Source organism: Suricata suricatta, chromosome 4 (assembly GCF_006229205.1).
Source record: "Suricata suricatta isolate VVHF042 chromosome 4, meerkat_22Aug2017_6uvM2_HiC, whole genome shotgun sequence".
NCBI lineage: Eukaryota > Metazoa > Chordata > Mammalia > Carnivora > Herpestidae > Suricata > Suricata suricatta.
This window is the reverse complement of record NC_043703.1, coordinates 68777563-68921741: the sequence shown is the minus strand read 5'-3', so window position 1 is coordinate 68921741 and position 144179 is coordinate 68777563. Positions and strand designations below refer to the sequence as shown.

Genomic DNA, 144179 nt, shown 5'->3' with positions numbered 1-144179 from the left:
GATCAGTGTGTTTCACTTCATGAAAAGTACACCAAAATTTTAAAAATGCTGAGGTCAGAAAAGCTATGGAGTGGGGTGGGGATGGTTTACAATGAACTATTAGGTTGTAAACACAAAGAACCACAAAGAATTGGAGAGTAAACCTGGAAAACACACACACACACACACACGCACACACACACACACTCCTGATCTTTAGACCTCAGCTGACATTTGTAACATTGAGCATTGTAACACGGGCATTGAACTTGATAACATGGTACCCCTTGCATTCTTCCTTTCTTCTGGTTTTTGCTACATCGATGACAATTGCTAGGAGTAAGAAAAATTTTACAGCTCCGCTCTGTAATATTAAAAGAACATATATATGTAATGAGGATTAGGGAACCGAGGATGTTCAGAACCAGACAAGGTTCCTTTACTTTGCAGATGAAGAAATGGAGGCCAGGAGGTTGAAGGGCCCTCTCATGGTCAGTTATTACTCAAAGATAACAGAGCATACCCAGGTTTGTTGGCAAAAAAATAGCCCCGGCTTCAACTAACCTTTTGGAACAGTAACCTCTATGGTTTTTTGGTCATCACTATTTATTACTGTGTCCTCAGTAGTAGAGGGGAAGGCTCTCCTCTTTATTTATTTATTTATTTTATTATTTTTTTTTTGGACCAGGCACTGCCTAGGTGCTTCACACATAGCACTCCTAATCCAGTCCAACAACCAGGCCAGGTAATAAGTACTATTAAATATATTCAAAGACAAGGAAATGAAGGGGTGGAGAGGCCATGTGACTTGCCAGAGATTTCGGTGCGGAACAGAAACTTAAGTTCAGTTTCATTCCAAACTTCATGCTCTTTCCAGGAAGACTTGCTGGTCCTTTGAGTATGATGTTCACTCGTTGAAATCAGTAATTATACAGCTGTGCCTTTCTAGGTATTAGGCATATGCCCTTTGATATTTTGGTCCCATCAAATTTGTATGTAGAGCACTATTGTCAGGTATTTTCCCCCTTCCTAGAATTTCTCTATTTAATGCTTAAATAGTTAAAGATTTCATCCTGTTTTTCTTCATAATTTTCAGACAGAGAAATTCTTTTTTTTTCTAATGTCTTATTTATTTTTGATACAGAGAGAGACAGAGCATGAGAGGGGGAGGGGCAGAGAGAGAAGGAGACACAGAATCCGAAGCAGGCTCCAGTCTCTGAGCTAGCTGTCAGCACAGAGCCTGACGTGGGGCTCAAACCCATGAATGTGAGATCTGACCTGAGCCGAAGTTGGAGGCTTAACCGACTGAGTCACCCAGGCATCCCCAGACAGAGAAATTCTTGATCGCTTTATTCACTCTCACTATGGCGATGACATGGGACAGAAAAATAAAGGAAACAGTTGAAATGAAGAAACCTGAAAATCAGTGAAAGCACTAGGTCAAAGGGCCTACTGAGTCATTTTTTCAATAATGAAAAAAATAAGATCCAAATTGTTCTAAATAATTTTCATGGCTCTGTGTAATTTTGTTTTATTTTGTTTTTAAACAAAATCATTGAAGGCCGTAAATCCTTCCCCAGCAGCATAGCTTTAAGTGTATCCAATAGATCTTGCTATAATATTTTGTCCTATTATCTTTTGGACAATGAATTTGTGGTTTCAGTTTTGATATCCTCTTTGAACCAGAAATTATGCCAGACAGGTTTCTTAATTTTCTAATAATTAGAGGATTAAAAAAAACCCTTTTTTATTGTTGATTGCCTGTTTGAAAGTAAAAAACAAATTTGCTTTAGGAAATATAGCAAAGTTTTCTTATATTATGCATATGATTAAATTATAAATTACATGAATAAAAGGGAGAAAAGAATGTATAGTTTACTGTATTTCTCACATCCCGTCTATCTTTGTTTTAATTGTATACTTGAGCTGTCAAATTCTGAAAGAATATGAAAACATCCCACACTAAGGGTACCTGGGAGGCTCAGTCGGTTGAATGACTTCAGCTCAGGTCATGATCTCGCAGTTCATAGGTTCGAGCCCCACATCGGCTCTGTGCTGACAGCTAGTTCAGAGCCTGGAGCCTGCTTCAGATTCTGTGTCTCTGTCTCTCTCTACCCCTCTCCCCCTCTTGCACTTGGTCTCTCTTTCTCTCTCTCAAAAATAAACATTAAAAAAAATTTTTTTTAACCAAAAAGACATTCCACACTAAAAATGTGTTCAGTAATGTCTTCTTGTATTTCTAGGGTTTCGTATATATTTATATAACATGTTACATATTTATATTATATATGTAATATATACTATATATAGCTACTATGTTGTTCATCAATGTTCATGACTTGTATAGAGCTTTTCAGTGATTAGTTTTTTACCCATTACATCTGTTCCTCTTTGACCTCATTAATAATTTTGGCCATGAATTACATTTTAGTTGATATTAGTGTTGCCATTCATGTTGGGCTTGTTTTTCTTCACCTTTTCTTGAGGTATCTTTTCCTTCCTTTAATTTTCAATCTTTCTTTGTAGCTTTGTTTCAGTATGCTTCTAGAAATACCTTATGTCTGAGTTTTATATTATAACTATGAGTCTTTATCTTTTGCTTGAAGAATTTAGTAATTATGATGCTTGGCATACTTGCTTTTTATGATTTCCATATTAGTTTTTGTTATTCTTTATTGTTCTTTTTAGGTTTACTTTTAAACATTTTCTTTATTCTTAAGCTGTTTATTTTATTTTTATTATTTTTTAATGTTTATTTATTTTGGGGGGGAGAGAGATTCCCAAACAGGCTCCATGATCCTATCATCAGTGTGGAGCCTGATGAAGCGCTCGATCCCACAAACCGTGAGATCATGACCTGAGCTGGAATCAAGAGTCAGATGGACTGACTGAACCACCCAGGTGCTGCTAACTTTTAAATTACACTATTTTTCATTGAAAGCAGTTTTAAAAACATCATACATGGCCATTGCTGAATTTGAAGTTGTCTATTAAAATATAAAAATTACACAATTCCCATACTTTCAATCCCTTCTCATTCCCAACCCCTCCTTCCCCACTTACTGATGGGAGATATTTTATTTCCCCATCTTGTAGGCACTTCCTCCTCCATCCCCACATGCACAAGTACACACATGCTCATGCACACTTCACTGCTGAGGGAGTTTGGAAGTTTTGCTTCAAGCGCTTCTTAGGGATTTCCTCACAATTTCCTTTCCTATTTAAAGAAAACTTAAGAAATATAAGTTTCAGTCCCATCGTCAGTACCATCCATTTATATTTAACTATACCGGTTCATACATTCTTTTGTCTTCCTAAATGATGATGAGTTCTTTGCTCTGACTTAGGTTTATTCGGCTAGAATCCTTTCTATGTGTTTTCTCAGATGGATTACCAGGATGGTAACACACGAATCTTGCTTGTCCGCAAAGGTCATTCTTTAGACCTTTTGTCTTAATTAAATAGTATCTTGTCTGGGTGTAGAATTCTTGGAACTAACTTTGATTTTCTCAATTGCCCACAGTTATTCCATTGTCTTGGTTGAGAGTAAAATTTAAAAGTCAGATACTGGTCTGGTTCAATTACTACTATAAGTGATCTGGGGGTGTGTGTGTGTGTGTGTGTGTGTGTGTGTGTGTGTGCGCGTGCACTTCTTGGAAGTTTATAAGCTTGTCTCTTTATCTTTAGATTATTTCAGTAACTTTTTTTTTAACATTTATTTAGAGAGACAAATCATGAGCAGGGGAGGGGCAGAGAGAGAGAGGGAGACACAGAATCGGAAGCAGGCTCCAGGCTCTGAGCTGTCAGCACAGAGCCCGATGCAGGGCTGGAACCCACGAATTGTGAAATCATGACCTGAGCTGAAGTCGAACCCTTAACGGACTGAGCTACCCAGGCGCCCCTTCAGTAACTTTTTGAGGCTATATTCAGTGACATTTGGAATTTTTCTTTAACTTCAGGTAATTTGTTTTAGTTCACCTTTTGTTATTATGGCCTTTCTCTATGTAACTCTCTGATACCTTTTCTCCTTCTGAATGTAATAATATTTGCAGCAGAGGCCTCCTGGATCTGTCCTTTTTGTCTTTTGCCTTTTTGTTTATACTTGTCATTAAAAAAAAATGTTTTTGGCTTCTGTTGTATACTCCTTCCTTTTGCTCACTCAAAGCATCAGTTTGGTTCTTAGCAATGACTGTGCTGTTTACCACATTTTAAAATCCAGGCATCCAATTTTCTTTTACCTTTAGTTTTAGAAAGTCTTTTATTTTCCCCTCTAAGATTTAACCTCCTTGAGAGTTTACTTCTCTTTTGTTAAACGTGTTCTTACCTTCTTCATTAACTCCGCCTTAATTGGAGCCACCATTTCTAATTATTGGGTTTGGTCTTTTCCTTCAACATATAGAGTGCTAATAAAGGATATCATGGGTTGTTGACCCTCAGGTCAGTCCACTGGGACCCCTAAGCCAAGAAAAAGGAGTCTTAGGGGATGGCTGCTCAGTATTTGTTTACGGTAAGCAGTGAAGGGGGCGTGGCTAATGGAGAAGGGGTTCGCTTCCTGCTGAAGGGCAGGTGAGAGTCTCGTGCTCCCTCTCAGCTCCTGCAAAAGCGGATGGACAACTCGCTGTTCAATCGCACAGACTGGGAAAAGTTTATCCCACTACTGCGAAGCTCTCCAGGTTTTGTTTGGTCATCAGGCTTGGACAGGTTGTGTCGGAACCACGAGCAACGAGGGACCAGGTGGAGCGCTTCTGGAAGGCATATTCCCACATCTGCCCATCAGGGCCTATCAGAGAACCTTGACTCTGAGATCCTTTGCTCTGGGCTCCAGCACAGAGCTTTCTCCCATGGCTCAGTGCCTGCTGCTCTACCATGGCACAAAGGATCAAAGAGAATAAAGATTTGTACATCCTCCAAACCTCTGAAGAATGTGTGACTTCACACACGGCCCAGACCCCGCTCAGTACTGTGCAATTTGGTTGTTGTGAGGCGCTGAAGTGCATCTGAAGCTCTTTAAAGATAAGGCTTCTCAGCCTCACTCTCTCTACTTCCCCGGTAGTCCTGTGGGGACATCTCTCCTCTGCTCCCTGCCCTGAATACAGTCACCAGCATGATTTGCATGAAGACTCGGCTTGACCACTCAGTTTTTTTATGGATTTCTTGTTTGCACCTGTCATACTTCCCACTTCCATTCTGTATGAAAGCAGTGATATCCCAAATGGCATCTCTCTAAGATGGGTAATTTTCTACCTATAAGCTGGTGTTTGCCCAACTTGGGCTAGCACTTGAACATCAAGCTGGTGTTGATATCTTTCTTGGGATTTAAAGGATTTAGCTGTAGCCAGCCAGTCATTTCACATGGATTCACGCTTAGTGTGTGTAGGTGGGACTTCCTGACTATCCTCACGACACTCACTCCAAGGCATGCTCCACACTCCATTGGGATCTTGGGTCAAATACTAAGCAATGAGTAGCCACTTCAGTCAATATTTATTGAACATCTACTTAGGCTACGGTATTTTGTTATAGCAGCCCAAATAGACTCATACACCTACCCCAGCTGTCCTGCCCTACTGATCCACAAATCGTGAGTGAAAAACAAATGGTTTTTGTTATATGCCACTGAGATCAGTGTAACCATAGCTAAGTGATTCGTGCACAGTATTTAGATGGGACGTTTCGGGGAAACCTTGAAATGAAAGGCTTGGTATAATCAGTTCTCCCCTTAAAGACATTAAGTCTGAACACCACTAAAAAATGAGTAGTGTTTAAAAAGTGGTTGTCTTTTAACATAGGAGATGGTGGTCGTGGTTCCTTTGTATTTTAAAGCCTGCCAAGTGGTGAAGGCATTTTAAACATTGAAAACTGCAAAGGTTCTCATGAGGCCAGTAGCCACTGGTTATTTTAATGTGCCAAAGGATGTGAAGGATCGCTTTACTATGTTTCCTTCTCAGAGCAAATTGTCAAGACCAGATCAGTCAATGTGTCCAATGTGAATTAATTATGTAGTACTAGTACCTCTATTATTCTATTTCAAAGAGAGTAGCATTTCAACACAGATAATCATTCTGAAATTCTTTCCCTTGTGGAATCCCCTGATTTTTTAAAATTCCCTTTCTACTCTTGCAAAACTCACCCCCGCACACATACCCAATCAAAAAACAAAATACACATAACAGATTTTTATGCTTTCCAGAAACATCTGTTCTTTGTTTTTAACCTCTTGAGGAAGCTGTCATATAAATATGTTTAAATTTGTTCTATGCTGTTTAAAAAATGTTTTCACAAATGGAAGAGTAGAAAAGTAACATCACTTGAAATTAAAGAGTGCAGTAATTTATTTAAAAAAATAAAGGAAATGGAGAACCATCACAGTGGGGCATATGCAGTTGAATTTTCATTATGTGCTAAGAATCTCTCTGCACAGCAAGTATGAGTAGTGCTTGTCAACCTTGGCTGCACAGCAGAATGGCCTAGAGAGATTTTAAAAATCCTGATGCCCAGGCCACTCCCTGGACCAATGACATCAGAAATTTTGGGGGTGGAAGTCAGCAGCTGTCAGTTCTAAATTTTCCCCAGGTGATTCTAATGTTCAACAAAGATGAAGAGAGCCACTGACCTGAAGAAGTCACCTAGGTGGCAAGGTGCACCTGTTAAGGGCAAGTTGCTAGTCTAGTCAAGCTCTGGCAGGAAAGAGAATCCACCCCCTTTGTTTCATAGGATGAGGCTTAAATGGAGTACTTCTGAGGGTGAGACTTGCAGAACTTAGCAATGGAAAGAAGCTGTTACCTTCTCTAGGCCTGATGGACAGTGTGACTGGAGCCCAGTGAGACCTAGACGCCTGGAGAAGCCCCTGTCTCATGGGAGTTGTAGTCCCGGAGGAGTGGAGCCACTGCCAGAGATGTGCATCCAGGAGAGATGGGGGAGGAAATACTCTACTCTCACTTTCTCCCTCCCTCTGATGTATTCCGACCCCTGTCCATGGCTCCCGTTGACCAAGCCTAGTGGATTCCCACCAGAAACATATAGAGAGAGATGCAGTCCAAAAGGTCAGTCTTCAGTAACACAGAGTGGGCTAGCGAAGAACATTAGAGAAGGGATTTGGGGGTCAAACTGCATATAACCAACATAGCCATCCAGCCTTCCTGAGCCAAAGCCAGAAGATTGTGGGGCCAACTACCGAATATAATTTCTAAATGTAATTTTATAAAATCCTTTACAAGATAAAGTGAGATTATTCATTTAGGGAATCATCAAAAATAGTAACACTGGGTGGCTCAGTTAATTGAGTGTCCAACTTTGGCTGGGGTCATGATCTCATGGCTTGTGGACTTGAACCCTGCATTGGGCTCTGGGCCGACAGTGTGAAGCCTGCTTGGAATTCTCCCCCCCCCCCGCCCGGTCTCTGCCCCTTCCCCACTGTCTCACGTGTGCTCTCCCTCGCCCTCAAAATAAATAAATAAATAGATAGATAGATAAATCTTTTTAAATGTTTTAAAACAATTTTTTTAAGTAGGTCTCTTGAAGATACCAAATAATTAGATTGATTTTCTATTCAATCTGATCATCTCTTTCAGTTGGAACACTCACAACATTCACATTTAACATGATTATTGATATGATTGGATTACAATTTTTCATTTTGATATCTGTTTTCCATTTGATTTCATATCTTCTTTTTTCCTTCTTTTTCTATCTTCTCTTGGATTGAAATCTGTATATTTTTTGGAGCAGTTGGATTGATTCACCATATTTTTATTATTCCATCTTTTTCTCCACTATTATTTATTTATGCCGCTTTTCCAAATCTTTTTTAGTGCTTGCCTTAGTTTCTCCAATATACATCTTGCAGTAATATACATCCACCATCAAATATTTTACTACCTTCTATGAGTTTAAAAACCTTATAATTTTATATCCCTGATTCCCCTTCTTTCCTTTGTGCTACTGTTATCATACATTTAATTTTTACCTATGCTCTAAGTATAAAACACATTACTATTCTTTTTTAGATAGCTTTCTTTTAGAAAAAATAAAATTTGATATTATCTTTATTTATTGTACCGATAGCACTCTCCATTTCTTTGTGTAGATCTGAATTTTTGTCTTGTGCCATATTTTTTTAAATAGCAACCACTTTAATAGCAACAACTTTAATTTAATTTAATTTTTTCTTCATAGTTTATTGTTAAGTTGGTTTCCATGTAACATCCTGTGCTCATCCCAACAAGTGTCCTCCTGCATGCCCATCCTCCCCTTCCCCTCTCTCCCTCCCCCATCAGCCCTCAGTTTGTTCTCAGTATTCAAGAGTCTCTCATGGTTTGCCTCCCTCCTCCTCCCCAACTATTTTTCCCCTTTCCCCTCCTCATGGTCCTCTATTAAGTTTCTCCTGTTCCACATATGAGTGCAAACATATGGTATCTGTCCTTCTCTGCCTGACTTATTTCACTTAGCATGACACCCTCGAGTTCCATCCACGTTGCTACAAATGGCCAGATTTCATTCCTTCTCATTGCCATGTAGTATTCCATTGTATAGATAAACCACATCTTCTTGATCCATTCATCAGTTGATAGACATTTAGGCTCTTTCCATGATTTGGCTATTGTAGAAAGTGCTGCTATGAACATTGGGGTACATGTGCCCCTGTGCATCAGCACCTCTGTATCCCTTGGGTAAATCCCTAGCAGTGCTATTGCTGAGTCATAAGGGAGTTCTATGGATAGTTTTTTGAGGAACCTCCACACTGTTTTCCAGAGCGGCTGCACCAGTTTACATTCCCACCAACAGTGTAGGAGGGTGCCCGTCTCTCCACACCCTCACTAGCATCTATAGTCTCTTGATTTGTTCATTTTAGCCACTCTGACTGGTGTGAGGTGGTATCTCAGTGTGGTTTTGATTTGTGTTTCCCTGATGATGAGTGATGTTGAGCATTGTTTCATGTGTCTGTAGGCCATCTGGATGTCCTCTTTGGAGAAGTGTCTGTTCATGTCTTCTGCCTATTTCTTCACTGGATTATTTGTTTTTTGGGTGTGGAGTTTGGTGAATTCCTTATAGATTTTGGATACTTTTGGATACTTTATCCGATATGTTTTTCTTCTGTGATTGTCTTCAAAATTTTCTTTCTTTCTTTTTTAGCAAGGAGTCTGAGTATAATATTAAGTTTTTGTTTGGCTTTGGTATTTATCTTAATGTTCTCTGAGCTTCTTAAATCTATGGTTTGGTGTCTGTCATTGATTTTGAGAAATTCTTAGCCGTTATTCCTTCAAATGTTTCTTCTGCCCCGTTCTCTTGTCTTCTGCTTCTCTGATGCTAAGTACACATATATTAATTGGCATTGTCGCACAGCTCTGAAATATTTTTTGTTCATTTTTTTTCTGCTTTATTTTCTCTGTGTGTTTCTGTTTGTCTAATTTCTATTGGCCAGTCATCAAGTTCACTGATTCTCTTCTGGACTGTGTCGAGTCTACTGATCAGCCCATCAAAGGGGGCTCTATTTCTACATTTTTCATTTCTAGCATTTCCATTTGATTCTTTCTTGTGGTCCATCTCTGTGCTGCCATTACCTATTTGGTATTGCATACTTTTCCATAATACTTTAATATATTAATCATAGTTGTTTAAAATTTCCCATTATATAGTTCCAACATCTGTACTATAGTTGAGTCTTTTTCTGTTGATTGCTTTGTCTCTTGGCAGTGTACTGATTTTTTAAAATTGTCCTTACATGTGCCTTGTAACTTTTTGCTGAGAGCCGAACATCTTGTGCATGACGACAGAAGCTGGAATAGAAAGTTTTCATGACAGGGAACTGGCATGCTTTTTCTTCTAGTAGGCCTTCTGTGTGGGAGTCAGTGTTCATACAATCGGGTGTGTTGTTGCTATGGTTACCCTGGGTGCCCCGTAGGCTTCAGACTCTTCTAGCAATACCTTGTCGTGTAACAGTACCTTGTAGCATAGCAGCCGGTTTTCCAGAAGGTGTTTTCAATTCCTGCTCCTTCCTCAGCTTTAGGTGCATGCAGAGACCCACACCGCAGTACGGGCATGTCTCTGCACTTGCGATTCTCCCGGCACTATTCTACTGTTACTTGTTACTCAGCTTGTTAGCATCCCGCTGGGGATATTCTTTGGCGCACTGGTTAAACCGTGCTCTTAGGCTGATACTAGGTTCCCACGTCTTTGGATGTGGCCTTCTCAGGACTCCTGCCTCACCCCTACCTATAGTTCTGAGCCCTGTTTTTGTGCCTGTCCCTCTCCCATGAATAGAGGAAAATTTCATTTCCCTTCCCTCAGCAGCAGTGGGGTTTTTCCTGTATTCTAGGGGCAGTGTTATTTTCTTTTCCCGCATAGATTAAAGCGTTTATTCCCTAGGGAGATACAGAAAGGGGTCTGGATAGGTTTCCTGCTCCTCCTGTGGTAGCTGCTCTCTCCCTAAGGCCTGCACCATATTTTCCCTGGAGAGTCACCAGTCCCTTCCATGAACTCCTGGAGGCTGGGGGTGGGGGGGGCCCATGGAGAAATCTGCGAGGGGGTTGGGATCTTCCAAGTCCTGCAGCCGCTCTGGGCTCCACACTCTACTGCCAGCCCATGGTCTCTATCAAATCATTAACTGTTCTTGCAGAATTCTCTCTGGCGTCCAGCTGTTTGGTCCAGGTAAGCAAATATTAGTTCCCATCTCACCCTGCAGGTGCCTGGGTCTCCTCAGATTCCGGGCTAGATGCCGTGTGACCTCAACTCTGTGATCGGCACAAAAAGGAGCAACCTTGCAGTTTGTCCGGGTCTCCATTATTGTTGTCCTTATAAGAGTGGGAATTACACCATTTCCACCCCTCCAGAGCTCTTGAGCAGAAACGGAAAGTCAGAAATAGGGTTTTTAGTTGACGTTGTCTGTCTTTTAGACAGTTTCTAACTTCCAGTTATAAATAAGTTGCAAGTGCAACACGACGACTAGAATTTGCAGTGCTCTATTGTGTATCTGAAAGCTGCTGTGACAATAGATCTTAAACGTTCTCATCACAAGAAAAAATGTGTAGCTATATAAAGTGATGGATATTAATTAAACTTATTGTGGTGATCGGTTCGCAATATCAACCTGTATCAAGTCATTAGATTTATGCCTTAAATTGATACAATGTTATATATCCATTGTATCTCGATAAAACTAAAAAAAATGTGACTTTTTTGGCAGGTTAACGATATCTCACTAAAAATATCATACAGTATTTTAAAAAATTGTGTTGACTATTTTTAATTAATTGATGGATATAATTAATCCATAGTCAGTTATTAAGTAATTGTAATAGTTTTTTCAGTTTTATTCTATTAATTTAACTTTTCTTATTTTTATAGTAACTATAAACCCCTATCAAATACTTTGGGTAACATTTAATTAGAAACATACAGGGCCTATATGAAGAAAACTCATAAAATTCTCTGTGGAACATGAAGTAAGTCTTGAGTAAATAAAGAGGCAGTGCCGTTTCATACAGAAGATTCAATATTGCACAAAAGTCACTTTTTCCTAAATTGACTTATAAATTTAATACCAATGGAATTTTTAACTGTAGTTTCATGAGTCTGTTATAGCTGTGGATGTAACTTGACAAAAAATTCCAAAGCTCATTTGGAAAGAATAAATGTCAAGAATAACCAGGACATTTTAAATCCAGAAGATAATTAAAGAAAATAATTAGGAGAAAATTTCTCTCACAAATATTAAAATGTGTCAGAAAGTTACCATACTATACTCTGTCACAGGTGCAGGGAAAAATGAACAGATTAATGAAAGAAAATCAGCCAGGAAAAGACTACAATATGTATGGGGAAGCTGTATGTGCCCGTACAAAACTGTGGGGAGGAAATGGCTTATCAAATAAAGGCATTGAAACCCAACCATGGGGGCAAAAGATGTAGCTGTCCATCATTCCCTTAATAAATTGCAGAATGGATTAAATAAATGTCAAATATTTAAAACATGAAATCCACCAGACATTAGAAATAATTTTTTCCTAGCAAGGGTAAAAAACATGGATTCTTAAATCTGTGCACCTAAACAAGCCCCTCCCCCCTCCAAAACAACCTGGGCAGCTGAAAAAGTATTAGCATCACTTCTAACAAGCGGCAGTAGTCTATTCAGATAGTTTTTATAAAACAACCAGAAATTAACAGACACCTGAGTGGGAAAACGGGCAAAGGTTTGCCATATTGGCCAAGATGAACCAAGCAGTGTTGACAGGAGGGTAAAGGATGCCCTCATGTGTGGTTGCAGCATGTATGAGTTTGTAACGAACAACCAGAAACTGGGCAGCCTGAAAGAACAAAAATTATTGTCTCACAGTTTTGGAGGCTAGAAATTAGAAATCAAGGTGTTGGCAGGGCCGTGCTTCCTCCACAGCCTCTAGGGCAGAGTCCTCCTATGATTCTTCCAGCTTCTGGTAAACCTAGGTGTTTCTGGATTTGCCGAAGCATCAATTCAACCTCTGCCTCCAGTAGCACATGGCATTCTTTCTGTGGCTTTGTGTCTTCACACAACCATCTGACCTCTGCCTCTCTGTCCAAATTTCCCTCTTCTCATCAGGACATTCATCATATCAGACAAGGTCCCACTCTACTCCAGTGTGATCTCAGTTTGGCAACATGTTTCAGAGTCCCCCTTTCACGAATTTACCACAATGAGCTCTTCACACAAATGGGAGAAGTTACATGCCCAGTTTATTTTTTACACCAAAGATCTATAAAACTGGAGAAAAATGTCAATGATTATTATGTCCATTAATAGGGGAATGTTAAGTAAATTCAGAATGTTACACCATGCACACAGTTAGGTCTCTATTTTTTAATGTTTCTTTTTGAGAGAGAGACACACACAGAGGACAAGCAGGGGGAGGGTCAGAGAGAGAGGAAGGCACAGAATCTGAAGCAGGCTCCAGGCTGTGAGCTGTCAGCACAGAGCCTGATGCCGGGCTCAAACCACAAACCATGAGATCATGACCTGAGTAGAAGTCGAACACTTAATTGACTGAGCCATCAGGGACCCTTAATTCTCTATTTATTGACAAAGAAACACAGTGTAGATGTCTTGCCAAGTGAAAAACAGTGATATGTCATTTCTACAAAATTACACAACTTCACATTCATATAAAAAAATACACTGATGCCCACCACAGCACACCTTATCTTGAGGGATGTATATCAAGTGCTACCACATGACGTCTCACATGTAGTGCGTGAAGGCAGAGCATTTCCACACTTTTTATAAAACATCAGGAGAGACCAAAGGGGACGCAGCTGTTAGTGTCCCCACACCTGAGGACAGAGAGCCACGCTGGTACATCTCAGAGTGGACATCTCAGATGGGTCCCGTCCTAGCTGGGCTGCTTTCTTCATGTGTAAACGAGGATCACAACACTTCAGGAGGCTGACCCAAAGAGTAAGTACATGAAGTTCTGGGATCGACTGGCAAACTGAGAAGTGCCATTCACTCATGCTTCTCCTATTCTAGGCGTATTTCTAGCCTGTGGGGATTCCGCTGGAAAAGAGATCAATGTATATCCATGGAGCTTATGTTCTGAAGGTAGAAAACTGATAACAAACTAATAACTGCGAGATACAATGACAGTCCCAGGAGTGTGAAGAAAAACGTACATGATACAATATGTATTTCACAGGTAATACACCATGTGAATATATGATACAGTGTTGAATTTGGGAGTATAAAGGAAAATACAGCAGACTAACCACAAAGAGATGCGAGGGGTTGCTCTTTTGGGTGGGGCGGTCAGGAAGGCTTCCATAAGGTGACATTGAGCTCATTCCTGACAGAAGCCATGGAGGAGGTGAGAATCATGTGGATACCTGGAGGAAGGGCCTTCCAGATAGAGGGCACAGTGGCAGAAGCCCTACATGTCCTCAGAGAAGGTCAGCGTGGTCCTAGATAACCCCGAAGAGAACGGTGGGAGATAAGGTCAGGAAGGTAGGAAGGCAGGCGGGCCACCGGAGCCTCCAACGGTATGGAGATTGCACTGCATTTAGCTTGAATGAGATGGGAGCCATGGCAGAGTTTTGAGTAGAGGATTGACATTATCCAACTTCTGGTTTTAAAAGATGGCTCTCTACACAGAATATAGAGTAGGGAGGCAGAAGTTAAAACAGGGAGACCAACCTGAGGCTAGTGGCAATGGGCAGGCAAGAGATGTGGTAGCTTGGACTAGATGGTGTTGGTGGAGAAAGTGAGGAATGGTTGGACTCTGAAAAGATTCCAAAGGTAGAACCTATAGAATGTGTTGGTAGACTGAACGTGTGTTTGTGAGGGAAAGAGAAGATGCTTTGAGGATTTTTCCACAAGCAGTTGGAAAATTGGAGTTGCTGTCTGAGTCAGGGAAGATGGGAGAGTGGGGCTGGGTAATCAAGGGTTCAGTTTTAGACAGTGGGTGGCATGCAAATATAATTATTATTAATTGCACCCTGGCAAGGCAAAATGATGAGAAAGTACTTTTACTTTGATTTTTGATTTTTTTTTTTAGAGAGTGAGAGTGAGTGAAGAAGTGGGGCAGAGGGAGACAGAGAAAGAAAGAGAGAGAATCTTATAAGCAGGCTCCATGCTCAGCGTGGAGCCTGATGCAGGGCTCGATCCTGTAACCCTGGGATTCTGACCCTAACTGAAATCAAGAGTCAGCTGAGCTGACTGAGCCCAGTCTCGATGCCCCAAGACAGTACTTTTAAGACCAGAGTTATTTTCCTCTTTGTTCACTCCGGGTATTTCCTCCCCACACCACCACCAACTTCTTGTTAGCATCAATTACCTTCTCCAGTGATGGGATTAACGTACCTTGACGGACATGAGTGGGGGAGGAGCAGAGAGGAAGGACCGACCCTGCTCCTCCAGTTTCAGACCCTGGCAGTAGGAGGCAAGCCGCCACTGTGGGCAGAGCTCACCAGCCCTGGCTACTCCCAGCAAAAAGCAGCAAGATTTCCTTCAGCTAGCGTCTCTCTGACCATTAGTAATTGCTCTAGGGGACCGCGTGGCCACCGTGCTCATCAGTAAAGGAGTACCTGGTGGGTTTGGCTGTCTGATACCATGAGCCGGAGAGGGAAAAGGGCAAACTCTGCTTTGGGAAGGTTAGAAACATCTCATGTTAACAGGTAAGAAAAGTTCTCTTCATTCCTTGCCTGTTTTTTTTTTAATCTCATGGAATTTTCTAGAATTCCCCTTGGGGCCAGACAGCTGTTTGCTGTAACAGTGAGTATTATGAGGTGACTGTTTACGTTGTCAAGGAAGCAGGTTTTGTTCTTCAGGAGGAAGGTAAAGGAGAAGGTGTCACATTCCGTGTGGAGCCCAACCACAACCCCCTTGGCCTGGCCGAACATCCACGTGCTACAGTGGTTTTTGGCCTCAGCTTCGTTAACTGGCTGTTGCTATGGAATTTTGTCTCCGTAATCAGAGCCTCTGCCTTGATAATTTAATTGCACTTGAAGGAAAAAAACCTTGAATTTGTGTAAATCCTGAGAACATCACGAGAAGGCTTTTGATTAATGCAAAATTAAAGCTCTTTCAGAAGCATTAATTGAATAAAAAGAACACTATTCAAAGAGCTCTAAGGACATCCCAAACCATTTGAAGATAACAGACTCTACCGTCATTATCTTAAAATCTGGTTAATTAAAGTACTAAGTGTCATCAAACATTTTGACTTTGGGGTATTTTATTTTTGTTTGTTTCTATCTAATTTCCGTATTGTCCTGACCATTAGGTATCTGTTTTTTTTTTTTTTTACCCCTCACATTGTCCAATCATGTTAGCAGGAAAAGAAACCCTAGAGTATTTCCAACTCAGTCTCTCAACCCATACTTTCTACTGGCCACGTATTGATGAAGAACCATAATTAAAAGCAATCCATTTCGGGGCGCCTGGGTGGCTCAGTCAGTTAAGTGACTGGCTGTTGCTTTCTATTCAGGTCATGATCTAGCAGTCTGTGAGATCCAGCCCCGCACTGGGCTCTGTGCTGACAGTTGTGGAGCCTGCTTGGGATTTTCTCTCCCCCTCTCGCTCTGCCTCTCTCTCTCAAACTGAAAAAAACCAAACACTTTAAAAAGGGATCCATTTTTTTCTGATGTGGCTAGGATACAATGCGCTTTTAGCTTGGCAGAAGAATGTGACAGAAACAAACTGTAAACAGAGTATTAAACTAGCATCCATATTGACAAATGGTAACTTAAAAATCAGTACCCCAAGTGGCATCTAGGAGGCTTAGTGCTACAGGTCGTAGGAGACCCACATTGCCTAGACACTTAGAAAACTGATGACTTACAACGTACAGTTGCTGGTAGGGAGTGCTCCAAAGTTGGTTAAATCAACAACTCCGAAGCGTTACTGAACACAAACATCCTTTCTATCCTCCTTGTTCAGGCTCTGGGTCTCACTTTCATCTGGGTTGCATGTGGTTACAGCATCTCCAACGGGAGTGTACACATCTGAGGCAAAGGAAAAACTCGGTGTCCCCTCTTCTTCCCTTTTTAAATTTCTTCTTCTTTTTTTAAATTTATTTTGAGAGAGAGAGAGAATGCATGAGCACCCGTGACTGAGTTGGGGAGGGGAAGAGGGAGAGAGAGAGAGAGAGACAGAATACCCAGCAGGCTCCATGCTATCAGTGAAGAGCCTGATGCGGGGCTTGAACTCACCAACTGTGAGATCATGACCTGAGCCAAAATCAAGAGTTGGGTGCCTAACCGACTGAGCCACTCAGGAGCCCCTCTTCACTTTCTGAAAGCATGAAACCTTTCCCAAAAGCCACCCAGTGCACTTCTACTCACATCTGACTAGACAGGTTTTGTCACGTGCAAGTGACTAAGCCCAAACTGGCAAGGTGAACGGGTTACCTTTCCTGTCTTAGATCTCAGGATTCACCCCCTGGGATGAGGGAGGAGCCCTGCCTCTCATGAAGGGCGCTCCCCCGGACACCTAGGCAAAGGCAGAATTTTGTGGTCAGAGAAAGGGTGTGGACAGAGGGCTGCTGGGTGGAAATGCATGGGCACTCTCTGGATTTCTTCCCATCTTTTTAGCTGCTCATTTATAGTCCTTTTACTTACCTCTCTTCCTCTGCCTGTCCTTGAAATATCAGGATTCTTCAGGACTCGCCCTGGGCCCTCTTCCCTTCTCTCTGTGTACTCTCTGCGTAGAAAATCCCATCCAGTCCTGCGGTTTTAATTGCCGATTACATGCTGGCAGCCCTCCAAATTGCTATCTTCCGTCCATACCTCTCCTCTGAGCTCCACATTTGGCATCCAGCTCCCCACTCGACAGCTCGACTTCTGTGTCTCAGAAGCATTCTGACATGTACGACCAAAACAGAACTTTTAATTTCCCCCCAACCAGCCCCTCTGCAGGCCTTGGCATCCTAGAAAATAGCACCTCCATCTGCCCAGGTTTCTGAACGGATGCCTGGGAGTCAGTCTTGACACTTACCTTCCCTAACTACCCATCACAATGGCTTTTCTTTTGTGCTACTCCAAGGGCCCATAGTGGCTGCTCAACAAATATTTGTTGAAAATTGACTGAATGTGCTAATGCAGTACATATCTTGATTGGAGAATGGAAATGTGAAGGGTGAGGATAGTAATTAATGGGTGGCATTCTGATAAAGGAAGTTCATTCTGGGGTAAATCGAGAGAAACATTCACAGTGCTTTCTGAGAGGTATAATGCCATCTTCCTCCCCAATTCAAACATAATCCCACCAACCTTTTTTGTATGTTTATTTATTTATTTTGAGAGAGAGAGAGCATGAGCAGGGAAGGGGCAGAGAGAGAGGGCGACAGAGAATCCCAAGCAGAGATGTGGTGCTCAAACTCATGAACTGTTGAGATCATGACCTGAGCTGAAATCAAGAGTGGGGCACTTAACCAACTGAGCCAGCCAGGTGCCCCCTACCAATGTTCTTGACAGGACTTCCATGAGAATTAAAGGAGTGGGGGAGATGGAATCTTATAATTTCCTTCAGAAGCACTGGGCTCCATAGTGTCCTGGTAGCAAAACCATGTGTGACAGTGCAGTGCATAATGAGGGCCCAGTGTGATTTGAAGTTGTTATCAATGACCTGCATTTTCTCTCAAGAAGACTTGTGGTCAGTGGCTAATGAAACGGAAAGCTGAGGGACATTATTCTTGTCTTTTCCATCATTAATGATGCTGATAAATCACGATGTTAAAAAGATGGAGAATTACCAGTCAGCTACTGCTGCATAACAAGTACCCATAACATCTTGATAAGCATCTATTTGGCAGAAGTGGCTCATCTAGGCTGGGCGTTGCTGGGCTGGTTCTTGATGCTGTCCATCTAGCTGTGTTTGACGGGGATGGCTTTCTTCCACTTGTATTTATTCTGGGTCCCAACCGAAGGGACAGCAGCTTCACAAAGGAAGTTCATTTCAGGTTGATGGCAATAAAGGCACAAGAGGGCAAATGGAAACATTCGAAGCCTCTTAAATTGGAAGCTCAGAACTGCCACTCAAAGTTGCCACTTTGGCCAACTAGTCAAAGCAAAGGACAGGACCAAGAGCAGTCCATGATGCCTTTTGCGGCAAGATCTACTGAGTTACAGGGAAAATAGCATGGATATGGAGGAGGGGTGGTGAATCAGAACAATATTTCAATCTGCCCGAGTGAGTACTACACATCAAAGAAAACAGAAGAGAAATCTTGGGTTCAGCTTGAGCTGATCAACCCCGGGGTAGGGCTGCATTTCCTCTGTTCCCATCTCCTTGTCACTGTAATTCAAACTACACCTTACAGTCCCTTTAGAATACACTATCCAATAAAGTATCCATCCCTCCCAAAGCCATTCTATTAGATATCTATTCAAGAATGCCCAGACAACTTCCCAGGCTTGTGCCCCGGATGTTGGTTCCTCTAGTATGGTTGTTATGGAAAACATTTCATTTCACATCTGCTGACACGATTTGCTGTCTCTCTAGTTTTTTTTTTAAAGGAGAAAGAGAGAGACTCACATTCTGATGGCTGTAAAGGATAATGAGTAATTTATTCAGAGCTATATACAAATCAGACTATCATCTTCCAGACAGAATCAATAATATAATTTTAAGCCCACACACATTGACGAATGCTAACGCTCCAGCGCAGCTGGGTTGCCATGGGCAACCAGGGCATGCCAGCTCGTGATCTGAGCCGGGCCCATGTCTCCCGGCCTGGTAAGCACATTCTGCAGACAGAATCCGAGGGAGCCAAGGATGTTAGTGTTGGCTCTGATCTGGCTGCCGCACAAATGCAGCCCTGTGATGGTTTGGATTAGTTCTTGATTGAACTGCTCAGCTTTTTTAAACTCCTCTTTGCACAGGACTTCGTCAGTATCCCTCCTGTGTGTGTTGAAGCAGGCTGGGGGATGGGGTGGGGAGCAAGGAAGGGGCTGTGTGGAGTAGAGCAGGTGATGAGAAACTCTGCCACGGCTGCTGAAGGTCAGAACAGCAAAGGGAGGGACTCAGGCAGAGGTAAGGGAGCAGGCGGGTTGGTCAACTGGAAAAGTGAGCCCCGTGGGTCTTCCCCAAAAGAGGGCCTGATCAGATGTTGGGGCTGACCTCTGCTGGTTAGGAAAACAAGAGCAAGAAACAAAAATCACGAAGGGGAAGGAGCAGGTGGACAAGCAAAGGCAAATAGTGGGAATGTGGTGAGAGGCAGGAATGGTCCATGATGGTTCCATTTAAATATATCAGTATAGGGGCGCCTGGGTGGCACAGTCTGTTGAGCGTCCAACTCTTGATTTCTGCTCAGGTCATGATCCCGGGGTTGTGGGATGGAGCCCTGCATCAGGCTAAGCATGATCCATGCTAAGCATGGAGCCTGCTTAAGATTCTCTCTCTCCTTCTGCCCCTCTTCTCCACTCATGGTCTCTCTCTCTCTAAAAATAATTTTTAAAATGTCAATACAAACCAAAATTCACTGTCAGAAGATCTGAACTTGGGCAGCCACAACAGGATACCACAGGCCAGGCAGCTTAAACAGCAGACAGTTATTTCTCATGATTCTGGAGGTGGGAAACTCAAGCATTGAGGTGCTGGCATGGCGGCCACAGTGGGATTCTTGCTGACGGCTCTCTGCCCGGTCATAAACAGCCAACTTCCTGCGGCCTCACATTACAGGAAAACCCATCATCCCTCTTTGTGTTTCTAAGAGCACGACTCCATTGACTAAGGTTCTACCCTCATGACCATATTACCTCCCACAGGGCCAATCTCCGAGTACTACCACACTGGTGGTCAGGACTCCAGCACGCGTACTGGGTGGGGACACAAACTGAATTAGGGGATGTTCCCGGTGAGAGAGCCTCTGATAGTCACAAAATGCATGAAAACATTTAGAATTAGGTGATGCTTTATGATACTGTAACATGACTTGCCCTCATCGTTGGCCCTAACCTTGGTCACGTTCAAAGAAGAATAAGCTGACAGAGACGTAGGCTGTATCCCACACCCACCACCAAACAGTAACATGCCTGGACTTGGTCCACCTTGGTTTAAACACCTGCTACACGGCGGAGGTGCCTCAGGTGAAAACCACAGGAGCAGAAAGTCTTCAATGAGACTAGCCCTGTGCATTCCTAGGCTGGGGAGAAGACCTGTAAGCTGGAGGGTTTATGCAAGTTGGGGTGGAGACCCATAAGGAAAGCCTCCTCCCCACCGCCGCCCCACCTTTCTTTAAGTGAGAACATTTAAGTTCTACTCAGCAAATTTCCATTATACAATACTAATCATCCACTGCAGTCGCCATGTTGTACATTAGATCCTCAGACCTTGTACCTGAAAGTTTGTATTCTTTTACTGAGCTCTCCCGATCTTCCCCACCCCCAGCTCCTGACAACCACCGCTCTCTTCTCTATTTCTAGGAGTTTGACTTTTTTTTTTTTTTTTAGGTCTCACATATAATTGATACCATGCAGTATTTGTCTTTCTCTGTCTGGCTTATTTCACTTAGCAGAATGCCCTCCAGGTCCATCCATGTTATTGCAAAAGACAGGATTTCCTTTTTTTTTTTTTTTTTTCTTTTGGATAAACACCCAGAAAGTGGGCTTGGTGGAACCTATTGTATTTTTGTTTTTAATTTCTTCAGGAACCTCCATACTGTTTTCCATAGTGGCTGCATCAGTTTATATTCCCACTAATAGGGCATGAGGGTTCCCTTTTCTTTACATTCTCGTCCGTTCATTTCTCTAGTCTCTTTTTAATAAGACATCCTAACAGGTCTGAGGTGAAGAGAGTCTTTAAAGTGCAGCAGAGAAGGGCGCCTGGGTGGCTCAGTCGGTTAGGCATCTGACTTCGGCTCAGGTCGTGATCTCACAGTCTATGGGTTGGAGCCCCATGTTGGGCTCTGTGCTGACAGCTCAGAGCCTGGAGCCTCCTTCAGACCTTGTGTCTCCCTCTCTCTGCGTCTATCCCACTCACACTCTTTCTCTCTCTCTCTCTCTCAAAAAATAAAAAAGACACAAAAACTTAAAAAAAAAAGTGCAGCAGAGAAATCACAAAAAGTCGTTGGGAGATCAGCTGATCCAACCACCTCACTTGACAGACAAGAAAATTAAGGTCACAAAAGTTAAATAAGTTGCCCACGGACAGAAAGCCAGAGGGTGGCAGGCGTGCCGTTCAGGAGGGCAGTTGGGAGCTGCGAACAGAGGGTGGCATGAGGAAAGGGTCTGCAGGAAAGCGCATCTGGGTCAAGAAGAATCAGGGATGGGAGCTTCAAAATTCAGGGAGACCCAGAGACCACCCAGGTTGGGGGTTATGGGAACAGAGAACAACAGGATTGAATGACTTGGTGACTGGGTCGGTTAAGAGGACAGATGGTGAGAAAAAGGCATACGATGACCACCCTTCTGAGTGTGGGCAGCTGTTCAAGCTGGGGTTCTACATCCAGGAAAGTGAGGAAGAGGGAGAATTAAAAAGGTCTCAGACCCTGGCACTGGGCAGGGTGTGGCCACGGCCAGGGAAATGAGACTGGTCAGCATGTGGGATCCAGGAGCCATAAGGACAACCAAAAGGAGAGATCCTCCAGCCAGGGAAGGCTGCCCTGGATTTTGGGAACAGTGGGACCCCTACCTCCACCTCCCACACCTCAATCAAGGGCGAGCACTGATGGCTCTGGCTCCAGAGTTTGCCTCTTCTTTCTCTTATTCTCAAGTCTTCTTGCTTCCTGTCTTCCAGAATCTGTCCGGAAACCTGATCCCTTTTTAGTAACCTGTGTGCGTTATCTCCTCTGAACTGCTGACCTTGAGCATGACCAGCGGGTGCTTGGCTCCCTGTGCACATGATCGACAGGGACACTGCCATTTCTGAGTGGGAATAAGACACTCTACACACAGCCTTCCCTGCCTCCCCTCAGGCCACTGTGACCACTGTGGGGCAGTCTCCCAGGCCCATCTCCTGCACTCTAGACCTCTACTTCTGAGTACCTGGTAAATCTCTGCTCCTGGCTATCTCAACAGGAGCTTCGATTCAATATGGTCTTCAGTGAGGGGCACCTGGGTGGCTCAGTCGGTTAAGCATCCGGCTTCGGCTCAGGTCATGATCTCACGGTTGGTGGGTTCGAGCCCCGCATCGGGCTCTGTGCTGACAACTCAGAGCCTGGAGTCTGCTTCGGATTCTGTGTCTCCCTTTCTCTCTGACCTTCCTCTGCTCACACTGTCTCTCAAAAATAAATAAAAAACATTTAATATGGTCTTCAGTGGCATGTCTTTTTTCTTTCCTCATGGTTTTCTAACAGCCTCTCCCCATTATCTCTCCCAAAACCCGGAGCCCCACTTCATCTGCCCCACAGCAAAGTCACTCCTGCAGCCACCGTCATCTCCATTCCCGCTGCTGCCGCGCTTCAGGCCCTCCCCAGATCTCTCTCAGACTGCTGCACACAGGCTCTGTCCCTTCTCTTCTCTCCTCCTGCTGCAGAGAGAATGGTCTTTCTAAATTCCCTTGCTGACACTGGCTCTCCGTTGTTTAAGGATGAAATCTCCTTCGTATGACACACACGCTCCTTTAGGATCTGACCCCCCACTGATATTTTTTGCCCTGCTATCTTTCGTCTCCCTGTTCAACTGCTTGCAGCTCCATGACTACCTCAGCGTCCAGCTCCTTCTTGCCTCTGCATTGTTTTACTTGCTCTGTCTCTTCCGGGAAAGCACTGCCCTTCTGGTCTTCCTGGAAAACTAATACTTATCTCTCCAATGGCTTCTCCTTTGGAAAGCACCCTCCCCCACCCTGAGCTGTCCAGCCAGAGTTAAGTGCTTCCTCTCTGCTGTTAGAGGTTCTGACAGACATCCCCTGACACGGCATTTATTGCAGTGTTAAAATTATTAGCTCACCTGTCTGTAATCTGTTTTGTCTTTATAGTGCCGGGATCTAACACAATGTCCAGTATAGGTCATGTGCTTAATAAATGCTGATCCCAGTAAGAGAAAGAATGAAGACAGGAACAGAGCGTTTCAGCAATGCTGTGTGACCATGCCCACCCTCATTCTAAAGGGTCCAGAACTCAGGTGCTGGTAGACTAGCTGCAGGTTTGGAACTTAGAGATTCTGCTCAGCTGGATAGTAAGTAGAGTGACAATAGTATTTAGAGTCAAACTGGAACCTAGAAATTCCTTAGCCCACTTTCTCGTTTTAGGGGATGTGGCTGGATAATGAGAAAACCACCGAACGTAGATCTGATGTAGACTTAGTTTTCCTCATACACTCTTTCTGCTTGTTGCACATAAGTGGGCCAATTCTTTCAGTTTAAATATTATAAGTTGATTGTATAGGCTTATTGGAGAACATATAGAATAAAGAGAAAAACAGAAAAAACAGAAACCATGTATGGACCCTCTACCAGAGACAACTCACTTTTCTGACTTGTTTTTTGGTTTGCAAGGGGAAGAAATCTTGAGGTGGCTCAAGCCTGGGACTTCATGGTGGGAAGCCACGTGGATTCACAAGGATTCTTGTGGGAAATCTCAGAGCGGGACACTGTCTCTGAACGGGGCCATGATGGGGTTGGAGTGGGGAGTGGCTTCGAATTCCGTGGATATCTGAGAGCCAAATAGTGTAGCTTGGAATCTCTCCTGTCGAGCTTTTTGTCCACGTAAGTCTGCCCACTCTACATGTCTGCTTCTTTTTGTGCTGCTGCAATTTCCTGAATGCTTTTCAAAAACCTAGTTTAAACACTGAAAGAGAGAGACTCCTACTGGCCCAGTTCATCTCTTCAATAGTTCTCAGGCTGCTGGACATCTTTTAGACCTCACCCAACCAGCCGTGGGCAAGAGGGTCAAAAGCACCTGGTCCATCTCATGTAGGAGAGGAGGGGGCAGGGTAAGCCTTAATAACAATAACAACAGCAATAATAATAATAGCTAACATGTGTGGAGGACCAACTATATGTTTTGCATTGCTGTAAATACGTGACATACACGTTTACATATCACATTTACTTTTTATCCAGTGGGTTACGTACTGTGATTTTGATTATTTCACAGTTGGGGAAATTAAGCTTCATAAGCCATGTAGCTATATGTCTAAACTCTACCATCCACCTCCGCCACCCCCCCTCCCCAAAAAGATTATACTTCTGCAATGCTTCTATATCCTAGCTTACTCTCTCCCCTTTGCCCTCTTCCTGCAGAGGTCCAGTGCCTTCACTTTAGTTGTCCAAGGTACTTCATTTCAATGTCCATGTTCCCACAGCATCCCTACTCCTTCTTCCCTCCACTACTTATCCAAATCCTATTCAACTCATTTGCCTCTGGCTTTCTTCCCCTCCCTTTCTCATACCCGAGAAAATCCTGGATTTTGGCTGTTTGTTGTATAAGACCTGCCATTCTTAGGGAGGTTTTGCTTCAGGACAGTCTCTCTGTTCTTTGGTCACATGAAACAAAATTCCAGGGCACAGAAAATAAGAGATTCTTCAACGGTTTGCACAGGCTCAATAGACTCAGTGTCCACATCAGGCATTCGAGTAATATCCAGGATGCTGCAAAAAGATGCCCTCTTAATCACTCAATAATCCTGAACCCCACAATCTGCCCTATATAACTAAACCTCCGAGTGGGATAACTGGTCTACCTCTTTGTTCCTTTCCCAAGAGCCCAGATTATGAGCCCAACAAAATGAAATAAGATTACAAACTTCTGTTGCCTTGCTTGGCAGCCAAAGAGATGAGTTTCTTCTAAATCTCTACATTTCAAAAAAAAAATCCAGTAAGCAAGAAACTTAAGCAAGGAACTGACAAGTGGCACTCTCTGAGTATAAATACAGAAGGGCACAGTACTTACGAAAAAAGTCTAGTATCTATTGTGGCCTCTCCTCCCTTAAGATGGAAATACTTACATAGAAAAAGCAGAGATCCTAGGCACCTTTGGGGATTTTCCTGGGCAGCCCCCATAACACTCTTGTAAAACTAAAAGTAATTAGGATTATTGCTTAAACAACTTGTCATTTATATCTAATTACCATGCACTACAATAAAATTTATCACGACAGATTCACTTTGTTGTAGGCTTTAGTTAATTATAATACTTAACTTCGATGGATTTTATCTTAATAGTTTGCTGCTTACTCATTAGTGTCTGGTCAGAACTGAAAATATTTAAGAAATTAGTAGTTCTAGGCTTATATTGGAGTGTCTTGTCTTGTCTTGTCTTGTCTTCTCTTTTCTTTTCTTTTTTCTTCTTCTTTCCTTAAAGCAGTGGGAAGAGCGCAGCTTGAGGTCTTCTACTTGGTCTCTTAAGGCAGACCTTAACTGCTCCACCTCCCACTCCAAAGTTCCTTTCCTACTTTTGGTGCCACTTCTGAGAAGGCGGCTGCTTAAGCTGCTCACAAGGGAATTGCATGTGGGACGGAGGAGTGGAAGCCCTTCTCCTTACTGAGACCCCTGATGTGTCTGTGTTCCGGGGTCTGGACAGCATCCTAGATTCCACGGCGATCCTGGAGGAGCCGGTAACGCTCAGAGCCCAGACTTGCCCCGCTGGACCGCAGCCTTCGGGGGAGCAGGGGCTGCCGAGAGCCAACCCTCCCGCCTGGCTGCTTCGGGCCTGCCTCACCGGGCAGAGGATGCGCAGCCACTCCCTTGGACTGGGGGACCTGGCTCAGGGGAGGACGCCACCGTACCACGCGGACCTGGCTTGGAGCCTGAGCGCGGACAAGGTAAGGGGGCAGGGAGCCAGACCACAGCGTGGGGGTTGACTCTGCGGTCTCTTGGACAGAGCTCTGGTGCGTGGCTGGAATCCGCTAGGATCCATGGCCCATAACCCAATGTAAAGCCAGAGTTCATACTGGGTGTGCTGTGGTCTGCTCCCACGTAGGGCCCGCCCTGTGCTTGTGGCTCCTTAACCACCTCCCCCGCCCTCTGTCCACGCCCCGCCCAGAGCCTCCGGTGTAGCCCACGTGGCCAGCTTCCCCGGGCATCTTGCTCTCTCCTCCTTCCATGTCTTTCAACATTTCTTTTAAAGGTCCGGCTGCTTGCCAGTGTCATTCTTTGCTTTTCAAGGTCACAGTGGTCTCCTCACATAAATCAGATTCATGCTAATATGTCAAGGGTGTGAATAAATTCCAATTAATCCATATCATTTGATTTTAATTCAGCAAACATTTATGGAGCAATACCATGTACTGAGCCCTAGAGAAAACTCAAACTTAAATAAAATATAGTCCCTCAAGACTTTACACAACTAGTACAGTTTTTCCTCAAAGGAAATAGTATTAGGATGAGATTTTTTTTAAATTTTAGTAATAATAAAGTATTCAGCTAAATGTGCACTAGAAATCTAGCAAGCACATCAACCCTTGATTTCATAATTACTATTATTTAGAATGAGGCTAAAGAAGGTAGCATGTAAAATAAGCAAGTCTATTTTAAGAAACACATTAAGGAAATAACACAGACATGACAAAAATCTGTGCAGGTGATGATGGACTCTTGGCTAATTTTTGAAGAAGGAGCTCAGTAAAAGAAGATTTGTAGATAAAAGACATGCTCCTAATGAGGATACAGGGAGGGGGGCAAAGAAGGCTTCATGAAGGAAGTGGCATTAGAGATGGGTCTCCAAGGATGAGTAGGAGTTTTTCCAAGATTGTGTGAAGCAGAGGCCACCCACGTGGAGGAAATTGCACACTCCCAGACACACAAGTGATTGAGGCACACAGGGGCAGAGGGGCAGATTTACGATGAATGCAGGAAAAGGAGGTTAGAAGTGGATCCAGAGGAGTTAAGAACTGGGTTTTGTTCTTTTTGCCTTTGTGACCCTTGCAGCTAGGCTATCAAAAGGAGCTTTCCTTGGGACAGGATCTTCCTACCGTGGGTGAGATCAATTAATGGGCCAGGAGAGCGATTTACTGGAATATGACTGGCCTCTCAAGTAAAGACAGACAGTAGTGACTACCAGAGTTCCTCCAGAAGAAGCGCAAGGAGTGTTTTTGTGAAGCCTTTGTCTTCTGAGTGTGTGCTGCATCACGATGGAAAGTGGGTGGCGGCTCTGAAAGTCTGAAACCAGTGTAGGGAGGCTTAGCTTCACCCATCAGATTCTTGCTCGCTCTCCCACGACTGAAGGAAGTTTCCATCATCAGCAGAGGTGTGTGTGTGGGGCGGGGGGGGGGGGGGGGGATTTTGTGGTTGAGGGTGAGTTTTCACTGACAGTGGCCAGCCTGGGTTTTGATCCTTCGCTCATTGCAGTTGCCCTGGCCACGCTGTGACAGGCTATGCTTGGCAGGGGGCTCCCTGTTGCTGTCCCGGAATGGTGACAGGATTTGAATCTCCTGGCATGAAGCGTGTGTGGGACGGTTCGGAATCCAGGCTATGCTGGAGGCTGTGGGTTGAAGCCACTTCAAAGCAAAAGGGCTGGCCCGTGTGGCACATATTTAAATCAGCTGTGGGAAAACAGGCACACGGCAGCTATTTTTAGTTTGTGTTGGAAACTAGAAGAGCCAGCATTACTCATAGAGTAGAGTCCTGGCTTTGGATTTGGGGATGGAGGCTTTCTCGGCTCTACCGCTCACTTCTGCGCTGCCAGCCAGTGGGGAAGAGGCGGTAGACGCCCAGCAGCCCAGTGTGGGCTAGTGCAAGTTTATCATCACCGTCTCCAGACTTACTTCATCTTACAGGGCTCCAGCCTTGTTCCTGCTCCGTCCGCTCCTTCATATAACACTCCTCCTTCTCTCCACACCCTCTCAGGGCAAGACCTAGAAGTTTCTTTCGCTTTTGAGTGTACCTGACTGATAATGGCTTGAATGTACCTTTGTGGAAGATTTTGTACTTCAGCAAGGCTGAGTACCTTAATGTGAAGAAGAAAGCTCTCGCTGGACTCTGACGTTGGTCAGCCATCAGCGTGTCATCAGGGGTGTGGGACCCTTTCTGACCCCGCTCAGGCACGGTATGTGGATAGTGGCTCGCCCCACCTCCGCATACACTCACATTTGGTTGTCACTACTTAGAGCCTGACTTCTAAGGCTGAAAAGAACCTGTTCAAATGTCCTTTCTTTATACGTAAAGCAACCAGGATCCAGAGGGACGAAGTAAGCTAAGTTCAACTGCAAAAGTATTTTTTGAGCACCTACTCCATGCCAGACACGATGCTCGATGCAGGGAGGCAATGAAGCATATGATACGGTCCCTATCCTCATCTTCCCCCCTGTCACACGCCCATCCGCGCAGACTCAGAGTGGGATTGTCACTTCTGCAGAGTGGACAGTAGGGCACCAGGATTCTTTACTTTGATGGAGCTGTGTGTAAATAGTGACTCGTAAATGGTTTCCATTGAGTCTAGGAATAGCATTGGGGGAGCAGTGCTTGTCACCTCTCTGAAATCTTGGGAGGGAGATACGGGAAGATCCAGCAGGCAGGGATGAAAAATGCAAACCGAGGACTTTTGTAGCTATCAGCTTCTCTTCACGCAACCGAATTCAATACACATTTGTCGAGTGCCAGTGTGTGCCCGTTATCGAGAAGGGTACTGAGAACAGAAAAGTGAATGAGGCCCGTTTGCTACTATGAGAAGGTCGGTGACCGAGTCTGCTGTGGTTTTCGAGCTGCAGGTGGTGGCCTGCCAAGGGGTAATGAAATCAGCCTAGCAGATGATAATAAGCATGACTTAGGGGGAGAGAAAAAGGAAATAGAGGAGAATAGAATAAGAAGTAGTGTGCCTCAAATATTCTAAAGGTAAACAGTGTTTCACAAAATCATGACTTTCAGACTTTCTTTTGTATCAAAATCCTCACCGAGAATCTGTTACATATACATATGTACTCATGCTATACATCATATATGTGTATGTATATATATACATGCTCACTATGTTTTATGAGATTTCGTATGTGGATTTACATACATATAGTTGATAGCATACATGTATGTATAGGTTAAACAGATTTTCACTGAGGATTGTGATATAAAAGAAAGTTTAGAAGTCATGATTTACAGTACCTAACATTGGAAGGGCATATGTGCCTGTGGTAGACGCCCGGCCAATCCGTGAGTGACCGTGTTTCAGTGATCCAGTGCCCCAGCGACACTGCTTAGCAAACAGCTCAAAACCTCAGGGGCACCCAGCACTACACATTGGTTTCTCGCATGCCGCAGAGTCAGCTGCGTGCACTGTGCCTGGCTGGCTCGCCAGTCTGGAAACCAGTAGGTTAGCAGCCGCTCTCAGAGCTGAGCAGCTGGGATGGCTGGGACCATTTGAGATGAGTGTCTCTCCTCTTCCAGCAGACGAGATGGGTCATGTCGATGGCATGAGCAAGAGGGCGTGCCCAGTTGTGCAGACACTCTTTAAGCCTCTGTTTGCATCACGCTTTCTAATGTTCCATTGACCAAAGCAGCAAGTCTCCACGGCGAACCCAGGAACAAGATGGGAAGGCATTGTAACCTGGCAGACAACGTGGGCCACTTTCCTAGTTTGCCACAACAATGAGCAATGACGTTAGATTTGCTTTGATTGATTCTGGCCCCAGGCTATTGGTCTTCCCTTCTCTGACTCTCAACAGCTAGTGCCTAGAACTCTGGAAGGTATGACAGGAGCCCCTCTCCCCTTTGCAGGCTAACAGGTAGAGAGGGGTTACAGATGGTAGGTGAGGAGAGACCCTCAGGAGACAGCTTAAAAGGAGACACGGGATGTGATTAAGGGCTTCCTAGGGAGGCAGGGCTGGGGTGAAGGACAGTGAGGAGAGAGGGGGTGAGGGGGTGAGGGGAATGGGGTGGGGAGGGCAAATGACAACTGGGAACATCCCTGTCCTTCTAACTCTGCATTTGGTTCAAGCAGAAAGTTCCAGTCGACTTGTTCCAGCAACGGGAAGGGCTCATTCAATTTCTGTTGTAGAAGGAAACCAGACTTGCAGTCTTGATCTTTCTGTGACCTTGGTCAAGTTACCTATCTTCTCCGGTCCTCAGTTTCCCCACTGTAAAAGAAGGGCGCTGAGTCTATGGGTTCTAAGATCCCTTCCAGCTCAGTTCTTCCCTGGCTCTTTCCCTGTTTGCCTTGTTCCTGGTTCAGATCTGTTGCCCCTGTGCTCACTCTTCCCCCCAGTGCTCGTGGCAGAGCGAATCCATCTTGGCTCCTCTCTGCCAAGAGCGAATATCGCCTCACAATTCTCCCCAACATAGTACTTGACCACTACTGTTGATCAGAATACACATGCCTTGTCCTACTTATTTGATGCTGCTGGAGGAAACATCTCTCTCTCTCTAAACCACTCGGAGGCTGTGGAATCTACCAAAGCAGCTGGAAAAGCAGGAATGTATTCATTTTAGATTAATTTAGAGAAGCAAGCTGGGAAATGCTTGGGCTGCTCCTTGCAACGAATTTGGATCCTTTTAAACGCTTACACAAGCTGTAAAATCTCCCTGTGGTGGGAAGTCTTTAATATTCACCGAGGGAAGAGAGAGGATTTGACTCTTTCAATGTCACCACACTTTTAACCACATGACATACGACCATAACCGAAATAAGAAAGTAAGAATACCTCCAAGTAAAGGGGAACCTGAAGGCCACTTTCAGGGTACCAGCAACCTGAGCTGAAACAACCCACTCTGATTTTTAGACTGTCCAGAGGAGGGATGTGAGTGATAGTGAACGGTATAAGTCTTGAAGTCTGTATGTGTCCACAGTCCATTCACCTGTGCGTGTTCCCTTGGGAGCTGGCCCAGGACCTCAGTCAGGGGCTGGGCGGCAAAGCATTGAGCTGGGCCATCAGTGACCTGGTGGGCAGCACAGACAGCCTGAGTGGGGATCCTGCTTCTTGTAGTTAGTACATGTGTGAAGCTGGGAATGTTCCGTGGCCATTCTGTGCCTCGTTTTCCAGATATTTATTTATTTAAGGGCAGAGAAAGAATGCCAAGAAGCCTCAGTGCTGCCAGTGCAGAGCCAGATGCAGGGCTCCATCCCGGGAACTGTGAAATCATGACCTGAGCCGAAATCAAGGCTCGGATGCTTACCTGACTGAGCCACTCAGGCGCCCCTGTTTCCTGAGTCTTAAACTAGGGAACATAATCTCCTTACAGAGTTGTGAAGGGTGATGGAAACATGCAGATCACGTGCCCAGTGGCCAGCTCACAATACACTCAATAAAGGTTAGTGGTAGTGGCCTTGGTGCTTAAGGCTGCAGTAATTATTTTAAAATTGAAGCTACTCTTTTAATCTTCCTGTTCCTACCATGGCTAAAACGACCGTTGGTTTTTTAAAGCCTTGGCTGACGGTGGGTTTGAGAGTTCCTGGAACAGTCGCCCACAATACCTCCCTCCCTTTTATTTTTTTCACTCTCTTCTTCCCTAGGTTATGCTGTGATCCTTTGGCACACAAATGCTTTCACCATCTAGGTTCATTGGACAAACTCCCTGCAGCCTGCCTCTCTTTTCCTCTTCATCACATGATCTGCCACGGAATCTCCTAAATTTCAACCCATAGAACTCCCCAAACCCTCTGGAGTTATTTTCTCTTTGAGAATCTTAAGACCACTGGATCATATCTATTTTCTGAATCTACAGAGGCAGCCGCTCAAGGAACAGATTTTCAAAAGGATACTTTATTCGATTAATTAGTCAATTCCCTCGTCGGAGATGTGAAATTATCCCTAAACGATCCTGACTGAGGAGACTCTTACAGTGAGAAGCACGGAGATGTTGGGTTGTAACAATAGGCAAGTCATTTGCAATGCAAATGAGCAACCAGCAGGCAAATGAATCCTTATGGGAAAACCACTCTAATCATAAAAACCACTTGCTTTGGGGAGACTGCAATGTAAGGACAAGCGGAATCCTAGCTCCATGAATTCCCCTCTAATATAGGATATTAGAGAATTATCCAGGTAATTTTCTATGAAATTGCATTTGAGTAAAGCAAAATGCATTGCTGGGCAATAGATAATATCTTTAAAATGCGACTCCGCAATTGTAGACTGAATTATTTATGGTTGTCACTATAGCTATGATAGTTTGGAAATAAAATAGTCAGGGTTTTTTCCCTGTTTTTATTTGTAGGAAAACAAGTCATTCAAGCTTTTTAGTGATACAATGTGACTTGCTGTCGATGGCAGTTACGAATTTTCAAGCCCTGCCAAGCACAGGAGTACCCAGAAGGGACATATGTTTTCTCTGCTTTGTGTTCCAAATTTGCCTTAAAAAACATGCAATTATGTGAAGGCCTGATTTATATTTTCAAGGAAAAGCACAATAATGGCTCGGTTTTGTAGCCGTGTTTCTCCAAAACGTATTTATATTGCTGCCTTTTCAAAAGAAGTTGGCTAATGATCATTGGATTTTTGATTTCTGTCATGACATATGAAAATTTGATGAGGTCTGTGAGATTTAAGAACTGTTTTCTTAAGTGCAATGGAAATTTAGTTAACAGAGTTTTGCATTGCAAGCCTGAAAAATACTTACCTTTCATGTTTCCTTCTTTTTTTCTTTCTTTCTTCCTTTTTTTTTTTTTTTTTTTTTTGGTGGGAGGTGGGAGAAGGGACGCAGGAAAAATTGTTTTTGGAGCCAGGATGGAATAGAATGATCAGGATAACAGTGAACCTTGGAAAATTGGAAGGCTGTGGGATGGTCATAATGTAGGAGGAAGCAGGGAGGGATAGCATATTTCCTGGGGATGGAGGGATGGCTCTGGGGAGAAAATGAGGCTTTTTGGTTACATTTATACTTTAATGAAAATTACCACAAACATCTTTATAAATTATATAATTACACTGGCTGTAGATTTCATGCCCTTCATTACTACTATTTATGATGGTGTTCACACTCCTCTTTCAGCAGCATTTCTAGTAAATCTATTGAGAGAAGATGAGTTAGTCTCTTTCTGGATTGGGGAGCCCTCTCCTGGGAGGTAGGGCAATTTTTTTTTTGTTGTTTATTCTCTTTCAGTAATGGAAATAGAGCAAGGTTAAGAGCCGATTTTACATAACAAGGGAGTTAGTGGACAAATAATTACAGAGCAAAAGATTTCAGGAAATTTTGAAGCTAAGAGGAAAGAAAAGGTATCAGGGCAGTGAAAAGACAGAAGGAAGGAAAACATATGTGCAACATGTTTTTATTGCCTTGTACAAATCTAGAGTCACTTTGTTAGTTTAGGAGTACATGTCTTATATAATATACACACTCGTAAAGTATGTTGTATATTTAAAATTAGAAAGACTCAGAAAGAGAGAATGTAAAAAATTGGAATGATAGCATGTCTTCCCCATAATTTTTCAATCTTAAGGGAGATAATTTTCAAATTCTTTAAAAAATTGTTTTGCCCCCTGGGATTCACATCTAGGGTACACAGGATGAGAAGTCACTTGCTCTGAGAGGTGCCATCTTGTTAGACGTCAGATTCACGTACATTTTCTATATGTGTTGTGTGTAAGCCTCGTAAACATTCATCTACTGTTTTTTGGATCTAGAGAAGATTTGGTCCAAGAAATTTTTCATTCAGTGGTAATAGGTTTTGTTGGGTACGAGAAAGGGTCCCTCAGTGTGATGGAGTCATCTTTGATACTATCGAGATGATTCCTCCAGTCAGCTTTATATTACCTTTTGGGTTCAGCCCTTACCAGAAATGCTCTACAGGGAAATTTTAACTAAAAACTTCAGGTGGAGCATTTTCCCCCTCTAGAGCTAGGTTTCAAATTTCATTCCTTGATGAAAACAAATTAAAAAGTAATTATGGGATCATTTAAGATAGAGTTTGAAAGGTACTTCGATTTTATGCCATGATGTGTCGCTCAATAGCTTGGTGTCACTCTGAGTTTTACGGTAAAGGCCACCACCTTGGAAGCTTGGGGGCTGGACTTGATGATTTCAAAGGATGATTCTTTTGGGGAAATAGCCAACTTCGTCCTTTGCTATCCTCCTGAAGCCTCATGACATGGTGCAAGAACACCGGAGCTTAACTTGGCTTTACTCACTGGTCACAGTTTATCCATTCATTCTAAGCCGGAAGTGTAGAGATTTTCCTTTATAAAAGCCAAATTGTTGAGCTGGTAGCTCAGAGGGGATGAGAGGAGGGGGTGAGAGGAGACATCCTCTGGTGGTCTGTTTATTGAACTAAGGACAAGTGACAAAAAGATAGCTGGTGTCCCTCACACCCCGTGGACCAAGAGCCTCTGAAAATGTACCCCACAAAAACTGGTCCCAGATCACTTCTCCTAGGACTTCCTCCTGGCTCCCCCTGGGCTGAGATGGGACTGGGGTCAGAGGATGTGGCAGTAAGCAGATCTACTGCATAGGACACCTGATAGGGAAGAGACAGTCTTTGGAATATGATGTAGCAAAATATTTTCAGTCTCCCCTTTCCCATTTCCATCTAGGTCCTGACAAGTCTGTGACTGTCCTCTCCTCCCCTCCTACTACCTCGCTACCTCTTCCTTCCTTCCACCCCATCCAGCCAATCCTCCCCCAGAACTGGCAACTGAGAAGGCAAATGATTTGGAATTGAGGCTAGGGAAAATGAGGGTTGGACTATCTTCAGGGTTATTCGGAGGCTTAACTGTCTCATTGGCCTCTCATAAAGGGAGAGATTAGGGGTTTCCAGAAGTTGCATTTTGTGGGCATTACCATTGATGTTAAATGTTTTTAACTTATTTTCTCTTTGTTTTAATGAGATCGAACATCTAATGACCCTAGAAGCGCTACGGAACATAAATGCACTCTTTCAGGTAAGACTTGACCAGGTGAGGTTTCTAGGTATTCATTGGGTTATTTGATTTTCTCTCTGATGGTTGATTTTTCAGTGCAAAGTATAATCTTTTTAAATTCCTATAAAATAACAATGAAAAAGAAATTCTCATTAATTGTCATTTCTTAATGGAATTAGAAACAAACTGTGAATGCATGAGAAAAATGAACAAAAGGGGTTAGATAGCATGTTAGAAGTTGACAAGGTTTAGGTAAGTCTAATTAGACATTCAATCCTTTGGATTCTTTCTCCTAGACTAAACAAAAATGCAACTACATTCGTCGCTAATTATTCTTTTTCCCTTCTAGAAGTATGAAAAGAGAGGAAGACAGCTGCTGGACATGGAAACGTTCAAATGCATAATGAAGCAGAGTATGAGGTCACAGAGTAAAGTAAATGGATTTTACGAATGTTGGGTTATTGAAACCACAGTTAAAACTTTACCTGTATGAACCAATTAGGCTTGTTGTTCTGTCTACAAGATCACTCTCAGCTCTAAACTGTGATTTCTGCTAGTATCTACCTGATTTGCAGAACAGTTTATTTGGGAAAATGTTTTTAAATTATTGAAAAGATACTAGACCAACAAGGTATTTAGAGACTTTAATTGAGAAGGAGAGGAAGGCTCTTGTTGGGTCACTAATTATGTCTGTAATGGTCCCCGACTGATGATAGTTGACTTTGAGATGTATGTGAAAATCATAAACAGTCAGTAGAAGCCATATTTTGTATTTGTATTTTTTTCTCCAGAGTTGGTGATGTGGTCTGAGCCTCTCGTGCAGTGCTGGCCAGCAGCCACGGTGCCTAGTCAGCCCCGCACTCATGAGGGTCAGGGGTTGCCACTGACAGCCATTCTGCACCCAGACCACCATTCTGTTTGTCACCTTCAGTGTAGTATTCAATGCTTTATTATAAAATAGACTTTGCATTAGATAATTTAGCCCAACTGGAGACTAATGTGAGTGTTCTGATCATGTTTAAAGTGGGCTAGGCGAAGCTATGCTGTTCGATAGGTTAGGTATATTAAATGCATTTTCCACTTAAGATATTTTCAACTTACAATAGGATTATCAGGATGTGCCCTGATCATCCTAAATTGTGGAAGATCTATCTGTTGTTTCCAAAGAGCAGGGACCTCTCTTCCACCCCCAAACTGCTGGAATTAAATAGTTTAAGCATTCCTTCTGCCATCTTGGTTAACTCAATTGCCAACTCAAAATAGGAAATCATAGGGCACCTGGGTGGCTCAGTCAGTTGAGCGCCTGACTTTGGCTCAGGTCATGGCCTCGCAGTGCATGGGTTTGAGCCCTGTGTCAGACTCTGTGCTGACAGCTAGCTCAGAGCCTGGAGCCTGCTTCAGATTCTGCATCTCCCTCTCTCTCGCCCGTCTTCTGCCCCTGCTCAACTCTGTTTCTCTGTCTCTCTCTTTCAAAAATAAACGTTTAAAAAGAGTATGAAATCTTAATAAATGACCATCAGGCTCCTTTAACAAAAGGCCACAAACTGGATGGCTTATATATAACAAATACTTATTCTCCGCAGTTCTAGAGGTTGGAAGTCTGAGATTAGGGTCAGGGGAGGGCTCTCTTCCAGGTTTTAGACTCCTCCTCATGTCCTCATGTGGCAGAAGGGAACGTGGGAACTCTGTGGGTCTCTTTTGTAAAAGCACAAACATCATTCATAAAGGCTCCATCTTCATGGCCTCAGCACTTCCAAAGGCCCCACCTCCTGATACCAACACATCAGGCAGTAGGACCTCCACCTATGAATTTGGAGGCGGGGTCAGGACACAAATGGTCAGTCCATAGCAATAAATATTTCTATTGAAATAATTATTATGAATATAATCATATTATAAAAAGAAGGGGTTCTTTAAGCTTTACTCCCTGAGGTTTCCTGATTACATCTTAGATTATATATAAAAGCAAATTCAAGGTAAAGCTCTTTGATCTCGTCCCTGGAATTTGAACAAAAACATGCCCCTTCTAAGTGCAAAGCCCATGGTTTTAACGGCCACAGTAGAAGTGTAGGTGTGTCTAAAATTTCCCCTACAATGAGAAATGATCACTAAATGGAACCTATTTTTAAACAGTCTCCCCGCTATACAAAGAACTTTTGTTTGGAGGAGAGAGTGTTTTAAATGGATAAATTGTTGGATGTTTTACCAACATTCCAGATCTTTTTAACCAAAGCAGTCTAATTACCTATATTTTGAGAATGCCTGGCCGCCTCGCCAGCCCCTCACTCCCTTACCCTCTCACTCATCCATTCCATAAATATTTAGCAGGCCAGTATTTTCTTAGTAAATAGTTACTAAGGCTTTGTTTTAGTCCCTGGGGCACACAGCCAGTCAAGACATGGTCCCCACCCTCAGAGAGATCAGAAGCATTCTAGAATTCAGCTCGGGTGCCACGGGGGCATATCACCCAGACCAGGGAGTCAGGCCTGGAGGAGACAAAACTTGGGCCGAGTTTTGAGGGATGAAGGGAATCACTATAAAAGAAGGACAGACAGGCAAGGTCTTTTGGAAGAGGGACCAGCATTTCCAGGGACACACAGGCAAAAGCCAGCATGCTGCTCTTGCAACCTCTGTATGGCCAGCGGGATGTAGGACAAGGATCAGATTATTTGGGGCTATCTGTACTAAGGTTAATTCCATCCAGTACATCACCAAGGAGCCATGAAACCATGTCTTTCTTTACTTATTCATCAAACAATTAATTGATGTTTGACTGTGTGACCATCCTGTCTTAGGGTCTTTGCATGTGTCATTTCATTAGTCTCTGAATATCAGAATAGCTTTGTTGGAAGGCATTCTTATTCTTATTTTGTAGCTGAAAAGACAGAGGGTTGGAGATTCTGAGTAACATACCTGGAGCCCCTCAGCTACTCAGGAAAGCATTGGGACAGTCAGGGGGCTTCATGAAGGCTTCAGGGCGAGCCTATTCTGCTCCCCTACCGTCAGCACGCAGGCGCCTCTGCACGGCTCAAGATGGCTGCTCGGACTCTAGCCGACATGTCCTCACTCCAGGCAGCAGGAAGAGAGAAGGGGCAAAAAAGGATGCACTCCTTCCCTTTAAGGACAATTCCCAGAAGCTGCCTGTGATTTTTTTTTTTTAACTTCTCAGTCAGAAATGAATCATGTGTCATATAGAGCTGCAAAGGAGGCAGGTAAATGTTTTTTTTTTTTTTTCCTGAGGAAGCATGTATCCCATCAAAAGTTGTGTGGGCTCTTAGTGAGGAAGGATGGCTAAGAAGAGCACCTAACACCCCCGTGTCCTCTCCACTGTCCTAGGGTTTCATAGTCCCTGCTAAAAACCAGGAAGGATCTCCTTCGCTCTTTCTAGGAAATGTTGACTTAGTAAAAATTTAATGCCAGAAAAGGGTAAGGGCACCAAAGAATAACATTTGGGAAGAGCACAATGTACAGGTGAGAATTTCAGATGTAGGCGGCATCTATAGGAATGGGAGTCTTAGTCTCAAAGCCTACCAAGGCCTTGGGTTTTGGAGGGAGTAGAGGAAGTGATATCCTATTTTCTTATTTCTATATCACGGCATGTTCTGTTCCCTTTGCCTAGAATGCTCTCTTCCTACTTTTTGCTTCAGAAAGGACTCTCTGAATTCTGATATTTTTTTAATATTCTCAGAATCTAGCACCATGTGTGTGACACATGCAGGTGCCCCATAAATGTCGATGAATGAATGAATGACAGTGTGGCCATTGTGGACCCGAAGGAGTCTGACCTAGCTTTCCCAGAAATTAAGAGATGCTTCTTTTACCCTACAGTGGTCTATAGTTACCTGGGGCAGAGAACGAATCACTTTGCGTTACATCGCTGGCTTGTTTGTGACCCCACTATACAGTGAATGCTTTGAGGGCAGGTGACACACCTTTCAGCTCTTGAGGCCTCAGCATCTGGCACAGCACATGGTATACCATTGGTGCTCAACCTGTGTTTCTTTTGTGAGTGAGTCAATTTGCGGAGGTAGTAGGCAAATGTCTGTCAGAATCCCACATAATCACACTAAGAAGGCAGTGCCTTGGGCAGAATCCATTTATGCATAGACCTGCCGCACCTTCACCCCTCTCTAGCTCTGGGCTGGAAGACCATCTGATGGCCTTGCCCGAGGGCCGACTCTTGCCGGGGCTTGCAATGACATGTGACCTTGCCTGATGCCATTGTCTGGAGCTCCGAGATGCCCAGGCGCACCCACAGCTCCCCTACACTCTGCCCTGTGGTGACCAGGTGGTCTAGCTGGGCAGCCTGAGCCCAGGCAGTGACTTCTCTCATCCTGAGCTTTTCTGTTTCCATCTCTTGAACCTCGGCTCAAGCCTAGGGATGGCCCAAGGCTCTTCTTGAGGGCACCCCTCTGGGTGTTTCGGTTTGTTTGGACATTCATTTCGAAACCATTTGTAACATATTATGTGCCTGGTATTGTCTAGTTGCCATGGTGAAGTCCGCACTGTCAGCCACATTCGGGAGGACGACATGTCTCCATTTGAGTATAATTTACAGGCAACTGGGGCTGAGCTGAGTTCTGCAGCCGGGGTCTTCACTCACAACCTCTACAGGGGCGTCGAGTGTTGATTCACCGCAGGGCAATGCCTTGGTGTCTTGAAGACCAGGCATTAGCTTGTCTTCTCCCTCTTACTGCCATTACCTCACAAAGGCAAACACACCCGGGACTTAGAAAAGGCAGCATCTCACCCCCCCCCCGCCCCCCGCCGCCATAGACATATAACCTTCTATTTCTGTTGAAGCTACCTTCTACATACATTCCTGAAATTATAGAAACTTGGGGTTTGAAAGGACTTTAGAGGTTACCCCTTAGAGGTATGTAACCCCTTCAATACTCAAATTTTCTTCTCTGATAAGTCATGAGTCAGCAGATGCTTAAATACCTTCAGCTAGAGAAAACACAGTGCTTTACAAGGCAGCCCATTTCAAGGTTAAAGAGCTTTGACCTTAGAAACGTTTTTCCCCTTTGTGAACTGAAATTGGTCTTTCTTGACATTTTACCCATTAGCTCAATTTCTATTGTTTTGAGCCACCACAACAAACGCCTACAAATTTAGTAGTTTAAAACAATAGTTATTGATTGATTGATCTTAAGTTTATTTATTTTAAGAGAGAGAGAGGAAGGAGAAGGGGCAGAGAGAAAGGGAGAGAGAGAATCCTAAGTAGGCTCTGTGCTGTGGGTTCAATCTCATGAACAGTGAAATCATGACCTGACCCAAAAATCAAGAGTTAGACATTTAACTAATGGAGCCCCTCAGGTGTTCCAAATAATACATATTTATTTTCTCATATGTTTTGTGAGTTAGGAATCCAGTCATGGCTTAGCTGGGTTCTCTGCTTTAGGGTGTCTCATGAGGCTGCAATCAAGGTGGTAGCTACGACCAGGGTCTCATATGAAAGTTTGACAGGGGAAGGATCCGCTTCCAAGGACACATGGTTGTTGCCAGGATTCATTTCCTTGCTGGCTGTTGCATGGCTGTTGCCCAGAGGCTGCCCTCAGTTCCTTGCCATGTGGGCCCCTCATGAGGGCAGCTGGCCTTACCAGAGAGAGCCAGGAAGAGAGCCTGTTTGCAAGGCCAAAGTTAGGATCTCATGTAATTGAATCATAGAAATGACATTACCCTCTACATTAAGGTATTCTATTGGCTACAAGCAAGCTGCTCAAGGAAAGGGGATCATGAACACCAAGAGTAGGAATCATTGGGCCCATTTTATAATCTGCTTATTACAGCCACACAGAAGAAATCTCTCCCTTTCATAGAATAATCTTTCTAATACTAAAAAATAATGTTCATGGGATGCATGTCTTTTGCCTTGGGATAAACCCAAGGGAGCACTCTTACCCCTTCCCCCCAGAACTTGTTCTGCTGTTATCTAAAGTGGGGTCCCTGAAGAACTGACCAGGGTGGAATGGGACTTCCCGGGAGCACAAGAACTGAGAGGCACAAAGCTCTTCATGCTAATTGGGGCCTCATTTCAAAAATTAGAAGTTCTAGGAACCCCAGTATCTCATGGGGAAAGAGTTTTAGGGTCAGCGCACTGAACTCCAACTAACCGTCCTATTAATGTTTTGGACAGGCATTCCAGAGATCATTTTTTTTTAAATTTATAGTTTATTGTCAAGTTGGTTTCCATATAACACCCAGTGCTCTTCCCCACAAGTGCCCTCCTCCATGGCCATCACCCCCCTTCCTTTTTTCCCCTCCCCCTTCAGCCCTCAGTTTGTTTTCAGTATTCAAGAGTCTTTGAGTATTGTGCATTTTACTATGAAATTCATAAATTGAAAAAAGTTAAGAATTCCCCTCCTTCTACATCCTCTCCCCCAATAACCTAGTAAAGAGTTTACTCCTGGGCCATCTATAAACAGATTTTTTTTTCCTTTCCAGAGTATTGAACAAATAGAACAACTTTTCATGAAAATAGACTATGAATCAGTGGGCAGAATTGGATGGGTAAGTTGGGTTATGCTCTGTAATCAAACTGGAGATTAATAAAGAAAACACATAAAATGATGGTGCTGCGTAGGCTATGCCCCCCAGTGCCTTTGTCAACTTAAAACTGAACTGAGCGTATCTACTTGTTCAGAATTTTCAAATTTTGTAATGTCAGGTTAAACTGGGGTAGTTTAAATAGGGATTTTGGTAGCTAACGCAAGTTCCAAGAAGAGAGAATAAAAGCAAAAGTGAAACATCAGTGAGCAAGAAATTCTGGGAGATAATCAGATCAGTTAATATATGTAAAGTGTTTAGAACAGGGACAGTCACAAAGTAAATTCTCAACAAATATCATCATCATCATTATTATCAATATCACCCAGTTTGGATTGTATAATAATAAAGGAGCTAAGACATCTGCCTTAAACACTCTCTGCCATTGCGTCTGTCGGTGCCCTTCTATTGTTCCAGGATGAATTAAGTTCCAAACTGACAACTTGGGCAGTAAGACACCTCTATTCAGACCTTGGACCAATTCCCCAACCAAATCAAACACAAGTGTTTACATTGTCATCTGATTTGAATAGGAAGTCAGGATTCCAGAGAAGAGAGGCTCGAGTGAAGTGGGACTTTGGGGGCAGTGGAGAGAAAGGAGATGTCCCCAGGCCCTACAGTTCCCCCACCCTGCGCCTATGACCATAGAGTTTTTTCCCCTAGGTATACCACTGAGATTCTAAGTGAGGCATATATCCTGGTGGGTGGGAACCATGCAGTCAGGCAGTAAGGATTCGAGTCTCTGGCCAGGCACCTACTAATTGTTTGATCTTAGGCAAGCTGTTTAACTCCTCAAAGCTTGGGTTTCCAAATTTGTAAATGAGAAGAACAATAGTACCTATCTCATATAGTTCATCATGAGACTTGAGAGGAAGGTCTAGGTTGCCTAGAACATCATATACTGTCAATCACCACCACCACCATCATCATAATCCATCATCTTCCTTAGAGAGAGAGAGAGAGAGAGAGAGAGAGACTGGGGGTAGGGAAGGGACCCCAAGCTGGGTGACAGACCTCAGCCCCAGCTGAAGAGGGACACCCAATCATGACCCTTGAGTTTCTGGCATCCTAATGAACTAGTTTGTACAAGTAATTATGTCACATCCAAGAAAGGCATTATCCACACCCTGATGGTAAAAAGAACTTTCGAAAGGAAGAAGCATAGTAGATGTTGAATGAATTTCCTTTCATCCTCCAGGATGGCTTCTGCACGTATCTGCAGCTCGAGTATTCAGAGCAAGCGGATGCTTTGGCCCGACAGAAAGAGATTTCCTTCCAGCTGCCTGCTGTGCCGCAGGGGCCGGCACATGGGGGTCCCGTGCTGCGCATTCTCTCTATGCCTGACGACACCTTAATCATGATCAGAGAAGACGGCGCGATTTATTTCTGGTCCCTGCAGCTGAAGTTGAAAAGAAGAAAGAGAGTTTTTGTATGTGATTTTCATTTGATAAGGATGCTGAGTGCTCCAGTTTGATTTTCTTTGCTATTTTAAACTGCTCTTCAAGTGGCATGATTACAGAAATTGTGTCCTTGAATGTAATATATTCATGTTGTCTTTTGCCAGCCTGTAGAATGCAAATAAAATATGATTCCTATATGTAGTACAAGATAGTGCTTCATTTGGCTTCTAAAATCAGATGGAGTAATGAATGACACATGATTCCATCATGGAATTTATCGTATGTCTTAATGAATGACAAATGGAAAAGAATTTTCCTCCCCCCCCATTAATGATTCTTTCAGTTTAGGTAGCGATCCTAGTGTTTGTCTTCAGAGAACGTATTGAATCACAGAATCAGAAATTCAGACAGAGAAAAGCAGACTGAGGATAGGAATGAAAATGCCTGACCTATTTCAGTATATATTCTCTCTTAAAGCCTTTATGATTATTATTATCTCATTCAACATATAGTTGAGTCTCTGACAGAGCCTAGGCTCTCTGCTGGGGGCTGGGGATATAGAAACTCACCTCTGCCCTCCGCAACTTCTCATCTACACTGGAAATTCCTGCCATCTTAAACCCCTCAGGCTGCCAGATAAGCCCTCCCTAGAGAGAGAGAATAAACGTGGCTCTTTGAATCCATGTAGCAAGTTCTTTCTACCTGAAGGACAACATCACAGTTTTAGAAACTATAACTTTAAGCACACCTATTGTCTTATGAAATTGTCCTATCATTAAAAAGGCGTATTTCTGTTTATTTCCATTCCTCCACATGTTAGGACAAGTCCATCGGCCGGAAGCCGAGGTGGGTGACGGATGTCATCAGCATGCCCCAGTACAACAAGCTGATCATAGGGACTGGGTGAGTGCCTGCGGCTCTTTGACTGGAAGTAAACAGTTGTTGTGTTTCGACACCCATTTTCATGTGTGTTTACACAGACACATATGCCTTTGTGGTATTTAAGAGTCATGAAGCCCTTTTAAAAAGTGCTGGAACTCATGATTCCAATCAAAGCTAGTTTGCAAAGTTATGGCCTCATCTGGCCCATTGCAATGATGTTGTTGCCTCAAACACGGACAAGAGGCCCTTTATCTGGAATACTCCCAGAGTGAAAGTATGGGCCAGATGGGGAAAATATCAGTCATATGATCTTTTAGCACATCTTATTTTAGATTCAACCTAATATTCCTATTTTATTATCCACTAAAATTCAGTCCAAAGTGCTGGGAAGAGTACTGGGTGTTATATAGAAACCAATTTGACAATAAACTATTAAAAAAAATTCAAATTCCTAGTAAAAAAAAAAAAACCCAGAAAGACAATGATGCTCCTTGCTGAAGAGCCTCAGAAGAATGGGGCAGGGGCTGGGAAGGTCTTGCTCATGGCAATGTAGGAAAATGAATGGGTACCATCCTGGGCTGCTTGGTCAACCTTAGTCATGGCCTGAGCAAAGGGGGTTTGGCTTGGTGGGAAGGAAATTGGGAAAATTTCAAATTGACCATAAAACAAAAGCAAGTTCAGCACGAGGGTGAGGGTGCCAGGACGGGGATGTGAACTGTCATCCAGGGCCGGAGACGGAGGACCCAGACTCCTAAGTGCTGGGCTCTGGGGGCAAGTGAAGGGGCGGAGCTTGAAAGGAATTCCGACAGCCCGGCCTACTGGGGGGTTTTCCCTTCTCCACCTGCTCTCCTCTAGAGGCCCCTGGTTTCCTGGGCTTCAACCACTTTAATGAACAGTTAATCCAACCTCAGATAATCGAGGCTATTAAATACAATTAAATTTAATAATTAAAATATATTCGTTAATATATTAAAATGTATTTATATAATTAATATTTACTAAAAAACAATAAACCTGGGTGTATATATTCCACCCAGTTTGATTTTAAAAGCCATACTTGATAATTTAATTATCATGTCTTTGGGGCACCTAGGTGGCTCGGTTAAGCATCCAGCTTCGGCTCAGGTCATGATCTCACGGTTTGTGGGTTCAAGCCCCGCATCGGGCTCTGTGCTGACAGCTTAGAGCCTGGAGCCTGCTTCAGATTCTGTATCTCTCTCTCTCTGACTCTCCCTTGCTTGCACTGTCTATCTCTCAAAAAATAAATAAAAAGCATAATTTTTTTTTAATTATAATGCATGGAGCAGTTCAGAGATTGCACAGTCGCTTACGAGAGAATCTGAGCTGACAATTCAGAGATGAGGCAAGGCTTATGACACCAGGCAAGCAGGGCAGGTGAAAAGGAGGTGGGAAAGAAAAGACATTTCATGCTGAGGGAAAGACAAGGCTTTGGAATTTAGACCCTTGTTTGTTTTATGCCAACAGGTATTTTATGCTAACACTTACCGTCAGCTCCAAGGTAGACAGGCTAATGCAGGAGGGAAGGGGTCAAGGGTGCAGGCTGGAAAGGTGGGACATTAGGGGAGGAGCACCGAGTTAACTCCTTAGTCTACAAAAAGAGGCTCGGCTCTCCACTTGGTAGATCTTTATTATATGCAGTAAACAACAGTTCACATTTTGAGCCCTTAAGAAATCCCAAGTCCTGGACTAATCACTTTCTCCCACATCCTCTCATGTAACTCTCCTGAACACAGGCACTGTAGGATCCCCATTTCACAGATGAGCGGCTGAGTAGTGAGCCGGGATCTAACGCCCCTGCTGCTGGGGTCCCGAGCTCATATCATTGCAGCCTGTGCCAGCCTTCCGATGGAGAAGGACAGGACAGGCCATTTTAGAAGCAGACAGAAGAGATGTCCCCAGATGGTGGAATGTCGGAGGGAGACCTCAGGTTCAGCTAGAGGGGTTGCTCAGTATGACAGGTGTTCTACTGACCAGGGGTCTCTGTTTTGTGGAACCCGTGGAATATAAAGTGTGTTTTGCCAAAGTGAAATGAGGAGTTTAAGTTTACTCCAGCTGTGTGTGACCTTTGAACAGAAACCGTGAAATCCAGCTGTATGAACTCTCCAACCTGGAGCCTTACTGTCAGATTGGCGGCCTGGAGACTGTCCCTCTGAGACTGGACTACTGGTAAGAGCATCTCCAGAGCCAGGCGGGCCTCAAGGGGGCGCTCTCGCCTGGCCAGAGGGGCCTTTCGTCCTTTCCCCTGGGGCAGTTAATGCTCAGTTGTATTCCGGGCAGCCTGTGGTGACAGGGTCACACATCACAGTACAGCCCAGGAAGGGGGCAACCTTCTTGCATGGAATACCGAAAGGGAAGTCCAGAGACGTGAAATGATGTTTAGAGGCATGCAATTATGAATTAATCCGTGTTTTAAATGTGACTGGATTAATTTTCCTGAAACTCGACTCTGACCACGTTACTCTATTTTTTAATGGCTGCCAATTCCCTCTCCAGAAATCTCTACACCTTTCAGAGAGCATCCAACCCCCCTCTGCCTTTATGGCCTTCACCCCCACCCCCACCCCCACTGAGCCTGGCAAGCACCAACATCACCAGAGACCTCTCGACTTGGGGCAGGCATTGTCACCACCACGCTGCTCCGACTGCTGCCCTCTTCCCCCAAACATCCGTCCTGCCATGTTTCTTGAGCACCTGCTGTGCACACTTGTTGTTGGATGTAGGAATGTGCATGAATGAGACCCGATTCCCAGTGTCACAGAGTGAGTGCTTCCTGCTGAAATCCTACCATTCTTCATGGCCCTAACCTTGGTGGATTGCCCTGATTCTCCTCTGTACCCAAAAGCCAACATCCCCTGAAAGCTTCTCCAACCTTTGGATGTGATGGTCCCACATGTCACTGGGGCGCAGGTCCCAAGTAACTCTCAGGTGGCACCAGTGCCTTAGTCTCCGCTGTGTGCTCTCTGACACCTGAGAAAGGTGTCCAGCTGCCCAGCAGACACATAGCAGGCCCCCAGGAAATGAGTGTTGAATGACTAAGTCAGAGAACTCTTAGTTCAGTGGCTGAAAGGAGGCTCCAGTTTTATTTTGTCTTTCCTTTCCCCCTCTCCCTTTTTCTTCTCCTTATGAGATAGAAGTCTTTTAGATGCTCAACAAGTTCAACAAAATATGGCTTTCATTCAGTTCTCTTCTACCAGTAATTTTTATATTGAGAAATATGGAGAAAAGTTGATGGATTTAGAAGGAAGCAGTTGAAAAGCAATCTTGTAGCCAACTGGGTTCTCTTAGAAAAAAGCAAGGGAGAGGCAACCAGACCCACCTGGCCTTCTCGGGGCCTCTTGCATAAGGCAGCCTTCACCAGATGAGTTCTGGAGACACAAATATGCAGTCGACAACAGTGAATACTGACTGACGGCTGGTGCTCTCAAATCATGGCATCTGTCTCCTGCTGAGGGGATGGAGTCAGTGGTGTTGGCCACACACAAGTCCCATCAACAAACGGGGCTGTCTGTTGATGATGTAATTCTCTGATAGGCCCTCTTCTGTTTCAGGGCTGTCCCAGGGCACTAGCAGTGAGGTTCCAGACACTTCGCTGCTCTTGGGAGGTGGAAACTAGTTTTTTCCTTTCATTCTCCTTCTGATGTTTAGCTTTCAGACACACCCAACAAATAGCCAATTTGAAACAGCACTTATAACCCATTATAAGCCCCACAGACTGAGCATGGGGGGATGTTGGACGGAGATGACCCTATGGCACCCTGAAACCTCACTTAAGAGTTGCCGGCTTGATTCCTTGCTAAGCAACCAGCACATAAGCTTCGTATTTTATCTCCATTTCATCTCCCCACCCCCTCACACCCAGACCTAATCACTTAGAGCAATATTAGAACCAACATGGTATTTATCATAATATCCTGGGAGACTAGGGTTCTGGTAAGTACAATGAGAGCTAGTTACAGGGACTGAATGCTCCAGGGAGCATTAATCATGGGGTCTGAGTGCATTTGTGGGAGCACATTGTAAACTAATTGCCGTGTATGGAGCTCACTCTATCATTACCTTTAATATACAATTTCACATACAATACAACTTCTATTTTGTTGCTCTCACACCACTGTAGACACACTTTAAGGTATGTTTCAGCCTTAAAAATTTTTAATATAAAAGTAAAGCAATAAGGCAAGAGAAATATGGTTGATGAATGATAAATATATCAGCCTACTAGAACCTTTGGATCATAGAAGACATTCAATGACTCTTTTTTGTCTAAGCAAATAAGTACAGAAAAAATAAGTATTTTTTAGCTCCAGCTTGATCTACTGCTCATTTGTCTGATAACCTAGGACAAGACATTGCCCTCCTTGCACATAAAATAGACTGACAATAACAGAAGAAGAAGGGGGGGAAGATCCCACTTTAGTCAGGGATGTAACATCGTCTTACCTCAGATTTCTTGGAAGAAAATCTTAAGTGTTTAGAGCCTTTTATTAAAACAATATGTCAGTAAAAGACCAAGTAGAGATTGACTTTGCTTCCAAAATTAGAGACATTCCGCTTACTAGGTGTAAAAAAAGATGTTTGTATTTGGAATACTGCTTCTCATAAGATGAGCCCTGAAATATAGAATTAAAAAACAGTTTTCTCATGTTTGCACCCCAGTGGGAGAGGTAGACAACTAATTGATTGATTAGACAACTAATCAATCTTTACAACATGAGAATTAAGTGCTGGACAGAGACGTGTGTGAGGTAGGAAGACGGGGGTCCCACCTGTTTGACTGGAAGCTGACACCAAAGTCTTTGCAGGGGAGTGACCTTTGAACTAGGGGACAAATAGGTCGTGATTGGCCCAGGGACAGAGAGGACATTCCAGTCAATGGCAACAGTATGAGCATAGGTGGGGAGAGGGAGGAGTGAGAGATATTGAAGCTTTTGGAATGAAACTAACGTACTTTAGAATGAAAACATCTTTTAAGGAAAGAGGGAAAGAAAACATCAGGAAAGACAAGAGATTTGCTCATCTCTGCCCTGCTAAGCACTTGGTTTTGCATCATCAATTCTAGGTGGATTTTATCTTAGTAAATATTTAATAGCCTATTTGTACTCAGTCTTAGAAAAGGACATAGAACATTATATTGTATACTACAGCCAGCAATGTATTTTCATTTGTATAGGTCCAGCATGGTCAAATAATGGAAATTTCTTCTAATTCAACGCGTTCTATAAAATATACACAAGCTTCATATCACTCAGTTGGCTGAGTGTCCAACTGAGGCTCAGGTCATGGTCTCACAGTTTAGGAGTTCGAGCCCTGCTTCAGATCCTCTGCCTTCTCTCTCTCTACCCCCCGCCCCCACCCGCTCATGCTCACAAACACATGCTCTCTCTCTTTCTGAAAGATGAATAAATATTTTAAAAATAAATAAACAAATAAATGAATACACATGAAGCTCACAAAACAGAATTTTTGTAGATTATAAATTTGGCCACAAGAAATATATTAGACCAAACATATTTTTGACTTTTTATTTAATGTCAGCATTGCTTGCCTGATGTAAAAATACTCTGTGGATAATTTGGATGTCCATTTTAGAAGGCTTGGAATATATATATTTTTATGTTATTTTATTTTATTGTTATAAGAACACTTAACATGAAATCTACCCTTTTAACAAATTTTTAAAGGTACAATAGAGTATTGTTGACTCTAGGTACAATGTTATACAGCTAGATCTCTAGGGCTATATTCATCTTGCTTAAGTGAAACTCTATGGCCATTGACTCCTCCCCATTTTCTCCTCTCCCTAATTCCTGGCAACCACCATTTTTTTCCTTGATTCTGTGAATTTGACCACTTTCGATGCCTCATATACGTGGAATCATGAAGTGTCTCTCTGTGACTAGCTTATTTGACTTAGTATAAAGTTTTTCTTGCCTTTGATTTTGGAATCACATCCAAGAAATCATTGCCAAGGTCAATGACATGAAGAATTTCTTCTACCTTTTCTTCTAGGAGATTTATAGTTTCAAGTCTTATGTAAGTCGATTTTGAGTTGATTTGTATATGATATAAAATTTAATTCTTTTGTATGTGAATATGCAGTTTTACCAACTCCGTTGAATGAAGAAATTATCCTTCCCCTATTGTATATTCTTAATATACTTCTTGTTTGTTTGTTTTGAGAGAGAGACAGAGGGTACAAATGAGTGAGGAGCAGAAAGAGAGAGACAGAATCCCATGAGGCACAGAGAGAAGGAGATGGGGACAGGGAGAAAGAGAGAGAGAGAGAGAGAGAGAGATGCTCACCTGAAGTGGTACACATGTTTGCTTGTTTGTTTACCAGAAGCGGGGCTCATGCTCACCCAAAGTGGGGGGCTCAAGATGACCTGATGCAGGACTTGAACTCATGAACCATGAGATCATGACCCGAGCCAAAGTCAGATGCTTCACTGACAGAGCCACCCAGGTGCCCGTTTTGAAGATCAGTTGACCATATATGCGTGGACTCATTTCTGGGCTCTCTATTCTATTACATTGGTCTTCATGCCAGTAACCATACTGTTTTGATTGTTATAGCTTTGTAATATAGTTTAAAATTAAGACATGTGATGTCTTCAGCTTTGTTCTTCTTTATTGAAATTTATTTGGTAATTTGTGATTCCATATGAAGTTTTAAATTGTTTTTTCTATTTTTGAAAAATTGGCATGGGGATTTTGATAGGGGTTACATTGAGTCTGTAGATGGCTTTGGGTATTAAGCCTTCTAATCCATGCACACAGATACCTTTCCATTTGTTTGTGTCTTGTTTAATTTCTTTCATCAGTGCATTTTAGTTTTCAGTATATAAATCTTTCACCTCCTTAGTTAATCCTATTCTTAAGTATTTTATTCTTTTTGGTTCTATTTTTAAAGGGGATAGTCTCACTAATTTCCTTTTCAGATAGTTTATTTTTAGTGTATAGAAATACAGCTGACTTTTGCTCATTGATTTTGTATCCTGCAACTTCACTGAATTTATTATTTATGACTTTCTTCTTTAATGGAGTTTATAGGGCTTACTATATATAAGATCACAATGTCCACAAGCAAGAATAATTTTAATTCTTCTTCTCTGATTTGGATGTGCTTTCTTTCTTTCTTTCTTTCTTTCTTTCTTTTTTTTTTTTTTTCCTGTCTAATTGCTCTGGGTAGGACTTCCGGTACTGTGTGGAATAGGAGTGGCAAAAGCAGGCACTGGCCTTGCTACTTATAGTAGAGGAAAACTGTTGAGTTCTTCATTGTGAGTATGATGTTAGCATCAAGTTTTTCAAATGTGGCCTTTATTATATTGAGGTTCTTTCTATTTCTAGTTTGCTCAGTTTTTAACATGAAAGGGTGCTGAATTTTGTCAAATGCCTCTTCTGCATGTATTGAGACAATTGTGTAATTTTTATCCCTTATTCTGTTAACGTGGCATATCACATTAATTGATTTTCATATGCTAAATCATCATTTCATCCCAGGGATAAATCTCACTTGGTCATGGTGTATGATCCTTTCATGGTTTGCTAGTATTTCATTGAGGATTTTTGTGTTTATATTCATCAGGGATAATGCCCTACAGTTTTCTTTTCTGGCTGTCTGTGATATCAGTGTAAAGCTGGCCTTATAGAAGGAGTGGTACATCTTTTTTTTTTTTTTTTTTTTTTAATGTTTAGTAGTATTCACCATTGAAGTTATCTGGTCCTGGGCTTTTCTTTATGGGAGGTTTTTGATTACTGATTCAACCTCCATACCAGTTGTAAGCCTGGTCAGATGTTCTGTTTTTTCATGATTTAGTCTTGGTAGGTTTTATGTTTGTAGGTATTTCTTCATTTTTTTTCTAGGTTATTCAGGTTTTTTGGCATATAATTGTTCATTGTAGTCGTTTATGATTCTTATTATTTATATTCTATCCATTGTGATATCTTTTCTTTCATTTCTAATGTTATCTATTTGATACTTTCTGTTCTTTCTTGCTTAATCTGGCTAAAAGTTTGTGCATTTTGTTAATATTTTGGAAAAACTAACTCATGGTGTTGTTTTGTTTTATTTCTGTTCTAATATATCTTATTTCCTTCCTTCTGCTAACTTTGCACTTAGTTTATTCTTTTTTTTTTTAGCTACTTAAGGTATAAAGTTAAGTTGTCAATTTGAGATCTTTCCTTTTTTAATGTAGATATTTGTTGCTATGAATGTTCCCTTTAGCACTGCTATTACTGCATCCTATATGTTTTGATATGCTGTATTTTCATTTTCATCCATCATGAGGCATTTTTGAATTTTATTTTCTCATTTTTTATTTGTTTCTTTACCAAATGGTTACTCAAGAATGTGTATATGCCAAATATTGGCATATTTCCCAATTTTCCCTCTGCTTTGATTTCTAATTTCATTCTATTGTCATCAGAAAAAATATTTTGTATGATTTCAATCTTCATAAGCTGTTAAGACTTATTCTGTGACATAACAGGTGATCTTCTGGAAAAGATCTGTGTGTGCTTAAGAATATGTGTTCTGTTGCTCTTGTGTTAGATGTTCTATACATGCCTGTTGGGCCCATTTAGTCTATGGTGTTATTCAAGGCCTATGTGTCTTTATCTTCTGTATGAATATTCTATCCATTATTGAAAGTGAAGTATTGTTGTTTTTTACCATAATTGTATTTTTATCTATTTCTCCCTTCAATTCTGTCAATGTTTATTTTGTATATTCAGGTATTTTAATGTTGGGTACCTATACATTTATAATTGCAATATCTTCCTAGTGGATTGACCCCTTTATCATTACATAATATCTTTCCTTGTCTCTTGTGACAGTTTTTGACGTACCTGGATACTTTTTTAAAAATTTTTAAATATTTTATTTATTTTTGAGAGAGAGAGAGAGAGAGAGAGCGTGAGCAGAGGAGAGTCAGAGAGAGATGGAGACACAGAATCTGAAGACAGGCTCCAGGCTCTGAGCTAGCTTTCAGCACAGAGCCCGATGTAGGGCTTGAACCTATGAACCGCAAGATCATGACCTGAGGCAAAACTGGATGCTCAACTGACTGACCCTCCCAGGCGCCCCCTGGGTACTTTTCTAATACAAAGATGGCCATCCCTGTTCTCTTCCGTTGACCATTGCATGGAATATCCTTTTCTATTCTTTCACTTAAGCCCATGTGTGTCCTTAAATCTACAGTGAGTTTCTAGTAGACAGCATATAATGGGTATTATTTTCATATTCATGGATGGAGGAGTTTAATCCATTTAAATGAAAAGTAATTCTTGATAGCGGGTATTTATTATTGCCACTTTATTGTTTTCTGCTAGTCTTACAGGTCTCTTATTGTCTTTTCTTCTCTTGCTGTCATTCTTTGTGTTTTGTTGCTTTTTTGGTATTGATATGCCTTGATTCTTTTCTATTTCCCTTTTGTGTAACTTCTGTAGGTAATTTTTATGTGTGGTTACCATGGGCTTCCGTAAAATATCTTATAATGATAACAGTTACTTTTTAGCGGATAACAACTTAAGTTCAGTCCCATAAAACTACACTTTAACATAGTTCCACAAACACTTTATGTTACTGTTGTCACAGTTTATTTTTATTCATGCTGCTAACCTAACACAGTTTAGTTGTAGTTATTTATAATACTTTTGTCCTTTATTTTTATGAGAATTAAAAGTGATGTACCACCACTATTACAGTAACTCAGCATTCCACATTTGTCTGTATATTTATCTTTATCAACAAATTTCCATTTCTGGGATCTGAATGTACATTCCCTTCTCCAGATTTGAAAAGTAGTTAGCCATTGTTTCTTTAAAAAAAAAAAAAGCTTTTTGATGTTTATTTATTTATTTTTATTTTATTTTAAAGAGGGAGAGATAGAGCACAAACAGAGGCGCAGAGAGAAAGGGAGACACAGATCCAGAGCAGGCTCCAGGCTCCGAGCTGTCAGGACAGAGCCTGACACAGGACTCAAACTCATGAAACATGAGGTCATGAAGATAACAGGGCCAGTCAGATGCTTAACCAACTGAGCCACCCAAACATTCCAGCCCATTGTTTCTTTAAATGAGCTTTCTTCCTTTCTCTCTCTTCTCTTTCTGGAACTCCTATAATTTGTATATTGGCCCATTCGATGGTATCTCATTAGTCTCTGAAGCTTTCTTCATTCTTTATTTTTGCTCCTCTGACTGAATTAGTTCCAATGACCTGTCTTTGAGTTTGCTGATCTTTTCTTTGGCTTGAGCTGGTCTGTTTTTGAACACCGCTAGTAAGTGTTTCAGGTCAGTTTTATTCTCTTCAGCTCCATGATTTCTGCTAGATATTTAAAAAAAATATTTTCTGTCTCTTTGTTGAGATTCTCACATTGGTCTCTTGACCTTGGCAAGCATCTTTATGACAGTTATTTTGAGTTCCCTGTCAGGTAAGTCATATAATTCCACTGTATTAGGGTTAGTTCCTGGACATGTGCCTTGTTCCTTGGTGTGGAATATATTTGACTGATTCTTTATTTTCCTTGGCTTTTTGGGCTGGTGTCTGCTCATTAGACAAAGCAGCATCTTCTCCAGCCTTCACAGGAGAAGGTCCCCATGAATCAGCTTAGCCATGGATTTTGACTCTTTCCTTCCATTGGGAGAAGCTGAGAGTTGTAAAGTTTGGATGCTGGACACACAAACCAACCCTTTCCTCCCCAGGATGAAGCTGGGAGCAAGGGGGACCAACGTTTCCTGATCCTATGGCTTTGTGCCACAGGCAGAGATTCTTGGGAGAAGGTGTTTTAAGTCTCCCAACCAGCTCCAGTGAGCTTGCTTTCGTCCTCTTCCAGGATGCTGGAGGCTTTCAGTGAGTTTCTGGATTTCTCATGAAGGAGATTTGTCAGTGGATTGTTGCTGAACTAGTGTGTTTGTTGGGAAGAAAGGGGGTCCAAGGTTTCCCACCCCACCATTTTGTTGACATCACTTCAATGCATATTTTATTTTGTTATTTATTTGTTTACTTATTTATTTTTGAGAGAGAGAGAGAGAGAGAGAGAGAGAGAGAGAGAGACAGAGTGCAAGTGGGAGAGGGGAAGAGAGAGAGGGAGACACAGAATCTGAAGCAGGCTCTGAGCCCTCAGCACAGAGCTGGACACGGGGCTCAAACTCACAAACCTTGATAGCATGACCTGAGCCAAAGTCTGGCACTTAACCAACTGAGCTACCCAGGCACCTCACAATGCGTATTTTAATTAAATGTTGAAGGAGACTCACTCTGGTAGAATATTAGTGAGTCGAGCCCTGTGTCAGGCTCTGTACTGTCAGCTCAGAGCCTGGATCCCGCTTTGGATCTGTGTCTCCCTCTCTCTCTGCCTCTTCCCTGCTCACTCTCTATCTCTCCCTCTTTCAAAACAAATAAATAAATAAATGAACATTAAAAAAAATTTTCATGAAACAATGGCTAAATACTTTTCAAATCTGGAGAAGGGAATATACATTTAGATCCCAGAAATGGAAATTTGTTGGTAAAGGTAAATATGTAGACAAGATGGATTGGACTGAGTTCAGAGAGACTGATAGAGTATTGCAGAAATTCAGGTGCCTCAAATTCATCATCTGTAAAATGGGTTTCTTTGGAGGATTAAATGAATGAATAAACATAAAGCCCTTGAACTAGTGACTGGCATATAATAATTACTCAAAAAATAGTAGCAATTATTATTATTATTATTATCCATATGACAAATGCTGACAGTAACCAACAGAAGCTGAAACAACAGATGAGGTGATTCAAGTCTTTCAGAAGGCCATGTAAACTGGGCTTGTTACTGGTCGGAGGTGCAGGCCTGAGAGCCCCAGAACAGAGGCCGCTCCCAGTCTGAGTCGCTGATGGAGTCTTTCACTACCACTCAGGGACTAACACAGGCACTTGGTTTTGCTCAGTTTTGGGGAGGTGATCATTAAGATCCCTTCCATTCTTTCCTCCTTCCCCCCTTCCAACACCGTGTCTATCACAATAAAGGAGAAGAACTGGGATAAAGGAGAGGGACACAGGAGAGGGTCTCAGAACTGCCACCTGCTTCACCTCTTAGCTCACTTGGGAATCTCAGATCCACTGCCATTGCCTGCCAGGCTTTCCTCTAAATCCTTTCCTTAAGTACTGAAGACCTCAGTTCCAAATAGCAAACATTTGCTAAGCTTGTTTATGCACCTGTCCTTGCCGAAGTCAAGTGATGAGTAAGGAATGAAGATTAAAGGAATCAAAGGAGAGAGATGTGAGTGTAGCCACAGAAAAACCACTCCGCACACCAATGGCGCTCACTCCACATTCGGGGCTGTGAAGCTCAAGCGGTCCCTTGAGACCCCAGGCAGCCACCCCCAAGTCCAGGGCACACTCACTGCAACCTTGTTCCAAGTATATAATGTCATTCTTTCTCCTCTCTCCTCAAATCCCCGTCAATCCCCTCCCTTATCCTCTCCTTCGCTAATGACCTGTTTCTTACCTTACTGTGAAAATTGAAGCGGTCATGTCTGCAGGCCAGGGAACCCTTCAGTGTACAAAATAGGTAAGATTTTCTGCCCTTAACAGACATTTCCATTCAAGGGGTGGGGGGGGGGTAGATTGACAACAAATAATAAACATTATAAATATGCAAATGAGACAGTATTGTTAGAAGGTGGTAAGTGCTCTGGACAAAAGAAAAGGTAATGCCAAGGACGTATGTGTGTACATGGATAGGAATGGAGACGGCTGTCAGTGGCAGTATTAAGGTGGTCAGAGGTGGCTTCGATGAGAGGTGACATTCAAACTAAGACCCAAAGGAAACAAGGGACTGAGCCAAGGAAGCCAAGGGGATCTCTGGGAGACAGCAGCCCAGACAATGAAGCAGTGAAGCAAAGGTCTGTAGGGAGACATGCCTCCTCTGCCCACACATTCAAGGACTCACAGCAGCCTGTCCCTGGTCCTCTGCTGTGCGCCCATGACACCATCGCTGCCAGGCTTTCCATTACGATTTCTCCCTGGTCTTAATGCAAAGACCTCCTAAGAGGCAGGTCTTTTCCCTCTTCTGAGTCTCCATTGTATCCAGCTCTGTGACATATACCATTTCTCCTTCCTTGGCTTCTGCTCTGGTGCTCTGTCTCTGGTTCGCCTACTCTGACTGCTCCTCCCCTTCCTTCCTCCTCACCACTCCCCCCACTTCCATACTGAGAGCCCCTCAAGGGCTACGCTTGGACTTCTCCTTATACCATACTCCCTCGTTAAGTATTGTTGTTCCTTCAGTGGGCTTGGCCATGACTTAAAATCTACTTCTTGACACCTGCTGTCTAAATGCTCCATTTATTTCTGTGTGGATAACCTATAGGCCTTTCAAACTTGAACTGTCAAAATACAACCACACTCCCTTCAGATTCCACAGCGTTTCTTGTGTTTTCTGTCTTGATTTTAGCCTCCATTTCGTCATTCAAATCGAGCACCTTGGAATTCCCTGCGGTTGCGTCTTCTCTTCCTCACCTTCCACTTTCAATTGCTGACCGCTTCTTGTCTCTTTTCTCCTCTCATTTCTGTAAACACTGCCCCTTGTGAGTCCTCATGGTTTCTTTCATGTTCGAGTTAATTGGCCCACTGCCTGCAGTCTCTCCTGTGTGCATCTTGGCCCACAAGGTCTGGGCAGATTCGATTATGTTCTGCTCTGCTCGGTCTTGAACAAATCTCATTGGTCAAGGCCTTTTGGGACAGGGACGTTGGCCATATGATCTGAACTCCCTCCAGCTTCCTCATGGTATGAATGTGATGAACATTGCTAATTGTCTTCTGGTTTTCATCCAAGATGATAGTAAGACTTTGTCTGGCTCTCTCAAGACATGGTTCATCCATGGCAGCAATCTCCATGATGCTGCAGATGAAACTCCTCACCCAAGTGACAGAATCCCTGCCACCCTTCAATGCCTTAATACAATCAGTTTGCTTCAGGTCAAGTATGTGCTAAGTAAAAATGACCCGCCTTCTCCCCTTCTCTGAGCTATGAAGTGGGAGCATTGTTACTCCATTCACTCTACTTCTGGAAGGCTGATGTCCAGAGAAGAATCTAATGCCATAACTAGAGACATGTTTTACCCGCTAAAAGGCAGAATACGCTTGGCCCCTTGTGGACAGTTGTTATTGGTTTCAGTCTCCCGGAACACCTCTCATAACTGGGAGTTGATGATTCTCTCCATTTTAAAGAGGAAGACTGGATATGCATTCCAGACAGAAAAATATATGGGGTTGGTAAGATCATGGGGATTTAGAATACCAAGACCTGTCAGACATGGACTCACTTATCATAATACTTGGCAATTTAGAAAGTTCAAAGAAACAAAATCTGGAGCCAATCCAAACACTGCAGGGTACTTCTAATTTCCTGACTCCCCTGTTCTTTCCAGGGGCATGTGCTGGGCTGGCCCGGGGTCTGGGGTCCCGTCCTAAGCACTGTATGAAAGCTGCAGGTTATTAGATGTGACAAAAGGCTCTCGTGAATCTTTCAGCGACAGCTAGTTGGATAAAACTCTTCTGGGCTGCCCCTACCTCCCAAAGGAGATGTTTCTTTTATGGAAACTAATATACGCCCACCGATTAACTAGAGAAATTTTGAAGAAGGAAGGAAATTATCAGTCTTAAATTGGACCTCTTTGCATCTTAAAAAGAAATCAAAGATAGTCTCTTTGAAAAACTCAATCTTTCTAGATTGTTATCACCCCTGGCTGCTGCTGCTACTACAACAATGAAACGCTTAAGATGCCTCTGATTCCAGGAAATCTGGTCTCTTGCCAGAGCTGCAGAGTGAGATGAATAATTTCTGGGCTCTGATACTCAGGATGGATGTGTTTTGTGGATTTTTTTTTTTTTTTGGCAGAAATGCCACTGGAGTCTAGCTGTCTTAGAGAAGTCAGCGATTTCATGCCGCGAGGCAGGCTCCAAGACTCCTTCCAGAGTGACCAACAGAAATCTCCACTCACGGCAACTCTTCCCATTTTTTCCCACAGTCTCATTGTTGTAAGAAAAATAAGCTAATATCCAGGGGCGAAGATTTGTGAAAGATATGCACCCACAGTATGTTTCCCTTTATTTTAATGTACTTGGGGGGCCTCAGTCAGTTAAGCTTCTGACTTTGGCTCAGGTCATGATCTCGCAGTTCGTGAGTTCAAGCCCTGTGTCGGGCTCTGTGCTGACAGCTCAGAGCCTGGAGCCTGCTTCAGATTCTGTGTCTCCCTCTTTCTGACTCTCTCTTGCTCATGCTCTGTCTCTCTCGCTTTCAAAAATAAACACTACAGGGGCATCTGGGTGGCTCAGTCGGTTGGGTATCTGGCTTCAGCTCAGGTCATGATCTCATGGTTCGTGGGTTCGAGCCCTGCATCGGGCTCTGTGCTGACAGCTAGCTCAGAGCCTGGAGCCTGTCTTCGGATTCTGTGTCTCCCTCTCTCTCTGACCCTCCCCTGCTCACACTCTTTCTCTCACTCTATCAAAGATAAATAAATATTAAATATTTTTATTTTAATGTACTTGAAATAACGCAGCAAGTGTGAATCGCGGTCTGCAACTTCGGGTGTGCAAGAAACATCAGCTAATTTATTTTCCTAAATTTGAGCTCGGTTCTATTTTGAATCGCTACCACCCACTATAATACGGGTCACACCCGTGGTTCCCTCACCAATGTCATGTCACAGCTGGGGGACCCATTGGTGGAAAGTGCCCTCAAGACTCCCTCAGGTCCAGCAGTTGTCTTGGACCAAGACCCTGCAGAGGCTGCACACAGCCACTTCTCAAGTCTCCTGGGAACGACTGCTACCCATGGCAGTTCTTCTAGGAAGTGGGGCCTGGGTAGCCACTGTGGGACCCTCAATCCTATCTTCCTGCCCCCAGGTAGTTCATTTCCTCTTCCTATTTTTTCCCTAGCCTATGGAGGCTCTCTTTTGGTTCTGAGCAAAATTCTCCTCCCTTCAATCTTCCTCCACATCACTCTATACCTACGCTACTCTGACCCTCCTTCTGGCTCGCCCTGCCCCAGGCCACTGGACTCCTGGTTGTTCTTTGGTCTCGCATGCTTGTGCCTCAGGGTCTTTGTATTCTCCATCATCTCCTCCAGAGGCATCCTTCCCTCCTGAAATCTTTGTGGCTCAATACAATGTCACCCACTCTCTGACCACCCTACATGAAAATGCAGCTCTCCACATCACCCCATCCCCAGAACCAGAATTCCTTATTGTCCCTACCCTGCTTTATTTATCTTCATGGCAATTATCATCACCTGACTGGATGGATTTCTTTATTATCTGCCTCCTCATTAGAATATAAGCACCTTAGTGGCAAGAACTTTATCTATTATATTCCATTGGCCTAGAACAGTGCTGGGAATGTAGTATATATTCAATATATATGGATAGTTGAAGAATAAAGGAATGAGTGGGTTTAGGGAAGCACCTAGACCATCACAGACACTGTATTCGACATCAACATTCATTCAACCGGAAGACAAATCCCAGAGTGGGCGAGGCAGCCTCTGAGTTTGGCTGAGGCTCAGAAAGCAAAGAGGCCAGACATCATGGGAGCCCTGGGGCTGAGAAAGGAAGTCTTGTGGCCTCCAGGACTGGCTGTGGTATTGGCTGAAGCTGGTCATGCATGGGGCTTGGAGGCCAACCAGCCAAGGGTGGATGAGGGCCACCCCGAGGAATTGGTGCGCTGTGCAGGCCAGACATAGTGCGCCCAGCTAGTGCTGGACTGTGCGGTGAGTGTGCAAGTGGATCACAGAGAACTTTATAAAGGATGCTTTCTAAGTAAGTACTTCCAAAGATATATGCCAGGCACTGTTTGGGGCGCTGGGGACCTGGAGTGAAAGAGATGGGTGAAAGCTATGCTCTCAAGGAACTTCCATTCTAGTGAAAGAGACAGTCAATATGCAAAGTATGTCAGGGAATAAGGATTAAGGGATGAAATGTAGCACAGAAAGGAATAGAAAGGCAGAGCTCACTAGGCGCCAGTGGAGGAAGGACTTGAAGGCAGAACAGCCATGAGCCAGGAAGTTTCCAGGCAAAGCCAGCGGCCATGCGGCAGGACATGTCTGCAAGGGTATGAATGCATCAGCAAAGAGCGTTGGTGTAGCTCATCATGGACCTATGATTAGTGAAGAAAACAAGCAAGAGCCTTCACTCTAGTAGAGCCGGACCTTTAGTCAAAAAGTAGTCAATATGTGATTCCGTAGAACTCTACAAGTTGGTGAGTGCTGTGAAGAATAAAGATCAGAAATTCAGGGTGGTCACATGCATGCCTGCAGTGCAGAATCGGGGTCATTAGCATGAAGAGATGGAGGCAAAGCCCGGAGGCTGATAAGCATGTCTGCCGCGGGCACACAAGCAGGTAGTGAGGCCCAAGCCTGGGCCATTCAAACCTGGGGTGACCAGTGTCAAGTGCGGCTGCCGGAAACACGAGGACCCAAGATTTCCATGGAGATCACTGCAGTTTTGTGCGAGGCGGGGTGAAAGCCTTCATGTGGGCCCAGGAAGAGGAACTGAGGCAGCAGTACGAACCCTTGTCTCAAGTAACTCTTCTGTAAAGAGAAGGAGAAAACTGGGGTGATATTTGGAGACACCAGAGGATCAAGACTATGTTTTTATAATTTTCCCCAATGAGAGAAATAAGAACATGTTCGTGTACTGATGGGACCGATCCAGAACACTAGTAAAGCAGGAGAGAACGGGGGGAAATGCTGAGAGATGGCCTTGGGTGGGCAAGAAGGGATGGGGTCCCTGGCACACGTGAGGGGCCGACTTCAGGGAAGAGCTGGAATTTCGTCAGTGGGACCCAAAAGAAGGCGGAGGGGGTGGGTCTGGGTGCAGGTGAATGTGCGCGCACGCGGTGGGATCGGTGGACGTCTCTTTTAAGGGTTTCCATTTTTCAGTGACTTAGAAAGCAAGATCTGGATCTGAGAATGGGAATGGGGAGGAGGTGTGGGAAATTTTCAGACAAAGGAGGAAGTGGGAAATGGTCCTGGAGAGTGGGAGACGAGGGATGGCTGCCAGGAAGCACTAAGCACTTACTTGTGGTTTGTGGTCATGAAGCTGAAATCAGACCACTCAGCACAGTTGTGTGGTTTGTCCGCAGCCACATATTCATGCAAGGGGGGGGGGGTGGAAAGTCAAACAGAATCAGGGGTGAGCTTGTACCAAAAAAGAACAATAAAAGAGAAAGTTGAGAGCACACACATAAGGAAGTAGTTGTAACTGACCATGGAATCTAAGCCACAGGCGAAGGCAAATGAGGCAAGAAAGGGTTGAAAATGTGTTAGGATCATGGGGTCGGAAGTCCTGGAGTCAGAGCTGGAGTTTTGTGTGAACGGGCTGGAGGGTTGAGATTTTGGAGGGTTGCAATTATTACTAATGACTAAATCAAGGGTTTGACTGTGGCAGTGAGTGGCTACATCATGGTAGAAGACACAACCATTGTAAGGACATGAGAAATCAGTAGGCTGGGTGGAGTGTTTATGGTTGATATTATCTCCCAAGAATTATGGAAAAGCAGTGTTGCGGAGACTGACAATATGCAAGGAGCCAAATTCTATATTTTAAATCTTCTATCAGGTAGAGAGAAATTTTCTTTTGGTCCAAACAGGTCTTTTAGATAGCTTAGTAAAGAACCTCAGATCTTTGTCTTTTTGAGAGATATGCATGACTTTCTCTTTTATAATTTACTTAACTCGCCAATGATTCTTAGCAGTTTCAGAGTTGTGTGTGGGCTGGTTGCTAGGAAAAGGTATGTCGAGTCTTTGCAGGTGAATATGGCTGCATAACCGGAATACCTTGGCCATGGGGAACTTGACTCCTTTCTGTCTTTCTCACTTCTCCTCTGAGGAAGAAATTGACTGGTACATAATTGAATATTCCCAGAAATAACCTTAACAAGAAATGTTAAGAGAGAGAGATAACCTTTCTAAAAACATGAAAGAAAGCCCAAATAAATGGGAAGTGACGATGTTCCTGGGTCAGAAAATTCAATATTGTGAAGATGTCACCTCTTCCCAAGTTAAATGTCAAATTCAGTGGAATTCCAATCAAAATCTCTATGAGATTGTTTTGGAGCTCAACAGGTTGAATCTAAAGTTCATCTGGAAGAGTAAATATAGGGAAATGGCCAAGAAATGTTGAAAAAGGATGATGAGGAGGGGCTCAAGCTATCCGATATTAAAGCATGCTATTAAGTACAGTAAATGAAAGAGATAAGATACTGGTATAATGAAGAGACACATAGATTGATGATAGACCTATGTTTAAATGGAAAGTAGTACATGATAAACCAAGCATTTCAAATTAGTGGAAGAAAAGTCTAACAAATAACTGTTGGCTCTATATTTAGGGGGAGAAATTGAGTCTTTGTATTACAGTATGCATAAAAATAAATGCCTGATAGGGGCTCCTGGGTGGCTCAGTCAGTTAAGCGACCGGCTTCGGCTCAGGTCATGATCTCATGGTTTGTGGGTTCGAGCCCCGCATCAGGCTCTGTGCTGACAGCTAGCTCAGAGCCTGGAGCCTGCTTTGGATTCTGTATCTCCCTCTCTCTGACCCTCCCCTACTTGCACTGTCTCTCTCTGTCTCTCAAAAATAAATAAAAGACATAAAAAAATAAATGCTAGATAAAGATCTAAATATATTTGAAGTGGATACTAGAAGAAAATATAGGAGACCGTCTTAATAATTGGGGTTAGAAGGTATTTTGCAAAAGTGGGACTCAAGAGATAGCAGTCGAGAAAAGATGAACAAACAGATTGACTACAAAACTTGACGAACATTTCTTTTACTGAAAACTTCCAGGAGAGACAAAAACACACTTACTGGCATTTTTGTGCATTAATAACCATGTTGTCTAAAAGAGGATTTGGGAATGCTTCCAACAATAAGTACTGAATAGAATAAAAGATAATATGCATGTGTTTATGTGAATGGGGGTAAAGACAAAAAATGTATATAGAAAGATAAAGTCAGTGAACAAAATATACTCCACAATACCTCAAACAATATTTAGAGATGAGTAATATATTTCTTTTTAAACTTCCTAGAAGCCAGAAAAAAGGAGGGAAACAACGTCCATGGGCAGCATCATAGTATTTATAAGATAACAATTAAGGTGCTTGAGAGGCGGATTTCTGGTATTGACACAGAGAGAAATGTCTCACGTAGGTCCCCTCTTGTCTTTGGAAATAGAAGAGCAGTCAATAAATCTAATATAAACGGATGAATTGTTTGCCAGAGTTAACGTGGCCACGTAAGGCCAAACAAGCCTTGCAGCTGGGACCTTGCTGTTTCCCAGACGTGGAGGGGGGGCCCACCTCATGCCGCCACACAGCCACTTCGCTGCCTTTGACAAGAAATCCGACCACACCAAGCATTTTGTGATTGTTGCCGACAAAACTGAAGATTCGAGGAGTCACAAAAAAAGGTCGCACATTCAGGATCTGGTTTCGTATTGTTGCCCATTGCCCACCCTTCTCACCACCACCTCCTCCTCTCTCTCCCTTGCCACACCCACCCCTCCCTCCGAAGCCACTTGTGCTCAAGCCTTCCTCCAGGGAGCAGTCATTTCCTTTTGCTGGTCCTGGCACCCGCCAGTGCCTGCCCAAATCCTTGGAGCAGACCGTCTACCCAAAGCGGGAGTTGTCACATTCCTCCATAAGAATCTGGCCTCTCTCTCTCTCTCTCTCTCTTTTTTTTTATAGTTTATTGTCAAGTTGGTTTCCATGTAACACCCAGGGCTCATCCCGACAAGTGCCCTCCTCCATGCCCATCACCCTGCTTCCCCACATCCCTCCCGCATCAGACTTCAGCTTGTTCTCAGTATTCAAGAGTCCCTCATGGTTTGGCTTTCTCCCTCTCCCCAACTATTTTCCCCCTTCTCCTCCCCCATGGTCCTCTGCTAAGTTTCTTCTGTTACACTTATGAGTGAAAACATGGTACCTGTCCTTCTCCGCCTGATTTATTTCACTTAGCATGACACCCTCGAGTTCCATCCATGTTGCTACAAATGGTCAGATTTCATTCTTTCTCATTGCCGTATAGTACTCCATTGTGTATATATACCACATCTTCTTGATCCACTCATCAGGTGATGGGCATTTAGGCTTTTTCCATGATTTGGCTATTGTTGACAGTGCTGCTATGAACATAGGGGTACATGTGCTCCTATGCCTCAGCACTTCTGTATCACTTGGGTAGATTCCCAGCAGTGCATACTATTGCTGGATCATAGGGGAGTTCTATTGTTAATTTTTGGAGGAATCTCTACACTGTTTTCCAAAACAGCTGCACCAGTTTACATTCCCACCAACAGTCTCTCTTTAAAAGGAATATCCTCACTTTCGATCTTACACACTTGGGCCCGGGAGCCAGTCGTCCCCCCCACACTCCCCCAGCTCTCACCTGACAGGAGGGATCCCTCCCATCTGAGATGTCTCTGCCACTCCCTCCAGGCTGGCCAACGTGGTTTAGAGTCAGCCTCACAGAGGAGCACCTCATCACAGTTCTCTCTCGGCTCCGGCACTGGCTTTATAAATAAGTTTTTTATTTTAATTATGAAGCTGCGTGGCGGAAGCAGACGATTAAATGAAGAGAGTCTGAAATCATTCCTGATCTAGGCAAAGTAAACAAGTCCCTATTTCCCAGATGGTTCTACAAATAGAACACGGGCGTGACATAAAGGACATTTGTCAGACTCTACCCCCCATCCCCGGGCTTGTTCTTGGTGTCTGAAGATGTTTTCTCTTTGCATTCTCTGCTTCAGTTACGATGATCCTGACAAGTGCCTGATTCTCTACGGCGACGATCAGGTAGGTGGGCGGGCGGAAGGAGAGCAGTAGCCACTAATTTGGCGGCCAGAAAACGGGGGTGGGGGCGGGGGGGATCGAGGAGAAGGGTGGGAGCATCCCTGTCTCAAAGCTGAGACAAAATAGAGGAAATACAGCATTATGTCAGATAAATAAAATACTAAGAGGTAACATACATGAAGCATGCACTCATATGCCTGGTGTTGTGGGCGGTACTTTCCACTAGATCCATTCAATTCAAACCACAAGGTCATGTCATGGTTGCCATTTTTGAGAATGCAGAAACTGAGGCACAAAGCAGTCATGCCATTTTCAAGTGTTTATGCTACCGGGAGGTGACAGGCTGGGATTTGAACCCATGAAGTTTAGTCCAAGTGTGTGCGTCTCCCAGTATGCCTTACTGACGTTCATGTAAGACAGAGGGGATGTTCCAGGTTCATTCTTCCTGGAATGAAGGAGTCACTCTGAAAGCATCAATATTGGAGCAATGGCACAGCTGGCTGGTCTGCCGTAGGCACCCAGGAGGCTCTTGCTAATCAGGGGCTGGAGGGAGGATTCCCTTCTCTGTATTTTGTTTGACAAGTAGAGATAAGGTTTAAATGCAGATCCCCGTGGGAGAGGAGACAGAGTGCTGTAAACACCAGTGTCCAGTATCCTGGGATCTTTCTGGAGGAAGTGTTAGCAAGGGCAAAGAGATTCTGAAAAGAACAGAGGAAGCCGGATAGAGGAAGAAGGAAGATAGGACAATCGCGGACAAGGAACTCCAAGAGGCCCTGAGTTCTCATTTTGCTCAGGTGGTGTCTTCCTCTCCACTTTCCCCTAAAGCCTTTGAATGCAGATTTTTAGAAATGTGGAGCAGGGGAGAGAGCAGATGGTCCCCGGTGCGGGACCCACAGCCCAGAGGCCCCCACGTGGTGGGAATGGGGAATGATCTGCGCTCTGCCCAACTGTAGGGGGCGCCATTAACACGGACTAGAAGGTGAATGGTGTCCCTGGATTTATGCTGCACGGCTTCTCCCGGGCCTGGAATCCCTCAGATGGATGCTGGCACCCGGAATGAAATGGAAGAGGGAAGCACCCCACCCCCACCCTGGCCGCGGGGCAGTAGTGCCCCTGTGGTCCCCAGCCCCAGGGGCTGGTAAATCGGGCTCCCTGGCTCTGTCTCCTCGCTGCAGTCCTGGGTGCGGTCCACCAGAAAAGCCAGGAAGGTGAGGCCAGGGCCAATCCGGGCGACACTGCCTGTTCATTATAATGCAGGTTCATTGGGAAAAATGCAAATGATTCATTTCACTTCATCCTTCTGACAGACTGTGCTGGTAGCAATAACTGGCTGCTCCCTACACCTGTCATTGCGGCGGCGCTGCTCACTTTGTGTAAAAGGCCTGCCACACTTCAGGTGTATATATAGCAACCAACCGGCAGTGCAGCCGCCCGCCGGAAACTCGATCATTCACTGCCCCCTAGTGGACTAAAAGCGAAGGAGCCAATTTACTGTGGTCCTTTGATTCAGCTTCTGAGCAGATCAGAGTTGCATTTTAATGTCAGGAATAGTTTGCCGGAGTCTGTTGATTTAGTCGCTGTTGCTAGTGGCTCAGGTTCTTAATTAACAGCGCTTTAATAAGATAAAATGTCAATCGCGGAAGACTCTTCGTGGAGCTATATTTGAATGTTAAAAAGCCACGACATTTTCAAAAAAATGTTTGAGTTCTCGTTTGAGGTTTATTTTTTTTTAATCAAATTTGTCTTTAGCCTAGAAAAGGCTTACAGTGAGTGTAGCATTAAAGAGTTCGCGTTGCCATCTAGCAAAGCCATCGATTGAACCTTAGAGAGAAATGCATTTATTATAAAGCGGCAGCACTGACTTGACTTGTCACTCAACCATCCTTCTGGCTGGTGTCAAGGTCACAATTTGCATACTTCTTGGAGGTCACGTATTGAGGACCTGGAGTTGAGGACCCAGTCACACTCAGCATAAGGGAAGCTACATTTGCAGTCTGCTGACAAAGGCAAGGGGGACCTGGCTTACCAACGTCATACGACCAAGTTTCTCTTCATTGTCCTTGGACTTCTTTTGATGGTTGCATCTAGCCCAGGACGATGCACTTAAAGATCAATGTTATTTGCATTTGGCAAATTAAGAAACCTGTTTCTTAAAATTAATAATCTACTTTTATACCCTTTCTGAGTTATTTCCTCAGTGCAAGGACTTGAACAGCCTTGTCATTATCTCTGAGTTCAGTGACTTCACTGCTCTGAACTTTTGGCGTATCTGCTATTAGAATATTCTAGGTACTAGAATAAAGCCCTCCATTGAGATAGTTTAGGGCAACCATGTCCAAATGCATCTCTTGTGTATGCATTAGCTTCGCACTTATGCATTTAGCGTTATGCTGATTATATACTATCTTGGAAGAATTGAAAAAACATTGTCCCACAAATCATTTTCTATACTTTGTGGTACAGATAAGGAAACTGGGCTCAGATGCTTACAAAAGACGTGATATCTGGGTGAGACAGGCAGAGGGAGAATACTATATCCCTCTGTGGGACAGTCCTGTTCTTTTGATTCATTTATTTCAGGCTGACTGTAGGGTCAACATAGCTCTGATGATCAGAAACTTCCAAGAGAGAAAAATGTTGGTGAGAAAGCTATGGTGGGTGGGCACAGAGCAGGACTCAAAATTTTCCACCCTGTGTAGCTCAGAAACAGCAGGAAGTGAAGTGCTTCAGAGTTCTTCCTCAGCAAACTGTAGTTTTCCTCAGAATGTCACAGGAAGTGCTGGTGATTCACCAGGTTAAACTTTTCCTCCTGAGTCAGAAGTAAGAGGAAGCAACTGTCGCTGTCGAGGGTGGAGTCCCAGAGACTCGGGGCACAAGAGGCTGGGTGGAGTGAGGAGGCTTGTTTACTAACTGGTCAGAACATTTTAGCTGTGAAACTCAAACAGCTTGTTAAAGAACACAGTGAAATCCTCACCGTGGAAACTTTCAATACAATAATAAAAATTAAATAGGCTTGTGGTATAACTTACCAGAGAGAAATAGGTCAGTAGAGCTGCCTTGCCCATTACAGCCCAATGAAGTTCAATGCTTGCCTATTAAAGTTGGGCAAGCTGCCCATCAAGTGGCCCCGTTTTACCTGACCTAGTTTACACCAGTCAGTCAACGCGTGTCATAGACCCAGAGGCCCCAGGACTGAGTGGTCATCTGGTCCTCCCTCCCGGCCTCACAGGCCAGTATTTCTGTTTTCGTCTCTGAAGAGGTGCTTAAGTCAGGACTGAATCAAGTGTCAGAGGCAGAGAGAAGGGGAAGCAGAGTGGGGTCACGGGTCAAAGCGAAGGATATTCTTTGACTGCCTTGGGAATTTTACCACCAAATTAGAAGACTCAAGATGAAACACGGGTGAAAGGATTTGAACGTGCACATAAAGGAAACACATAGAACCCAACCAACATTTCTGCTTTCTAAGCTTTGCTGCTTCATCCTGTTCAGATCGCCTGGCTGTGAGTCTCCGGTAGGCGGGCAAAGTAGGTAGGCAGGCGCCCCGGTTCCCAGCTGGCCACCCTTCAGTGGAGAAGCTGGCTTTCCCAGAGGCTCCCCGCACGCCATGCTGCTCCATCCTCCCGGCTGGTCTCTGGCCAAGCTGCCTCACCAGCCAGACCGAGCGGGGTTGATGGAAGGGGTTCAGAGCTGCCGCGGCTGCGGCTGCGGGCGGCTGGTGCAGGGGCAATAACCTGGCCTTTCCTGCTTCGGTCTAGACAGCTGCATGATTGAATAAAGGATTCATCCAAGCCCCGTGTCACATTGGCCATCTGGAACGTAGCCAACCACTCATTTAGCAAATTGCTCTGTTTAAATGCAGCTGCTGTGTCTCAAGCGTTTATGCTACCAAGACTGATCGCGTGATTCCTCTTCCTTCATTTATCTAAGCCGGGCCTCCCAATCTGCCAGGAACTTAAAAAGGCTGTTAATGCATGACAAGGCACTTGACCCGCGTGATTTCCAAACTGAGAAGGAGCATCCGTCTTGTGCTGGGTCGTCCTTTCCTCAAAAGCAAGGGCACCTTGCCTCTGCTCCCTCTCTTAATGAAAGCTGCCTTTATTAAGAAGCCCATTAAGCTGCACAGCGCCCAGCTATCCAACACTGTAAATATTACCCTTTAGAAGCGGGTCCAGAGGCCCCGCGCAGGCAGCTGGCCTGGCGGTACGTGCTCGAAGCGACAGTCAGGGGAGTGACCTCAGACCTCAGATCTCTGGACTGACGGTGTTGTTTGGCAGCCCGGAGCCTCTCTCCATTTGGAAAGATGGATTACAGTCGTTAGCAGATAATGTCAACAAAGCCAGCTCAATGGTTTGATAAGACTTGGAAGCAAAATGATTTTAGACCAGCAATGAGCTCTTGGGTTTTTTTTTTTTTTTTACCTTGGTTTCCTTTTTTTCCCTAAAGGAAATGGTTTAAAAAAAAAAAAAAGGTACCTCCAAGGCGAGGCAGTTTATTGTCAGGATGTCACTGGTCATTTTGGCCTGGAACTGATTATGATCTGCTATTTATCAGGCAGATGATCCTGATATGACCACTGGCTTCATCAACTGCTAAACTTAATTGGGGTCGCGGTATCATTAAGTCTAGAAGCCAGAAGCCAGAATAAGAGAGTGTTAATTAAATTAAATATCATCGGCTCAGCCCTTAGCTAGGCCCATTACAAGAGCCACAAAATAGTATAAGTGATCTTGGCCATCAAATCCTTTGCAGAGACAAAAGGAAACAAATACAGGAGTATTCAGAACAGTGCAATCATGAAATGTGTGGGCTTGGAGTCCCATCAGGTGCAAGGAGGTTGCTGAGAGGGACACAGTCCCAGCGGGAGGCAAGGGAGGGGGAATGTCCCAGAGGAAAGAGCTGGTTAGCAGCTGAACAGCCAGGGAGCTCGAGGAAGATGAGAGGCCGGGAAGGTTCCATTCAATGTGTTAGAAACAAACAGTGGAGAGAAAAATGTGAGTGGAGGAGCAGGGAGACAGATTGCAGGGCTCCCAGGAGTGGGTGCGGAGTCAGAACATGACATATTAACTGGGAGAAATGTGTAGAGAGGGGAACAGTATACGGTGGTTTCTTGAAGTCAGATGAGGTTCTAAGTGGTGCTGAATTGCATAAAAAGTGACAGAACCCAAGGACGTGGATGTAATTCTCATTAATAGATTATGCGCTGGAAAAATGTTACACAAGACACATGGCACAGAATTGAGGGGGGGTGTCACACTAAGGTTAAAAGAACAGCACAGTGGTTGACCAGCGATTTCTAGAGCTTTGGGGCCAGGCAGAGTAAAAATGACCACACCTGCCACTCCACAGACTGCGAACCCAATCAAGACCATAGCTGGTCCTACTGCTGCGTCTCTTGAGCTCAGACACCACATGAAACTTAACGAGTCCAGTGCCTCTGCCACATAGGACCTCTGGTCCCCTAGGTAGGCCATTCAACCTCTCTCTGCCTCAGTCTATATGATGGAAATAATCCAAGTGCCTGCCCCACAGGATTATTGTGAAGATCGAATGAGAGAAGGCATGCGAAGCAGGTAGTGCGGCCCTGGCTGCTCATCGGAGGAGATTTCTTGAGTCACTGATACTGGAAAATACTGTGGCCAGCTCCCTTCTGCACACCAGAGGATTTAGTGAACACCAGAGAGGGCGAGTTTCGCTCCTGTCCATGCCTGGTGTTGTGCCAGTGATTTTCGCTGTATCAAATGTAGTTCCAAGTCCAGGTCACTATGAGAAATGTCCTGGAGTGATCAAGATTCTCTGCTTCCACAGTCACACACGACAGGGAGCTCCCCCTCTGTGACCTAGGTCCGGGCATTTGGACGGTGCTGTCTGGCCAAGCTTATGTCCCAGTCAAGGTGATGGCAGCCCCACCTGCTACGTAGGAAAGCCCATCTGCTCGGAGAGAAACAGAGAAGCCTGAAAAACTAGCTACTCCCTTTTAGCTGGAAAAACATTGCATGTTGATTCTGCCAAGAGTGCACACGCTATTAGAGCCTGGGAAATAAATGGAATGTGTTGGCTCTTCTGAAGAGGATTTATTTTTCTTTTCTTTTTAAAACTGTGTTGCAGGGACGTGTGAACATTCTGTCATTGGCTTCCGTAGGTGAACTATTAAGGTAAATATTGAAGTTTTAAATCTAACTTCAAAAGAAGGGGATAATACATTTTTAAGCAAGGATGTAGCCTCTTTACATAATGACTGCCATGGGGGGGATCAAAGAATAATGTTCTTAAGATAGCTTAGTAGTTGAACTAGCTTTTTCTTCTCCTTTCCCAGCCCCCGAGAGACCCGTTTTCCCATTCCAACACTCCCCTGTTGTGGCTGCAGGACCACTATGGACCTCCAAAGTTGGGACGTTTATTCCTTCACTCAATGTGTTTTGGGGGGCATATCCAGTCATTCTGCTTGGTTCAGGGTAGAGAGCAGTGAAACCAAAACTCGCCATGGACAAAGTCAGGATGAACATGTCAATTCAACGTGCAGTGTCCAGAGGATCAGATGAGACCTCATCAGTCTGTATTAGGTAGGTGAGCTGCTACAACAAACAATGCTCCAAATTTGGTGGCTTCTCACCATAGAATTTTATTTCTGCTCACCCAACAGTTCACTGTATGCATATGGTATGCGGCCTCGATGCAGTGATTCCAGGACCCAGGCTTCCTTAGGGCCTTGGACCCCCGCACCCAGGCGGCATAATAAGGAGGGTAGCTGTGTGAATGGTCACACAGGATTTGGGGACCATGCCTGGAACCGCCATGGATCATTTCTGCCCATGTTCCAGAAGTCAGTCACATGGTCAACTTAATGGCAGTAGCAGCTGGGACATGCAAACAGTCACCAAGAGCAAAGTGCATATAGTGAACGATGAGTCAGTCTTTGCCATAGATACTGAAAATAAAGGACCCAAACCCAACACGACATATGCTCTGGGGGCACGGGATCCCCGTCCCTCCCAGGGAAGTCACTCTCCCGTCTGCCCCTTCTTTCCATTCCTCTCTGCCCTGCCCGGCCTGCAGACAGGCTCTCCTCCCTGGCTCTAAGGTGGGCCATCTTCAGAACCCTGCCTTCCTCCGCATCTTGGCTTACAAACTGCACATTTGGAAGGGGCCCTTCCCTCTGTCCTGGCTTTTCAAATTCCTCTCCCACCTTCGGTGTTTGGATCAAATCCTGTGTCTTCCAGAGTCTGCCAGATCACTGCACAGGGCCCTCCTGTAATAGTCACTGTCCGCGTGCCCCTGGGGCTTTCTCCCTCACCTCATCGTTGTGGGGCTGTAGAACAATGCCTCATCTTCCAATAGAATGGATGCTGGTAGAGAGGACAGCACCTGTCATCTAGATGTGGTAGCTGGGGAGGGAGACTGAGGGTATGGGAGACGCCAGCCTGCAGCTCTGGTCCCTGTCCACGTGTTCACTGCGGTGTGGCTGTCGCCAAATACTTATCTCTGTTCCCGTGTCTCATGCATAACCTGAAGACAGCAATCCCTACCCCCTCTTCCCTCCTCTGTACCTACCCCCACTGCCCTCCCAGAGGAGTTCTGAGATCTGAATGAGGTAATTCAGGTGTATCCAGAAGGAGAACAAGGAAGATTAGTCACTGGGCTCATCTGACTGAGAGGCAACCCAGGAGAATGTCCTGGGGACAGGGCACAGGTGGCATCTTAGCACCTGCCAAGGGGCACACAAAGCCCTGGTGTGTCAGCTGGACAAGGTGAAGGAATGACCACCTGCGGTGCTTCTCAGAAACTGGAGAAGTTTTATCTAAAGTGAATGAAGGGGAGGGTGCCTGGGTGGCTCCATCGGTTAAGTGTCCAACTCTTGATTTCGGCTCAGGTCATGCTCTCACAGTTCGTGAGTTCAAGCCCCACTTCAGGCTCTTCGCTGACTATGCAGAGCTTGCTTGCGCTTCTTTCTCTCTTTCTCTCTCTGCCTCTCCCCATCTCTCTCAAAATAAATAAATGCACATTGAAAAAAAAGTGAATAGGAAGGGGTCTATCAGCAGTGAACACCCCTAGCTTTTGGCTCTGAAATTAGTAAAACATCTTTCTTCAGACAAAAGAAATAGGGGGCTAAAATCCCTCCAGGGTGTCACCTGAGAGCTCTACTTAAAGAGCATTTAATGATCCGCGTCGTAAGCACAGGTGTCCTGCTCAGGATCTCTAGGTAAATGCGGCTGTTCTCCTGCCCGCTTGCCAACTTTGGCCCTTGCTCAGCCCCCTGGGCTCCCTCCGGAACGTTAGCCACCATAGCCAGAGCGACCCAGGAGCGCCTCGGCAGGTTTGCAGGGGGAGGGCTGGCGAGGCCTGGGCTAGTGGGGCATCTCTGGGCCCTGCGGGAGCTCACGCAGGAGGGTGGCCTCCTTCTACTTCGTTTTCCCCACTGGTAAACCTGGGAGCTGCTACATGCTGCATCGTGGAGACACTGAAAGGACTTCATCGCTAATGCTGAACACCAGCGTGGCACACGGGAACTATCCATGCCGTGGTGGTGCCAACAGTGGCCACCTCTGGATGGTTGTAGCCCTGGTGAATTGCCAGCCGGATGAAGCGAAAAGCCTGATCTCAGTAGGACATCTCCTTTTAGGCAGAGCCAATTCCCTTTGCAGAGAAGTGGATGGAAAGCCAGCACTCTGGGCTCCGTGACATCATTTTTGGAAGCTGGCTGGAGGGACGGGTGCTGGACATGCTCCCTCTTCTGTCTCTCTGGGTGGTCCCTGGGATGACAAGGCATGCTTGCATTAGTGGAGGCACGCCCAGGTACATTGTTGAGTGCCCTGGGACCGGGGTGAGGGCCCCACGGGACAGAGCAGGAGCTCACACCTGCTTCCCGCAGGGAGGAGGTAACACGGGAGTCAGGGTGTGGCCTCAGTGACCGGCAGTGTGCAGGAGAGTCCCCGGCAAATCACTGCTGGCAACCGGGGAGAGGGGTCCCACGGACAGAGCTGCCTGCCGTGGGGAACTGGGCTGCCACAGTCACACTCTGGGGACAGTAAGGCACCAAGGCAAGGCCAAGTGTGCTCCTGTGGGAAGTTTTGTGGGTATTTTGTACATTTATTTATTTTTGAGAGACAGAGTGTGAGTGGGGGAGGGGCAGAGAGAGAGAGAGACAGAATCTGAAGCAGGCTCCAGACTCTGAGTGGTCAGCACAGAGCCCGACGGCTTGAACCCACGAACTGTGAGATCATGACCTGAGCTGAAGTCTGCTGCTCAACTGACTGAGCCTCCCAGACACCCCACTGTGGTTAAGTTTTTGAGGCCGTTGCTGTATCTTCACAGACTCACCTACTCAGGGGCAGAGGCGCATGGATCTGCAGGCACCCCCACACCTCCACAGAAATTTGCCCACAGACAGCCCCCCAGTATCCCCAAAGGCAGATGTACAGACTCGACACAGAGTCACCCACAAACACCCCTACAGGCTCCAGAGTGAACTAGCCTCCATACTCACCCCGGCAGCCGCCCCATCGATACGCTACATCATGCCCCACAGCCCTCCCACGCCCCTCTGACACCACATTGACACTTTTACTAACACCCCTAACATCCTCCACAAACGTCTCAAAATATACCCTCCAAACTCTTGCAGACAGCCCTCCACGTGCCTTCCACAGACTTCCTTTGCGACACTCGCCCAAATGCATCCCCTACTTTCACCCCACGGTCTCCCAACACAGACACACAGACACCCCTACAAAACAGCGCACGTTACCCTCCGACACCCACACAGGCACCCCCAAACACCACACGCAGACCCAGATGGACAGCACAGTCACTACCCCGCCTCGATCCCCTCTGCCTTCACACGTAAGGAGCTGGTGCACACACGTGGTCACAGATCTTGTGCATGCACACATGTGCACAGTCCCACACAAATCCCGTTCATGCACTCAGTCACGCACATGGAGCCTGCGTGCGCGCGCACACACACACACACACACACACACACACACACACACAGGCACCCCGCACTCACACACACATAGGCACCCTGCACAGGCCCTTGTACACACACACACACACACACACACACACACACACACACAAGCCCAGTATGCGGATATGCCCACACTCTCCCTGCTCAGGCAGATGCGTCACCAACACCTCACAGAAATGCTGCCTCAGACGCATGTAACATGACACTCCCAGGCCTGACAAACACAGATGAAGACACAGACACACACCTCAGCTTGACTTCTTCAGTGGGTCATTTCAGACAGTCTTCTAGCTATAACCCTGTGAATGAGTCAGAGCTCCATATTGCAAACAACTGGGGATATGGGGCAAAACTCCCTGGTCGTGGGGGGGTTGGAACAGAAAAGCACTGAAATGAGACCAAATGGTGCATTTTGCCATTGCCCTGGCTGGCTGGTGAGAAAGCCAGAGAGGGGAACAGACATCTCGCCATGCCAATGAAGAGTGCTGAGCACAGTTGGAAGACCAACGTGTGGCTTCTGGAACATTCCGGGTTTGTTTTTCCCCTTGTAGCCTTGTCGGGAACATACAGTCTGCTCTGACCCCTTTCACGTAGGAGGTTGATGCCCTCCTCTAGGAGACAGCTTTTCTTCCCACACCCCCCTGCAGCTGGTTTTCCTTATAATACAAAAGAAAAAAAAAAGAGGTAATGCTCCAAAAAGTCCTCAGGTTCTCTTAGAAAATAGGTGCTTCTAAAGAGGGTTATAATAGTATGGTGGCTCTTAGAAGGAGGAGGGGCAAGACACGGAGATCAAAAAGCAAACCAGGAGGACGGATAAAGGGATTGGAATGCAAAAAATAGCCCAGACCAGCTGGTGGCCATCTGGGAGCTACGAAGAAAGGGAAGAACAAAGTTGTTGAGTTTCTAGCAAGTGGGTACAGTTTTATCATGAGAGGAGGTTACTGCTTTGAGGAACTGGAGAAAAGCCAGAGCCTTGCCAGCCATTAAAAAAAAAAAACAACCAAAAACCCATATCCCACAATCTAGTGGTTTCCCTAAGGATTGGATTATAGTGAGTTTGCTCCTCTCTCAAATAAACTAGCTAAAGACGTGATCATTTCAGGGAAAGTTAGAGGGCGTCCGAGGGTGTAGGGAATTAAGACTCCATCTCTAGATGTCAGGGTGAAAATGGACACTGGGGAAATGGAAATGATACTTGGTGCCTTCTACAGAGGTTTTCTTTAAAGCCTCAGATAAGACCATGGGGAAGGCCAATGGCTATAGGGTAAGCAGTAAATTATTACAATCGCTTATTTTGATTTTGTTAAAAATTGAAGGTAAATTGGGATGTGTTTGCCTTGGGGCTGTGCACAGAGGAGAGAAACGCTATAATATGTAGTTAGCATGACATCCGCTCACCTGCCCCGCAGGGACCCGAAAGACCACATGTCTGAGACTCGGCACACCGAAAGTTTGTGTCACTCCTCTCCTCCCGCTGCCTCCAGGAATAGTGCTACTACCTCTAGGGGGGCCCCAGGCCAGACATCAGCCCCACATCCAAAGAATCGGTCACCTGAGTGACTAATCCTCTCTCTTTAGTAATTCTAATCTGTGCCCTCCTTTCTCTTTCTTCAGTCACTTCCCACATCCCACCAATCATTACCATCACAGCAACAAATTCCTCCCCAGCGTCCTCAGCCTCCAATATCAAATCCCTGCAGATAATTTTACATATTTTTATTGGTTGTTTGGTTTTTGTGTGTGTGTGTGTGTGTGGATTTTTTTCAGTAAAACAGCAAATCTAATCTTCTACACATTCAACAAGCATTTATTGAGTATCTACTATATGCCAGTCTTCCATCCTAGTTGCTTGAGGCATAACAATGAACTCAACACAGATGTCTACTAGATAGTCAGACTCTACTGGGAGAAGAAACACAGTAAACATTATAAATTATATGGCATCTTTGAAGGTGATAAATGCGGTGGGAAAGAGTGAAAACAGAGCAGGGCACAGGGTGTCAACAGGACAGTGTGTGTGTGTGTGTGTGTGTGTGTGTGCGCGCGTGCACAAGTAGCAGTTAAAATAGGGTGGCCAGGATAGTCCTCATTGGAAGATTGGTGTTTGCTCAGAGGAGGTGAGGGAGTGAGCAACAAGGTGGTGAGGAGGAATGTTCCTTGTGGACAGAACCCCAGAGGAGTGCCCTGAGGTGGCACACACATGTGCTGATGTGGCTTGACTAGGTGCAGAGTGACAGTGGAAGGCATGAAGTCTGAACTGAGAGAAGTCACATGGGGCCTTATAGCAGGATCAAGCGGTGGCAGGGTTTTAAGCAGTGGGTGGCACGCTCTGACTTCTATGTTGAATGATCGCTCTAGTGATGATGGTGACTCAGACCATGGGGAAGCAAAGGAGACGAGACGGTGATGTCTCTACTCTGCAGAAAAGCCTTCAGTGACTTCCCTTAGCCTTCAAATAAAATCTGAGCTTTTCAGTATGGCCCCCCAAACACTTCAGGATTGGGGCCCTGGTTATTTTTTCAGATTCATCTCTTCCTGGTATTTTCACACACACACCCCCAAAGGGCCCCCATGTTCTAAAGCAGGTGGGCTTTAACAAGTATCCTCTTCTCTCAGGGTCCCGTGAGTCTGTGTAGGTGGCCTCACCGCCTTCACTAAGCCTCTTATCCTCAGGGAGGCCTTTCCTCCCCATACCGTGCATCCCAAGGCAGCCATGCACACTTCAATGATTGGGATCAAAGTTCTGAGACAGAGTGTTGTGTCCACGGTCTGTCTCTCTCACTAATCTGTCTCTGGGAGTTCCTAGAGGGTAAGAATAGAGCTCTTATTTCTGAGTCTTTAGTAGACATTAAATGGATGGATGGTGGATGGATAGATGATGGATGAATGGATGGGTGGATGGATGGTTGCTGGCTCTTCATCAGATCTTGAATTCAAGGGATTTTGTTTTTAGTTTAAAATTAGTTAAGCATTAGAAAATGCTTAAAAATAACTATATGACATTAACTTCTTCATTGCTGAGGCGATGGTTGAAGGAGTGTGCCCAGGTAACCACTTGTGAGCACATGTGCTCATCATCAACTGCACAGGTCAACTGTTTTGCTAGAAAGTTAAATATAAGAAGAATTTTGATAAGTGGCCTCTTATTTGCCCACTGACCAAATAGAATTTCAGTCATGCTTTATTTTCTTGATGTGATGTTCAATTCGCAGTGGTTCACACTACAACTTTATGTTCCTTAGCCTTGAGCTTTTCCTGCCAGCCTCTGCCAGGTGTATCATTCAACTGAAATTACTGATTTATGTTTAGGAAGATGATGAAGAGAACCTGATGGGAACTAGAGACATATGTCTCATCACCTGTAATCTTTGGAGAACAGAACCAGAAGAAGCAAATTCTCCCTCAAAATGTCACTTCTTTCAAAGCCATCCCTCCACAAAAGTACACTGTAACCCGGAGGGAAAATGAAACAAAAAACAAAAGCACATTTGCTCAGACTTGAACATTTGAACATCACTTGAAGCCTGGAATAATCGTGATGTAATCCGGAGTTTAAATGATAGATTTGAAGGATTCTGAGTGAGGTCTCAGAGAGACATCTTACCTAATTTGTGATCCAGCCAATGGAACTAGCTGCCTCTCGGCCACATGCCTGAGAAAGACACATTCCAGATCAGCGTGGCCCTTCTGGGAAAAGGGAGCTTCTTTCTCAAGGCAGCCCCTGAAAATGTGGACTATTTCTTTTCTTTTTTTTTTTTTAATTTTTATGTTTATTTTTGAGAGAGAAACAGCAAGTGGGGGAGGGGCAGAGAAAGAGGGAGATACAGAATCTGAAGCAGGCTTCAGGCCCAATGCAGGGCTTGAACTCACCAACGGCAACATCATGACCTGAGCCAAAGTCAGGCGCTTAACTGACTGAGCCACCCAGGGGCCCCATGGATTATTTCTAAATATTCAAAAGGAAACCCTGCATGACTCCGGACTGACTCTCCATACTTCCAGGAAGCAGGATAATTTGAACACATACCTCGACTTTATTCCCACCTAAACAAAACTCATCTGAACAACAGCAGAGGATTTTCGTCCTCTGAAGGCATAGGGTAAAGAATGGAAGGAATAGAAATAGTAGCAGCAAAATGTGGAATCTGTAAAACAGAAAAACACATGGTAAGTACTTAGGAAATCCCCCCAAATGAAATCCTTAGTTCAGCTGTGGGAAAAGCTGAGAGCCAAAACACCATTTCACAAGGCAGGACCCGCTCCCCCACAGGCCCCATGATTGGCCACACTGCCCCTTAGATCACTGATGCCATATTTTCTCCTTTTAGGCAGGAAATAACTATCAAATATCATTATTATCTTTGGAGAAACAAGCTTAAATCCATTAAATACGAAGGAACTATTATAGAGGAAAATTGAGGGAATAAAAAGTTCTTGGAATTTAAAATTGTGATAAGTAGTTTTTAACTCAGTAGAATGGTTAGAAGATAATATTCTCCCAAAACAAAGGACAAAAAGACAAAAAATGTGAAAGAAAAGAGAAAACCGTAAGATCAATCCAGGAAGTACAATATCCAAATATTGGGCCCAGAAAAAAAGAGAAAAGAAAGTGGAGAAAACAGTCAAATAAATAGTTTGAAAGCACTTCCCAAAACATTAAGAGCAAAGAGAAGCTTCTAGCAGTGTCCAGAGGAGGAAAAAGTCAGTTCGTTATGCATAGGATTAGTACTTCAGTTGATTTGGACTTTACCACAGCAGGACTGGAAGCTAGAAGGTAATGGAAAATCCATTCAAAAGTCTGAAGGAGGGTGTCTGGTTGGCTCAGTCAGCAGAGCATGCGACTTTTGATCTCAGGGTTGTAAGTTTGGTGTAGAGATTACTTTAAAATAAAATCTGAGGGGGGCCTGGGTGGCTCAGTTGGTTAAGCCTCCCACTTCGGCTCAGGTCAGATCTCACGTTCGTGGGTTCGAGCCCCGTGTCAGGCTCTGTGCTGACAGCTCAGAGCCTGGAGCCTGCTTCCGGTTCTGTGTCTCCCTTTTTCTCTGCCCCTCCCCTGCTCATGATCCGTCTCTCTCTGTATCAAAAATAAATAAAACATTAAAAAATTAAAAAAAAATAAAATCTGATGGAAAATGATCTCCAGTATTGAAGTTTATACTGAGATAAACCATTACTGAAATGTAATGAGTAGAACAGTCATTTTCAGAGATGCAAAGTTTCAGAATATATTTCCCATATACATATACTTCTCAGAAAAATGTTGAAGGATTTTCTCTATAAACTGAGGGAGAAAATGGAAAAGAGGAAGAATCAAGATACAGCAAACAGGAGATTCGAAGGCGAAGAGGATCAAATGGCAACTCCCCATCCCACCCCCTGCAGTACGACAGCAGAAAGTCCCAAGAGGACTGCTGTGGGCCAGGATTGGGGCAGCCGGAGTGGGCGGAAAAGAAAGTCAATGAAATGAATGCTGAATGTCTTGAGAGGAGATTGAGGTGTTGGGTAAAGAACGCTAAGTACTGGGGCGCCTGGGTGGCTCAGTCGGTTAGACGTCAGGCTTCAGCTCTGGTCATGATCTCACAGTCCGTGGATTCCAGCCCCACGGCGGGCTCTGTGCTGGCAGCTCAGAGCCTGGAGCCTGCTTCAGATTCTCTGTCTTCCTCTCTCTCTGCCCCTCCCCTGCTCACTTTCTTATCTCTCTCTCTCAAAAATAAAGACATTAAAAAAAATGCTAAATACTCAAAAGTTCAAGCAAATGAAAGTAGAGAGTCAAGAGATAATGCCCCAGCCTGAGAAGCCCAAAGAAGCAAGATTAGCATGTTATTTAGAGACATGAAATAGACACCAAAATCATCAGCTAAAAGGAGGGAACGTGGAGACCCTTGGGGATGGAAATGGGGATAGAAGTTTAGTTTCTCAAATTTGCAGAACCATTTGACTCTTCAAGCAAGTGCATATAGCTTGGATAAAAGTGAAAATATTTTTTAAAGGAAAGAGAAACAAAACATGCGCTTTTTCAGCTTTAGCGGATGACTGTTATCGTCTTGTCTCCCAGATAAGCATTTCTACTTTTCTCAGCCATTCTTCATGTGACCTCCTTTCAAGATGTCTTGTCATGAAACCTCTCTTCTAGGCTGTGTCTGGAGGACGCAGGACTGGACACCACAAGGCACCAGATGGCCCACCAAGGTGTCACCTTCCACAGTCAAGCCATGTATTTCTTCTTCATCCTTTTCTTACAAATTGATGCTTTGAACCTAAACTCAGAGCTTTCCTTCTTGCTAAACTGCACTTTATTGATTTTTTGCGTCCTTAATCTATTTGGTTAAAATGATTTTAAATGCTGACGCTGACATCCAGTAGGTTCGCTCTTTCCCTCAGCTGTGAGGGGTCAGTACATTTCCTGGTACGACACATAGTATATTCACCCAGGTCCTAGAGGAGACTGTTGAACGGGGCACAGTGAGAACAGAGTCCTGTGGCCCGTCACTAAAACCTTCCCTCAGAGTGGGATTCACCTGCTACAACTCATGTTGCTTTGACTAGAGGCATTCACTCATCACTCAAAAGATGCAATACAAGGACACCTCTGGGAGAGGAATGGAAAATAAATAGTACTGGTAATAACAATTCTAGGAATTTTTGTTTCTCTAGAGTCACAGCAGGATGAGTCACAATATTCTTTAGGCGCATGTGGGTGAAAAAGAATAAATCTGTTGGAGTTTTGCCTTATAATGGATGAGCGCTCTCTCACAACACACACACAGTTTCTCAGTATTACAGGCTGGGAACCCGAGTCCCAGGTGATGCTGGCCTTCCACGGCCATTGAGCTGGATGTCCAGATGGCCTGCTCTTCTGAAGTGTGGGAAGGGGTTCTCATGGGCCACCGTGGAGAGTTCCACACTTTCTCTTAAGGGGTCTTGGGTTGGGGTTGAGGGGACTTGAGGTTCTAGTTGCATTGACAGCCTCCTCCAATCTATGCTGCTTTGGAGATTCACGCACGGTGCTGCTTAGATAGTGTGAGACTTTTTTTTTTTTTTTTTTTGACAAGCTGAAAGATGAAGTTCAAGGTGAACAATTGGCTTCCAATACAAACATATCTGAACTCATCAAGCCAGCAGTGTGGAGAACAGTTCTTCAGATTTAACGAAACCAATTTCAGATTAGATGAAAAACTGATAGATACAAGAAAGATTTTAATTCTCTCTAGTAGATGCCTTCAATGAAGGACAGCTTTGTCCTAAGAATCCCAAGAAATTTATCTACTTTATGCCTGGTGGAGATTAAACAAAAGATTATGAACCTTGTCTGAATTAAAGAAAAATATTGATGGATAATATAGAAACTATTACCAGAATGAAAATAACTTACAATCAAGTCCTTATTCCTTATTGTAGAGTCTTTGTCCCCATCAGTTAATACAGTACAAGAGACGGAGTCCATGTTTCCCAGCAGAATTTAAAGCTCTTCTTCCAGAGTTTTCTATCTTGAAACATGAATGCATGTTTCAAATGAATTACCTTAAAGTACTGAGCACCTTCACCATCTCCTTAATCTCACCAAGTCTGTAAACTTGGCCAGTCTTTCTCTTCTGCTCCATTTCTGTCATGAAAAGTCATTCCAAGAAATTAAATGTATCAGAGGAAAGTAACAGATATGGTGAATGGTATTATGAAGGAGAGGTTAATGGAAGAAGGTCAGGAAGATTTTTATTCAAGAGAAATTTAAGCAAGAGATTAATTGACAGAAAGAGCGAGTTAAAGGATTCTCAAAGTGCCATAAAGGAAGGTGCAGGCTGAAGAGATGGACTTGTTATTTGCTCTATTGTTGGAGAATAGACACTTTCTTTATAAAGTAATAATATCAGACGTTTTAAATTGCTTCTTGAAAATTGCTTTTTAAAGAACAATGTTCCATTTAACCAGAGAGATCAGATTCATTGGAGTATTGTTATGGAAGCCAAGTCAATTTAGACCATAAAATAAATCTTAAAAGGCCAATTCCACAGGTAAAATGGAGGTCGTAGGGCATTGGTTTCTGCGTTGCCATACTCTGAAAGGAGAAACGAGACAAAGAATAGGGCTTGAGTTCTGAAGTCTGGGAATTGAGATCTCTCCAGTCCACAACTTCCTGCTCTCTTTGGCTCAGGTGGGTAGGGAAGGAGGGATGGAAAATCTGAGAAAACTCAGCAGCAAAGGGTTTCATCAGGCAACGGTGGATGAAAAGGCAAGTCCAAGAGGTGACCTAACCTGACAGGAAACTCATTTGGAAAGAAAGCGAGTCCTCCCCATAGACTTCCCCTCACCCCTCGAGGCTGAAGACAAGACAGCAAGGGTCACAACCAGACTGAGAGGGAGTGCTGAGTGACTCCAGTCGAGAAGGTCTCTCGTCAGTCTGATATGACCACTGTTCACAGACGAATCCTGAGAGATAACTTTTCAGTGGATTGAAACCCAAAAAATGAATGCTTAAGAGAAAGTGAATGAGCAGTTTAAGTGAAAAACGTATACTACCGTGCCAGCAATTAAGAAGTACAGAGTAAGGATGAATGAAAAACTAAAAAGTAAAATCAAAAGCGCAGAGTAAGAGAATTTTATTATGATATAACTAACAAAACGAAGCACAATTATTATGGAAAAAATCCAATATTGAGACTGCTTTCGAGGAAGCTAGCGCACTTTTCTCGTTGCTGGTGGGACGTAGACTGCAGGCTGCAGCGATCCACAGATCCACAGGTTGTATCTAACTCAGGTGTCTTCAAGGTCATCTCAAGGACCGCTTGCAGCTCAAAAACAGCCCACAATCCTGTGACATGTTGAGCCACCTGAGCATCCATTGTAGACTATTGTGTACCATTGGTCTGTCCACTACGAATACCTTAAGCTGCAATCCTGGCTGCTTGGGTTTGAATCCCAGTTCTTCTACTTGCAAATTTTGGCAGGTCATCTAATCCTGTGCCTCACGTTCCTCATCTTTCAAAAGGGGATAATAGTAGTGCCTGTCTAATAGGTTTAGGCTGAGGAGTAAATGGGTTACTATGTACAACGTGCTTGCAACAGTGTTTGACATATAGGAAGAAGTTAAATGTTTGCTATTCGTAAATGACAGAAAAAAAAGACCAGCAAAGGATAGAAGAGTTTATCTTTCTTTCATTAACAAAAACATCAGGATATGGGTGTTTGCTGTGCTGGTTTAGCTTATCAGTGGTGTCATGAAGAGCCTTCAGACTCTATTATGTCACTTCACCATCTTTTTGCATGTTGGCTTTTTAATCCTTCAGCCTATGGCCTCGTGGTCTCACAGTGGCTGCCATAGCTCCCGACATCATTTCACATATTGACTGTGCTTAAAAATCAGAAAGAATGCCAGCCAGGGAAGAGTAAATATGAGAAAGAAAAATGAGGGGGTGGGGAGAGAGACAGAGACTGCCTCACACTATTTTCACATTTTCAGAAGAAGCAAAAAATTTTCCCAGAGCTCTTGGCTGATTTTACCTTATCCGACTTGCCAGAACTGACTCACATGACAGCCCTGAAATCAAGGGATCTGTGCCTTGCTTTTGTCGGCAAGGAAGAAGTGGGGGAGTAGCTGTTGGGCGGACATGGGTCCTCCACAAGGAGTCATTCCTCTGTTTTGTTCCTAGTGCTTTGTTCCTGTGTCCACTGTGGAGGGACAGTCTGTCCCCCAGAGCATTCATGTGAATTACTTAATAACTAAAGAGCGTTTATAACATGTGAGGTCACTGACACCATCTCCGAGTTCTTCCCATTTGATGCCTACACACAAGGCCCACTTCTCTGTATGACTCACGTCAAAAACCCTTTCTCTTCTCCTGAAAGGCTGCTCCAACCCCAGCCAGACACACCAGGATGCTCAATTCTGGTTGAGTCCTGTTCTCTACGGGGCTTTGTGGGGCTCTGAAGCCTGCTGGTTGTGCACATCTGAGTGTGCAAATAAGGGCAGCACACATAATGCATATCCTGGAGTCCAGGACAGGAGTGAGCAGGTGGTCGAGCATAATCAGAGAGGGTGCCATGGAGGATTGAGTGAGGCCTCGGAGGAGGGGAGGGAATTCCTGGCCAGAAGAATAATCTGAGAAAAGGCTCCTGGTGGGAATGAGCAGGATGTTGAGGGATGTTCGTTCTTATCCCTTTGAAATGTTTACATCTTTTTCCTTAGAACTTGGAAGAAACTGCCCAAAATTGACAACATGCCAAACATTAGCATTAAAAATGCTGTGGCCTCTCCAAACGTGAACTATATCTGCTGGAGTGTGCACGGAGACTGGGTTACTCAGGTAAGAGAGAGAGTGAATGAACTAGTGGAGGGAGGGAGGGGCAAAGGAAGGAAGAGAGAGAGAGAGAGAGAGAGAAGAGAGAGAAAGGAAGGGAGAAGGAGAGAGAAAGGAAGGGAGAAAAAGGGAGGAAGAGAGAGAGGAAAGAAAGAAAAGAAGGGAGGAGGTAGGGAGAGAGGGCAAAAGAGAGGAGGGAGAGAGAAAGAAGGAAGAGCAGGAGGAAGGAAAGGAGGGAAGGAGGGACGGAAGAGGAAAGGAAAAGAAATGTGTAAGTAAAAGTAAATAAGAATTTGCCAGCCTGACCTCTCCCCGCAGATGTATCAGCCAATCAAATAAATATATATATTCTTTAATGCATGACCAATGTCCCTGAGATAACTCAATTAACCTAGCTGAAAACAAATAAAAATGCTGCATGAAATACCAAGAATGGTACAAAGAATGATAAACATCTGGTTGCTAGAAGCTAGAGACATTGATTAATTTGAACTTCCTGATATGCTTGTTTTGGGGGTTCCCATCTGGCGGTCCTTTGGGTCTGAAGACGGTGTGTTTTCCTTCCTCTTGTAGAAATGAGAGCCAACTCAAAGGACCCAAGGGTCTTTGGAGCAATAATATGACTTTGAGCAGGAGAGTCCTTTCCCTGAGATTTCTACTGACTTTGAGATGCTAAATTCGTATTTCTTAAGCGCATAAACGAGCAAGACATTGTTCTTTATTTTAAGGCAGATCAGAAACCAAACACTGATTGGACGTGCTCTCCACCGAGTAGAGAGAGAACAGGGATTTTTCAGCGAACTGTTAGGGGAGCATCTCTGTGTCTTCTAAACACGTCAGGTTTAAAGTAGGTGGGGAAGATTCCTAAAAAAGAAGACTTATGCAAGAAAAGGAAGTCAGGAAATATTATTGGGTGAAAGGAAATAATAGGAAAATAACTAAACTTATTTGCTAAGTAAAAAGGAAAATTCAAGGTGAAGGAAAATTGGACCAAGAAAATAGCATTTGTCTAAAAGATTAAGACTAACAAAATTTCATATACGAAGAGAAGCAAATACCAATTCTGGAGAAGAAAGGAAATGTGAATTAAGTAAGAATAAAAAAGAAACTAATCCAAGTAAACAAGGTAAATTTGGCATATGTAATACCAATATGGTTTTCAAAGGTGATTGGAACAAGATCCTTTATTTTTTCTTCAACTTTTTTGAGGTATCTACATATCATAAATTCACCCATTTTAAATGTACGATTAATGATTGTTAAGTTTACTGAACTGTGCAGTTATCACCATGATGCAGTTTAAGAACATTTCCATCACCCCAGTAAGATCTGTTAGTCATGTGTGGTTAATCCCCATTCCTACCCCAGTGCCAGCAACCACTAACCTACTTTCTATCTCTGTCGAGGTGCGTCTTCTGGCCATATCATGTAAATAAAGTCATACACTATGTGGCCTCTTGTGCATGGCTTCTGCCACTTGGCAGAATGGAGCCGTGCTAAGAGTGTGGGCATTTTGTCCCACTGGATTACCAGCCCCTCTTGCCTTGGAAGGCAGGAGGAACCGGTACTAAGGACATCCAGAGCTAGTGCTGTCCCAGAGAGGCCATTGGCATTGGCAGCATAGAAAGAGAGCTAACAGAGAGGAGCTGTGTGATAGGAGAATTCCCCCGGGGTCTGCTCTCCTTTCCCGACCCCATCTCGGGGGGGGGGGGGGGGGGGGGGGCGGTTCCCACAGTCTCCCCACTGAGCCGTGTGAGCCTTCTCAAGGGAGCCTGTTCCAACAGAAAAATGACAGAGGGAGTTCTAAGCTCTGTCAGGTTGCTTGGGGGCACTGAATCCTGTTGTGCTGGGTCAGGTCCCAAGTTCCAGAAACCCTCTCTTCCTGTGTCCTTGGCTCTGTGGTTCTGCACTCCATGGGGGTCAGAACCGAGGGCTGTCTTCTGTGCATGCTCCTCTGAGCCTACTATGGTGCCTGCAAGGGCCAAAAGAGAAACCAGTCATCCCTCGTAGCTAATATTGCTCTTTCAACACTACTATGGCTTTACCCATTTTACATGTTTATATTCTTAGAAAAGACCTCTTCCAGGAAGGAAATGTCCTAAGAGCAGAGAAACTCCTCAAATCCCACTGACTCTGTTCCTTGCACCTAAGACCAGCCCTGGCACCTGCCCGAACGTCGCGCTTCCCTAATCGTGGCATATCTGCCTCAGAGGCCGGCTCTCGATTTTCAGAGACAAGGGAAGACAGTCTTTTACCCTTCCCAATATGACGCTCAGCATAGCTTCCAATTTAAATATGATTTATGGTGAAGGATAAGTTGTTTTCTCCGTGAAACCCCTGTGGCTATGCAGGCAGCGTTCCGATTTTTTTCAGAAATATCTAAACTAGGTAGTAGAGACTTCAGCACCGTCTGTCAGACAGAATACCCAGAATTATTGTTCTGGTGTTCGCTTTGAGCAAGCGTCAAAGAGACAGAGGACCCCCACGCACCCCGCACTCCACCAGGCCACCTACACACATCTGCCCACTCCAGAAGTGGGTTTTTAAAAAATGTGCCCATCCCCTGAACAATCGGTTCCTTTCTCCTTCTCGAAATGGGGGTCAAAAGAATGCTTTAGATATTGTGACACATTCTTCCTTGACCTGGTGTGTGATCTTCACATTCATTAACATTTTCTCTTTCTCTCTCTTTTTTTTTTTTGTCATTTCCAGTTGAACTACTACGATTCTATGAAAGCCGTCATTTCAAGCTCCAACCACGAGCCTACTGCTCTAGTAATAGGTACTGCTTACACTTTTTGTGTGATGTTCTCTGTGTGCCAGATCCTTGGGTGTCTCCCACCTTTACCATTTCGGCATTGCAATAGGCATCCCACACTCTGCAGCTCAGAAATGTGACGTTCTCCGCTATTCTGTTTGCCTTCGGCTTTATAAGCCTCACGCTAAGCTGCTGGAGAGGCAGAGGGAGGGCTTCCCAGGGCATCGCACCTACCGAGAGCTCGATCAATATTTGCTGGTTTGAAATAAGAGCAAAATCCACTTTCAGCCACCTCAGGCCACACCGTAGGAGCACCCCTAATGTGCTACATGATATTGAATATGCAGTAATACCAACATCACACAGTGGTCTTGGGGCATTTGTGTGAACTGGGATTGGGCAATTTCTATGGATTCAAAAGGCATGCTGAAAATAACAGTTTTAAGTGATGGCAACAGGAAGAACCAGAACCTGGAGACCTTTGCATTTTTCTGGAAGCTGGACTTTGACCAAGTGAATTCAGAGAAGGGCCAAGGGAGAACCCAGAGCCCAATCCATCCCTTCCTCTTACATCCCCAAATGCACACCAAGGATGGTCATGGGCTTAACCAGGCTGATCTTGGGTCCATGAAGTAGGGACAGTGGAGAACAAGTCTGTGCTATTCATGCAGGAATCATTTTGTCTGGACCAGATGGAGGACGTACATATTGGGACTGGGGGAAGGACTGGTCTAGATTTGAACCAGGACTCCAGTCCCTTTATAAAGGGTCAAGCCCAGGCTATGAGCTCATGGTCTGCAGTAGATGCAATCTCTGGCCCTGAACACTACATATCAGATACTATACTAAGCCCCTTCTGTGTGTTATTTTAATTAATTTCTGTAACAACCTTATGGTGTTGGTCCTACTAGTCATCCCACCTAATAGATGAGTAAGGTGAAGCACAGAATTCATTAATTTGTCCTGGGGTCTTCCTCAGGGTTTTGGTTTTTTTCTGTATTGAAAGAAATGTAATTCAAATGAAGAAGGAAAAGGAGAATTCTGTGGATGGCGCATATAACACGAGAAGGGCAGAAGCAGAACCCCGCATTGGCAAATCCCGGAAGCAGAGACTTGGCTGCTTCTCAGACTCTGTTTCCCTCTCTCCTTTTCACATCAGTTCCCTCGTATGGTGATGAGCCCACCTCTCATGCTGCTTTGCCACCAATAAAGACTGGCTGCCATTCTTGGTCCCCAGTCCAGCCACCCCTGGGAAGGTTTTCATTGGACCAGTCTGGCCCATCTTTGGGACAATTGCAAGCCAACTAACCTGGGAACTGCAGGGACAAGTTGAGGCTGACCATGCCCATTCAACTACATGATGCAAAAGGATGCATGCTTTCCAGAAGCGGGGATGGGAAGAAGTTTACCAGTTACAAAAAAGTGAGGAATGGCGACTGCACGCAGTCACACAACTCAGAAATGGAAGGACAAGGACTCGAATCTAGGTCATCTGTGCTTGTCATCTTCAGACCCACCGTGATGGCCTCCCCTGGACGTGTGCTAGAACTGAAGAGTCTCAGGCTCCCCTCGGAACAATGGGATCCGAGTCTGCACTTGAAAAAGAACTGAGGGTGACTTGTGTACCTGTCAAGTCTGAGAAGCATCCTTTAAACACAATAACATAAAATTTTCTACCTTCTTTATATTATACTAATTTTATTATTATTTTTCTAATAACTTGCCCTTTGAAGGCAAGTCTCAATTACTTTATTAAACTTTATACTTAATTTGTGAAGCCCTTGGGAGTGTGTTGGAAAGGTCCATGCAATTCAACATCACTATCACCATATTTCATGTTCAAGTTGATACTGACGATGATTCCTTACATGTATTTGGCGCTTGCAATTCCTTACATGTATTTGGTGCTTGCCAGTTGATAAAGAACTTTCATACTCATTAATGGTTCCCAGTCTTGGCTGCCTATTGGAGTAATCTGGGAACTTTAATAGAAGCTGGTTTTCTGGGTCTTATCCTGAGATACTCTGACTTCATCAGTCTGGGATAAAACCTGGGCATTGGGACCATTCAAATCTCCCCCAGTGATTCTAATGTGGCCAAGATTTAAAACTACTGTTCAAGGAGGTACGGCCCAGGCATCTGGGTCTTTTTGGCCACTTCATAGTGGTTTTAATATGCAGCCAAATTAGGGGCACCTGAGTGGCTCAGTCGGTTGGGCATCCAACTTCGGCTCAGGTCATGATCTTGCAATTTGTGAGTTTGGGCCCCATATCAGGCTTCGTGCTGACAGCTCAGAGCCCAGAGCTTGCTTCAGATTCTGTGTCTTCCTCTCTCTCTGCCCCTCCCCCACTCGTGCTCTGTCTCTCAAAAATAAACATTGAAAGAAAAATTTTTTTTAAATTAAAAAATTATGCAGCCAAATTCAAGAGCCACTCACATGCATTATATTTCTTATTTGATATTCACGGTAGCCAGATGAAGTATGAATTGCATACACCCCATTTTACCAGTGGGCTAAAATTTGCCCATTGGGTCACTTAGCTAAAAGAAGCAAAATTGGGACTCAAGCCCAGTTTTTCTAACCCCAAGTCCAGGAGTCCACCTGCCATTCCCTTAGGGTTGGACGGGGAAAGCCTATCCCTCTGGTCCTGGGACTTTTTTAGGACAGCCTGATTTCACAAGGAAGATTCTGATCCTGGAGCAGAATAAATCTCCGACCGCAGAGAAAAGAAATGTTATCATCCACCCTAGGGTAGTAAGAAGGTTGTAGCCAGTAAAAACTGCCTTCTACCATCTGGGTGGGCTCCTTGCATACCTGGACTCAGCAGCAGCAGCCTGAGAGAGGAATCCACAAGGAGCCCATCACAGACACTCATGTCTGCTGCCCAGCCAGACTCACCTGCAGAGAGAAGGGCAAGGCTGGGAGGCGGGCGTTGTGTGCACATCACCAGGAGGATAGTCATGACTTAGGGTTTCTTCCTACCCAAGATGGTTTCCAGGTATTTCAGTTGCTGGAATGAGCTTCGCCTTTTTCTCTTGGCCTTTCCTTACCTTCTCTTTCTTCCCTGAAGCCCCTCCCTCGATTTTAAGGTCCTGGTTGGAACTCACCAAGCAGTGCATTTGTAATGAATAAAATATTTAACACCTTTTGAAATGACTTAGAAGTCAACCACCCACCCACATAATGACGACAGCCATTTCTTTCATGATGCCTTTCAGCCTCGCTCCGCCTGAGCATTTCTTAGCTTTGGAAAGGCTGAAATCCTAGGAGTATTTTCCCTCCTTTCCTTTAGAATCTGGTTCCAGTTGCCACAGAACATCATGGAAAATCAGTAATGAGTCATGCCTGAGATCTCAGCCTCCTATGAAATATCACCTTGCTTCCCTGAGGCTCCTGCCACCTCTGATTCACAGCCTTTGAGCTCACGTTGTCTTTCAAGGAAATCTTCCTTTATACATTTCTGATTCACTGACATTTAAATCACCAAAGCATTAGAAAGAGATGTGCAACGGTTAAGAAGTTTCTTGAGAATTTTCATTAGAGTTTCTTAGAACTGGGAAATTGTGGTTTTCTGGAACTATAATGGATATGAATACTAAGAAACTAAAATTCAGCCTTCAGAAACTGAAGCAGCTCAAAATTGAGTATTTGTGCCGAACAGAAGCAATGAATCCAGAATGAGGATCTCTGAGTTCTAGCCCTGGCTCTGCAACTCACGGAGCTGTGACCTCAGGCCTCAGTTTCCTTTCTGGTTCGGTAAAAATGCTGGATGTGAGTTCTAAGGATTCATCCAGCTCACATTCCCAGATCCCTAGTTTTGCCATGAGTTTCCTGTCCATCCCTTTTTCCTTCTCATGTTCCAGAAAGCAGGGGCCCCTAAAGCTCCTTACACCCTGAACTGCCAAATGTCTCTAGAGATCTAGGCAAGTCTATGACAGAAAGAGTCGGTGCCCTCCCCACGCTGGTCACCATCCGTGTTTTTTCTCTGGCGTGGGGCTAAGAGGAGAATCCTGGGACTTAGGGAGCCATTGCACCAAAGACTCCTGGGAAGAGCTCTTTCCCATGCCCTGCCTCCCAGTCTGTCTAAAACCCACTGCAAGCTGGCCTTTGTCCCTGCCACACCTCCAAACTCACTCTTGTCAGGGCCACCGGGGCCCCTCGTGCTGCTGATTGCAGGGTGGATGCTCATACTACTGGCCTCTCAGCACCTGAAAACACAGATGGCTCCAATTTCCTTCCTACCCTTCTCTCATTGGGCCCCAGGCCCTCAGCCTCCTTTCTCTCCTTCCCTGCCTCCCTCACGTGTTCCTGAATGTCTCCATGACTTGCTACTGGAGCCCAGAGTTCCGTCCTTGCTTTTCCTCTCTTCCATCTCCATCAGCCCCTCAGTGATCCCCTCTAGCACCATTGCTGTCAGATCCCAAATTTATGTCTCCAGCCCAGCTCTGTGCCCCCTGCCCCCAACTTCAGTCTGGCATTTCCAACTGCCATGGTCTCTCTCTATAAGACCTTACCCTTTGGATGTTTCATAGACATAAAAATTAAATCCCATCCCAGATCCACATCTTCTCCCTCACACCATCTTCTTCAGCTCAGTTGGTTCTAAGTCCATCCTTCCAGTTGCTCCAATCAAAACCTAGTAGTCGCCCTTGACCCTCTCTTCCACCCACATGCTACCTGTTGGCTTTATCTCCATCCTGCACCCAGGATCTGGCCACTTTGCCCCAACCCCACCCCAACCATCCAGTGAGAGTCCCTCTCTTCTCTCCCTTGGATTACCACAACAGCCTTGCAACTCTCCCTGCTTCCCCCCTGGTCTCTTTTCCACATAGCAGCCAGAGAGATCCTAGAAAACTAGATGTCAGATTCGTCCAAGTCCTCCATCAGGCCCCCCATCTCCTCCACAGTCAAAGCCAAAGTCCTCCAGCTCTTGTGTGTCAACCAAGCCCTTACATCTCCGGCCTGGTTTCCCACTTCTCTCCCTCCATCCCAGTCATACAAATCTCCTGGGATGTATTCAAGATCTTTTCACCAGATCCTCCCTCTGCCTGGAGAGTTCTCCGGGCAAATGTCTACATCACTCATTCCCTCATCTCCTTGAAGTTTTTGCTCAGATGAGTCACCTCTTGGTGAGGTCCTCCTTGCCCATTTTATGATACCTATCCTGGAACAGCCCAGCTCCTGCTCCTGGCATTTCCAATCTTCCTTACTTTGTTCTACCCTTCTCTAAATCCATAAATCCAATCACCTTCCTTTGGACTACATAATTTATTCTTGTTTGTTATTTGTGGTCTGCCCTTCCTCATCAGAAGGGAAGCCCCACAGAGGTAGAGGTGTCTGCCTGTGTTGTTCACCGTTATGTCCCAGGTGCTAGGAATAGTGCCTGGTACATAACAGGTGCTCAATAGTTATTGAACAAACTTCCTTGTGGTCAGAATTCAAATCACAGACCTCTCTCTCCCCACGAGGTACTCTAAAGCCCCTTTCCCTCCAGGAAAAGTAGAATTCTGTGGTGACAGGTTCTTCAAGTGTTTTCCTCCTTCCAGTTCCCCATTCACTGTCCCCCCAACGTGTCCCTACAGTTGTCCTACACTCACATCACTGCTTCGTCAGGTATCTGTGTGTTGACACACACACACACACACACTCCTCCACAAGTGCATTCATTTACTTAAGGTGATCAAGACAGAAATCCCTGACTTCATTTTGGTTATTAATGAACACGGAAAGGAGACACATCTTGGTCAGGCTATGGAGAAACCAAGGCTGGCCCTTGAATGTCTGCAGACCTGGGCAGGGCTCCACTTGTCACAGCAGCTCTGTGGGTTTCTACCACGCTGAGGAAACTGATGGAAGGGAGGAATACGATGAAAGGAAGGATGGGCAGGAGAGGTTCCAAGATTCATCTTGAAAGAGGAAGAGTCAAAGTCTGAGCTTTGGGGGAACACACCCACCTCGCTGCTGACCCCATGGGATGCTGGCAGCCTGTAACTGTAGACCTGGCTTCCGGGGCAGCTCTGGTACTAGAAGCCATAGAATCCACTTTCCTGTAGGATTCCAGCACCTGAAGATTTATTTGCTAGTTAGTGTGCTGCGAATCTGAACCTGCCTTGAATCTGCTCTAGGTTTCCATGGTGATTGCTTTAAACTTTTCATCATCCTTCCTTCAGACCTTGGGGGAGAGCTATGCTCTCTGGTTACCATGACAACCATTTAAACATGTATCTCTGTCTGGCTCTGTTGGAATAGAACTGCTAGAGATCATGCAAATGAACTGGCTGCTTTCCCTCTACTTAAAAAAAAGAAATAAATAAAGTGACACACCTGCTTAGATGTTTCAGATCTTTGCTCATAACAAGAAGGGCGAAAGTGTCAAACTGGTGTTTGAGGAGGGTTTGCTGCATCGCTTTGATACTTCAGGTCCTCATCCAGATTCGCAGGTGCACTCTCCCGTCTTAAGTAATTATCTGCACTCAGTGCTCACCCTCCCCTCCCCTCTGTCTAGCAGATGAAAGAGCCCTGAGTTCAAGACTGTTTACCTTCCTGCTGCATACCAAAGGAGGAAGGGAAGGGCAAGGCCAGAGTGCCCAGCAAGCCACCAAGCCAGTCCTTTGCCTGTGCAGGGAGAGACCGGGGACAGCAAGGTTGTCACTTCAACACACCTTAATATGTTGTCCCAGAGCTCAGACTGTAGCCCCAAAGAAGGTGGAAATCACATGCTCCAGTCATCTGGAAATGGAATTTCACGGACTGAAGAACAGCCAGGTGACTCTGAGGAAAAAAGGCTCCAAAGAAGTGGAAAGATGACGGCCCCCTACCCCTTCCCAGACACGGTGCTGTCTTCCCCAGAGCAGCACGCCCCTGAACCAGAGGTCTCCAGAGACGGTGGTGGGCTAAGCCACCGCAGACAGATTTAAAACTGGTTTTGAAACTGGGCACCAATATTTAAAGTTCTGGAAGTTTCCAATGAGGAGAGAGATTTCCCACTTCTCCTAAAACTCAGCCGATCTGCATCAGAATCCTGCTTTGGGAGTGGCTGCTGGACTGAAGAGGCACGGCCCTCTGAGATGAAGCATGCGTGTCTTTGGTCAAACTTACCTGAATAGCAAATTCTTCTCCTCATTCGTGGGAAACAATTGAACTGGTAATTTGTGATAACATTTACAATATCCAGACAAAACCAATTATCCCTCAAGTAATTGCTGAAGTCACAAACCCTGTGAGAGAATTCTTACTTGGGCATGGGGTAAAGGGGGAGGTTGAAGATAAAACATCCTTCCACCTTCTTCATCCATGGCCCCCTGGCTGCCTCAGACACCGCTGAGGTCGGAGGTCAGGGTGAGCTAGATGGAGAGTTCCTTCATGACCTTCTGGTGAAACTGATGCGTGACACCACAGGAAGGCCTCTGATTGCTTCTGTATGATGCTACTATTTTGATTTTACTGTTCAGTAAGTAGGTTCATGAGGCAAAATGTCATGTGACTAAAAATATGTCAAAATAATTGTAGGAGAAAGTTGGCTGGTTGGTGGATGAAACTGATAGATTGACTCAGTGAGCACTGATTTAGGATTTGAGATAATTGGTTTCATCGCTTTGTTAATGACAAGTTTCTTAACCCCCCAAAGGTGTAAGTTTTCTTCTGTGTTCCATGGAGGTAACGGTGCTTGCCTCACTGAGTTTATGTGAGGTTCAAACAAAATCATGGATGGCAGGACCCTTGCATGTTACCTGGTACTCAGGATCCTCAGAATGAGTTGGCCTTTTTCACGCTTGCTCCTTCCTCCAGGTGACTCTTTCCTGAGAAGGAGGGGAAATGAATCTTGATGTGCTTACAGAAATCATTTTCATTCTTCAGACGATCCATAGAGTAACACCAGGGGGTGAAAGAGGAAGAAAAAAGTAGTCCTCATTGAAAGCAAAAGCAGGACTTTAAAAATCAGCAACTTGTCAGAAAATTGATCATATTAAGAGGCTCTGTTTTGTTTTTCTGTGAATATTTTTAGGTTGTACTATGAGAACAACAAATGTCAAGCAAAAGATGAAAAAGACAAGGGATGTTAGGACAGATGTTGAGGCAAGAAGACACCAAGCGTTCCCTGGTTTGCCCCAAAGGCGAGCAGAATGTGATCAAACCGTTTTTCGCATCTACAAAGGTGTCAAGGTGTTTTCATTCTGTAAAAGGAAGAACTTGCTGCTGACAGGTGGATTGGATCGAATCATTCGAGTCTGGAATCCTTATCTGCCTGGGTGAGTCTTCTTTCTCTCTTCAACCAAGAGTGCCATTGATCTAGTAAAGTACCCCGAGAGCAGGACAGGGGAGCGCCAATTCCCCTTTAGGATAATTTAAGAACCCCTGTCCAAAACTGATCTCGCACACACTTCCTAAGAAACTCCTGTTAGTGTCCATTAAAGGCTCATTTTTTGGGGCTAATAAGCAACTCACTGACCCTATTTTTTAAAGCTTATTTATTTTGAGACAGGCAGAGAGAGAGTGCAAAGAGGGAGAGGGGCAGATGGAGGGTGCAGGATCTGAAACAAAGCAAGCTGGGTGCTGACAGCAGAAAGCCTGATGCAGGGCTCAAACTCATGAACTGTGACCTCATGCTCTGAGCCAAGACCCAGAGTTGGACACTTCACCAACTGAGCTGCCCAGATGCCCCAGCAACTCACAAGCCCCATTTACCAATGAAGAAACTGAAGCTCTGAGTTTAACTTTTTGGAAATAATGCCAGAATTGGGGTTTGAACACATTTTGGCTGATTTTAAAAGCCTATGTCATTTCCATTGGTAAGTGTTGATGGTGGGAAATGAGAAGTAGTCTCCTCGTGCATTGAGAGTGGGGATGTGGGACAAGAAAAAGTCATTCAAGGCACACGAAGGTTCCGAGCTGAGCCTCTGTATCGGGCATCAATGGAGAATCTGAAAGGTGACCCATGTCCCTCAGCAATAAATAGCGGTGGCGGAGGCAGCGCTCTGAGCAGGCAGCCGGGACAGATCTGATTCTGTCCTGGTCACTTTGTATCCCAGTGATCCTTTGCAAGGGCTTCTGCCGGTTTCCTCTTCGATAATGGTGATCGCAAGAGCACCTACCCCTCCAGTAGTAATAAAGATTAAAATGAGGTCATCCATGTATAGTGCTCAGCACAATGTCAGATGCCTAATCAGAAAGAAAGAAAAACGATTTTCTACCCATTTCTATTACCTTAGACTCCCATTTGTCTGACATGGAACAGTTCACTTACCTTCCAGTGACTTGGTTGTAAAGTGATACTGTGCTCTCTCCCCTTCAGTTTCAGCCCTGCCTCCCTTCTCCCCACCTCCCCACCCTCTGGCTACACACCCAGCCTTGCAGCCCTGAGGGCATTGTAATTCCGAAGAGCTCCTTAAAATACACTTATATTAAAAAGACATTCCCCCTAGATCGGAATGCTGTTAGCTCCGGCCTGCATAAAGCTACAAGCTGCCACAGCATCTATTCCAGCCCCACCCTGAGCACTTCCTCGTTTATTCCTTTTATAGTGATATTGTCAGCAGTTGGAGAAACAAAGCCCAAGGCTTCATCTCGCCCTGAGTTGTGTTGCTATAACTGGGTATCATTTGCTTCAGTCCTTTTATCACACAAGATATATACTTGTGTGATTTCAGAAGGAGACATAGCCCTCCTCCAGGCTGTATAGAACTGCCAGATCCGGGCCAAGTTTAGTCTTGCATTTTTATTTAGAAACAGCACTTAGAACTGCTTGGTGTTCGTCTGTTCTTTTTTTCATTCTAGAAAACCGACAGGTATGCTGAAAAGCCACACAGCTCCAGTGATCTACATCCACGCGTCTGCTGAGGATAACAAAGTATTTTCCATGTCCGCTGACAACGCTATTAAGGTCTTGGCCCTTTTATGTTTTGATGCATTATCCAACAGTTTCAGATAGAGGACGTATTCTTTTCGAGTTTTCTTTCCCCCTCTTTGCAGCTTTAGAGGCCTCTGCATTAGCAGATACTCAAACAGTCGTCACATCGGTGGGTTTGTTTTGGAAAGAGAAGATATGTGGGCAGTCGAAGGGTAGTCTCTTAGAGAAATTTCTATACCTGGTGTTTTGTTGAGGTGAGGAAACCTTATGGCATCTCAGCCCCTGTGTGCACGCTGTCCTGATTCCGCTGGGAGAATGTATGTTGGAGGATGGAGAGGGGGAGCAGGGGGCGGAATGGGGACACGGGGAGGCAGCAGCCCCTCGCTGTGCTCCGCCACCTCATTCTGTGGTACACATAGCGCAGGGGGACCTTTTCTGAAATGTTGCCTGTAAGGCTTAGAATTTAAACACTGATGGCCCTTGTAGGAGTCATGATATTACCACTTACATTTTGTTTGCCTTACACCTCTTTTTATACCTAGGGTCCTATGTACCTCTAAAATTCAGTTGCCTGTGATCTTTGTAATGCATTGCTTTTCTACAAAAAAAAAAAGAAGAAAAGAAAGAAAGAAAGGAAGGAAGGAAGGAAGGAAGGAAGGAAGGAAGGAAGGAAGGAAGAAAGGAAGGAAGGAAGGAAGGAAGAAGGAAAGAAAAAGAAATTTCACTGATTTGCTTTTTCTGATGCTTTTCCATTTTGTATGCTTTTCCAATGAATACGAAAAGTTTTCATGATTTCATCCATCTTTCTTTTTTGACCCTCGTGGGGCCAGAGGGTGCGAGTTTAGAGCAGTCTGAATCAAAGAAATGCCGGGGCCTCAGGCAGGTTGGTATCATTGCTTGGAATAGATACATAAACCAGTTCACTGGCCACGCACATAATAAATGACTCACAGATGCTCTGGGCTGAATCATGTCCCTTCAAAATCCACATGTCGAAGAGTTAACCACCAGTACCGTACAATGTGACTGTATCTGGAGACAGGGCCTATAAAGAAGCAGTTGAGGTTAAACGAGGCCACACTGGTGGGTCCTAATCCAATATGATGGGAAGAGGAAATCAGCGCACTTAGATGAAGAGCAACCGTGTGAAGACACTGCAAGAAGATGGGCATCTGCAAGCCAAGGAGAAAGGCCTCAGAAGAAAGCAAACCTGTTTACACCTCAATCTAGGAGTTTAATCGCTAACTTCATACCATAAACAAAAGTTAACTCAAAATAGGCCAAAGACCTAAATGTAAAAAGAGCTACAATGTCAAACCTCTTGGGAGAAAACATAAGAGTAAGTCTTCATGACCTTGGACTAGGGAATGATTTCTTAGATATGATATCAAAAACACAAGAGACAAAAGGTGAAAATAAAAATATTAAAAACTTGTGCTTCAGAAGACCCCATTAAGAAAGTGATTAGACCGCCTACAGAATGGGAGAGAGTTTTCCCAATCACACATCTAATAAGGCACCTTGCATCTGTATGCAAAATAATAATAATAATATATTATATTGTTAATATATTAATAACACCAAAAAAGCTGTATGCTCAATAATAAAAACACAAATGGCCTGATTTAAAAATGAGCAAAGACTTGAATAGAAATTTCCTCAAAGAAATATTCAAATGGCCAGTAACACATGACAAGATGCTTCATATCATTAGTTATTAGGGAAATGCAAAACAAAACCACTGTGCGTTACCACTTCACACCCATTAAGGATGGCTAAAATCAAAAGATAGACAATAATAAGTGTTGACAAGGGTGCAGGGAAATTGGAGCCCTCCATACTTTGTTAGTGGGAATTTGAAATGGTGCAGCCACTTTGGAAAACAATTTGGCAGTTCTTCAAACGTTAGCCACAGAGTTACCATATGACTCACCAACTCTATTCCTAGATTTATGCCCAGGAAATTGGAAACTTATGTTCACACACTTACATATGAATATTCATAGCAGCATTATTTAGAATAGCCAGAAAGTAGAAATAACCCAAATGTCCATGAACTGAAGAATGGATTGACCAAATGTGGCATATCAATACCACGAACTATTTCTCAGAAATGAAAAGAAATGAAGTACTAATGTGTGTTACCACATGGATGAAACTCAAAAAGCTTACATGATGTGAAAGCCAGTCACAGAAGGCCATGTATTGGATGATTCCATTTATATGAAATGTTCAGAACTGGCAAAACCACAGGGGCAGAAATGTGTTTAGTAGTTGCAGGGAGGTGGCGTGCGATGGGTTAGGGAGTGGCTGCTAATGGGTCTGAGGGTTCTTTTTGAAGTAACGAAAAATTTTTGGAATTAAACACTGGTGATGGTTGCACAGCTCTGTGAATATGCTAAAAACCACTGAATTGTACACTTTAAAAATGTGAATTTTGTGGGAGGTAAATTATATCTCAATTAAACTGTTGTTTTTTAAAGGAGGGGGAGAGGTGCCTGGATGGTTCAGTTGGTTAAGTGTCTGACTTTGGCTCAGGTCATGATCTCATGGTTCGTGGGTTTGAGCCCCATTATGGGCTCTGTGCCAACCACTCAGAGCCTGGAGCCTGCTTCAGATTCTGTGTCTCCCTCTCTCTCTGCCCCTCCCCCACTCAGTCTCTGTCTCTCTCTCTCTCAAAATAAAATAGACATTAAAAAATTTTTTTAGGGGCACCTTGGTGGCTCAGTTGGTTAAGCCTCTGACTTCGGCTCAGGTCATGATCTCACATTTGTGGGTTCGAGCCCTGCATCGGGCTCTGTACTGACAGCACAGAGCCTGGAGCCTGCTTCTGATTCTGTGTCTCCCTCTCTCTCTGCCCCTTCCTGCTCATGCTCTGTCTCTCTCTGTCTCAAAAATAAATAAAACATTAAAAAAAGTTTTTAAAAATTTAAAAAAACCTTTTTTTTTAAATAAAGGAGGAGGAGTGGTGGGGGGCATTGCCAAGGGAGACGCCAAGGCTTTGGGCCCAACCCAACTGAGACAGGGCAGGTGGGGGTAAAAGGAGCGTAAGACCAGGAGCTCAGTAGTGGATGTGTTGGACAGAGTCATCCCGAGTTGAGGGGCAATCTCAGAACTGGAGATATAAATTTGGAATTCATTAGCATTTAGGTGGAATTTTAAGCCATGGAGCGGATGAGATGGAAAAGAGAACAAGTGTGGGCAGTGGGGAGGAAAGCCTCGAAGACTGAGCCCAGGGGCCCTGCCATGTGTGTGCTTTCACTGTTCACAGGGACCAACATGGCTCCTGTATTGTAAGCTTAGAGAACATCTCCTGGCACCAATGAGGACCTTTTACATAAAATTAGTCATTGACGTCACAATTGGTGATGCAACCAGGACCCAAACTCAATTCAGTCCTCCAAGAAAATTTGATTAAAATGGTAAAATCTATGGGCTTCAGTGTTTAATTTATTTTGAATATCAAATCCATCCAAAGGCATCCTCCAAAGCCACAAAGTTGGAGACTTCATATTTTTAATGAGCCTTTTTCCTCAAAACTTGGCACCATCAGATAATCATAATTCTGTATGTGAGGACACGTCTTCTATCCTATTTTCTTTTCCTAGTGCCTCTCCATTTTCTTCCAATCTAAAATCATGATTACAAGATTAGCATCTTGCCTGTGATGATTCAGGCATATTGAATCACTTCCCAAAATGTGTTTAAAATATATTGAAATCCTATCTTAGAAATATGGTGTGTAATTTATTTCAGAATACATTATTCCTATCAAATAAAAAGTAATCAACCAGGAACCAAACAGCTAAATTTCTAGCATGCCTGATCAGATGGTCTTCATTCTTTGAATTGATTTTTCAGCCCAAATATTTCACTTCTCTAAATCACGGGGACACATGGAACATTTCAGGAGTCTGCTGGTTTCTGGCATGACTGTAAAGGAGAGTAAAGTGACAGGTTCGTTTTTCTGTTTTCACTTGTTATTTTCTGTGAATTTAACATCGCACGCCACAAAGGGGGCTGTTTTGTGTTAGCAGGAACCAGTATAGAAAGAAAGTTATTTCTTGGAAGGAAGATAGCATAAGCCCCGTATTTTGCGTAGGTTGAGACAATAGAAGCTTATTTCTGTTTGCTTTCATAACCCAAGGCCAGTTCTCCCAGTGGGGGGCATTTTTCTCCCATTCAAGAACGAGGCTGTCTTCCTGGGGGCGGGGGGAGTCCTAGATTCCCAGTGTCATCTTCATCCCAGAGCAATGGGCACGAGAGCAGAAGAGGCATATCTGCCTCTTAAAAACCCCAGCCATAAATGACTCATTTTCTTCCAGAGCCAACTGCTAAGTGCATAACTCTGGGTGAAAGGGAAACCAGGAAACGCCTTATTTTGGTAGCCCTTCCCCAGCAACACCTTTCCACTGTGGACGGAGAAGTGTGCGTTTGGGGGGCGGGGTACAGGCTTGAGTTTAAACTCTGAAACTCAGAAACTTGGTGACTTTGGGTGAAGTGTTCAATCCAGCTAAACTCCTGGACGTTGGTCACTAATTCTCTTGGACACTGGTCACTCTTCTGCGAAATGGAGGAAAGACCCATGTTGTAGATGAATTGTGCTCATTAAAAGTAAGGTATGAAACGTGCTCACCACAGAGTAGTTTTTACTAATTAAGATACTTTTAGGCCAAAGGGACAAAAATCGAACTCAAATAGTTTAAGCTAAAAAGGGAGAATTTATTGGTTATTGAAACCAGATCACCAGACAGATGGCCTCACAGGCAGCTGGGTTCAAACATGGCACTGCTGTTCCTACACCTTCTCCCTGCACTGCGGATTTCTGCTTCTTGGTACGCCCTGATATTGACTCCCACTGCAGAAGAGCTTTCTCCTTCCAAATGGCTGGGACCGTTGATGCCCAGTCTAAACTTGCAACCCAACTCCAGATTGACTCTCCGCTCTAGCCAGAAAAATCTAAGGGAAGACACAGATTGAGCAGGCTTGGGTCCCATGTCTCCTGCTTGTAACCAGAGAGGCCGTTCTCCTAACCGATGACAGGAGGGTGCTGGACAGACCACGGATAGGTCAACGATACTGATTTTGCTGTAGCTACTTTTACTTTGGGAATTTAATGTCAACTTGCTGAATCAACATCAACAATGGCATGAAGAATTCCTTCCTACCTTTCTTTTTTACAGACTTCGTAGGGGTCCCTCCGTAGCATCCTTCTGCCAGGTTCCAGAATTACCTTATCCTCGCCCTCATCAAAACCTCCTCTCTCTCAGCAACATTTTCTCATGAAATAAGAAGAAATTACTAGATAAATGGATTCCTGTTGTGGTTTAAGTCACTATGTGTTACCTTTCTATCCAGGAAAATGAGCATTTTCAAACAATGTAGGTCTCCAGAAAAAAAAAAAAAAAAGGAGGGCACCTCTTGACCAAGTAGCCCCTGCAGTCACATTTTCCATGGGATTATTTTACTTTGATCACTACTGTCACCCCCAGACTGACCTCCCAGAGTGTATAGCTTCCTGCCTTCTATGCCATGATCTAAAATCACAGATAAAAAAGCAGGCTAGAACTTTCAAAATGAGTTTGCAACCTGCTGAGGAGAACTAAGGAAAATAAACAGCATAAACACCACAAATAAGAGTCTGGCTTAAGGGGTAAAGGCTTCGAATTTCCTGATAGCTGATTTGCTTCCTGGAGTCTCAAAGGAGGGGAGAGAAGTCCCATCCAAGTACCTCACACCCAGCTTAGTCCTCGGATTTTCCAGCGCAGCTTTCTGGAGGGAGGTGAGCCTGAGTTGGACTCCTACTTCAGCAGTGCACTAGGTCTATGTCGGGACAGTCACTGATCCTCGCTGAAACTCAGCGGATTATACCTACCTCCAGAAGTTGGTGTAAGAGCTTATTAGTTTGTGACAAAATATCTCAACTTAGGTGGCTTAAAGAATGGGAAGTTATGTCTCGCTATTCTAGTGGCTGGAAGTCTAAAATCAAGCTCTCGGCAGGGCTGGTTCCTTCTGAGGCAGAAGCAGAGTCTGTTCGCAGCCTCCCTCCTGGCTTCTGGTGGTTCGCTGGCAACCTTCAGCGATTTTGCCTTGCAGAAGCATCACCCTGATCCCTGCCCTCATCTCATGTGACATTTTCCCTTCCTCTGTGTCTGTCTCCAAATTTCCCCTCCTTACCAGGACACCAGTCATGCTACCTAAAGCATGACCTCATCTTAACTAATTGCGCTAACAACAACCCTATTTTCAGATAAAGGCACCAGTCAGAAATACTGAGAGTTATTCAACATACAAATTCTGGCCGGATACAATCAACCCATAACAAAGAGTAGATGAAACAATGCATGGAAAGCGTTTAACACAATACCTGGCGCATGCCGGCTCACTAAGCAATGGCTGCCTTCACGATGGCTCTGGCTCCCCAGTTTTACACGGGGCCCTTCTGCTCTTCCCCAGCTCTGCAGCTCTCATCAGATCACCTTAAAATAATGCAAGAACCTTGGCATGACTTATGTGATTAACAATAATATTATTCTAATCATATACCATTAAACCATTGCCTAGCCATGATCCTAAACACCATTTTTATTAATATTTAAAAATCCCTAAGATTTTATTTTTTTATTTTTTTAATGTTTACTTATTTTTGAGACAGAGGCAGCATGAGTGGGGGAGGGGCAGAGAGGGAGGGAGACACAGAACCCAAAGCAGATTCCAGGCTTTGAGCTGTCAGCACAGAGCCCGACACGGGGCTCAAATTCACAGTGAGGTCATGACCTGAGCTGAAGTCATACGCTTAACTGACTGAGCCCCCCAGGGCGCCCTAAAAATCCCTAAGATTTTAAGTCCTCTAAGATAAGCACATTATTCTCCCTGTTTTACAGATGAAGAAACTGAGGGAAAGGGAGAGAGAGTGGTAATTTGTCCAAGGCGGTAGAGCTGGGATTCTGCCCCAGGCAGGAGTGTTCTAGACGTCCATGCCCTTAACCAATAGCTACGCTGAGGTTTGTTCCCCGAGCCCTCCAAATGTCTCCCCAGTGGCTGGTTTGGAGGAACCGTGTTAAGAAGTAAGAACGTACCTGGGAGACAGAGGTAGCTCTGTGCACAAGTCTGACCCAGGATGTCGAGCTCCCGCTGCGAAAGCTGGTCCATGGGAAGAGAAGCACTGGCCAATCCGATGGTGGGGAGTGGGGCGCAGCTCCGGGGTGGCCCGGCCTCTGGTTATGCCTGCCCCACTGGGCAGCTTCAGCATGGCACAGGGCCTCAGGAACAAGGCCCCACATTCTGCGTCCTTGACAAACAACAGAGGAGAAGCAGCCCCTTTCACACTTTCTCCTTTTGGTGAGGTGGGGGTGGGGCAGTGTTCAAACTGTGGTCGGTCCTAACCAGACCCCTGCAAAAGGCCACGTCTTTGGAGACACAGCAAAGCAGCCCGTTCAAGACCTCCGGTTACTGTTCCCTGTTTTTCCTCCTCAGATCTGGGATCTGGAGACGGACAGCTGCTTATTTACTGCCTCGTCCAAAGCCAGCGGAATTAAGGGGGGGTTCGCAGCCTGCCTCTATCTCCCCCGCCCCAGAGCCCTGTGCGTGGCCACCGACACCGTCACCCTCCTGCACCTGCGACTAAGGTAGGAGGTCGTCCTCTCGGCCCCAGCTGTCAGCTCGCTAGAGCTCGCGCAGCTGCCTGCAACCTTTTAGATCACAATGAAGGTCCCCAGGTGGACTCCCAAGCTCTGTGTCCCAGGTTGTTATCTTGCAGGATGTATTTGGTGAGCTCCCTTTAACATTCCCCATTGATTACTCCAGCGCCGCCTCCCTATATTATACAAAAGTCTGGAATTTACCTCTTGAGTCCTTATCGCCCACTAACTCTACTTCTATAGTAAAGTGTCCAGGGAGCCCTGGAGGCCTCATCTGAGACCCCATCCCTAGGGCAGGGCAGCCACTCAGGGACAGCACTGTCCCAGGTGGTGGGACGGGTCCTTTTGGAGGGTCCCCTAGCAGGCTCCTCCTGCCCAGGGTCCTTGAATGCCTTGAAGACTCATCTCCCTAATTCCTCTGCAAATGAGGCCACCTCGACACACTGTTGCCGGGCTGCATGTCATTTCCTCCTTGGCAGGGAATGTGGGTGCCGGCTCCAGCTGCCTTTTCCATACCCAGGGAGGTGTCTCAGATGTGCCTCCCCTTAGCCGTGAACATCCCCAGCAGGGCCTGCCCCTTGTCCTGCCTGGGCTGAGACCACCTGGTCTTACGGAAGAGTTTACGTCCTGCCTCCAGGGACTCACAAGTCACCTAGCACAAGGCTGCAGTTTTAAAGATGAGCGAACAGAGGCCTGGAGAAGGGACCGAACTGGGCGTCTGGAGCAGAGCTGGGGCTAGACGGCCTCGCTCAGGACGCCTGGCCCTCGACTGTCTCCCCCTCGCACTGGAAGGGCAAAAGGAAGGGGAAAGGGAAGGGGAGGGAGAGCTCAGTGCTTTTTTTTTTTATTAGATGACGGGAAAGCACACTGTCTGGTCTTCCTTCTCCAGAGCCTGCAGAGAAGCTTCTCTCAGAGGCTCCTCAGAGGCACGTGTTGGGGGCAGAGAGCACTTGCTCTGCCTCCCTGGGCCCCAGTGTCTTGAGGGAGATCAGACCTCTTCCGTGGCCTCGGCAGGGCTGGCCAGGTGCACTGCCCATGCTTTGAGGACTGACAGGCACTTGCAACATCATTAGAGCCGTCACGGGGTTCAAACCTGGCCCGTGGTTATTTCCTCTGCCCCGTCACCCAGAGACATGTTCCTCATTCTCTGCCTCAGTTTCCTGCTCAGCATTCAGCAGGAGGACAAATCCCAAGTCTGCAGTCTTTGAAGACTCGGGAAAGGATGCGGGAAGGTCTAGGCTGAGTACCACAGTTTGCAGATTTTACATCCCATCTATATGAAAAAGGCAACCGGATTTACCGAGCCAAAAATGATGGCATGCGGTCTCGAAAAGTGGTTTTGGTTTTTTAAATTTGAACATATGCCTAGGGAGAACCTTTATTGTGTTCAGTGATTAAACCACAGATCAAGAATTAACTCTACGGAAAAGCCATCGGATTTCACAACATCAAAACTCTACCGAGAAGTCCAGGGTGTATGGCCACCACCCATGTCTGTACCCCGCCTTCCTAGTTCGCCCCCTGCGGCCGTGGGAAAGTGTTCCATGGATCCGGAGCACTTGGCAGGACTCCTGCATGGCCACCGTCACAGCCTGACACGGAAGAGCAGGCCCTTTGCTCAAGATGCCAAAGCAACCGGGTGAAAAACGGAACTTCTGTCAATCAAGCCGCTGTTTGTTCTATAGGGTCTCCATGTGTAGAAAAACAGCCTGTTGGACTGATTTTTTTTAAGCGAAGAGACTGAAATTCCACTTCGTGGCAAAAACAGCCTCAATCTCTAGCACCAACACGTAGGTGCCAGATACTGTCTGCCAGTCTCTGCTCTGTCGCTTGGGAGCTTTGTGATCGTGATCAAGCGACCCGATCCTTCTCAGACTTCCGGTGGGAGACCCAGCGCCTTCCGCTCCGAGTTGGGGAAGGGATGTAGGTGAAGCCAGGAGGCTCTGGCTACAGGCCCGGCGCTTTCTCTCTGGGGCTGTGCCCCCCACACAATTGGCTCCTCCCCCCAACCCCCCACCAGGCAAGACCCCACCATCAGGGACCACCACCAGAAACCATTCATGGGAAAGTGCAAATCGGCCTTCTGTCAAATGTTATTTTTCCTTGGAAAGGATTCCACAAACTGGTAATAGTCTGGTGCTAAGTTGGAGGTCTCAGACCCACTGAATCTCTTCTAGAGGCCCAGTTTTGGGGCCCGGGCATTGGAGCGGCAATAAGAGAGAAACCAGAGCAGCGGTCTCGGGAACCAACCTTCATTTATTGAGCATTTACTGCATGCCAGGCTTCTCCAGACATTTTACATCCTTTTCCTTGCTCCTCACAAAGTTTCTTGTTTTTTTTTAAGTTTATTTATTTACTTTGAGAGAGAGAGAGAGAGAGAGAGAGAGGAAGAATCCCAAGCAGGTTCCACACTGCCAGCACAGAGCCTGATGCAGGGCTCGAACTCACAGACCATGAGATCACGTGCCAAAATCTAGAGTTGGACACTTAACTGACCAAGCCACCCAGTTGCCCCCACTCCTCACTAAATTTGTATAAAAGATTCCATTTTACAGCTGAGGAAATGAGTGCATAGCTGTTGGATTGCTTGACCCCTAGAGCCATCCGTTCAGTGCACTGTCCTCCCAGAGGTAGCTCAGGGGGCAGGCTGGAGCACACAGGTGAGTCCTTGGCCCCTGGGTGCCCATGGGAAGCACACTGCAGGACCTTGTCCCTGCTCTGAATGAAAGTGCTGCTCTTCAGGCTTGACGACTCAGAATAGGATAATAAAGTCTGTGCTTCTTTGGGTGGGTGGGGGGGATGTAAATTAATAGTGAAGAAGGTCCACTCCACAGTTACATGAAATCACACTCCTCCTGCCCTAAATAGGAGACGTGTGCTGTCAGTGTGCATGGTTAGTGGCTGCTTTCATTGAATACCAATGATGCCATGTGAGGGTCTGTAAGAAGGACATTATATGGGTTTTCTCACCTAATCCTCAAAACAACACTATAAAGTAGATACCATTATCCCCCATTTAGGAGATAAAAAAGAGTTTTGGGCAGTTAAACAACTGTCCAAGGTCACAGACCCATATCTATTCTCTTAACCTTTTTTCTTTTCTTAAAAAATATTTTTTATTTATTTTTGAGAGAGAGAGAGAGACAGCATGAGCAGGGGAGGGTCAGAGAGAAAGAGAGGTACAGAATAAGAAGCAGGCTCCAGGCTCTGAGCTGTCAGCACAAAGCCCGATGCAGGGCTCAAACCCACAACCATGAGATCATGTCCTGAGCTGAAGTTGGACGCTCAACCGACTGAGCCACCCAGGCGCCCCACCTCTTAACCTGTCTTAATATAAAAGCAATAGACATCTCATCTTGGGCCTCCGTGTCACACACTTGGTTCAGGTTTACATCCTGTCTCTGTTTTTCATGAGGAAGGTCAGCCCCGGAGCCTGCCCTGGCGGTTTCCCACCAAGAGCCCGTGGTGTGCTGCCGCTACAACCCGGCCTTCAGGCAAGTGGTCAGCTGCTCGGAAGCATCTGTAAGTGTCAGCTCTTGTTCTTATTAGCAATGATGTGTTTGTGAGTGTGAGTGTAGCTCCATCGTCCTCACCCTGAAGCTGAGCAGAGTATTCTGGGGACAGTCTGTTGCTGGGAGTTCAGAATTCTACTAGAACTCTTCAGCTCTGCTAATTATCAAGTATTATTTGGAGACTCTTCTTTGAAAGCTGGCGGAAAAGCTAACAGTGTCCCCAGTGGCGGGTAGTGTAAGCTCTTTGGAAGGGCCACCTGATACTAAAGGGTGGCATTATTTCATGGTGGTTCTCTTGTGTGGTGTAGGATGATTCATAGAACCCTACTATGGTGTCACTCTGATCTGGGGGTGAGGGCATGAGACATTCCATGTCCACTTCCCTTGTCACTGGGGCTCTCCAGGATCGTGTTGGCCCCTTCCTGGGTGAGTGACAGAGTGTCTGGCCCACAGGAGGAGACATAACGAGCGCTCTTTGCATAAAGAGTGAGAGTAGAGCCATGCGCACATCCCATGACTCACGGACTCCTGCCCTTAGGCTGTTGGGAAGACACACCCTAGTACACTCAACTTTAAATGTTCTGAAATCACCTAAATCTTTCTGAATCACTGGCCTAGGCTCTGGCATTACAAGCCCGTGTCCCAGGCCACCTGGTAGCTCCCTCTTTCCTTCTTCCTGCAATTGCCTGCACACCCTGCCTTTAGGATTCATAGCCTTGGGAGCACCGCAGTCTGGTAGTGTCCTCTTTATGTTCACACTCACTTCAGCTTCTCTCTCAGTAGACTTGGTTCTTTGCATGTGTTCTTGCCAGTTCCTGCTCCCGAGGTTAGTCATCACCATGGGTTTATTAAGTATTAAAAGAAATAGATTACTTGGTCTGCTGGTCAAAAATTTTTGATGATGACTCAACCTCAACTCATCTCAAAGAAGGTGGGTTCTCGTATAATTTGGGTTCACACTTACAAAGAAACATTTATTGTCCAGATCTATCAGAATCACTGGTGACTCCAAGGACGCCAACCTCCTGGTGTCAGCATCCTGCACATGCCTGTCCCTGGCTCTATCCAACTTTTTCCCATCTCCACCCTGGAATTTCCTGCTTCTTCCTCTTTTCCTACACACACCTGAGCAATCTTTCAAGGTCCAAATCAAGTCCTATCTCCTCCACAAAACTTGTCTTCACTGCTCTGGACTCACACAGGCATCTCCCTCTTCCTGCCCACCCACAGTCAGTACCTCCCATGTGGTGTGGAATTCAGTCCTCACTTGTCCTACTCTATTTCTCAGGCGTGAGCCTTGTGTCTCTAAAAACTCAGCAGACATTTAGGGGAACGTGCATCTCATCTATGTTTCCCCCTTCTTCCCTCTTAATCTGTCAAAACCCTTCTTATTCTTCAATGCACAACTCAGATATTGACTCCTCTGAGAAGTTTCTAGATCCCTCCCACATCCAGGCAGAATGAAGGGCTCCATTAGCGTTTGAGTTCCCAATTCTATGCTAACAGCCAGCCTCCTTCAATAGCATTACTTTTGATATGCATGCATATCTTCCCTGCCTGTGGGTGGTAAAGAGATGTTGACTTGAGATATAAATACTCTGCCAGCTCTTACTGTATTAAGCACATGCTGGTAATAAACTCTGATACTTACTGAATTGAATTATTGATTTGAGTATTTGCTCATCCTGCAGATCTGTGTGAGATCTTTATAGCATATGCCCACTGTCACGATCCAGCATCTAAGCCACATTGCAGTCTATATTTGTGGAGGGGAGAACATAGCCCAAGATCTTCACGACGCCTGAAGTTATGAGTACCTCTATGCCACATGTTATTCATGGAGTTGCATAGCAGAGTGCTAGGGACCACCAGCTTGCAATGCTTCTGAAAATGCTTGAAAATGGCACAATGTATACTAAGAAATACTCAGTTAAATGTTTGCCATGTATTACATAGGAACTGCAACTTACACATACACATATACAGTTATATGTAATATGGATGTTTACTTTTTAAGAATAATGAATATATTTTATCAACAGAGCTTAAAACCATAGATATTTTATAAAGATTTTGCAATTTAATAGCATAATTTTATTTGATTTGGTATGTGGTTGCATTTTAATATGTTTAATTGAATGGGAACTCGGAGGGGAAAATTCACTTGGGGCGTGGAAGTTCTTAGAGAGGCCCAGCTAAGGCATGAAATTCCCTCTACAAAGTGCACCTAGAAAGTGTAAATAGCACCTTTAGACTTTTCTTGATTTTTTTAATATATTTTTTTAAGTTTTGATTTATTTGTTTTAAGAGCAAGAGAGCAAGCAAGAAGAGGAGAGAGAGAGAGAGAGAGAGAGAGAGAGAGAGAGAGAGAGAGTATCCCAAGCTGGCTCCATTTTGTCAGCACAGAGCCCACCAAGGGACTCTATCCCATGAACCATGAGATCATGAGCCGAGATTAAGAGTTGGATGCTTAACCCACTGAGCCACCTAGGTACCCCTAGACTTTTCTTGATTCTAATAAATAGAACCCTAAAGTTGTTTTTAAAGATACTGTAATTGCTCACTTCAGTCTTTACACTCCCATTACCAACAGCAGCAGCAGGTGGTGGTATTAGGGGAATTTCTTCTCAAGAAAGCAAATGTGTGAATTTTTAACCATTAACCAGAAGGCAGGTTCACAGAGAGGTTGCCTCTCCTGGGGGTGGGTCCCAGGCTATCTGCCCCACTCAGGCCCCCTCTCTTCTCATTCTTCCATGCCAACAGGTGCTACAATTCTGGACCTTGACCGTATTACAAATCATGGCATGTTGTGGAACTTTGGGATGTTTGTAAAGGTTGAAATAACTAAAGCAAAGTCCAGTAACGCTACAAGTCTATTGCAATATTAAGGAGAAGAAATGGATGCCCCCAAGCTGTAGACATGCCCTGCCCCCCACCCCCACCCCAAGAGCCCTGGCATTGTAAGAGGACAGGACGGGAGGGGGAGGGGCAGGAAGCAATGTGTACACCACTAAAAATCTGGTCTTAGGTATTTAAATCAACACCAGTGAGAGGATGCCTTCTGGTTTCTGGGTTGGAGACCTGGAAGTTTCTCTATATCAGTGGAATAGCCTCTTTTACGAAGTGGAAGATTGAAAGGAACATACAGTAGTTTTGAGAAAGAGTGTTTCTCCTGCCACACCATCATGACTTCAAATACAGGCTCCAGAAAGCCTGCCCCCCAAGGAAGCTCCCCTTAGGGTAGGTACTTCCTCAACCAGTCATGAAAGATGACATTCAACTCCCTTTACAGATTATTCTCATTTAAAGGTTGCTTAAGGAATGGGGCAGAAAGAAAGCAACTTGAGGTCTCAAACTAGTTACATTGAGTGAAACCTTTAAGCTGAGGGTTTAGAAGACATATCCTTCCCGCCAACAGGCTGTCTTCCTCACTCAGCTTCGCCTTGGTGCTGAATAAATTTTGCTGCTCAAAATTCAATCAGCACCTATTTCTCTGAGCCTAGGTAGTCAGGAGATTTTTATCCAAAGATTTCTAAATTTTTGAATCTTCTCACTGAAGATTATAGGATGAAGTTTGTCTCCCCAATATTCCTATGTTGAAGTCTCAACCCCAGCAGCTCAGATGTGACTGCATTTGGATAGAGACAGAGCCTTTGAAGAGGGATTAAGTTAAAATGAGGATGTTGGGGTGGGTGGTGATCCAATCTGACTGGTGTCTGTATGAAAGAGGAAAGTTGGACACATAAGGAAACCTGGGTGTGTATACACAGGGGATAGACACTGTGAGGACCCACCGAGAAGGTGGCCATTTGCAAGCTAAGAAGAGATGCCTCAAAAGAAACCAAATCTGCCAACAATTTGATCTTGGACTTCTAGCCCCCAGAGCTGTGAGAAACTAAATGTCTATTGTTTAAGCCCCCTGTTTTGTGAAGTTTTATAATATAGCCCAGCAAAAAAATATACCGAGGTAAGCCAACTTGTATTGGAAGCACAGATACCTTCAGGGTAAGTTTTTATCTTTCATATCTGTGGCACTACACCTCTGAATGCCGATTCCCTTTAATTTGATAGCCAGTATCTCTAAATTACTTTTTTTTTCAACTTCCGGATACAGGAGGTAAAAGTGTGGGACTTTGAAGCAGGAAGGCTGTTGTCTGGATTTACTGGGGCTCATGGTGATGCTGGAATCACGTGTCTGACCTTTGACTCCAGTGGAAGAAGGTATGTGTCTTCTCCAGTGCCATCAGTCATTAGGCGGCGAGCTCCCTGACATGATTTCATGACAGAAGACTGTTTCCTAGGCTAATCACCGGCGGCAGAGATGGCTGTCTGAAAATATGGAGCTACAACAATGGACATTGTCTGCACACACTGAAACACGGCAAGTCGCTTCCTACCAAGGGTCCGCCTAACAATGCAAGATTGGGCATCTGTTGTCAATGCAGAAGAAACAAATGACATGGAATCTAGGGTGCATGTAATGATCCTACATTCTTTTTCTCTGACCCTTCATTTTACCAATAACTCTAAACTACTGAGGAGAGTTGTACTCTATACATGAGTGTACGTGCTCCCAACTAAGCCTTGTGCACCTGCTCCTTCATTACTCGTTATGTTTATCTGAGTTCTTAAAAGAGCTTAGCTTTTCTAAACATTTTAAACATCACATAAGTCAAAATCTGGATGAACGAACTAAAAGCTAGTCGGTTTTGTGTGTTATTGTGATTTTTTCCCCATGGCTGCTTTTCCACTTGTTCACCCTGATCTTGGTGGAATTTCCACAATTCTGGCTGGTCAACTTTCTATGAGAAGATAAGAGGCAGATATTTTTCAACTATCAGAGAATATAAATGAAGTTGAAGTAAACAAAAAAAGACAAAAATCATTCTAAGTAATGAGTTTGTGATTCCCAGTTCTGCTTTTGACCTACCTGTGTTCACTTGTCCACTCACCCAGCAAGTGCCGGGCACCATGTAGGGTCTGTCAGGAGAAGACGCACTTCTTCCCAAAGCTGGGCAAGGGCAGGACCAGCATTTTCAGGCAATGAGGAGGGTAGGAAGCCAACAGTGCTTTGGTGGCTTGAAAGACACTGAGTTGTAGTCTCCAGACTAGAAAGTTAGTGCACAAGTTTTCCCCAAACATCATTGAATTAAGTCAATATGTATAAACTGATTTAAGAACTAAAAAAGAGGAATGACTAACAGAAGTTGATAATGTTATCTTTCTAGATGAAAAGCAAAGTGAAGTCTGTGATTGTACCTACTTGGAGGTGAACCAAAACAAGTGAGTTATATTCAGCTTGGATGTAAGAGGGGCATGCATCTTTTTGATACAAAATCTATTCTGGAGGAGGACACCAAGATGGTGAAGGGAATTTTTGAGAAAGAAATATGTCAAAGAATTCCCAAGGACCCTGGTTGCTCCCTAATGGTAATTTAGGCAACTAGGCTCGTCTAGAATATTGGAAGCAATTCTTTGCACATTTTGATGACTATTTAGAGGTAGAGATAGGGAACACTGTATCTCTCTCCACCAAATGCTTTCTTGAGGAATAAATCACAGACTAGATTACCAGTCTGGTCATTGGCCACAAGGCCAAGACTAAAAATCCAATAAGTTCTCTCCAGAACACAAAAAGGGTGAAAATGATTCCTGATCGGTTTCTGCTTATGACCTCGCCTCCATGTTTCAACCGAGATCTTAGGATCACTTGACCATCAGGAGGGCAGCTGCTCCTGGAGTAACATCCGTAGACCTCGGAAATTATAGATCCCTTAAGTAGCGGTGAAAACACTGACCCTAATTTATCAATTCACATTTCATTTTGCTCTTCATACGAAATGTTCTTGCCCTCTCCATTTATCATACAGATGTGGCAAAATTATACCACAGTATTGATGGCATGCAAAAATTAAAGCGATGATAAGCTTAAGGATTGAGATGTACTACTCTGTTACTGTTCTAGGTGCATCATAGCTGTTGGATGGGACAGAAGAATAAATGTGTATTTTGTAAGTGAAATGTACAAAATGAGATATTCAAACCCCTGCTCAAATTGCCATCCTCACCCCACCAACCCTACCATTGATTCTTTCCCACTGAACACCAAGTTTGTAGTAATTCTTCAGGCTTCTGCTCTCTGTACAAGTCAAGCCATGATATAGACAGAAGAATTTCCTCCCTCCCTCTCTTCCTCCCTTTTAGAAACACTTTTCACTTTGTGTTTTTTCTTCCCTCTATTTCTCTTTGTTTTAAGTTTATTTATTTTTAAGAGAGAGACAGTGGGGCAGGGGCAGAGAGACGGGGGCACAAAGGATCTGAAGCAGGAGCTGTGCTGACGTCAGAGAGCCTGATGTGGGGCTCAAACTCATGAACCGTGAGATCATGACCTCAGCCAAAAGCAGATGCTTAACTGACTGAGCCACCCAACTGCCCTTCTAGTTCTCTTTTATAGGAAAAGGTATAATGACTCTTCACCCAATTCTGAGAGGGAGGTGGTTCCCACACCAACAAGGAATTCTCTGACTCCAGCTGGTGTCCTACAATTCAGTTCAATCTTGGCACCATCCACCTAGGGATGGCATCTGATCCCACAGGTTATAGGCTCAGTCCCACAACCCAGCCTTTGTGCCCCCCACCAACTTCAGACACCTCCCATGCTCTCAGCCCTTAAGGAATTCCAAGGATTTTAGGAGCTGTCTGCCAGAAGTGGGGACAAAGACCAAATACCTATTTCTTTTTTTTTTTAATTGTTTAATGTCTTTATTTTATTTTGAGAGAGATAGAGAGTGAGCAGGGGAGGAGCAGAAAGAGACACACACACACAGAATCTGAAGCAGGCTCCAGGCTCTGAGCTGTCAGCACAGAGCTGGACACGGGGTTCGAACCCACAGACTGAGATCATGACCTGAGCTGAGGTCGGATGCTCAACTGACTGAGACACCCAGGCGCCATCCAAATACCTGTTTCTTATCATGAGTCACAGTATCACAAAGTGTTAGCTAGAAGAGCTATCAGAGGCACAGAGGGCCTCCCTGGGAATCCAATGCAGGCTGTGCCTGGAACGTGGAGCTCTCTACACCTTGTCTGGTGTCCTTACCCCTCGGACAGGCTGTCATGCTCCGTCCTCCTCAGCATATGATGGGGCTTCAGCATGTCTGGCATGTCCTTGGCCCTCACTGCGGGTTAACCACTCTGTCAATTGTCCAGCCCTTGACTTTCTTTTTTCTTCCTCCCCCCTTGTTTTTATGCCCTGGTCCCTCTGTAAGTGGAAAGAGGAGACGAAATACCATCTATAAGTATCTCTATGGAAAAAAAAATATTTTTTATTGCTTAGAGATAGAGAAAGGATTCAGGGACAGGGGAAGTTGAAAATGCTGACTGAAACTAAGTTTTAAATCTACCTGTGACATTTTATTTCCCCTGCTTGCTATGCTGGATGGTCATGGATTTCTGAAGGTCTTTAAACATTGTAAGTTCTTTATTCGTTTGAAGGTGTGCTGTATTTCACAGCCTAAGCCGTGCATCCCCAGATGATTTGAGAGATGGCTACCTGCGAAGCTGTGGTGTTGAATCCATCCTTTGGTATTATAGGCTCCTGAGCTGACGGCTTTTACTTTAACACATGCAGTGGCTCTGGGTCTTATTATGAAGGCAAAGCTATGCAGACCATCCAAGGAGAGTTTGTCAGTTGACATATGATTTGTTGAAATGCAATCACCCAAACGTCAGAAGTGGATTGCTTTTTATTCCCACTAGCACTAGAGGAATTTGCTTTGACATTTCGAAAAACTATATCACTGGTGGGGTGAGGGGTAGGGTTATAAAATGTGCCAGCACCTTCTCTCTGAAGTTGTGAGTGTGTTGGCAGCTCGTTTTACTGCTTACACAACGTCTCCTCTTTGGCTTTCCATACAGGATGCACCATGTGACTTTCATCACTTCTGGAAGCCACAGCCACACTGGCGGGATGACCTGGTGAGCCCTGTGGCATATGGAGGATATCTGCCAATCCAAGGCTCACCCTGACTCTCCTGGGCCTGCCTGGGGTTGTCACAGGACTTCAAAAGTCTCTGCTGTAGCAGGATTCATGACAGGGGTACAGGTAGAGCCAGAAGTACTGAGCTCCAGGAAGCCGCTTCCCCTCCAGGAAGAGTGATAGCCTTGTGTTCAGATTGGGGCATGTGGCCACAGAAACCAATGCATGCAGCTGTCCCTGAGCTCAGCCGGGATTCATGTAGTGCAGGAATGGCAGTCCAAGATGTGGTGGGTGTGACTTTCCTCAAGGAAGCATCTACTTCCTGCTTCTGCTTGGCATGCAAAATTGTATGCATTTACTGTGTCATCCTTGGACTGCCAGGGAGCCTAAGAGATGACATTCCTGCCCTGGGGCATGTTGGGGGCCCATAACCATGAGACTTCTGTGATTCTTATTAGCAAAGTGCCCCCACCCAACTTTCTACAGCCTCCTATGGTTGAATGACCTCTCTCAAAACTGTCTGGATGCCAAGCCAATAAGACAAGTGCTAAGAAAGAAAAGTCACCAGGCCCAACCATCTGCTACAGCTCAACCCTACTTTATACCCCCATAAATATTCCAAAAGGTACAAGTCACTAGAATACAAACTCCGTGAAGATAGACCTTGTCTGCCTTCACCATAGTATTTCCAGGACCTAGCCCGGGCTCCAGTTTATAGTAATGCCCAATTAATTTGATTTCATTCAACTAGCATATGCCAAGTGCCTATTGTGGACCAACTGCGCTTTGTTCACTGAAGATGAGATTATGATCAAAAGGGTCATCTCGTGATCTCTGCCTTCTCAGAGTTTGCTGACTAGTGATTATTGAGTGAAAGAACAAAGTTGGGAAGACAATGCCCTGGAAATGATGGTGATTGCAAGGATGCATGTCATGCCAAGTCAGTGAAGTGTTAGTCCATTCAAATATTTATTTATTCCACTATTAATTCAGTCAACACATATTTTTGAGCACTTTCATAGTGTCTTGCTTAATGGATAGGCCCAGGAGATACAATATGAATAAAATGTGATTCCTGACGCAGAATCTCACAGCCCAGTGAGGAGATAAACTCCAGAAATAATAATCCTACCATGTGGCAGATGATATAATAATGTATAAGATGCTGGAGAAACCCAGAGGGGGGAATTACTAACTTTGCTCTAACATCACACAGGAGATAGAAAGATTACTGGGATTTTCCCAGGAGGCCAAGGTGAGGAAAGCAATCTAGATGATGGGAAAGGGGAAGCATGAAAATATGAGCCAAGTCGGGAAGCATGCATGACAGGCATGTTGTTTGGAGGGCTAGGAAAAGTTTGAGGGGCTGGAGCATCAGACACAGGAGGGAAGTGAAGTTGACAGTCATGCTAAGGCATGTCCACTTCACTGTGCGGGCAGTGGGGGACCACAGGAGGATGCCAGACATACATGGTCACAAATCACAGAAAGAGGTGGGATTTGGCAGAAGATTGTGGGGAAAGAGCGAGCTTTGACCTTCTCTTTTCCAACTGTATTATGCCACCACCTTACCAGCCACTTTCAGGCAAAAGGGACATCTTAGATGACACGGCTGGTCCTCAAGGGACACTCTGTGGAAAGTATGAAAGGATATCTCCACGGCACCGAGAGAAGCCAAGTCACCTCACATGGAAACGATACCCCAGTGAGGATGTCGAGGGACTGTGGTTGAGGGCTCTTTAAGCTCTCTGCAGCACTGCTTTCAAAAACCTCCATTTTTGTTTCTCATCTTTCTTAAGGATCCATATCTAAATCCTCCTTTTGAGGAGAGTAAGTGATCTCAATTCCTAACCCCATGTGTAAGCCGCTGATGGGAGCCCTACAGGAAGCAAGTCAAGGGATAGCACACTCTGGAATTTAGACCTGAGCTGTTGGGAAGCCAAACCACCTTGGTCCAGAACTGGTTTCCATTATCCCATTGCCATCACCATTCCAGCCCCAAACAGGGCTCCTTGCAAACACTTCACTTGCCAGAGTGTGGGGAGGTTGGGGGGCCGCTAGGACTGTCACTTCCCTGGGGAATGTAGTAGAGCTGACCCAAGGAGAGGCAGCACCTCTCTGGCTGAGCTGTACACAGACTCCGGCCTGGAGGGATGCCCCGCTCCTTGGGGCTGGGCCATGACGTTCCAGGTGAGTCTCCATTGTGGGCAAGCACAGGAGGAGGGACCCGTCTGCATCCTCTGTCTTAGAGATCCTAGAAGAACTAGCTGAGGGTGATTGGAGATTTGATTTCTTACCCTGTCTCTCTCCCTCTCTCTCCTTCTCAGAACCATGGGCACAAGGAGGACATCCTCTGTGTGGTTCAATGTCCACCTTTTCTTCTTGCGACTTCCAGTTATGATGGGGAGGTCATTGTTTGGAACGTCGTCTCAGGCCACATTTACTGCAAGCTCAACACTCCCAGCCCCTCTGATGGTGCAGAAGAAGAAAAAGGTAGGTGAAGGGCAGGCTCCACGGCCGTTCTGCATGGGCCCCAGCAGGCCTGGACTCATGGCTCATTGTCTAAAGGAGTCTCAGTTCTGGACAGCTTGCTGGTGAGAAGGGATTAGCCTTGTTTCAGATGTAACCTGTCAGATGGAAATTCCCAAAGCTGGGAGGGAGCTTAAGCATTCAGCTTGCTCAGTCTATATTCCAGGTGCTCATCCATCAGAGCCTATCTCACAGCCCAGCCCACTACCTTTGGGAGCCTTTTCTCATCCACTGTCCACCTGAAGGACTCTCTCCCCTGCTCATCCTTTCAGTCTTTGTGACAGTGTCGATTTTAACCCTCTATCCTTAATACCATTCTTTATGGACTCCTGTTCCCAGCGATCACACCTGCCCCCCATCCCACCTCGGACAGCATCTCCTGATGCGTCACTCAGCTGTGTGCCCTCCAGCTTTGTGTCACCCTCGCCATTAGCTCCTTGGGTGCCCCCAGGGTCCCATGACCCCCCACACTCCCCCACATGGGTCAGTCCTTACTACTTGTATATTTTATGTCAAAACTCTTCCCCACTCTCCCACCCCATTCTCCCTAACTCCTCTTCCCTGGTTCCATTTATTTAAGACCTCCTATCTCTGCTAATATGATCATGGGCCCATTCATTCATATCTTCATTCAGAACATATTGATGAGCTCCTGCTATGTGCTGGGTCCAGGGCTGGATGTTGGGGCTGGTGACCACACCCCTCTCTCTCCAAGTCATGAACCACTTGACCACTTGAAAAACACACTATCAGTTTCATGGCTGGTTGTGCTGGATGGAAAACGATGGGAACCTACAGCCGCCAAAGGCTTCCTACCTGTCCTTGTCCTACCTCCAGAGTCCAGGCTTATCTTTCCCAAGTAGCAGTCTGCAGCCACTCATCTGCCAACAGCCAGGGGACCCACTACCTCACACCCATGGAGCCCCAACACAGATTGGGGCACTGGTGATTTTACTTAAAACTGGTGAGTTCTTGCATGTCTCAAAGCCCAACCAGCAAACCCTAAGGGAATCCTACACTGCCACCCCCCTCTTTAGGCATTTGATAACTTACCAGTCAAGGAAAATTTCTAATGACTTATTTGATCAGAAAATATCTTTGAGTCATTCCCATGGGTATAACCCTGAGGGACATGCATAGAAAAGATGAGACAGAGATGTGAGACCTCATGCTGCCTCCAAGGGGCTCACAGTCTAAATATAGAGACAAGATGTGAATGTCCAGTAAGTAAAATGCTGGTAAAGCAATGTGATCAGACTCTGAACTGCTTGACAGACATTCTGGAAGGTGGTGGCTAGAAACTGAAACCACTAAACACCATGGGAGTAAAAAGAATTTCCTATAGACTTATTATCCAGTCTATTCCTACCCTTTTTGCTATCACAAAAAAGATTTTCCTATTACATTCTTTCTGAGAGTGCCCAAAAGTTTTTAAAAACCTTTGGGGAAAAAGTGATGGCATTTCCTTCTAAAAGATTATTTTCTTTGCCATTAAAATGAAAATAAAGTCACTGGCCAAGAATGCATGTTGACCTTTAAGCCAGCAGCTCTAATTTAAAACCCTGTTTGCAGCAGCATTTATTGCTTAAAATTATGTGACTGTTGGCTTTGATAAACTTGTTTTCTGCTCCCAAAATGCAAAGCCAGCCATAGTTACCAATAATTCACATTTCTACATTGCAAAAAATGAGATGAAAGTATGTGAATGTTCCCCACCCTTCCAGGAAAGAGCAGTCCTGGCTCTTCTTGAAGGTCCAAGAACCCAGTGGTCTTTTTCACATGGGATTGGTTAAGGGGTCACCATCTTATTTGGAAAACTGTCTGGACAATTCTTCTGAAGTCATTCTTGGTGGAGAGGGGAGCTGAGAGAGAGAGGCAAATGAGCAAGCAAAGCCAAATGAGCTGCAAACAAGTTTTTTCTGCTGACTGATCAACATTTTAGCTTTGTTCTTCCTTATATTTGGGATTGTTACATCTTCCTTCACATCAAAGAGAAAGAATTTGAGAGTGAAAGGGAGACAGAGATTTCAACCAGGCTAAAATCCAAGAAAGCAGTGAGCTCACTGGGAGACTAAGGTTTTTCCTCTCTGCTTCTCCCCTTCCTTTTCTTCCTCTTCTCATTCCTCCCCCTGCCTCACCTCTGCCTCCCTTCCTCCTCCTCTTTGTTTATTGTGGTAAAATACACACAGCGAAACTTACAGTTCAATGGTATTAAATACATTCACGTGGCTCTATACCACCACCACCTCCTGTCAACAGAACCTTTCATCATCCCCAACTGAAGCTCTGTCCCCCTAAACACCAACTCCCTATTCTCCCCTCTCCGCAGCCCCTACAACCACCTATACTTTCTGTTTTTATGATTTTGACTATTATAAGTCTTTCATGTAAGTGGAATCAGACAGTATTGGTCTTTTTTGTAACTGGCTTATTTCACTTAGTGTCATGTCCTCAAGTTTCACCATATTGTTGCATATTACAGAATTTCCTTCCTTTTTAAGGCTGAATAATATTCCGTTGTGGATGTACCACAGTCTGTTATCCCTTCTCCCATTGGTAGACACTTGGGTTGCTTCGAGTTTTAGTTCCCATGGACAGTGCTGCTGTGAGCATGGGTGTGCCAATATCTCTTCAAGGCCTCGCTTTTCAATTCTTTGGGGTATATACCCAGAAGTGGAATTACTGGGTCATGTGGTAGTTTTATTTTTAATTTCTGAGGAACATCTGTACTGTTTTCCACAGTGGTTCTGTCATTCTGCATTGCAACCAACAGTGCACAAGTTTCCAATTTCTCCACATTCTCACCAGCACTTGTTATTTTGTTTGTTTGTTTTAATAGTCATCTTAATGGGTGTGAGGTGGTATCTCATTGTTAAGTTTAATTTGCAGTGACCTAATGATTAGTGATGTTGAGCATCTTTTCATGTGCATATCAGCCACTTGTAGATGTTTATTGGAAAAACGTCTGTTCAAGTCATTTGCCCATTTTTGAATCAGGTTGTTTGTTGTTGTTGTTGTTGTTGTTGTTGTTGAGTTTTAGAAGTTCTCTATATATTCTGGATATGAATCCATTATCAGATATATGATTTGCAAATATTTTCTCTTATTCTGTAGGTTGCTTTTTTACCCCAGGGTCAGGTCTTTTGATGTACATTTTTCAAAATTTTCATAAAGTCCAAATTGTCTATTTTTAATTTTGTTCCTGTGACTTTAGTGTCATAGCCCAGAAATCATTGCTCCATTCAGTGTCATGAAATTTTTGTCCTGTGTTTTCTTCTAAGAGTTTTTCTCTTTTAGGTTTTACAGTTAGCCCTTTCATCCATTTTGACAATTTTTGTATGTGGTGTTAGATAAGGGTCAATCTTCATTTTTTTGCATGTGGATATCCAGTTTCCCAACACAGTTTGTTGAAAAGAATTTCCTTTCTCCATTGAACAGTCTCGGCATCCTTGTCAAATATCATTTAACCATAAATGTAAGGGTTCATTTTTGGGATCTTTATTTTATTCCATCATCTACATGTCTGTCTTTATACCAGTACCACACCATTTTGATTACTGTAGTTTTATAGTAAATGTTAAAATAAAAAAGTGTGAGTTCTCCAGGTTTGCTCTTTTTTCTTCAAGATTTGGCTATCTGGGGTCCCTTAAACTTCCATATGAATTTTAGGACAGGTTTTCTATTTCTGCAAAACACATAATTGGGATTTTGATAGAGATTGCACGGAGTCAGTAGATCACTTTGGGCAGTAGCAACACTTTAACAATATTAAGGCTGCCAATCCATGAACATGGATATTTTTCCATTTATTTATGTCATCAATTTCTTTCACAATGTTTTGTCATTTTCATTGTACAAGTCTTTCACTTCCTTATTAGTTCCTAAGTGTTTCATTCTTTTTGATCCTACTGTAAATAGACTGGTTTTTATAATTTCCTTTTCAGAGTGTTCCTTGATTGTGTATAGAAATGCAACTGATTTTTGTGTGTTGACTTTGTATCCTGCTACTGTGCTGAATTCATTTATTGGTTCTTAGATACTAAAGCTTTTTAACTAGGAAAACAATATAATAATATTTTTATTTATAAATAATAATATTTGTTGATTATACCAATATAATATTTAAAATAGATAACAATTTATATAGTATTTAGGGTTTAATAATAGAATTATAATTAATATAATAATATATAAATATTATATAAGTAATATATTTAATCTTGCATGTATTTTCCTGGGTACTTTTAATATTTTACCTCATTTAGTACTCACATTCAACCTAAGAGGTAGGTGCTATTGTCCTCGTTCTCACAGCTGAGGACACAGAAGCCAGAGAGCTCAGTGACAGTGATTATGAAAGCCACCATTTGTTGAGCGTCTCTGTGCCATGACCGTAGGTTCATTGTCCCCATTCAGTCATCACTGCAAGGTCATGTAGTGCAATTCACATAGTGTCTCATTTACTCCTGGATAAACTCTATGAAATAGGAAGTCTTGTCTCCATATCACAGATGAAGAAGATTGAGGTTTAGGGAAGTGAAATGCCCCCTGAGGAAAGTAGGGAAGTGACCTGCAGGCCCATTTCTTGGGATTCTGTAGGACCTCTTCAGGATGAATGTGGGCAAAGTGAAGGGACTTGATCTTTGCTGCATCACCCCTGTTACGTGTCTCCCTACTTGCTCCCCTCCGCCCATGTAAATAATCCCGAAGATCTGATAAACTGAGGGTAAGGTAACACTTAGCCTAATCCCTATAGGTATATTCCAGGCACTGGGGAGGACAGTGGGGCCATGGAGCTGGCCAGGAACCATCCTGCCATGTGGGTGGCCCTGCATCCTGCTTAAGAATCCTCAGCCTCCCAAAGACAGCTCCAAAATCCCACATCAAGGGCATGGGCTTTGGATGCAAACACATCCGGGTTTGAATCTCACCCCTTCTGTGTGTTAATTGTGTGCCTTAAGCCATGTAATTCTTCCTAAACCACAGTCTCACCACCTGTAAAATCAGAAGCATGTCTACCTAAGATTGTTGTGATTATTATGCACAGGGACGTTGAGAACGTGCTTAGCTCAGGGCCTGGCACAGAGAAAGTGTCCATTAAATAGATAATCCTAATTGTGATCATTTTCTGTTTGAGGGCAGGGCCTGAGTCTGCCATGTCCCCTGTGGTCTCCTGAGCTCACAGCCCAGTGCTGAGCTCAGTATCAAGCCAAACAAAATATTTCTGAAAGATTAACAGCCCAATACATGGGTGTCCGCATGGTGGTAAGACAGCACCCCTTGTATTTACCTTCAGCCCCATTGCTTACATAGCCCTTTATGTACACGAGGCCATTCGTGACACCGTCAGTCTGGGCCACATATCCCAATGGCCACAGACTCAAGGAGAAAAACAGAAAGAGAGCTCCTTGCCCACAGCCTCAAGTAGCAACGTCTTTTGTGGCTCTCACAGGTTTGCATCTAAGTAAGTTTGTAAGATTTTTATTCAACATCAAATATTTGAGTTCTATGTACTAAGCTCTGTGAGAGGATTTGTGGATAAGAGGTTTAAAAAAAAAAAAGACAGACGTGGCTCTTGTGTCGATGGTGCTTAATGTACGGTGAGGGGAGTGGAAAACCAGGGGGAGGCAGGGAGGTGGACTTCGACGTTATTCCAACCCTTGGCTGTACAGAGAAGATAGGGTTTGATGCCTATTCCTAGAGAGCCCTCTCTGCCCAGGGCCGGTGACATCTTTCAAGATTCCAGGTCCAATGCTGCTTCTCCTGAGGCGCCTTCTCTGACCTCTCCCTTCTCCACACACAGCCAGCCCCGTCCTGCAGGTGCCAGCAGCGGCCCGTTCACTCCCTGAGTAGGTCTGTGGCTCCGGTGCGGCTCTCCGCTTCCCCTTCTGTCCGCAGCCCTCAGCACAAGGCCCGGGCTGTGCGGGAGATCTAACGGATATCGATAAAAAACAAGTGAATGAAAGCATGGACATCTTTCTGACCTTGAGCAAAGCTTTTGACTTTTCTATGTCTCCACTTCCTCATCTGACCACAGGGCTAATAATCCAGTACCAGGGGATTTCACATGGTTTTATATCTTGGTACATGTAAAAGGTGACATAATGGTTAATTCGTCTTACTCCAATCCAAGAACTTGTAGGGAGTGGGGACCTCTTGAGAAGCACCTGGAAAGTCCTAGGCAGAGCCTCCCAAATCTGTGTTTCTCTCCAAAAGTCCTAGGGTCCTGGGCAACGCCAGGGCAAGCTGCCTTCACACCTGACATTACCTGGGTTGGTTCTTAACCAGTGAGGACGTCAGCACATCTGCGGCCCTGTGTGCACAGCTCCCGCTTCAGGCCCATGGGGGGTGGGGGCTGAGGAGTGCTGGGGACAGAGCTACAGAGGAAAGTGAGAGAAAGGGCTGTCTGTGAGCCTCATGGGGAGTAAAACCAAGCTCTCCCCGGTCACCAGGCCCAGAGCAGAGTGTTTCCTGCCTCGCCTTCCTGAAGACTCGGGCTGCCAAGTTTGAATCGGTGGCTGCTTCCCTAATCGCCAATGGGCCCCAAGGTAAGAATGGCTTCCTGCAGGGACTGTGCTGCCCTTTGCTAAGATCTGGCCACTTCGGGCCTGGATCTGGAAAGGGAGGGTCTCTAGGCATTCATGACTCCCATCCACAACCTCTGCTATCTCTTCCTCCCGACGCTCTCCATCCTTGAAGCCCAGGTTGACTAAGCCCCTACCCACCTGCTCTGGCCTTGTCCTGCCAGCCGGAGAGCTGATCATACAGGGAGTGAGGGCCTGGCTCCCACACCCTCCAAATCAAGTTTCTTTGCCCCAGCTGCCCACTCGGAGGCCCTCTACCAGTGAAGTGGCCACCAAGGACATCATGTAGTTGGGCAAAATGAACACCAAGCACAGCCTGTAAGGGGAGGGCCACGGGTAACCACAAGCAGCCTGAGAGAAGCGCCTAAAGGAGAAAGAGCAAAGCATCCTAAGTGGGGATCAGCTGTGCGTCCATCCTGCTCATGTCAGGAGGAAGAAGCCAGAGAGCTTGAGGATGAGCTTCCGAACCCAGCTCTGCCACTAACGAGCTAGGTGGCATTACACAAATGACTCAACCCTCAGGCTTTAGTAAAATGTAACAAGTGGGCCATCGCCCTGCTCCAAAGCTCCAGGATTTTAATTAAAATTATGAGTTGAAAGCTGCCAGCCAACCATGTTCTGGTTGCAAAGGGAAAGCTCAAGTTCTGTGTATGGATCCTAGGGTATTTGGTCATTTGCATTCGCATTAGGTAGTAAGGGAAGCTGCCTCCTCCAGGCTGTGGACTCACGGCCCTGGCCCCAGGGCTGCAGCTGCCCTTGGCTTCTCTCCACCCTCCATGCTGAGGCACCCATGGCTTCTGCTTCGCCTGGTGGGAGCATGGAGCCCCCTCACCCCCAAGAGAAGAGGAAGAAATGTCAATCTAGTAATTTAGGGAGCTCCCAAGAGGAAGCGATATGCATGGGGTCCCCACTTCACAAAGGCTTGCTGCATGAACACCCATGTGTTAAACACAGTCAGGAATTGTGACTGATGGGCCAGAAAGACCCCCCTCCTCAAGGATTCCTTTCACCAGGCAAGCCCCACAGTGTGTTTAAAATAAGTACTTACACACACTTGCATGCGCATGTACACACACACACACACACACACCCCCTAATTATTGCTGTAGCTCTAACTTCTGGACCTTTCCTCCATCACCAAAGCTAGCGCCCCTCTCATCAGGAGAGGTGCCTAGATTAGTGGAGAGAGGAAAGGCTACTGAGCCATTTGATCCACAACCCATGAAAAGGACCCCCTTCCCCAAGATTCACCAGTGATTCTAACTGATGGGTTGTCCAAGGGGAAGAGAAGAGGCATCTGGGCCCCTGAGCCTGCCGTGCCTGTCCCTGTCGGCAAAGGCTGGGGCGGGGGAGGGCACCCCAGGTGATCTTCCTGCTCTTCCCTCCCCACAGGCTCTGTCACCTTCTGGAAGCTGTTTGGGGGGGCCCGTCCCATTGCAAACTTCACTCCCGTAAGTTGGGGAATTGATTGGCAATAACCTGCGCACTTTGAATTTGTTGTTGTTTTGTTTAATGTTTATTTTTGAGAGAGAAAGAGAGCAGAGCAGGGGAGGGGCAGAGTGAGAGGGAGACACAGAATCAGAAGCAGGCTCCAGGCTCTGAGCTGTCAGCACAGAGCCCGTAAGATCATGACCTGAGCTGAAGTCGGATGCTTAACCGACTGAGCCACTCAGGCCCTCCTGTTTTTTTTTTTCTTCTTTCATGTAGCTGACAATGTAACACATTAACTCTTCTGGGCTCCAAGTTTTTAGCTTTGTTTATCTATACAATGTATCCTATCCTGCTGAAAGATTAGCATGGGCACAGTGATGAGTTCTTACTGTGAACAGGATTCAGCATTCCACTTGCCATTGTCTGACAGGTCTGCTTTATCTGCAATGGGCCCGTGCATCTTACTGGGCCGTGTGTGTGTGTGTGTGTGTGTGTGTGTGTGTGTGTGCGCGCGCGCGCGCGCGCGTGTGTGTGTGTGTGTCTGTGTCTGTGTCTGTATCTGTGTGTGTGATGCACTCTGTGCATGTGTCTTTCAGTCCAGAGACAACGCACTGGTCAGCAGCATAGCAGTGACAGCAGGAGATGCCCTCGCATACGTGGCTGACCAGGAAGGCTTTGTGCACATCTATGACATCAAAGAGTATGGCCTGCAGGGACCTGAGCTGCTGCCCCCGAAGAGTAGGCAATAAACACTTCATGCTAAATACTCTGATGAGCACAGCTTCAGTTTTAAAGTAATATTCTGGTTGGGAAGATTAAATCATACCAGTGAGGATGGGGGTTTGGGGGAGGCGGCCTCTTAAAACCCTTTAAGAATGGATTTAGAAACAAATACTTCTAGGTTGGCAAGGATACAGGTTTTCACCAATGTTATCTTTTGGTAGATGAGGTTATAGATGTGCTTTATTTTTTATTTTTGGAGATCTGTATTCCAGAAAATCTGTTTTGTGGAAACATTGATTTGGCAGTACAAAATATTTAAAAATTTAAAACCCTTTCATTCAACTGTAAAAATGCTCAAGATTAGAAAAAAATCAGACAGCACAAAAAAATGAAAAATAAAAAGCAGTAGCTGTTACTCTGACCTCTTCTACCACCTAACCTGCCATTTCTGAATCCTGGGAACACTGTTAATGAATCTTAATTTTCTTTCAGAAAGTTTTTATGCATACATCTAAAGGGACACCTACATTACATGCACATAATTTTTAGGACTTGATTTTTTTCCTTTGCATCCTTAAGACAACTTTCCGAATAAGCATATTTAGCTCTGTTGAACATATTTAGTACCTAACATATTTAAATGGCTATATAAAATCCCATGAAACACGTTTCTGGAAAGCCAGTATAGAGAGAAATATTCACAGACTTTTAGTCACCTTTTCCTGTTCCCCACAGAAGTTTATATGCTACAGCAAGAGACATTGGAATATACAAGTAAGAGCCACCTGCCTAGCCTTGGTCTTTTACTCCAAGGACTGGGAGCTTAGCACTCACCAGACTACTTCACAAATCACTTTTGATTACTTGTCCACTCCTGCGTGCTTTCCCTAAGCACTGAGGGAAACCGTAGCATAAGCAGCTTGCATGGGACACAATTTGTATGTCTTTGAACCTGGCATGGTTGTTGCACATAATAGGTGCTCAATAAACACTTAGCAGTTAATGTAGCAAAACCGATGACTGCCACACCAGTACCACTCCCTTGCTGGACACTCGTCCAGATCTGATCCCATCCTGTGAGACTCTTGTCCAGCATCTAGCATCGTGGTGAGTAACTCTCTCACTGGACTCAGGTGTGTTCTTTCTTTTGATTTAGAGGTGACCTTCTGGAGGGCCCATGTCAGTGTTGTGACATCGTGAGTACCACCATTTTAGAGTTTGAGAATTTGTAAGAGTTAAAATACTTGCCATTGCTTTGATCAAATCAATCCTCTCAGGAAGCCTCTGAATTAGTCAAGATAGGAAAGCGGGATTATAATCCCGAATCTTACTTTTGGGGAAAATAAGATGTGTGTGTTGTGGCACAGGACTGAAGGAAGCAATAGGAAGCCTTCATTTTTCTTGTAAATGATTGATTGTCTTCCTTATTTGGTCTGGTATGTTACTTAAAGTTTAGAAACTCAGTAAATTTGGAGCTCCTGTGTGGCTCAGTCGGTTAAGCATCTGACTTTGGCTCAGGTCATGATCTCACAGTCTGTGGGTTTGAGCCCCACGTTGGGCTCTGTGCTGACAGCTAAGAGCCTGGAGCCTGTCTTCGGATTCTGTATCTCCCTCTCTCTCTGCTCAAGCTGTCTCTCAAAAATAAATAAGAAACATAAAAAAAATTAGAAACTCAGTAAATTTAATCTTTTTTATAACTTTTCAAGTTTTGATTTACTTTTTTTATTTGAGACAGAGTGAGCACAGGCAGAGCCTGAGGTGGGGTTCGATCCCATGACCCTGGGATCATGACTTGAGCTGAAACCAAGAGTTGGACACTCAACCTACTGAGCCGCCCAGATGCAGGTGGCCCCCTCTATTTTTTTTTTTTAACTGAATTGAAAGGAGTCAGAGCTAAGGGCACAACCTGAACTCTGGTGGGACTGTTGTTTACAATATCTTGATCTTACCTCCAGACCCATTATCCACAAGATGGTTTTCAGTGTATCTTGTTTGATATCTTGGGACTGGAGCTGGAGAATTTTGGAGGGTGTGATGTTGTAGGAGGTAGGGAGAGAATGGTACCAAGAATAATTCAGGATATTGACCTGCCTTCTATAGTCCAACTGTAATTAATGGGGCATTGACATATTGATCCCATGTCCCTTTCATGCTGGAACAGACTAGGAGCATCTCTCCTCCCTTTTGTCTCATTAGTTTGGAGCTGATAGAAGAACAGTTTCTGCTGTCATCCTCCCTTGACTGCACCGTGCGCCTATGGAGCAGAGACGGGGAGTACATAGGTATCGAATGTCCCACCTGGCCTCCTCCTCAGTCCCAGTTCAGGGCTTTGTGAATTCTCTAAGGCAAAGTGTATTAGTCAGCTCAAGCTGCCTAACAAATACTGTGGGGGAGCGGCAAAGATCTCAGCTGCTTGGCCATTTGCTAGCCGGATTTGTCACTCCCTGAGGGGAGTTGCAAAATAGGCAGGGGAGCGCCCCTCCCTGTCAGAGAAGCCAAAAGACCAAAGATCAACCGCCTGCAGGCAGGGTGGTATCGGCCCCTCAGGCGCTGTGCTAGAACAGTGTAGTCTGGTTCCCCTTTTACTCCAGTCTTAATCCCTTAACCCTGTTTCCTAGCAACTGACCTAGGTCAGCTGCCTTGTTCTCCCGCCTAAAAACCTTTATAAGACAGAGTTTTCTGAATAAAGCTCTCTCTCTCTTTTGCCTGATCGGAAACCGTGAGTGCTGTCTTCACTCTCTGTGCATCCCCCTTCCTGCCCTTTCTCTCCCTCCCTCAGGAAAAGAACCCACAAGGACTCTCCACCCTGCCGGTCAGGGTGGACGAGACCGGTACCGCCGAACGCCGAGGACGAGCATGCTGGACCCGGCCTCCGGGTTACAACAAAATACCATTGACTGAGTGAATGAAACAATAGGCATTTCCTTCCCACATCAGGATGGTTCTGGAGACTATAAGTCTTGAGATCAAGATGCTGGCATGGTTGGGTTCTGGAAAGAACTCTCTTCCTGGCTTGCAGAGGGCCATCTTCTTGTATCCTCACATGGCAGAGAGATTGCTCTGGTATCTTTTCTTACCAGATCCCTGTCAGATTAGGGTCCTACCCTCATGACCTCATTTTAACCTTAGTCACTCCCATAAAAGCTCTATCTGCAAATATAGTCACATTGGGGGTTAGGGCTTTAACATGTGAGATTTGTAGGAACCAAAATTCAGTCTATACCTTAAAGTCAGCCTCCTTTCACAAAAAAAAATTGAAAAAATCAAAGACGTTTAAACTTAGAGAACTCAGCTAGACAAAATACAGTGAGTTTGGCAAGGAACTATGTTATCATACAGCCTTGTCTTGGTGGGAACAATTCAGACATGGGGAAAGGGCTAAAGTAGTGACCTTCACCTGACTCCTTGTGTGGAGAGACTCTCTACCTATTTCAGCAGGCCAGCTCATCTCCCTAGCTGATACTCCTTGAAGCAAGTGCTGAAACCATTTGGAATCTATCCTGTACATCCTCAGGATATTACTGAGTAGCTTCACACCCAGGTGATGCATCCAGAGAAATTCCAGGCTCGAGTCTCCAGAGCCAACTGCCCTGGAGTTGTTTCTTATGGAACCACAGAAGTAGAACTGAATTTGACTAGGTTGACCTACCAACGTTAGCAGTAAGCTTTGCTCTGATTAGAAGACAGGTTAGCGTCCGTACTCTGCTCACGTGTCTCTATTCCTCCAGGAACCTTTGGGCAGGACAGCCCCTGGGATATTTTCACTCCTGCCTCCTGGGGCCACCCTCGAGTGCCCTGTGAAGTTTTGACCGATCCCCTGAGCATGCCTGCTCATCCAGTGTTGGACGGGGATATTGCTGCTCTGCGCACGGGAAAGGAGGCGCGAGACAACACAGTGGAGGAAAAGGCTGAGGTTGGTCCTGGCCCACCCAATTCACCTGTATTTTCAGATTTTGTGGTTTCCAGGCAGATCAGCATGGAGACAATCTGCAGCCTGAAAGAGTCAGGGATGACCCAGAAACAAGTGAACATGGAGATTAAAACTGTGTCCCTAGGTCGTGCTACTGACCACAGCCAGGGTAGGGGTTATGGGTCCATCTGTGGGAACAATTGCAGCTCATCTCCCAGTGTCACTTGACTTTGTCCTCCTTTTGACTGATAAAAAGACAATTACTCATGGCCTTGGAATGTAAGAAGACCCGAGATCACACTCAGCCCAGCTGTCACATCTGAGAAGGATAGATGCCGCAGATTCAGCCCACAGCACACACTCTCTACTAAGAAATACACGCAAAAGCTTGGCTTCCAAGGGAAAGGAAGAGATGAATGGGTGAATGCCCCAGTCTATGAAAGTCAACACTGGAGCAGGAGGTTTTTAAGCGCGCCCTGGTAGATGCAGTCTTGATTTAGAGCTTAGTGAAATATATGGATTTCCAAGAAATGCTTGCCCTTTAATAAATTGCAAAGAAGGTCATTTCATGAGCTATTGCTCACTGGGTATGTTACAACTCAAAGCAGAACACCTGCTCTGCCAGCAAAATAGCGTGTCTCAGGCTTTTCCTTGGCAGCCTCCTAGAATACTGATCACACAGACTGGCCTTGTCTCTGACTTTTGTGTAGAGCCCCAAACACGTTCAAAATAGGAAATAAAAGGACTGGGCCAGCATAGATCAGGAAAACCTCTGTCCTGTCAGCGGCCTCTAGCATTTCCACGATCCTGTTCTCATAAGCATCCCCAAGGTTATAAAGAGGTGCGGTGGTGGCTCTCAGGAGATCAGAATGTGTCTACCCAGCACTATCGGCCTATTTAGAAATACAGTAATTTCAGTGCGCATTTGATATAGAGCAAATAAACGAGTTCATTAATTTTGATAGGCCCACCATTTGGAAACCAAAGCACAGAGGGAGGTGGGAGGAGAGGAAGGGAAAAGTGCTGACAGCACAGAAGCCAGGGGAGTGTGTGGCTGGAAGGCAGTCTTAGAGAGAAATCCTTCTGCAAATGTAATGTAGGAACTGAAAGGAGGGAGCTGAGGGAGGGCAAGGCAGGGAAAAGGAGGAGAAGAGGAGGGGAGGAGGCTACTCAGCCCACCAATCAAAATAGATAATTGACAGGATGTTGGTTCTCTGAGGGTGAAGGAGAGTGGGGCATGGGGTTCCAGAAGGGACCTTGGTCTTGTGTAAGTAAAACATTAGTGCTTCTGTGTTTATTATTCTGTCCAATTTGACAGCTGGTACCTCAGGAAACAGTCTGTAAATTCTTTCCAAGAGACATACACAGGGAAAAAGAAAAGAACCTGAGCCGTTATGTAGTGTATTTGGGCCAGTCGATGGGAATCCAAACCATGAAATTGCAGAATAAAGTGTTTGCCGCACTGTTTATGAGGCAGGGCTGCCTGAGTTCTGCTGTTCAGTTCACCTTCATTAGTGGTGTGACCTCTAGCAATGGCTTCGGTTAATCTGTGAAATGAGAGGTGGGATTAGCTGATCTGTGAGTTTTGTTTCAGCTCTAAAGATGTTATGTTTCTCTGAATGTCTCTTTTGCAAAACCGAATGTGTTGATTGGATTCTGGGTGTCAATAGCGATCCTTCCAGAATGCCAGCATATCAAACACAGCCACAACTGAAATAAGTTGAGGGGATGCAGAAAATCATTCACATGGCAAAGATCACACAGGAATCAGTGGTTTCAAAATTGAGTAAAAACTCAGGGGAAAACACTCTTGTTTTTGAACAGATTCAGCCAACCCAGGTTTTGTTCCGACACAGAAAATGCATGTAACTGATGAGCTATCCCTGTTCCTTGCCACCATTGTGACCATGGGCTCCCATTCCCATAAGTGTTCTTTCTTCTTCCAGCCTGAAAATACCCCTAACCCTTGCTCTCCAGAAGACTCCATCCTTGAAGTCGAAATGAAAGAAGACACAACTCGACGGTATGCATTTGGCAATGGCTGGTGAGCCTAACAGGAACAAGGTTGAAGCGAGTCCCCCCACCCCCCACCAAAGTAAGACAGCCTTTCCTGGCTGAGGGTTCCCGGGCTACTCTGTCATCAGCATGAGTCACTTGTCCCTAAGCCCCCCAGCCTGTGAGTATGAGGTCACCATTCAAATCTCACCAGTTTAGCATCCTACCTGCATGACTGGACACTCTAAGCCCCAGTTTCCTCTAACTGTCCCATGCGGTCAAGGGTCACCCTCTGGTGTTCTTTACCTCGAGCTCCATGGCTGATATTGCTGCCCTCAAGGCTGCGTGGGATGGGACATCTCACTGTCCCTCCTGCAGCCACTCTGACTTCCTGAAGGTGTGGGGTGTGGGGTGCGCACTGGGGCTCCCAAGGCTCAGATAACATGGGGTTCCAGAAAGGACCTGTGTGGCCTCCAGACTCCCCACACTGGGATATGACTGGGTTCTACAGTACGTAAGGTGAGTGGAAGCTTCTCTCCAGTTCTGTGAGGTGTTTTCTTCCTCAGGCCCCATGCCAGCCTTCTTGGGTCACAGTCACCAAAAGGCCTGAAAACAGCCCCTTCAGTGTTCGCCTTCCATCAGGGGATTTAGATGCAGGCCGTGCAGCTGTGGGAGTGAGGACACCATCCTGACTTGCCCAGTTCCTTGTGCAGTGGCTCTGGGTCATCAGGAGTCCAGGCCCCTCTTCATACTTCTTCCACTTTCTTAGCTCTGGTTTCTGTCTTCTCTATCGCCTTATAGCTGCCAGGGCCTCCCACCTTCCAGACAGTGTGAAGAAACAGAGACTCGGAGAACAGAGGTCCAGGACAAAAGGGAGGCCCCTCCCAGCCAGATCAGCGACCTTTATGGACTTTTCCAGGAGGTCCCCCACACTTCTGCTTACATCAGCGCCATTCTTTATTCACCTTCGCAGACCCTGCTTGGGTTTCAGTTTTCTCTCCTCAGAGTATTAGTCTGCTCAGGCTGATGCAATAAAATATAAGACTGGGTGGCATAAACCACAGACATTTATTCTCATAGCTCTGGAGGGTGGAAGTCCGAGATCAAGGTTCTGGACAAGTCAGTTCCAGGTGAGGGCCTTCTCCAGGCTTGCAGGTGCTGCCTTCTCACTGTGTCCTCATGGGGCAAAGCAAGAACAATCTCTCTTCTTTGTCTTTTTTTTTTTTTAATGTTCTTAATGTTTATTTAATTCTGAGAGACAGAGACAGATCACACATGGGGGAGAGGCAGAGAGAGAGAGGGAGACATGGAATGCAGGCTCCAGGCTCTGAGCTGTCAGCAAAGAACCTGAAGTGGGGCTTGAACTCATGAACCATGAAATCATGAGCTGAGCCAAAGTCAGATGCTCAATTGACTGAGCCACCCAGGTGCCCTTCTCTTCCTCTTCTTATAAAGACACCAATCCTATGAGATCATCAACCCATATTACCTCCCAAAGACCCCAACTCCAAATGCCATCACACCAAGGATTAGGGCTCTGACATCTGAGTTTTGAGGGACACCTTGCAGTCCATCAGGGAAGACTGCCATGGGTGTGAGGTGCACAAGCCTTCCAGTCAGCATACACCAGCAGCAGGAAGCACCCACAGTAGGATGCCACCAACACTCGCTCAGCCCACTCCAGGTGGGGCGCTGTGAAAGCTGGCTCTGGACACAGCGCTGATTCTCCATCTCTTTCTGCTGAGCGGCCCCAAGCATGGAACGTGAAGGGGGAGCTGCACACAGTAAAGAAAAGAGGCCAGAACAGGGATGCCTAGAGAGTCCCAACTAGGAAGGGACTCAGTGCAAATACTCTCATCTGACTGGATCCACACCTGTGGTCGGTGAGCTACTTAAAAATGTATGTTTTTTAAGGCAGGGAACCAATGCACATACAGTAAATGTTTTATTTTGACTTGCAACAGTAAAATGAACATCCATTCCCCAATCTTTGGATGTTGGGCCAAGGCTCTTCCTTCAACTAAGTGATGAGTTCAGCACAGTCGTCCATAAATCTGTTATATATGACTTTCAGGTTTTGCTTTTTTTATTTTTTTATTAAAAAATGTTTTTAATGTTTCATTTATTTTTGATACAGAGAGAGACAGAGCATGAGGGGGGAGGGGCAGAGAGAGAAGGAGACACAGAACAGGAAGCAAGCTCCAGGCTCTAAGCTAGCTGTCAGCACTGAACCTGACGCGGGGCTCGAACCCACGAACGTGAGATCTGACCTGAGCTGAAGTGGGAGGCTTAACCGACTGAGCCACCCAGGTGCCCCAGTTTTTGCTTTTTTTAAAAGTAGAGCAAGAACCTGAAGATATTTGCAAAACAATATGACCACAGTGGCCTCCCAGAAAGAGCTTTCCCCCAAGCTTTCAAAGCTGTCCCATCTATCCTCAATTCAATATCATCACCCTTCATCTAGTCTTTCCAAAGAATTCATCCCAGTTTTTACAAGGTTTTTTTTTTTGCACAATTTCATCAATTTTCATTTCACCGAAATAAATGTATAATCACAGTAAAATGTACCACTGGCATAAACAGGTCTGGGGACAAACACAGCACGTCCTTGTTAAGGGTACAATTCAATGCAGCAGACATACCATTGACCAGCCATGAGCGTTGGGAGGCTGTGGGCAACGGGCAGGGTGTTTACAGAGTCAGTCAGTCAATCCATCAGTTCAGTTAGGAGGGAGTCTGTCATATGTGAGCCTTTGAGTGGCACGGATTCCCCTACAAATCAAACTGGACTTTCCCTGGACAGCTTGGCTGAAGCTCTGAGGACAAGAAGGAGAGAACACAGGCAGCAAGGAGGAGGGAGGAGCCCCTGTCCCTGGCCTACTACCCATGTTGGTTTTACAGACACCTCACCTACGTTCTCTCGGTGGGGCTCAGGCTTCTCCAATAGCACACACCTTATTCAACACCCAAAAATGATGATTTTCCACTCAGGGCCATCTCTGACGTTTAGGTGGGAATCACTAAATTATTTTGGTTGGTTCTCACAACATCCTGGAGATGTGCTGTGTGTTATCCACACCTACAGATAAGGAATCAGAGGCTTAGGAGTTTGCCCAAAGTCAAACTGGTGTTCAGTGGTAAGGCAGGCACATGGTGCCACTGCTCAGGGCTTGGGTATGAGCATAGACAGGAAGGTATAATTTTAAAATGCCCCAGACACTAAGTAGAAGCTGTTGGCAATGGGCAGATTATCGTGGAATCAAGTATCCCCCTCCAAATGCAGGCCCGAGTGATGGCGCTAATGTGAACTTGCTGAAACACACATTGGCTGGAGTTGACTCACACGGGAAGGGGTGCCCAAGTGGCCAAGAGGAGATGCCTCACAGGCTGCGTAGGGTGAAGTGAGGCTGGGAGAGGCAGACTGGGAAGTCATCTCCGGAGACGCAGTACCAGGAAGGCGAGTGGATGACTCCGTGACTGCGCATGGAGCAGAGAAAGGGAATCGGTACCTTTGGGCTCTCAGACACATGGAGGGCGGTGTTGACAGAGGCCATGGAACCCAGTAAATGGACTGAGAATAGCAACACAGAGTCAAACGATGCTCCAGCAAAGGGTAGGTGAGTGGATCTCCTGTCCCTGATAGATCAAGAACATTCAGGCTTGGTCTCAAGATTTTTACCGAAAATTATCAGTGATACTTCCAGGGAGTTTGTTCACACATTCATGCTACACGATGTGTCGAGCACCGCGTCATGTGGGATACGGTAAGAATAGAAAAGAGTCTGTGGCCCGAAGGAGTCCACACTCAGGGAAGCAGAGGAAGGTCTCCACCCTTTACTGCTTGGCTACCCCACTGACAGCAGGGGTGCAAAGCATTGTGGGAACATCAGTGTGGAGGGCCCATGCAGGCGAGGGCTTCCTGGAGGAAAGGCATTCATACCCAGGCCTGAAAGTTGAATAGGATGTAGCCAATTGAAAGGGAACTTTTAGAAAAGGAAGAGCTGCTGCAGCATGGACCTACCTTAAGGACATTAAGCTGAGTGAAATCAGCCAGACACAGAAGGACAAATACTGTACGATCACACTTATGTGAGGCTCTGAGAGGAGTTGGTCATAGAGACAGAGAGTCGCATGGTGGTTGCCAGGGGCTGGGGAAAGAGGCGACTAGAAAGGTGTTGTCTAACGGGAATAGAATTTCCACTTTACAAGATGCAAGAGTTCCAGACACAGGTGGTGGTGGATGGGCTTAGCGCCACTAAACTGTCCTGCAGTTAACAATGGCTAAGATGGTCAATTGTGTGTTACGTGTATCTTACCACAATGAAAAGGAAAGGCAGGGTAGAGGGAGGGGAGGAGAGAGAGAGAGGAGCATGAGGCCAGGCCCAAAGCAAGAGAGAAAGGTGGAGGAGTTCTGGGCAGTGTGAGAAGCTCCATGTGCCGGCACATAGTCTGGAGGGAGGTGACAGTGCCAAGGACTTGACCATGAAAGGGGAGATTCTCAGGGGCAGAAGTAGCAGGCTTTCCAAGGGGTTTCGAATAAATAGGAGAGAGAAGAGCTGGTGATAGAGCTCAAGTAGAAGTGATCAGCATGCATGTTTGTGCTGAAGGTAGTGGCGCTGTGATGGGAAGGACCCCTCTGCTCAACTGGGGGCTTCCAGTTGAGCAGGAAGCAGCAGGCGCCCGAGGAATCCACACACTCATCTGGTCCTTTCCCTGCAGGCTGCCGCTGGGGCGGAAGGTGCCTTCCCGGAGAACCCTAGGGTGGCCCAGCCTCTACCAGAGCCTCCGGTGCCACCAGGTCACCTGCGTGTCAGCTGTCGGAGAGAAGCCAGACTTGTCTATCATCGGCTCGGATTTGTTTAATTTAAATTTTCCTGCGCAGGAAGAAGAAGGAAGCGAAGCTGCCCAGAAGGAGCCCTGATCACATGGCAGTTTCCATGTCTGGGCCCTGAAGAGACTGGGGTGCTATTTTCTTGGCAAATTCTTCTTCCCCAGTGAGTCCAGACGACTGAGGGAGAGGAAGCTTTGCCTGACGGGGGCAAAGAAGAACAAAACAAGAAATGCTGTCTGTCCACCAGTGTGGGCTTCCTCCCCAAACCCCGTTAGAGTTGAATTAAAGCGAATGAGTCAGATTCGAGTTTTTTCTTCCTTGGAAGCCATGATTTCACTGAGTGCAGACAGCACAGGGCCGATGGGCTGCAGCTCCGTCACAACCCCGGAATCCCCGACAGCCACTGCCCACAGGTGGGATGGGATGGTGGAGAGGCAAGGGATGCCGTTGGTAAAAAAAATAAATAAAAAATAATAATAATAACTGACAATTTTGAAAGTGTGCTTTGTGCCAGGCAAGCCTGTTAAGAGCTTGAATGTATTATTTCCTTTGTTCCTACTAACACCCCCATGGATAGATAGTGTTATCATCCCATTTCACCAACAAGGAAACTGAGGCTCTGGGAGTTTAAATGACTGGCTGATGCTTATCAGTTAACTAAATGGCCCAAGAAAACTTGGAGCCCACAAGTTTAAACCAGCACCAACTCAGACTCTCAGAGTAGAGAAAAGCAGGCACCAGGAATAGAATCAGAAGGCCAACAGCCTTCTTCTTTCCAAGCGTGGTTCTAAAACAGCTATGGGAAAGCTCTCAGCCCCCTCAGAGATCCCAACAGCAGTAGAGAAAGAATAATGACACAGTTTCCAGCAAGAGCACTGGCTATGCTGATGTCTTGATGGGCATCATTTTACCCTGATGCAGCCTAGGGGAAGGTGCATCCCTCCTTGACAGATGGGGAAACTGGTCCTCAGAGAGATTACAGTTTTTTTTGCACAAAGTCACCCAAGCCAAAATATCCCAACTTCAAACCTTGGTTTGGCTCCAGTCACTGGGCTATAAATCTCCACCCTTAATCCAAAGCCATCATTTTGCAAATGGGACAGTAAGGTACAGCGGCCATCACTGCAAACACGTACTGTAGTACTTGCCAAAACTACACACATCTGCTTTAGACAGCTCATGACCTTCTTCTCATAGGGGCAAGAAAGGTACTGTTCTGGCCGTGCCCCTCCCCATAGGGCAAGGGGTCTGCAGGACAAAGGAAAAGTATCCCACTTCTGGACCATGCTGCAGGTCCTGGGACCTGGAGATCTCATGCCCAGATGGCCCTGAGTTTGTGTCCAGTGCCATGAATACAGTGTTCTCGGGGATCCATCCATCTGCGGAGAGACCACACAGTCCCAGCCCAGCAAGGGGCTGAGGGGCAGGCGTTTGCTGGGGCACAGACACACACTGGACGTGCTGGCTGGGGGTGCCATCTTTCCCCTCACGGTGCAGGAAGAAGCAAAGGGTGGAGGGAAAAAGAGGGAGAACTGGGGGCAAGGAGCCAGAGGCTTCGCTCCCTGCATTGCACATCACCAGGGAGCTCCGAGGACTCCAAAAATTCTACATCCATAGGGACCTTCGGGGCCTCACATGTGGCCAAGGTGGGAGGATAGAACACTTGCCGTCTGTTGCATGTTTTACTCAACGCTTTGTTAACTTGATATTTAACTTGTCAAGACTCAGTCTCCATCTGTACCGCCCTGGACTCCCAATTAGAGGTGAGCCTGCGCCTACGTCTCTCTAACATCTCTGACTCCCCTAAGCCCAGACCTCAAGGCCCCTGTGGCCTCGTCTCCTATTCCACACTGGCCAAGAATGTTGGATCCTCACCGGGCACGGTTTAGGAGCCTCATCTCGTCCCCCGCCATGACCGGCATTCCACACGTGTCTGTATTTGCAGCCGCTCCCAGGAAGAGGCTGCTGTTTCTGGTTAAGTTGCATGATTGTTCCCTGGAATTTTTCTGACCCACTCAGACCTCTGTACGTCCAGCTGGTGTCAGTCGAGAACCCCCACATCAGTGAAGACTCCTGGCTACCCGTTAGGTAATCCAAGCGTAGGTGAATGAAAAATGTGTTGGTTTGTAGAACCATAGGAAACATTATAACCAAGAACTTAAAAACCCATCAGGACTGACATTCCATCCTTGTCCTTGTAATAGTGTCTGTTCTCTATCTCTCTGCAGACCAATTCTGTCCACGTTGCAGAAAACATGGCCACAACAGTCTCTGGGTTTAATTTGTACCTGAACTCCACAGAGAGACTGACTTCAAGTTCTCCTGGGTTCCAGGTCTCACATCCCTAGCAAAGGGACTCTTTGACAAATTTTGAGTCAGGACTTACTTTGGCTCAAACCAAATGAGGGCTAGAGATGGGTTCCTTTAAAAATGGCTGGTCTTGTGGAACCACAGTGATGCCAGGGTCTGTCCCTGGAGAAGAGGAGGGTGCTGAGGACACAAACATTCTCCATGTCTCCAAAAGCTAGACAATTGATTCCTTCTCCCTCAGACTAGCAAACTATGCCTATTTGCCTTTCCCTCCTTCCTTCCCTTCTTCCCGACATGGGTTTCAATCCTGAGTTTTCTCCTTCCTACTGAACCCAGGCTCCAGAGGCACAGAGAGGACCCACTCTCAGCTCTGTCACCGGCTTGCGGAGGGGCCAGACCAGATCACTATATCCCTTCAGCCTTACTATCCTCAGCTGCTACAAAGGGCAGTTTGCCCCTCATACAGATTTGGCCTTTCTGTGTCTGGATCTTTGAGCCTCCTAAGCAACTAGCCCACCTTATCCAGACCCCTTTCCTCACGCTGCTTTATGTAAATCTTTAAACACTGGATCGCTCCCCATTTTAATGAAGTACTCATTTTTAATCCTTTATTTTTGGACCACAACATTTAGAGTTTAATCCTCAGGGTTCTAGCCTGCCTACTTGGTACTATTTTAAATTGAGAGCTCTGCATTAATGCTGTTTTGCTGAGGGCAATGTTCCCTCCATTAACTAATCTCTGGAGGAAATAATGCCATTATATGAAGTCAGCTGCGTTCAAAACAAAACCCATCTTATAAATCATGTCAAGCAGGGTTCCAGCTACCTTCAGGTGCAACTTCCGGTTGGTCTGGCCTTGTTGGAAGAAATTGGGGCAAAGCAGTGGGAAACACCTGATTTTTTTTCTGACCCGGCTCTTTCTTCTGCCCCTTGCCACTCCTCCTATCTCTGCAGCCACGATGCTGCTTTCTCACCTGTCCACTGTCCAGCACAAGTGGAGGGGAGACAAGCCAGCCACTACCCACTCGTCCTTGCTGAAACATGTTTGGGAAATGCTGAGTTAATGGCTGTTAAGGAGCATTGTTTACCTTTGACCCCATGTCAAGTTGATCACCTCCCAAAGGCATCACCTCCTACCACCACCACATGGCAGTTAGGGCTTCAACATATGGGTGTGGGGGTGTTACCAACACTCAGTCCATAACAGAGAGGTGATGTGCTCAGGATAATGAACAAGAAGGTGGCAAGAGCCAAGTCTGGGACCGAAGTCTCTGGATTCCAAAATCTGTCCTCTTTCCCTTGCAGGTAAAGGACAGCGTGAGGCATCATGGACCAGCAGGTAGGGAGAATGTGGTGGGCAGCTGCTAGGGAGGATGAGACTGGAAACGATTTGAGATGCTGATGATGTCTGTCATCTGAGCAGGGGCCCCGGAGAATCTGAGTATGGCCTGCCAATAAGCCCTTCTTCTGGTGAGATCCAGAGGGAGGCACACAACAAGGAATAATGGAAGATGGAAGCGAGCGCCATTTTATTGCTAGCTGAAATGACTGGTAGTCAGTCCCTCAGACAGACTCCTCCAGGAAGCAGAGCTGGGATTATGTCAGGCTCGGAGCCTGAGCGGGTCTTCCCTTCTGCCCAAATCTTACCACCAGGCTTTAGTGAGCTGAGGACTCCGGACTGAGTGACCCATCCTGAGTGTGAAGCCCAGTCAGGACCCCAATCTCTCACTAGTATTAGTAGAATAATAGCACTGTCTTCTCTCTTCTGTTTGGGACCACTCCGTGTAGCACCACGTGGCTAAGCCTTGGAGCACAATCTGTTTGCCTTCTTACAATGCCCTGGTGGAAGGTCATCAAAAAGGAGCCGTGGTCTTTTCTACACTCTGGGCACTCAGGGAGGCTTGCTGGCTAAAGTTCCTAGATACTTGGTCAGCTGTCAGTGAGATTCAGGACAGGGACAGGATTATTCATCCAGACCCTGAAACCCACTCTGTCCTACCTGAATCCTGATAACTCCCAGGCCCCTCCCTGAGGCCAGTTTCTACCCTCCATCCCTCATACCACCCCTTGCCCTTTCTGATCAGATTAAACCAGG

General features: G+C 45.0%; 3 protein-coding genes across 4 annotated transcripts in view; all 3 read left to right on the top strand.

Moving 5' to 3' along the window:
* The window catches only part of TEX26 (testis expressed 26), a 32361-nt gene extending 30977 nt beyond the window's left edge, over positions 1-1384 (top strand). Inside the window, 1 exon segment of the mRNA XM_029938479.1 lies at positions 1308-1384. Coding sequence (XP_029794339.1) covers positions 1308-1384 — 77 coding nt within the window.
* A 24440-nt stretch (positions 1385-25824) lies between these two features.
* LOC115290598 lies at positions 25825-43152 on the top strand. Its single transcript, XM_029938478.1, has 5 exons — positions 25825-26139; positions 35065-35118; positions 35447-35530; positions 41545-41610; positions 42845-43152. The coding sequence occupies exons 1-5, from the start codon at positions 25825-25827 to the stop codon at positions 43118-43120; spliced, it is 795 nt and encodes a 264-aa protein (XP_029794338.1). The 3' UTR covers positions 43121-43152.
* A 733-nt stretch (positions 43153-43885) lies between these two features.
* LOC115290823 (WD repeat-containing protein 49-like) lies at positions 43886-140075 on the top strand. 2 transcript variants are annotated; one of them, XM_029938625.1, is made up of 24 exons: positions 43886-43949; positions 46023-46115; positions 65734-65779; positions 71882-71928; positions 85924-86041; positions 88748-88817; positions 96800-97043; positions 98569-98674; positions 106118-106269; positions 109701-109803; positions 113908-114014; positions 114095-114174; positions 115022-115076; positions 115759-115804; positions 117711-117770; positions 120099-120264; positions 126753-126848; positions 128277-128335; positions 128912-129053; positions 130195-130234; positions 131235-131320; positions 132767-132951; positions 134895-134971; positions 139663-140075. In XM_029938625.1, the coding sequence occupies exons 1-24, from the start codon at positions 43915-43917 to the stop codon at positions 139862-139864; spliced, it is 2415 nt and encodes an 804-aa protein (XP_029794485.1). In that variant the 5' UTR covers positions 43886-43914; the 3' UTR covers positions 139865-140075. The 2 variants fall into 2 exon arrangements, with proteins under 2 accessions (XP_029794485.1, XP_029794486.1); XM_029938626.1 differs by lacking the exons at positions 43886-43949; positions 46023-46115; positions 71882-71928 and having other exon boundaries at positions 65731-65779.
* The last annotated feature ends 4104 nt before the right edge of the window (positions 140076-144179 follow it).

Bases quoted from the DNA above. Each gene is read 5' to 3' on its own strand.
- LOC115290598 (XM_029938478.1), top strand. From the start codon at position 25,825: ATGTGGGACGGAGGAGTGGAAGCCCTTCTCCTTACTGAGACCCCTGAT. The intron at 35,119-35,446 runs GTAAGACTTGAC...TTTCCCTTCTAG, and splicing joins ACATAAATGCACTCTTTCAG to AAGTATGAAAAGAGAGGAAG. The intron at 41,611-42,844 runs GTAAGTTGGGTT...TTCATCCTCCAG, and splicing joins CAGTGGGCAGAATTGGATGG to GATGGCTTCTGCACGTATCT.
- LOC115290823 (XM_029938625.1), top strand. From the start codon at position 43,915: ATGCCCCAGTACAACAAGCTGATCATAGGGACTGG. The intron at 65,780-71,881 runs GTAGGTGGGCGG...ACTGTGTTGCAG, and splicing joins TTCTCTACGGCGACGATCAG to GGACGTGTGAACATTCTGTC. The intron at 120,265-126,752 runs GTAGGTGAAGGG...CCCGGTCACCAG, and splicing joins TGGTGCAGAAGAAGAAAAAG to GCCCAGAGCAGAGTGTTTCC.